The following is a 144179-nucleotide window of genomic DNA, read 5'->3' on the forward strand; positions in this document are numbered from 1 at the left end:
CTCTAACCAAGTGGCACCCGCTCCGGCGGCACCTCAACCCAGTGGCGATGTGGCATCCGGCTTTGGACCCCGGCTTTCTGCTCCTCCATGTTTTGGTGGTGACCCTGCTCTATGTCGGGGCTTCATAAGTAGTGCACGCTGCTCTTTGAACTCCTGGCACACCAGTTCACCTCCGACCGGGCCAAGGTGGCATTCATCATGTCTCACCTCACCGAAGAGGCTCCTCTATGGGAGAGGGGGGATCCTCTGGTGTCCGATCTCCAGGCCTTCCTCGCGGCTTTCCGAAAGGTGTTCGATGAGCCTGGATGAAAATCTTCTACTGCCTCCGCTCTTCTCCGACTCCACCAAGGGAGTCTCTCTGTTGGCAGAGGTCAAGTCTCGCCACGAGACCCGCTGCGCCGAGGGGAGTTGCTTCTACTGTGGCAGTATAGAGCATCAGATCCGCTCCTATCCGGTGAGACCGGGAAACTCCAGTGTCTAGGACCGCTTGGAGAGGTCGTTCTAGGCAAAAGTTCTTCCTTTCCGCCCTTGACTCTTTCCGTTTCAGTTACCAGTGGTGAGACCCGCTTCTTCGAGACTGCCTATCTGGATTCCGGAACCACTGGGAATCTCATTCAACAGGCCGTTGTGGAGCGTTTCCTGATTCCTACCATACGTCTGGCTGATCCTTTAGCAGTTTCCTCTGTGGATGGAAAGCTTCTCTCTGAAACCATCCTGTTTGTCACTGAGCCTGTAACTCTTCAGGTGGTAATGCTACATTCGGAGAAGATCTCCTTTTACATGCTGTCCTGTTTCTCTCATCCCCTCTTGCTTGGCCTGCCTTGGTTACAGAGACATGAGCCCGTCCTGAATTGGTGCTCGGGTGAAGTGCTCCGTTGGGGTCAGGAATGCCATAAGTCCTGTCTGGTTCCGGTCCGTCCTGCTCAACCTCCGTCTACTCCAGCTAACCTACCTGGCCTGCCGGCACCCTACTGGTCATATGCGGACGTCTTAGATAAAAAGGAGGCAGAGATACTACCACCTCATAGGCCGTATGATTGCCCCATCGACCTAATACCTGGTGCTTCACCTCCTCGTGGACGAATCTACCCCTTGTCGCTGGACGAAACCCGTGCTATGTCTGAATACATTGAAGAGAATCTTGCCAGGGGATTAAGCCGGATTCTTCTTCGTCAAAAAGAAAGACGGCTCTCTTCGTCCTTGTATCGACTATAGGGGTCTAAACCAGATTACCATTAAAAATAAGTACCCCTTGCCTCTCATCTCGGAGCTGTTTGACCACCTAAATGGCGCGAAGATCTTCACTTTGCTCGATCTTCGTGGGGCGTACAATCTTGTCTGGATTCGCCAGGGAGACGAGTGAAAGACGGCATTCAACACTCGGGATGGTCATTACGAGTACCGCGTGATGCACTTCGGTCTCTGTAATGCTCCAGCCGTCTTCCAGGAGTTAGTAAAGGGCATCTTCCGAGATCTCCTGTATTCCTGCGTGGTGTACCTGGACGATATCTTGGTGTTCTCTCCTGATCTGCCCTCTCAGCGGAGGAATGTTTGTCAGGTACTACTGCGGCTTCGGAAGAATCGCCTGTATGCTAAGAACGAGAAGTGCCTCTTTGAGCAGACCTCCCTACCATTTTTGGGGTATACCATTTCTGAGACCAGACTGCGGATGGATCCCAAGAAGGTGTCTGCCGTCTTAAAGTGGCCCCGACCTAAAGGGTTGAAGGCTATTCAGCGGTTTCTGGGATTCGCTAACTATTACCGCCTCTTCATTCCTCATTTCTCCTCCCGGACTGCTCCCATCTCTGCTTTCACCCGTAAAGGAGCAAATCCCAAGGAATGGACTTCCGAGGCGGAAAAAGCCTTTGTTTCTCTTAAGCAAGCCTTCTCCTCCGCACCAGTGCTACATCGTCCTGATTGTAATAAGCAGTTCTTCCTGGAGGTTGATGCCTCTTCCTCTGGGGCAGGAGCAGTGCTCACCCAGAAATCCTCGTCCTGGCTAATGGAGAAGAAGCCGCAGGTCACCAAACTCTTTTCTTCGTCCGAGAGCAATTACTCCATTGGAGATCGAGAACTGCTGGCCATCAAATTAGCGCTGGAGGAGTGGTGCTACTTGCTGGAAGGGGCTCTGCACTCGGTGGTCATCTACACTGACCATAAAAACCTTGCATACTTGCAGACCGCCCAAAGACTAAATCCGCATCAGGCCAGATGGTCTTTGTTCTTTGCTCGATTCTGCTTCACTCTCCATTACCGCCCGGCAGACAAGACCATTAAAGCCGACGCTCTATCCCTCTCTTTTCTGTCTACTGACCAAGAGGAGGAGCCTCTACACATCATTGACCCCTCCAGAATAATGACTGTGGCTCCATTTGACCTGTCTCATCTACCTCCTGGTAAGACCTTTGTAGCGGCTCAGGATCGGAAGAGGGTCTTACTCTGGGGCCATTCGTCCAAACTGGCTGGTCATGCCGGCCAGAGGAAGATGCTTCTACTCATTGCCCGACATTATTGGTAGCCCACCCTGCGCAAGGATGTTGCGGATTTTGTTGCGGCTTGTTCCTCTTGTGCCCGTAACTAGATACCTAGGCACCTCCCAGCCGGTCGTCTTCTTCCTCTTCCCGTGCCTTCCTCTACGTGGCAACATATTGCGATGGATTTCATCACGGATCTTCCTGTATCGGCCGGTTGTACTGTCATTTGGGTGGTCGCCAACCGTTTCTCCAAGATGGCTCACTTCATCCCTCTGCCGGGTCTTCCGTCTGCACCTGTGCTGGTTAAGGACTACATCCATCACATCTTTCGGCTCCATCGCTTACCCCTCCACATTGTCTCTGACCAAGTTGTTCAGTTCACTTCTCGCTTCTGGAGAGCAACGTGCAAGCTGGTGGATGTCTCTTTGGATTTTTCCTCGGCCTATCATCCTCAGTCCAATGGTCAAGTGGAACATATCAATCAGATCCTTACCAGTTTTCTTCGGCACTTTGTCAACGCTCACCATAGCGATTGGGTAGAACTCCTGCCTTGGGCCGAGTTTTCTTATAATAATCATGTGAGTCCTCTGCTAAGTCTCCATTTTTTGTGGTTTTCGGTCGTCACCCCCGGATTCTGTTTCCCGTCTCCTCTTCAGTGGACAATCCTGCCACGGAATCTCTCGTTAGTGAATTTTCGGTGATTTGGGAAGACACTAGATCTGCGCTTCTTCAGTCCTCCGAGCGGATGAAGAAGCATGCTGATAAAAGACGTCTGGATCCGCCTCTATTTCGTCTAGGAGACAAGGTCTAGCTTTCCTCCAAATATATAAGTCTCAAGATACCATCTTACAAGTTGGGCCCGTGGTTCATCGGTCCTTTCGAGATTCTGAACCAAATAAATCCAGTGGCATACAAGCTGAGACTCCCGGCCTCCTTACGGATTCACAATTCCTTTCACGTGTCTCTCCTCAAACCGGTTGTCCTTAATCCTTTCTCTGATGATCCAGGTACCACTCCAGCTCCAGTCTCCGCAGAGGACGTCTTTGAGGTAGAGAATATTTTGGCCATCAAAAGGGTAAGAGGAAAGACTTTCTTTCTTGTGGATTGGAAGGGGTTTGGTCCTGAGGAGAGGTCTTGGGAGCCCAGGGAGAACATTCATGATCCTTGTCTTTTAGAAAAATTTCTTGCGGGCCTAAAGAAGAGGGGGCGTAAAGTGGGGTTGGGGACTGTACCATCGGCACCTCTGCCTCCTGCTGGGCAGAGACGCCGATCCCCTCACCGTCGCGGTCTCGGTCCGACGTCCTCCAGCTCCCCTACTGCTTCTGCCCGGGGTGCGCGCACCACGCTCAGCTTTCTGGGCACTGTACTTAGGGCGCGTGCGCTTCCTCCCTCTTAAAGGGGCCGCGCGCGCCATCCTAAAGAGTCCCTGGCCAATGGCCAGAGGACTACTCCTATATTAAGCACCTCCTCCAAAATGGAGGTGCCTGTGCAAGATTGTTGTTTGTGTGCTAACACTCTCCTCAGTCCTCAGGTCCCTGTGCCCGCCAGCCTGTCTATCAGCCGTGCCCGCCAGCCTGTTTACCTGCCGTGCCCGCCTGCTTGCCTACCCGTATCACCTATCTGTCTATCGGCCGTGCTCATCTGCTGTGCCTGTCAGCTTCTGCCATCAGTCCCGTGGGAGAGGCGCGCAATCAGCTCCCTCCCGACAGCATCTACATACCGCAACAAACATGTCACAAGGTAATTTAACACTGTCATATGTGAACATGGTGATCAAACAGGTGTATACGGCCCCAGTTTATGCATGCACCCTACATGGATTTAATTGAATGTATGTTCAGAATAGGGCACCTTTGACCTTATGCACAGGGACTTATTGGCAGTAGCTGTATTAGCAGATTATATATGCCTTTTATCTATAGGCTCTGCTATTATTTCCTATATGCGATACTATGATCTGATCATATCACAGTATCTAACCTAAATTGTAACCTGCTAATTGCTCCCTTTACAGTTTTTTTCTATATATATACTGGTGCAGCAGCTATTATCTTCTTTGCGAGTATTGTGGATTTTCTGCCATGAAGGATATGGTCTTGTTTCTCCCTGGTGTTTTCCACCTGCCAATCTGGTCATATCTCTCACATTTACCAACATCTATCTAATATAATGTCTTATCCTTTCTATTTATAGCTCAATAAATATATATTTTCATTAAGAGTTTTTTCTCTGGCTACTCTTTTGGGGACTTGTGCTAAGTACAAGCATAGCTGATATTTTGGCTACAATTCTCTTTCCTTGGGTTTAAGTCCCATGGGAGTTGCCTGCTCTCACAAGGTCGGTCCCAGAGTGGCACCTGGTTCACCTTCCCAGTCCCTCCTTGGTTCACGGAGTCGACTAAGCCGCCGTGTGGACAGGGTCGATCCAGGTAGGCACTTAGTTACGCCCCTCTGGTCCTTCCACTTATCACTTTATCTTTTCTTTGTAGTGTCCTGACTCCTCCTTATATTTGTCTTTATAATCCCCTTATGTTGATCCTCCGTCCCCCTCCCTTTTTTATAATTGAGGATTACACAAATGTCCGCTTACTGTGGGCTTCTTAAACATGGCCACCGGGGTGCGCATGCGCTCTGTGTTCTGTTGCCTCATCACTCCGTCGGGTCATCTATGGGGTGACGCGTGCGCGTGTAAATTACGTCACACTCCGCTGTGATGGCTGTGGGCGGCAGCATTACAGATGGCGCGAACAACAGCGCCTATGCGCCGATCATACTGGCACCTGTGGACCTAGTATAAATGTGGGATAAGACACCATAATGCCGACACCTCCCCTCGAGAAAGCCATACGCGAAACGCGTGTCGGGTTAGTGCTGGCGGGCTCAATATCGATCCTCCCTCATCAAGCAATATTTATTATAATCTACCTTGCCGGTCTCACTTCACTGTGTATGGCTACTTTGCCTTTCACTTTACATGCTGGTTTGAGACTGTCTATATAGGTGTACTGCACATTCAATTGCAGGTTATGATGTTGGATCCTGTTGTTGCCCTCCATTGCCTTTTCCTCCTTATTTGACATATGCTAATACTACTGGTGATTATTTTTAAATGATTTGTTTCAATAGACTATGAATTTTTACATTTATTGGTGGTTCATGGTTACTCCATTTTTTCTTCTTGTTTGTATATCATATTGGGAGCACTCCACTGCTTGACAGTGCGGTATTAATTTATTGTGTGGTGGGACGCTAAACTCTAGTCCGCTACCATAATAATGATTTGGTGCTATATGAATTTTTTTTCATTTAAATCATACACATAAACTCAGAAAACAACAGAGTGGAACACAGGGGAGGGATAGGTAGGAGAGGATGAGGATAAGCATGCAAACCAACTCCAAGCAGAAATCTCCTCAACAACTGTCCAAATACTGAATTTATCCTCCAACCCCTAACCATGAAGTAGGATGATCACTGGCAACTCTCAAGTGCCAGTGGCAAGCATATATACCAGACAACAGCTGAGTCAATTCAGGATGGTGAGCTCCAGGAGCTCAACTAAACTGATTAATCCTTGCAGTGACAGAGCAAAGAAAAAAACTGCACTGTTTAATAGGTTGGTGGAGCAGTTCTGATCAGTGCAGGATTTCGTGTGACCAGACGCTGCTATCTTCTGGCCTCTCTCTGTCGTGGTATCCCTGTGATACCCAATTTGTACAACATAATAGGTGTATTCTGGATTTATTAGATTTCATACTCCAACACACATAATTCCTGATTGTTCTACCAACTGCTCAGAGGCACCAAGATGAGGAGCCCACGTATGCCAGTCTACTTCTGGGTTAGTGACACAATTATATTTGGAATGAAAGATCCAGTTATACATGTGACGCGCCCCTGGGCCTGTGTCGCGCTGCGTTGCGCACGCGGGAGCTTACCCGGAGCCGGATCTCTTGAGGGTTGTAGTCTTGTGGCGGTGACCCGGTCCGTGCCCAGGGAGTCAAACTGAGCGGCGATGTAACAGCGGTAGATGCAGGACGACTACGCCACCCGTTGAATGCAGCTATGGAGCTGCCGCTGCAGGACAGTCCGCTGAGGCCGGTGGATGGATGGTGCAGCGTAGATGGTATAACCCCCAACGGGAGGGGTATGGCCTCAGGGCAGCAGATGTGGATGATGGGGGTAGCAGGAACCACTCAGAGACGGTGCGGTGTAATTCAGGGTCTTTACTGGTAACAACGATAGACCCTCCCGGAGTACTTGCTAGTGAACGGGGCCTGGTCAGTCCTTGAGCAGATGGGATCTCCCCTGGCCAGGCGGAGTCGTAGGCCTCCCAAACTGACTGTACTCTTCTGGCTACCTTGCTAGGAGCGGATATAAGTAGCCACGTCCCTGAGTGTACCGTGTGGTGCTCACCCGTATGGCCGGTGACTCGGGGCCTTCTAATGGCTTCCGCTCCACGATGGCGGTGCTGGTCCCACGCGTGTGACCGTGCCTTCGGGTTTCTGGGCCTGAGGACCTGAAATCCCCTGCCGGTCGGCTTCTGCTGCTGGGTAAGAGTTAGTCCCCACAGCCTCGGACGCCGGGTCCGGTAAGAAAGCTTCTCAGTCAGGGCGAGCTCTGCAGCTGCCAGCCCCTGACTCGTAGTAGTATTGCTTCTGCTGTTTCTTGTCTCTACTCTCCTTGACTGCTAACCCTGCTTCAGCCCCGGGTTTATATAGGGGAAGTTCTTCCCCTCCCAAGACTGGGCAGGAGGTGTGGCATGCACAGGATCCCTGACCAAAGGACCTCCCACCTGCTCTCAGACATAACATTACATTACTGTGGAAACCAGACCCCTGGGGTGCCACACATGCATAGATGACATTTTTGTTATTTTGTCGGGTTTGAAATCTAGCTTCACGGAATTCACTGGAGAATTCAATAAGAACTATATACATCTTAAGTATACAATGGAGATGAATAAAAGCAGCCTACTATTCTTGGATGTCCTGATTAGGAAATTTATAGAGGGCACAATAAAAATCTGCTCTTACAGAATCTACTTAACCCCTTAACAACATCTGACGTACTAATACGCGTCTGTGCCCTGGGACTTAAGAGCCAGACCCGTATTAGTACGTCATCGCGATCGCGCGCACACAGGCTGTGCGGGCGCGATCGCCGTCGGGTGTCAGCTGATTGTCACAGCTGACACCCGGTACTATGTGCAGGGAGCGGTCCTGCACCGCTCCCAGCACATTAACCCCTGCGATGCTGCGATCGAAGTCGATCGCGGCATTGCGGGGGCAAGGGGAGGTGATCGCCGATACTCACCTCCTCTTCCGGCTTCCAGCGCAGTCTGCAAAGGCTTCCCGGGTGTTGCCATGACGACCCGATGTCGACATGACAACATCCGGGTCACCAGACAGCAGGAAGATTGTTTGGACATGCGCAGTGCATCTCCAAACAATCTTCACACTGTGCACCGCTGACAGCCTGCATGGCATAGGGATGGTGCTCCATTCCTATGCCATGCAGGCGATCAGAGAAAAAAAAGTGAAAGTCCCAGAGTGGGACAAAGTAATAAAGTGTATAAACTGTCTGAAAGTGGAAAAAAAAAGAAAAAAATTTGCAAAAATATAAAAAAAAAATAAAAAAATAATCCACCAAAAATAAAAATATAATGTACCCATCAATAAATATTATTATAAAAAAAAAAAAAAAAAACAATAAAAGTACACATATTTGGTATCGCCGCGTCCGGAACAACCTGACCTATAAAACTGTCCCACTAGTTAACCCCTTCAGTGAACACGGTAAAAAAAAAAAAAAAAAATGAAGCAAAAAACAATGGTTTATCACCATACCGCCAAACAAAAAGTGGAATAACACGCGATCAAAAAGACGCATATAAATAAAAATGGTACCGCTGAAAACATCATCTCGTCCCGCAAAAAACAAGCTGCCATACAGCTCCATCAGCCAAAAAATAAAAAAGTTATAGCTCTCAGAATAAAGCGATGCTAAAAAATATTTTTTTCTATAAAATAGCTTTTATTATGTATAAGCGCCAAAACATAAAAAAATGATACAAATGTGGTACCTCTGTAAACGTACTGACCCGAAGAATAAAGCTACCTCATCAATTTTACCACACGCGGAACAGAATAAAATAAAAACAAAAAAAACAATTCCTGAATTGTTGGTTTTTGTTTATTCTGCCTCCCAAAAATCGGAATAGAAAGCGATCAAAAAATGTCACGTGCCTGAAAATGGCACCAATAACAACGTCAAGTCATCCCGCAAAAAACGAGCCGTCACATGACTGTCTGCCAAAATCTGGAAAAATTATAGCTCTCAAAATATGGCGATGCAAAAACTAGATTTTACCAAAAATGCATCTTTTAGTGTGTGACAGCTGTCAGTCATAAAAACCCCATATGATTCTGGCATTGCTGTAATCACACCGACCTGAAGAATAAAGTCGTCTAATCACTTATACCGCACAACGAACGGCGTCAAAAATAAACTCTTGGGTTAGGATTGGGCTAGGGTTAGGGCTGGGTTTGGGGCTAGGGTTGTGCTGGGGCTAGGGTTGTGCTGGGGCTAGGGTTGTGCTGGGGCTAGGGTTGTGCTAGGGCTAGGGTTGTGCTATGGTTAGGGTTGTGCTAGGGTTAGGGCTGGGGTTGGGATCTTTTTCAAAAGTAAGAAAAAAAGATGACGATATGGCGACTAGTGTTGAGCGCAAGTGCTCGCTACTTGAGTTTGCATCGGGTGCTCTGGTATGCATTGAGTATCGTGGGTATTTGAGTGACATGCTCGAGTCTCTGCCCCATATGCTTCGCGGCCAAAAAAACTTTACGGGGATTGCCTGCCATGCACGAGCGATCCCCGCATGTTTTTTTTTGGGTGTCTAATAACCGTGAAACATGCGGAGCAGGGACTCGAGCATGTCACTCGAGCACACGCTGTACATGGTGCATACCTGAGTACCCGATGCAAACTCAAGTAGCGAGCACTTGCGCTCAAGAATAATTAACAACTTATTCAATATGATGACCTAATGTAAACAAATTCTGTGCCGTACCTCTGGGTTCAAAATGTTCACTATACACCTTAATAAAATCCTTGAGGGGTATAGTTTCCAAAATGGGGACACTTGTGGGGGAGCTCCACTGTTTAGGCACATCACGGGCTCTCCAAACGCGACATGGTGTCCGCTAACGAATTGAATGGAAAATCGGCTCAAATTGTTAGCGGACGCCATGTTGCGTTTGGAGAGCCCCTGTGTGCCCAAACTTTGGAGCTCCCCCACAAGTGACCCCATTTTGGAAACTAGACCCCCCAAGGCACCTATCTAGATGCATAGTGAGCACTTGGAACCCCCAGGTGCTTCACAAATTGATTCGTAAAAATGAAAAAGTGAAAAAAAAAACACTTTTTCATTTTTATGAATCAATTTGTGAAGCACCTGGGGGTTCCAAGTGCTCACTATGCATCTAGAACGGTGCCTTGGGGGGTCTAGTTTCCAAAATGGGGTCACTTGTGGGGGAGCTCCAAAGTTTGGGCACACAGGGGCTCTCCAAACACAACATGGCGTCCGCTAATTATTCAAGCAAATTTTACAATCAAAAAGTCAAATGGCGCTCCTTCCCTTCCGAGCCCTGCCGTGCGCCCAAACAGTGTTTTTTCCCCAAATATTGGGTATCTGCGTGCCCAGGGGAAATTGCACAACAAATTTTGGGGTCCATTTTTTCTTGTTACCCCTGTGAAAATAAAAAAAATTGGGTCTAAAGTAACATTTTTGTGAAAAAAGTTAAATGTTCATTTTTTTCTTCCACATTCAAAAAATTCCTGTGAAGCACCTGAAGGGTTAATAAAGTTCTTGAATGTGGTTTTGAGCACCTTGAGGAGTGCAGTTTTTAGAATGGTGTCACTTTTGAGTATTTTCTGTCATAAAGACCTCTCAAAGTGACTTCAAATATGATGTGGTCCCTAAAAAAATGGTTTTGTAAATTTTGTTGGAAAAATGAGAAATCGCTGGTCAACTTTTAACCCTTATAGCTCCCTAACAAAAAAAAATTTTGGTTCCAAAATTGTGCTGATGTAAAGTAGACATGTGGGAAATGTTATTTATTAACTCTTTTGTGTGACATATCTCTCTGATTTCAGGGCTTAAAAATTCAAATTTTGAAAATTGCTAAATTTTCAAAATTTTCTCCAAATTTCCGTTTTTTTCACAAATAAACGCAAGTGATATCGAAGAAATTTTTCCACAATTATGAAGTACAATATGTCACGAAAAAACATTCTCAGAATCAGGGGGATCCGTTGAAGCGTTCCAGAGTAATTACCTCATAAAGTGACAGTGGTCAGAATTGTAAAAATTGGCCTGGTCATTAACGTGCAAACCACCCTCGGGGCTTAAGGGGTTAACAAACCTTCTAATGCTGGGAAAGCCATCATTCTAACCCCTCAAAAAGGGCATTCCAAGAGCACATGAACCTACTAATACAACCAACAAGCTAGGAAATAAAGGAATAGATTCCTAGCAAAGGGGTACATTGTTGAAGTGCTTAAAGCGGTTATCTGTTATTTTTTTTTTCTATGAGGCTAAGCACTTATCAGCAGCTGGCTGTCAATCAACATGACATCGGCAGTGACAAAGCATCGATCGAGCTGAGTGGAAGAAAAGGAACTGCTCTGTCTGTGATGTCACAAAAGTAGGAGAATCACTACAAGGAGCGGCCCGTGACCACTCTGTGGTGGGAGAGAGCTTCGTGCTGCACAACAGGCTGGTAGTCAGCAAACACCTGCCAGTAAGTGCTTAACCCCATAGAAAAAAAATTAAGCCCCGTATAACTGGGTACCCTGTTGAAGTGCTTAAAGAGGTTATCCAGGAGTTCATTTTCTTTTTTCTATGGGGCTAAGCATGACAAAGAAGAAATAAAATTAAAAAACATCAGAGGAAATTAAAAACCTACAAATATCCCTGTCACACTTTTCTAATCAAGTGCATTATAATGACTTGCACAAAAAGCTTATGGATAGCATTGAAAAACTTGAAAGCAGCATCATGGACTTAAAAAATAAAAAAAAGGAAATTTCAGAGAGACCACGCTAATCATAAAAACAAAACTATGAATGGAAAAAGAGGGAAAATAAAACTAGCACTCCTAAATCTATTTAAAAAAAGGTGTATTTTCCTCTGTGGAAAAAAACATCAGATTCGGGAGATCAAAGCGCTGATTTAGCTTACAATGACAACCGCAAAAAAAACCACAAAAGTAGGAGGACGGGACACACAAGGAAAAGTCATGAACATTCCAATGAGATATTGGATGAGATGAACAAAACGAGACTATACAAAATAGAGGATTGTTTGAACATTGTCACTATATTAACACATATTAACAACGTATTAACACCTATTGTTCTTTCCTTACCATAGATAGAAGTCCTGGCCCGGGGACTGAATTTATTTCACACAGTGACAGATGTTCATAGTTTTGTACGTGCCTTAACTGTAAAAAAAAATTGACAATCTTTTATTTTAGAAGCAGAATGCTTTCATAACTCTCAAATGTTTGCAAAGGAAAAATATGTATGACAATTTAATTGAGAATAAAATAGTAAATTTAAGTAATCAAATTCCACTTATTATCCAATCAAATCACGTGTGCCAGAATTAGATACCTTCCAAACTATAATTGTGAAAGAACTTAGGAAGCTACATATGAAATCCCAAAAATCATACCATAAAAATCTTTACCAGTCACATATGAGTGCTATCCAATTACTCAAAGATAATAAAAACATCTTTATTAAAAAATCTGATAAAACTGTATTTACAGTAATCATGGACAATAGTATGTACTGTAAGCAAGTATACAACATTTTAGGTAATAATGAAACATACAAACGCATTAGAAGCAACCCCACAGCGGAATTTATTATACCTTTATCCAAATTATTGGAGGAAGGGGTGAACATGGAGGTATTATTTAAAAAAACAGAATAATATTTAATGCCACAATTTCCTATAATGCCAATCTTTCATGGTCTTCCAAAAAATCTTAAGGCAGTTTTTCCTCCACCTTTACTTCTAATAATATCTGGAATCGGATCTCTTAATGAACGTCTAAGTGCTTGGGTTGATGACCACTTGTCACCTTCTGTTCATAGAACCCCTGGTTTTCTGAAAGACCTCACAGCTGTGTTGAACAATATGGTCAGTATACGGTGATGTCATCATAATGGCCACCAAATTTTTGCTACCACAATGTTTTACTACTACTTTATACCGTAAACCTATTAGCGGCAATACAACTCTGCTGGCTAACAGCTGAATTTATACTTGCACGCCGTATTCATTCTAATTAAAAAAATTTCAATGATGAAAGAAAGTAATGTTATTACAAGAAGATTGAAGGCAAGTGGATATAATAGTAATAATATCAATAAATCTGTAAAGTAAAGTTAAGAAAATAAATCCATTAGAACTTTTAAATCCAAAAAAAAAACAAAACCGCAAATAACTTGGTGACTTTCAGTACACCATATAGTCTCCAGTTGAATCAAATTAATTGCATGATAAAAAAAACATCTACCTATTTTTAATCAGGAGGAATATTAAAAAAAAAACAAAAACCTTGATCGGGGATATAGGATTGTGGCTAAGCAAAGTTTTTCACTAGCAAACCATTTTATCCTAGTTTATACAAAGATCACAGCAGTAACAGAACAACCTGGCTATCACAAAAAGGTTTCTATAAATGTGGTAAAAATAAATGTGGCATTTGCTAATACACACTAAAGAAAAAGCTGTAGAAATTGCTAAAACAAGGGTGAATTATTAACAACTTCATGAATTGTGATACAGAACATATTGTATACTGCATTAAATGTACGGAATGTAATTTATTATATGTAGGTTGCACTATCAGGAAGTTTAAAAAATGTGTGTCTGAACACATACATGATATAAATGGCAACACTACATATTCAGTGGCAACCAACAACCTCATAGAGAACCATAATAAAAGTATGAGTATTTTGGTATGTTATGGGTTGGAAAAGGTTACTTGCCCAGAAAGAGGTTGTGATTGAAGCAAATATCATTAATGCGAGAAATGTATTGGATTCTGCTTCTAAACACCAAACAACCTAATGGGTTAAATTACAGAAAAGATACGATGTGTATATGTTGAAGATAACCTCATGTCCATAGTAATGCTTAGTGCAACAGGTGTCTCCTAAATTAATTATACACATTATGTGGTTGTTCACATGTGATTGGTTCTTACTGGTTTTAAATATAGTCACAATTTAAGGTGAATTATCTCTATGACTAAGGGCGTGCAATATGCCAGAAACGCGTCAGAGGGTTAACATGGAACTGCGTATGAGATTTTTTATTTTTTTTTAATGAAGATATCATAAAGAAAATCCTGTTTTTATATCTCTCCTGGGAGTGTCAATTCCTTTCCCTTGAATTTTCCTGTGTAAGTGTATTAATATACATAGTTACATAGTTACATAGTTACATAGTTTATAAGGCTGAAAAAAGACAAGCGTCCATCCAGTTCAGCCTATTTCTTGTGCACTGCAGCTATTCCGCAGCGTTGATCCAGGGGAAGGCAACAAAAAACCATGCGGTATAGGCCAATTTACATCATTGAGGAAAAATTCACTTCCCGACACCAATCTGGCAGTCAGATTAAATCCCTGGATTAATTAACTAAGTGACGCACCCCTGGGCCTGTGTCGCACAGCGTTGCGCATGCAGGAGCTTACCCGGAGCCGGATCTGTTGAGGGTTGTAGTCTCGTGGCGGTGACCCGGTCCGTGCCCAGGGAGTCAGACTAAGTGGCGTTATATTAGCGGTAGATGTTGGACGACTACGCCACCCGTTGAATGCAGCGAAGGAGCTGCCGCTGCAGGGCAGACCGCTGAGGCCGGTGGTAGGATTGTGCAGCGTGATAGTATCACCCCCAACGGGAGGGGTATGGCCTCAGGGCAGCCGACGTGGATGATGGGGGTAGCAGGAATCACTCAGAGACGATGCGGTGTAGTTCAGGGTCTTTACTGGTGATAAAGATAGACCCTCCCGGAGTACTGGCTAGCGATCGGGGCCTTGAGCAGATGGGATCTCCCCTGGTCAGGCGGAGTTGTAGGCCTCCCAAACTGACTGTACTCTTCTGGCTACCTTGCTAGAGGCGGGTATAAGTAGCCCACGTCCCTGAGTGTACCGTGTGGTGCTCACCCGTATGGCCGGTGACTCGGGGCCTTCTAGTAGCTTCCGCTCCACGACGGCGGTGCTGGTCCCACGCGTGTGACCGTGCCTTCGGGTTTCTTGGCCGGAGGACCTAAAATCCCCTGCCGGTCGGTTTCTGCTGCTGGGTAGAAGTTAGTCCCCACAGCCTCGGACTCCGGGTCCGGTGATAGCTTCCCAGTCAGGGCGAGCTCTGCAGCTGCCAGCCCCTGACTCCTTATAGCACTGCTCCCACAGAGCTCCTGATGTTCTTTTCCTATATCTGCTTCTCTTCTCTGTCTCTACTTCTTCTCTACACCCTAACCCTGCCTCAGCCCTAGGTTTATATAGGGGAAGTTCTTCCCCTCCCAGGACTGGGCAGGAGGTGTGGCATGCATAGGATCCCTGACCAAGAGACCTCCCACCTGCTCTCAGACATAACATTGCTGTTACTGTGGAAACCAGACCCCTGGGGTGCCACATTCCCCCCTAGTGAAATTTAGTACTCCGGGACTAAACATATTTTTAGAAAAACATAACAAGGTATAAACAATAATAATACAATAAGAAAAACACATAAAGATGGTTACGGCGTGTCCGCAACCGGGTGCAGTTTTGAAGAAAAGCAAGGTGTCCATTTCACCAAAACAGGGAGACGTAACCAGGTAGGGGTCTGTCCTGCCCCGAGTCCTTAACAGTCTTTAGTCCATTCCTAGGTTACGCTCCAACCAATTGTACAAGGATTCCCGGTAAATCCACCAAGGACTCCTAAAAATAACTAGAAACATAGAATTATTTACAAGTAACAGACAGGTGACCACAAATAAAACAATTTAAACACTTCAAATCCTCCAACGTGCGGGTAACTGGCCTCTAGTGGCCCTAGTGGACCTATGGAGCTGACTGTCTGGCCCTGAACTACAGGGTGTAGGAGCTGTCAAGGGTAAACTGGGCAGCTGTCTACGGGCTCTTTGGCTCACTAGGGGTACGGCAGGCTCACTATGAGCAGAGGGTTGATCCTCCTGTTCTGCTTGTATGGAGTCTGCTGCCTCCTGGACCGGCTGCTCTTCCAGCTCTACCTGTTGCTCCGTAGGCACTTGGGATGCTGGTTGGAGGAACGTGAGGACGGGTACCACAACTGCACCATTGACTTGAGTCCAGGACCGAGGGAAGTCTCCGAGCACAGTACTAACCATATCTTCCCTTTCCTCTACGGGTCGAGGGTCTTCTTGCTCTCCTTCTGGGTTCCGTAGCTGTTCGGGACACTTCTTCAGGTGATCCCGGGATACAATGGCTGTGGTTTCCCCTCCGTCTTTACTGATGGTACAGACCTTTGGGTTGTCGTGGCTTGAGGGCAGTACGGTGTACGGGTCCTTCTCCCACTGGTCGTCCAACTTGTGGAGCCGTCTCTTCCTCTTCAAGACCTGCTCTCCGGGTACCAGGGGAACAGCGGGAGCATACTGGTTGTAAGTTTTCTCTTGTCTTTCCCTAGCGACACAGAGACTTCGCTCCACGCTCTCCTGTACTTTCCGGTACTGCTGCTGCCTCTCTGTGTCCCAGTCTGCTTCCGGTGAAGTGTCCTCGGGTGTCAGGACTCCCATCTCCAGGTCAACAGGTAGCTTACCAGGCCTTGCCCTCATTAGGTAAGCCGGGGTACAGTTGGTGGAACCTACAGGGATGTAGTTGTATAGGTCCACCAGGTCGGGCAGCTTCTCAGGCCACAGACTGCGTTCTTCCAGGGGCAACGTTTTCAGAAGATCCATTACCACCTGGTTCATTTTCTCACAAAGTCCATTAGTTTGCGGATGATAGGGTGTCGTCCTTATCTTCCGGCAGCCATACAGATTGCAGAATTCCTGGAAGACCTCCGCTTCAAAGGCAGGTCCCTGGTCCGTCAGCACTTGGTCCGGGTACCCGTGTGGACGGCAGAAGTGCTGCTGGAAGGCTCTAGCTGCTGTTTGAGCTGTTAAGTCCTTAACGGGGACGACAACCAAGAACCGGGAGTAATGATCCACAATGGTTAACGCGTAGACGTAGCCACTTGATCCAAGGCTACCAGTTCCAACGGCTGCTTGGTGACGATGGACTGAAGGGGGGTCTTCTGGCTGGCACGGTCCTTCCTTCTTAGGTTGCACGGGCCACAGTCTCTGCACCACCTCTCGATGGTTCACCTCATGCCTACCCAGTGGAACCGCCCGCGCAGCAGGAACTCCAGCTTCTTCCATCCGAAGTGTCCAGCCCCGTCGTGGTATGCCTCCATCACCATGGCTGCGTCTCTTCGTGGCACCACTACTTGCCAGATTAGTTCATGCGTCCGGGAGTTAACCATTCTGCGGCACTACTTCCCCTTGTAAAGGAACAGTCGACTCTTCTCAGCCCACAGTTGTTTGGCTTCCTCCGGAGCGTCTGGGTCAAGGCGAGCCTCTGGCCGAGTCAGCATCTCCTTCACCAGTCGGACGGCAGGGTCACCGTCTTGCGTTTCCTCCCAGTTGTAGTGAGGCAAGGGGTTAAACGTAGCGGCTTGCTTACTCCTTACCCGATGGGAATACTGGATAGTCCCATGACGGTGGAACGCGGGGAGTTCGACTTCTTCCAGTCCCTCTGGATCTTCTCCTAAGTCCGGTAGGTTTGGCATCCTGGACAGGGCGTCCGCGTTGGTATTGGAGCGTCCTGCCCGGTATTTGATTGTGAACTCGTAGTTGGACAGACGGGCCATCCATCTCTGCTCTAGGGCACCGAGTCTTGCCGTGTCCAGGTGTGTCAACGGGTTGTTATCCGTGTACACGGTGAACCGGGAAGAAGCGAGGTAGTGCTTAAAGCGTTCGGTGACTGCCCACACCACTGCCAGGAACTCTAGCTTAAATGAGCTGTAATTCTCAGGGTTTCTTTCGGTGGGTCGCAGTTTTCGACTGGCGTAAGCGATTACTCGTTCTTTCCCCTGCTGGATCTGGGACAGTACGGCTCCTAGCCCGATGTTACTTGCGTCGGTGTAGAGGATAAAGGGCTGGCTGTAATCAGGGTACGCCAGGATTTCATCCCCCGTGAGGGCCATCTTCAGCTGGCGGAAGGACTCTTCTTCTAACTTCTCCCATTTGAAGGGCGGCTTCTGGTTCTTGGCCTTCCGGGACTGGCCTATCAGGAGGTCCTGCATAGGAGCTGCCTTTTTGGTGAAACTGGGGATGAATCTGCGGTAATAGCCTACCAACCCGAGGAACTGCCGCACTTCCTTTACACTGGAGGGACTTGGCCATTCCTTAATTACGGTGATCTTATCAGGGTCGGGAGCCACTCCGTCAGCGCTCACCACGTGTCCCAGGTACTGCACCTTTGGTTTTAGGAGGTGACACTTGGAGGGTTTTACCTTTAGGCCGTAGTTTGCCAGAGCTTCGAACACTTCCGCCAGGTGTTTCAGGTGGTCCTCATAAGTCTTGGAATATACGATGACATCGTCCAGGTACAACAGGACCGTCTCGAAGTTTTTGTGGCCCAGACAGCACTCCATTAATCGTTGAAAGGTTCCTGGTGCGTTACAGAGTCCGAACGGCATGCAGGTAAACTCGCTAAGTCCCATCGGGGTGGTGAATGCGGTCTTCTCCCGGTCCGCCTCTGCTACAGGAACCTGCCAGTACCCGCTAGTGAGATCCAAGGTAGAGAAGAAGTTAGCAGATCTTAAAGCAGCCAAAGACTCCTCTATCCTTGGTAAGGGGTACGCATCCTTGTGTGTGATACGGTTGATTTTCCGGTAATCTACACACATCCTCATGGTGTTGTCTTTCTTTTTGACTAAGACTAGTGGAGCTGCCCAGGGGCTACAGCTATCCCTGATCACCCCAGCCTCCTTCATGTCCCTAAGCATCCCCTTGGCGTGTTGGTAGTGTGCAGGGGGTACGGGTCGATACCTCTCTTTTATGGGAAGATGGTCTCCCGTGGGGATGTGGTGTTCTACCCCCTTGACTCGCCCGAAGTCTAACGGGTGTTTACTAAACACTCTCTCGTACTCTTGAACCACCCGATAGACTCCCTGTCTCTGGTGTGAGGGAGTGGAGTCAGTACCCAAATGTAGTTGCTGACACCAGTCCTCCATTGTTTCCTTAGAGCCGTTACCTTCCTCCGGGGAAGATGGAGGCAAGGGTTCTACGGACTGTATGGAATTTTGATTGATGGTATACAATTTGGCTAGCGTGGCATACCGGGGCAGGTACACTTCCCTCTTCCCGATATTTATTATGCGAACGGGCACCCTCCCATGGCGTACATTGACCACCCCCCGTGCTGTCAAAATGGTGGGCCTACTGTCTGAGTAAACTGGTTCTACCATTGCCTGGTAATCTCTACCTCTCAGACCAATAGCTGCCCGGCACCAAATCATCATTTCACTTTTTGGGGGCATGGCAATAGGAAAAGGGTCACACATTCTTACGCTACCAATCTCACCACCGGAGAGTTCTATCTGTTGCCGTCGCATCAGTGCCCGGATCTCTTTCTGGAGCACTCGCTGCTGGCCGGAGCTGGCGTTCTTGGCAACCTGCTGTAAAAGGAAAATCACCTCTGCAAGACAATTTTCAATTACATTAGTTCCTAGAGTTATCTTTGGGTGACTCTCGTGCTTGTCAATGTCTACAATGATCAGTCCCTGTGCCGCCAATTCGACTCTACCGATTTTAATGGTCACCTCTTTAAATCCAATCTGTGGCACGGGCTGACCATTGCTGGCGATGATACTCAAGTCGTCGTCAGGGTAGCGGGTGATATCCGAGTCATTCCAGTACTGCTTGAAGAGCACGTACGGGATAGTGGTAACCTGTGACCCGGTGTCCAGTAGGGCACTCATGGGGATGCCATCCAGTACCACAGGCAAGACTGGACGTCCTCCCACATATTTGTCGCGCCAGTTCGATGGGCCTGATGATCTTTTTCCTGGGGTTTGGCCCTCTACCCCAGGTTGTGCCAGTTTAAAGGACAGTACCTTGCCATATGTCCGGGTTGATTGCAGCGGCGGCAGATGGGTTGTCCGTCCTCGTTGTATCGGTCGCTGGGTCTTTCTCTGGCCGGTGGGGTCCTCCTTGGTCGACGCCACGGGATGTCCTCCGGTCCGGATGCCAGCTGGATCTTCCCTGGAGTGGAAACCTGTAAAGACTGCACAGTTCAGGTTAGCGCGGCAACGCTTTTAGCTAGCTCTTGGACCTGATGGTGCAGGTCTGGAGCCGGGTCATTGTTCAAAGCCTGCGCATCAGCTCCCACAGGCCCTGCCGACAAGGGTGCCGCCTCCTGGTGGTAAGTGGTAGTGGGGCGTCTGTGGGTCACAACGCCACCTGGTGCCGGTTCTCGGAGCACCCGGATGGCTCTGTCCTTGAACTGTGCAAATCCCAGATGAGGGTCCTGTAAGGCCATTGCCCGCAACTGGGTTCGGTGGGCATTGCAATATAAACCCTCTATAAATTGTTCAGTCAACAGCCTGTCCTCGTCTCCCACGCCGTCAGGGTCAGTCTGCTTAATGGCTCTCAGGGCCTCTTGTAGGTTCAGGGCATAGTCCCTTATACTCTCGTGTGCTCGCTGCTTGCACCCGTAGAATCTAAGCTTGATCTCGGCTGAGGTGCGGGTATCAAAGGTGTCCCTCAGCCGGGTTAGTATCCCTGCAACAGTCCTCCCCCCAGGTGGCCAGGACTTTACCTCCCTTTGGGCTGCCCCGGTTAATTGGGCCACCAGGATGCTCACTTTTTGCTCTTCTGTGAGGGGATACACCTGGAAGAGGCTATCCAGCTTTTCTCTAAAGTCATGCAGGGTATGTGACTCCCCTGAGTACTGGGGTAGCCAGGCCGCTCCCGGGATATAGGGCATGGTGAAAGGCATGACTGCAGCAGCGGTGGCGCTGGCGGGGGTTGAGGCAGTGAAGCTCTCCTCCGTATCCGACATCTTCCTCCCCCCTAGTGGACCGTGGCCTACCTTGCGATGATCCTCTTCCGTAGGCCGCGGCTCCGCAGTGGATCGTCAGGGTTGAGGACCTTCCGTCGCGCTCCTGTGACGTCGGCGTCTGCTGGGCTCCTTCCAGGACCTTACGCAACGTCCGGACGTGAGGCGGGGCTTCAGTTCTCGCGCGCTTTCGGAGTCCACGCCCCTCTTCTTCCCGCGCGGCGTCTTCAAGATGGCGTCCAACGGCGGGAAAACTACACGGATGGCGGGAAGAAGGCAGAAGATGGCGCCGGATGGCGGGAAAACTTCGCGGATGGCGGGAAGAAGGTAGAAGATGGCGCCGGATGGCGGGAAACCTCCACGGATGGCGGGAATCTTCACCACTGGTAAGTTTGAACAGTCTTTTTCAGGCACGCAGTACCCGGTGGTTGCGGGCACGTAATCCTGCCGACTACGCCAAAAGTTGACGCACCCCTGTGCCTGTGTCGCACAGCGTTGCGCATGCAGGAGCTTACCCGGAGCCGGATCTGTTGAGGGTTGTAGTCTCGTGGCGGTGACCCGGTCCGTGCCCAGGGAGTCAGACTAAGTGGCGTTATATTAGCGGTAGATGTTGGACGACTACGCCACCCGTTGAATGCAGCGAAGGAGCTGCCGCTGCAGGGCAGACCGCTGAGGCCGGTGGTAGGATTGTGCAGCGTGATAGTATCACCCCCAACGGGAGGGGTATGGCCTCAGGGCAGCCGACGTGGATGATGGGGGTAGCAGGAATCACTCAGAGACGATGCGGTGTAGTTCAGGGTCTTTACTGGTGATAAAGATAGACCCTCCCGGAGTACTGGCTAGCGATCGGGGCCTGGTCAGTCCTTGAGCAGATGGGATCTCCCCTGGCCAGGCGGAGTTGTAGGCCTCCCAAACTGACTGTACTCTTCTGACTACCTTGCTAGAGGCGGGTATAAGTAGCCCACGTCCCTGAGTGTACCGTGTGGTGCTCACCCGTATGGCCGGTGACTCGGGGCCTTCTAGTAGCTTCCGCTCCACGACGGCGGTGCTGGTCCCACGCGTGTGACCGTGCCTTCGGGTTTCTTGGCCGGAGGACCTGAAATCCCCTGACGGTCGGTTTCTGCTGCTGGGTAGAAGTTAGTCCCCACAGCCTCGGACTCCGGGTCCGGTGATAGCTTCCCAGTCAGGGCGAGCTCTGCAGCTGCCAGCCCCTGACTCCTTATAGCACTGCTCCCACAGAGCTCCTGATGTTCTTTTCCTATATCTGCTTCTCTTCTCTGTCTCTACTTCTTCTCTACACCCTAACCCTGCCTCAGCCCTAGGTTTATATAGGGGAAGTTCTTCCCCTCCCAGGACTGGGCAGGAGGTGTGGCATGCATAGGATCCCTGACCAAGAGACCTCCCACCTGCTCTCAGACATAACATTGCTGTTACTGTGGAAACCAGATCCCTGGGGTGCCACATAAGCATAAGATGTAATTTTATTGTTCTCAAGAAAGGCGTCCAGGCCTCTCTTCAACTCATTAAGTGAGTTGGACATCACCACTTCCTCTCCCAGAGAGTTCCAGAGTCTCACGGCTCTGACCGTAAATAATCCCCTTCTATGCTGGTGCAGGAACCTCCTTTCCTCCAGACGCATAGTGTGCCCCCTCGTCTTTGTCACCATCCTTGGTATAAACAGGTCATGGGAGAGATCTCTGTACTGCCCCCTGATGTATTTATACATGTTTATGCGGTCTCCCCTAAGCCTTCTCTTTTCCAATATAAATAGGCCTAATTTTGACAACCTCTCTGGGTATTCTAGTCCCTCCATTCCCTTTATTACCTTAGTCGCCCTCCTTTGTACCCTCTCTAGCTCCAATATGTCTTTCCTGAGCACCGGAGCCCAGAACTGTGCACAATATTCTAAGTGCGGCCTTACCAGCGCTTTATACAGAGGAAGAACAATGTTCTCATCATATGCCCCTATTCCTCTTCTGATGCATGCCATGACTCTATTTGCCTTCGCAGCTGCTGCCTGACACTGGGCACTCCAATTTAATTTGCTATTAACCAAGACGCCCAGGTCCTTCTCCATGTCAGATTTCCCCAACGGTTTCCCATTTAATATGTATGGGTGACTGCTGTTTTTCTTTCCCATGTGCATGACCTTACATTTATCGGCATTGAACCCCATTTGCCATTTTTTGGCCCAACTCCCCAATTTATCTAAATCCTCCTGTAGCTGTGCCCTATCCTCATCTGTATTAACTACTTTACAAAGTTTAGTAGCTTTACAAAGTTTAGTAGTCTTTCCTGATTTCCAGCTTCAATCCAGTGCTCTTCTTGCCCAGATGGCTTGCAAACAGACTAAAAGGCTCACCTAGGGGTTTATATGAGAGCTGGAAGTTGCTTTCTCTGTGTAAGTCTATGGAGCTTCGTTTTGAGACTCCATAGGCTTACATCAAAGGAACTATCTCCGCTTCACACAAGGGTCACTGTGCGAGTCGGTAAAGAAGAGAAACGCTCAAATGAGGCCGGAACGGTGCTGGAAACCGGAGAAGATGGCGATCAGTAAGTATAGCAATAAATTTACACATCATTACATAAGTATTAAAGTTGGTTTGAGACATTAAATTTTATCAGGACAACTTCTTTCAGTATAATCAACATCTTCGTAGGAAAAAGGAAGAAGTATATAAGCATAAGCAATAACTCAAAAAAAATGTAAAAAGCACTCGAGAAAGATAAATCTACCATACGTATTCTTCTTAACTGACTATCTGAATTTTAACATCTCTGAATTAATGTACACACACCGTCAGCATGTGAAGTGAAATGTGAAAATTAAATTTTTCTAAGTATCTCGGCTTCTTTTGAGTCAAATGAGTTTACTTCAAACAAATTATGGCAGGCTGATCATATTAATAACATTAAACATTGCATTCCTCTTATGAGTCTACGTCTTGCATAAGTCTAGAACTTAGTTCCCTAACATTCCTAGATAAAATATATACAACTAAAAAAGAACTCACCCAGTGGCCCCACCCTTGCCCCACCACCAAACTAAATAGTCCATCACTTGGAAGATGCCGAGTATTGTTTGTTAATTACCTAGGTGATGCGTGTCATTAGGTCCACCCCCATTGTTCTTACAGCACATATGTGCCACGCACATGTGCTGTCTGGCCCCCTCTGCTGGCACGATGTGTTGTCTAGGTGATGCACGTGATGACTTTTGTCGTCCTGCCCATCAACCGATTTGCTGTTGGCAACCTTCATCTCAATAGAGCCCACATTTTAACTAACCAATCTCCTGATGAAGTCCAGTGTTGGCGAAACACATGTCAAAGTGCCTGTGCGCCCCCTCCTATTTTTACTTTGGTGTCCTATTTGCATTATGTCTCAAGGTATGTATGGCAGCTTACGTCTGGGGCATGCTTTATTTTATGCAGCCTTGGTCTAAGCTTTCATGTGGCTTTTACATTTGCATTCTGGTTACTATAGGTGTTGACACTTAGTCTTTATTCATATGTAGCCTTCTCTAAGCTTTTTTGCACTTTGTACTCTGTACCTGTCATACCCATTTATTTGAATTACTAAATGATATATATTTAGGTAGGCGTCTCTCTTTTTTTTAGCTGCTGTGTACACCTATAGGATTTATTTATAGCCACTGTGCTTTCTAAGTATGGCAGATTTGTATTCGACCTATGGTATTACCATAGTATGTCATTTATAAGGAGTGTTTTTGCTGGGGGGGGGTTACCGCTTTATATTATGGCTAATCTTCTTTCCACCTTATTCCCTATGTATAACTTTTAGTTTGACCTTACCGTTGTTATTTTGTATGTTCATTAAAAAACTTTATATATTTTTTCATTAATTAATTGCCCTTATTGCTCTCTTTTATTTTTTCTTTTTGGATATTTTTTATTTAGAAAAGGGTCTTTTTGGTTCTATAGGAGGATATTTTAGGCCTCTCACCTTTTTAATTATGGCCTGTCTCATTATTTGCTGTATCTGGAAGTGTTTTAATGATAACATAACTCTGCCGCTATGCTATGAATCAATTCCAGATCTAATCTCACAGTGCTGTCAGTTCTCACCTCCCCCATACTAACCGTTATGAGATTATGTCTGGAAGTGTCTGTAATATATAACTCTGCAGCTACTGTGAAGAGATACAGCTGAACTAGGTATCACTACACACCCTTTTAGATCACATCTCACAGCGCTGTGAGCTTTCACCCTCTCCCCACTCTGCCATGACATGAGACCTGGAAGGGATTGTAATGATAGGTAACAGCTGTGCTGTATCACTACAAGGTAGCTGCAGAGATTAGTCAGGAGAGGAGGGTGTGTGCTGCCTGATTATGAATGGTTAGCTTCATTCAGGGGAAGAAGTACACACCCCTAGAGACAAATCTCTGGTAACACAGTTGAACTACAGTGGATATAAAAAGTCTAAATACCCTTGTTAAAATCCCATGTTTTGTCACGTAAAAAATTGTACCAAGAAGAATCATTTTAGAACATGTTTTCCACTTTTAATGTCAGCCAAAATCTGTACAAATCCATTGAGAAACAAACTGAAATTATTTTAGGGTGAAAATAAAAAACAAAAGTAAAATAATGTGGTTGCATAAGTGTGAACACCCCCTTATAATTGGGGATGTGGCTGTGTTCAGAATTAGCCAATCACATTTAAACTTATGTTTAATAGTAGTAAGTACACAGCTGCTATCATTTAACCCCATAACGCTCAATGACGGACACTGCACGGCATAAGCGACTGTAAGTTACTGCTCTTTGCCGTGCAGTGTCCGTCATAGCTTTGAACTGGCACAGCGTGTAAACACACTCTGCCAGTTCAGTGCCGACAGCTGGCCATGCCGTCGGTCCCTGCACCCAGATCGCTGCGATCGGTCAGTCAATCTGACTGACCGATCACAGCATGATGGAGCAGGAGACGCTGAAATTTCAGCCTCTCCTGCCCGATCAGTGCCTGAGCCCAGTGCTGCCAGTGGCTGAGCTCCGGCACTAAACAGCTAGGAGCGGTGTCAGCGCAGCCCCTGGCTGTTAACCCCCTGAATGCTGCGATCGAGCGCGATCACAGTGTTCAGTAGGCAGGCAGAGGGCTGGGAGCTCCCTCTGCCTTCAGGTCGGCGCCCCCGTGACATCATCGCAGGGTCCCGACCGTTGCCATGGTGACCAGGTCACCAAGCTACGGAAAGCTCCTGAGACCACTGCACAGCATCATAGTCTCAGGAGCTTTCAATATAGGTACAATGTATTGCAATGCTAGTGCATTGCAATACATTATATCTATGAAAAAAGTGAAAGTCCCATAGTGGGACTAAGTAAAAAAGTTAAAAAAAAAAAAGGTAAAAATCTAAAAGAAAAAAGTAAAAAAATATATATATATTACACTAATAAATACAGATTTATAGGTAAAAAAAAATAAAAAAATAAACAAAAGAGTACACATATTTGCTATTGCCGCGTCCGGAACGACCCGATCTATAAATGTGTCACACTAATTAACACTTTCAGTGAGCAGCGTAAAAAAATAAATAAATTTGAAACTATGACTTTTCATCAAACCACTGGAAAAAAGTGGAATAAAACGCAATGAAAAAGACAGATGAAAATAAAAATGGTACCGCTGAAAACGTCATCTTATCCCGCAAAAATCAAGCTGCCATACAGCTCCATCATCCGAAAAATTAAAAAGTTACAGCGCTCAGAATAAAGCGATGCAAAGATAATTATTTTTTCTATAAAAGTTTTATTATGTAAAAGCGCAAAATATAAAAAAATTACATAAATCTGGTACCGCTGTAAACGTACTGACCCGGAGAGATAAAGCTGCCTTATCAATTTTATCACACAAATAACAAGAAAAATCCTGAATTGTTGTTTTTTATTCATTCTGCCTCCCAAAAATCTGAATAGAAAGCGATCAAAAAATGTAATTTGCCCAAAAGTGGTACCAATAAAAACGTCAACTCAAGACCCCCCCCAAAAAAACAAAGCCCTCATATAACTGTGTCGGCCGAAATATGGAAAAATTATAGCTCTCTAAATATGGAGATGCAAACATTAGTTTTTGCAAAAAAAAGCGTCTTTTAGTAAGCGACAGCTGTCAGTCATAAAAATCTGATATAAATCTGGTATCGCTGTAATCGCACCGACCCGAAGAATAAAGTCATCTAATCAATTTTATACTGCACGAGGAACGACCTAAAAAATATATAAAACCAATTCTTCACCTGCTGATTTGTTTATTCTGCCTCCCAAAGATCGCAGTAAGGCTCGGCGCACATTTATCCTGCGCTCTGCGCTGAGCGCTTACATCGGGGTTTCCATGTAAATCTCTGAAATACGTGATTCAGATGGAAGATTCCCTATAATGAGACAGATGGAGGCACTGTGGATGGCGTTTGACCTATGATCCGGCGGTGTCCATCTTTTTAGGCGTAAATAAAAGCGCGGTCAGCCACAGTTTTGTGCACCTCTGAAAAGAAGGATAATGCTGAACAGAGGCCAGACGGAGTCCAGAGTAACTCTGCTGCCTCATCTCATTATAGTGAATGGATCCCTCAAGTTTTCATCTGAATCATGTCATTTCTAGATTTAGATGGAAACCCCAAAGTAAGTGCTCAGCGTAGATCGCCGGATAATGCGCCCAAGCAGTGGTTTTCTGCCACATATAGGGTATCGGCGTGCTCAGGAGAAATTTCACAACAACTTCTGGGGTCCATTTTCTCCTGTTACCCTTTTGAAAATAAAAAAATTGGGGCTAAAAATAAATTTTTGTGATTTTTTTTTTTTCACGTCTCTATGTTATAAACTTCTGTGAAGCACCAGGGGGTTCAAAGTGCTCATCACACATCTAGATAAGTTCATTGAGGGCTCTAGTTTCCAAAATGGGGTAAGTTGTGGAGGCTTTCTGCTGTTTAGGGACATCAGGGGCTCTCCAAATGCAACATGGCATCTGCTAATTATTCCAGCAAATTTTGAATTCAAAAAGTCAAATAGCGCTCCTTCCCTTCTGAACCCTGCCATACGCCCAAACAGTGGTTTTCGACAAATTTCTGTTTATTTTGCAAATAAATGCAAGTCATATCAAATAAATTTTACCACTATCATGAAGTGCAATATGTCACGAAAAAACAGTCTCAGAATCAGGGGGATCAGTTGAAGCGTTCCAGAGATATTACCGCACAAAGTGACAGTGGTCAGAATTGAAAAAATTGGCCCGGTCATTAACGTACAATGTGGCTCGGTCCTTAAGGGGTTAAAGTGTTGCTGATTAACTCAATATAAAGTTTAGCTGTTCTAGTTGGATATTCCTAAGCGGCCATTGCCTCGTCCATTAATTGTCAGTCAATTGCGTAATTGTCCTGATGATTGGAGTCCTTGTTCTTGACAAGTTGGGGGCAGCAGTGTAATCTCTATGTGATTCCCCCAGCTGTTCTTGGACAAAAGCAAACAAAAAAATAAAATTACAATAGTAAAATAAATATTACAACAATAAATCAATATGAATCAATAAAGTATAAATAGTTCAATGACCAGAATTCACTTCCACTGAGGGGAATGCAAACACTACATTCGCCGTCACTTGATACACTACTTGAAAATATTTGAGTGGATATTAAAGGCAAAAGCAGTTGAAAGTAGCAGCATATATCTCAATCTGCTTTCTCTCATGTTCCTCCTCACACTTGCACATAGAGCAATCATTAACTAAACAGGTAATATTTCTCCAAGTGCCACGAATCCACAAGACCGCAATTAGGAATGTCCAGGCACTTCACACAAACCCCGAGACTGCACCTCAGGAAAAGCAGAGAAGAGGACAGGGCAATGGCAGCAACACCAGCAGAATCCCCACAGCAGTCCACTGAAGCAGACAAGCAGTGACAAACACAGCCACAGAATCCAAATCACATGGGCTTGCCAACCAAAGCAAAATAGTCAGGGTCCTGAAGAAAGGGAGGAGCAGTGTCACCAGACTGCAGAACAGAAGTCAGATAACTAGAGCTCTGGAGCAAGGCAAACAGAGACCATCTTGGAAAAAAGTTTTGAGACACCTACATATTACACCTACAGGAGAGATAAGATCCCATTCTAAATCCACAGGGATCAATATAACACCTCACCATTGCAGCGATATCAGCCTCCATTCTTCTAGGAAAGTGTAGCACCCCGAGGGCTCGGCTGCTACAGGGGTATTGCACCTCGACCCAGAGGTGTGATATTCCACTCCCGGGTAAGGATAGAGTGTGGACCAGGACTTGTTAGGCTGCATGCACCACACACACACCCCATTTCCGAGGGACAGCTCAACGGTGCTCCCACAGAAGTGCAGGCACGACAGCTTCTGTCCCTGGCTGGAGTGGGGAGGGGAAGGAAAACCCAGTGGTGTAGGAGCAGATAGGGGTGGGTCTCTGGGCATAGGTAGGAGCCCATTGGTTGCTAGTCACCTGGGCTCGGGTGCTAGAGGGAGGTATATAAGGTGGGCACCATCTTAGGACAGTGTGAGTTCAAAGAGGAGTGCAGTCCGAGAAGTGACAGGGAGCAGAGCTGCTCCAGGGGCTCTGCTCCACGGGCAGGCCTTGTCAGGAGGCCGGAGCAAAAGAGAGAGAGGAGAAGGAACAGCAAAGGAAGTAAGAAAGGAAACAAGGAACTGGAACACAGAGAAAGGCCCAGAGACACGAAGGCAGAAGGAACCCCAAAGGCCCAGGAGATTGCGGGTGAAGGGTTGGCAGAGCAGGGTACCGGGACCCAAATTGGTGGAGGCAACAGATTCCTCAGCCAAAGACCGGAGGTTGTGACCACATCTTGGTGCGACCCCTCACTACATCCACCAGGAAAGCATACCACATAGGGTCAGGGAAAGCGGAGATAGGTTTCGCCAATAGAAGGCCCGAGGAAGCTGGACAAAGGTGGGTCACTGGTGAGGACGGCCAGAGAAGGGAGCCCTGTGCCACGCTCTGGAATTGCCTGGGAGTTGGTCGAGTCCCCTGCCTGGTGCCACGTCTCTGTGTTTCATCGCTGCACCAGCACCATCAGTACTGGGACGCTCACACCATCACTCCCATCATCCATACTAGCTGCCCTGAGGCAATACTTCTCCCGTGGGGAGTTATCCCATACTTGGCTGCGCTTACAGCATCAGCCTCAGCGGTCTGCAGCGCAGCGGCGGTCCCCACTGACCGCAATCCACGGGCGGCGTAGTCGGCCATTTGTTATTACACTAAGACTTCCACTGGTTTGACCACCCTGAGCCACGGACCGGGTCGCCGCCACACTGAGACTACCACCCCCAGCATCCCACCAGAGGCCCGGTTCCGGGTTCCCCACGCGGCCCAGGGGGCGAGTCAACTTTGGCATAGTCGGCAGGATTCAAACCAACCCGCCACCAACGGGTATTGCGTGCCTGAAGAAGATTGTACATGTACCTTGAAAAGAAGTCTCCCGCCATTTCCAGAAGTTTCCCGCCGTCCGGAGTCGTTTCCCGCCATCCGGAGCCGATTCTCGCCATCAGACGCCATCTTGGACCGTTTCCCGCCATCTTCATCCGTTTTTCCCGCCCTGGCAGAGCGGACACCATTATGTGCGCACCAAAAGACAGCAGGAAGCCGCCTCCCATCGTGGGCCAGGTCCCAGAGTGGCGCCAAAGGAGGGGCCTGCCCCCAGCAACTATGAGTGCAGCAGTGGAAATGTCCATCAACGTGGGGGGGCTGCCCCTAAGAGTGATTGTCAGCAGATGCCCCCAAGACCACCCCCAATGGGGGCGGATAGGAAAGAAAACTGTGGGGCCGGGCGCTGCCTGGATCAGTCTGGACCTACCGCACCCGGAGATGGAGGGAGCAGCGAACCCCACCAGCACCCTGGCCCACAGCCTGCTGCAAGCTTAGCCACCCTGCAGCCTGACAGAGTTGCTGGCCCAGCTGCCTAGAGACCCGGACTGCGCGCGTGCGGCGCTGGAAGGCCTGAACAGAAGGATGGTCCGGGCGCAGCGGGATGTGTTTGCGGGTGGAGAGAGGAGTTGGCCCGGCAGCACGAAGATAGCCAGGAGAGGACCCCGCGAGGACCGAGTAGCGCGCTTGCCGCTGGGCGCGGAGAAGAGGGACCGGCGGTGGCAGACGACGCCGCGGAGGAGGCCGTCAAGACCAAGGCAGGTAATGGGGACGACACCACCCCAAGCCCTGAGGCCACAAGCCTGCCCCCACCCTCCGTTGCGGGACCCGAAGCCCCGGGGACCGTACCTGAGACCACGCCTCTACCGCCACCAGCTTGGCCTCAGGCAGCAAGCACCATCGTCACGCCCCGCCCCGCGCTGTGCCCTCTGAACCCGGGCGCCGCTGCCTCACCAGCGCCCCCTGCCTTGGCGGTGTCATCCCTGGGCGCGACCAACAGACAACCACTGGCCGGGTCGCAAGGCCGAGTGCCCCCGGGCGCTGTCACACGCCCGAAGCCCGTGGTGCCACCCCTGGGCGCGGACCTCTATGCGCAACATACCAGCCCGGACGGGCTGCCCTTCGAGTGGCCACCGGAGTTCGTCAACCCCCGTCTCCGGAGAGAACAACCCCTGAGCGAGCCTCTGATCCCGGCCCCGGAGCTCGCCAAAATCGCTCCACCCCCGCTGGAGGATGCCCAGTTTGCATGGGATCCCACCGGCGAGAGTCTCATGGGGTTCGCCCAGGAGACCTGGGCGGAAGCAGCCCGTCGCCTGTATTGCTGCCGTCAACAGCTGGCCACCTTTGAAAGGGAGCGGTGGCAGAGGCGCATCAGGGAGGAGCGACTCCAAGCCCGGAGCGTGGAGCAGAAGAGGAGGGCCCGTCAGGACTCCCAAGCCATCCGCGGTCCCCGAGCCGCCGGGACCATAGTAAAGTTCCAGCTGGAGCACGGCTGGGGCTTCATCAGAGACCCGGAGGCTGACACCGACGTCTTCGTCACTAGAAGGGACGTTGAAAGCCACCTGCCGGAGGGACATCACGGTCTTGACCTGTACCCCGGTGACGTGGTCACCTACACCCGGCACAAGGGCACAAAGGGACTGTACACCCTCCATGTCCACCGTCTAACGGAGGAGGAGCTGCGGTACCGCCCAGACATGGATTACCCTGAGTGCCCGGACGGGTCTGAAGATTATGAGGAAGGTGCGCAAGGAGGACATCGCCACTGAAAGGTGACAGTGCACAACTGTATATAGTTACCCGTCGGGGTGTAGAAACTGTTGCCGAGTGGAGTGTGGTCCCCGTTGGGACTAATGTGGACTGTTACCTGTGTGCCCCTAATCCCTAACCAGGCTGAGGACTGTGAGCAGCCATTCCCCTATCCCCACTGGCCGAGGACTGAGAGCGGCCACCCTTGTAAATAGTTGCGCTTCTTAAAGCGCCCCCTACTGGTTTTATACAAAAACTGCAACGTCTACCTCAAGATTAACTGGACTGTTGCACCTTTACCTGGTCGCAAGTTGCACAGCGGCCAGAACTCAAGAATATGTTTTGAAAATGTTTTACTTGAAAATGCCTTAATGTGAAAAGTCTATGTGCTGCTAAAATAGAAATGCCAAAGTTTTATATGGTGTTTTTACAAAAAGAGTTCCGGTGGCATTAGCAAAATGTTTTATAATGATTATACCAGTAACGTTAAAAAGAAAAGAATACCTCCCATAAAGGGATGAGTTTTTGGTTAATGTCTTATATGCGAGTGCACTTTAAAAATTTGTATGTTTAAATTGTTTTTGCTCTTTTACAGCCCGAGGACGTGCTGTGATTTACCAGGGGGGAATGTAGCACCCCGAGGGCTCGGCTGCTACAGGGGTATTGCACCTCGACCCAGAGGTGTGATATTCCACTCCCGGGTAAGGATGGAGTGTGGACCAGGACTCGTTAGGCTGCATGCACCACACACACACCCCATTTCCGAGGGACAGCTCAACGGTGCTCCCACAGAAGTGCAGGCACGACAGCTTCTGTCCCTGGCTGGAGTGGGGAGGGGAAGGAAAACCCAGTGGTGTAGGAGCAGATAGGGGTGGGTCTCTGGGCATAGGTAGGAGCCCATTGGTTGCTAGTCACCTGTGCTCGGGTGCTAGAGGGAGGTATATAAGGTGGGCACCATCTTAGGACAGTGTGAGTTCAGAGAGGAGTGCAGTCCGAGGAGAAGTGACAGGGAGCAGAGCTGCTCCAGGGGCTCTGCTCCACGGGCAGGCCTTGTCAGGAGGCCGGAGCAAAAGAGAGAGAGGAGAAGGAACAGCAAAGGAAGTAAGAAAGGAAACAAGGAACTGGAACACAGAGAAAGGCCCAGAGACACGAAGGCAGAAGGAACCCCAAAGGCCCAGGAGATTGCGGGTGAAGGGTTGGCAGAGCAGGGTACCGGGACCCAAATTGGTGGAGGCAACAGATTCCTCAGCCAAAGACCGGAGGTTGTGACCACATCTTGGTGCGACCCCTCACTACATCCACCAGGAAAGCATACCTCATAGGGTCAGGGAAACCGGAGATAGGTTTCGCCAATAGAAGGCCCGAGGAAGCTGGACAAAGGTGGGTCACTGGTGAGGACGGCCAGAGAAGGGAAGAGAAGGGAGCCCGGTGCCACGCTCTGGAGTTGCCTGGGAGTTGGTCGAGTCCCCTGCCTGGTGGACGCAGCACGGCTTGGGCAGTCATCGCCTGCAGGATTGACACGAATAACAACTGTGAGTAAAGCATTGGAAACTGCAACCCCACGTCTCTGTGTTTCATCGCCGCACCAGCACCATCAGTACTGGGACGCTCACACCATCATTCCCATCATCCATACTAGCTGCCCTGAGGCAATACTTCTCCCGTGGGGAGTTATCCCATACTTGGCTGCGCTTACAACATCAGCCTCAGCGGTCTGCAGCGCAGCGGCGGTCCCCACTGACCGCAATCCACGGGTGGAGTAGTCGGACATTTGTTATTACACTAAGACTGCCTCTGGTTTGACCACCCTGAGCCACGGACCGGGTCGCCGCCACACTGAGACTACCACCCCCAGCATCCCACCAGAGGCCCGGTTCCAGGTTCCCCACGCGGCCCAGGGGGCGAGACAAAAGCTTTCTTCAAGGTCTGGTGGGAATTTTTTCCCATGAATCTAGAAGAACATTTGTGAGATCAGCACTGATGTTAGCATCACTGGTTGGATCACAATTTCTGTTCTAGTTCATTCCAAAGGTGTGCGTTGAGGTTGATGTCAAGGCTCTGTGCAGTCCAATTTGTTCTTTCACACCAAATTCACCGAAAAATGCTTTTGCAAAGCTAATACAGTGGAGCACAGCCATGCTGGAACAGAAAAGGACATACTGTCAAATTTTTGCCAAATGTCTTTGTAATACATGTGACACCCTGGAGCGCAGAGGGAGCCCAGTACACCGGGTATGGGTTGGATCCTTCCTTACTGTCACATAAGGTTTTGGGTGGCCATGCCCAGGTGTGCGGGGAATTAATGCTACATTTTACTGTTCCTTCTTCTTTGTGTGGTGGCAATGGTAGCGTTTCCCGTGATGTTGGTGTGGAGGGTAACAGGAGCGTCAGGAGGCAGAGGTGCTTTTAACCCCTTAACAACATCTGACGTACTAATACGCGTCTGTGCCCTGGGACTTAAGAGCCAGACCCGTATTAGTACGTCATGGCGATCGCGCGTGCACACAGGCTGTGCGGGCGCGATCGCCGCCGGGTGTCAGATGATTGTCACAGCTGACACCCGATACTATGTGCAGGGAGCGGTCCTGCACCGCTCCCAGCACATTAACCCCCGCAATGCTGCGATCGAAGTCGATCGAAGTCGATCGCAGCATTGCGGGGGCAAGGGGAGGTGATCGCAGATACTCACCTCCTCTTCCGGCTTCCAGCGCTGTCTGCAAAGGCTTCCCGGGTGTTCCCATGACGACCCGATGTCGTCATGACAACATCCGGGTCACCAGACAGCAGGAAGATTGTTTGGACATGCGCAGTGCATCTCCAAACAATCTTCTCCCTGTCCGGCGCTGACTGCCTGCATGGCACAGGGATGGTGCTGCATTCCTGTGCCATGCAGGCGATCAGAGAAAAAAAGTGAAAGTCCCAGAGTGGGACAAAGTAATAAACTATATAAGCTTCCAGAAAGTGAAAAAAAAAAAAAAAAAAAAATTGCAAAAAAGAAAAAAATAATCCACCAAAAATAAAAATATAATGTACCCATCAATAAATATTATTATAAAAAAAAACAATAAAAGTACACATATTTGGTATCGCCGCGTCTGGAACAACCTGACCTATAAAACTGTCCCACTAGTTAACCCCTTCAGTGAACACGGTAAAAAAAAAAAAAAAAAAGAAGAAAAAAACAATGCTTTTTCACCATACCGCCAAACAAAAAATATGAATAATGAATAACATGCAATCAAAAAGACAAATATAAATAAAAATGGTACCCCTGAAAACGTCATCTCGTCCCGCAAAAAACAAGCCACCATACAGCTCCATCATCCGAAAAATAAAAAAGTTATAGCTCTCAGAATAAAGCGATGCTAAAAAATATTTTTTTCTATAAAATTGCTTTCATAAAATGAAAAAGTGTTTTTTTTTTCACTTTTTCATTTTTATGAATCAATTTGTGAAGCACCTGGGGGTTCCAAGTGCTCACTATGCATCTAGATAGGTGCCTTGGGGGGTCTAGTTTCCAAAATGGGGTCACTTGTGGGGGAGCTCCAAAGTTTGGGCACACAGGGGCTTTCCAAACGCAACATGGTGTCCGCTAACAATGTGAGCCGACAATTTGTTAGCGGATATCATGTTGCATTTGGAGAGTCCCTGTGTGCCCAAACATTGGAGCTCCCCCACAAGTGACCCCATTTTGGAAACTAGACCCCCCAAGGCACCTATCTAGATGCATAGTGAGCACTTGGAACCCCCTAGGTGCTTCACAAATTGATTCGTAAAAATTAAAGTGTTTTTTTTTTCATTTTTTCATTTTTACGAATCAATTTGTGAAGCACCTGGGGTTCCAAGTGCTCACTATGCATCTAGATAGGTGCCTTGGGGGGTCTAGTTTCCAAAATGGGGTCACTTGTGGGGGAGCTCCAATGTTTGGGCACACAGGGGTTCTCCAAACGCAACATGGTGTCCGCTAACAATTTGAGCCGATTTTCCATTCAATTTGTCACTTGTGGGGGAGCTCCAATGTTTGGGCACACAGGGGCTCTCCAAACACAACATGGCGTCCGCTAATTATTCAAGCAAATTTTACAATCAAAAAGTCAAATGGCGCTCCTTCCCTTCCGAGCCCTGCCGTGCGCCCAAACAGTGTTTTTTCCCCAAATATTGGGTATCTGCATGCCCAGGGGAAATTGCACAACAAATTTTCCGGTCCATTTTTTCTTGTTACCCCTGTGAAAATAAAAAAAATTGGGTCTAAAGTAACATTTTTGTGAAAAAAGTCAAATGTTCATTTTTTTCTTCCACATTCAAAAAATTCCTGTGAAGCACCTGAAGGGTTAATAAAGTTCTTGAATGTGGTTTTGAGCACCTTGAGGGGTGCAGTTTTTAGAATGGTGTCACTTTTGGGTATTTTCTGTCATAAAGACCTCTCAAAGTGACTTCAAATGTGATGTGGTCCCTAAAAAAATGGTTTTGTAAATTTTGTTGGAAAAATTAGAAATCGCTTGTCAACTTTTAACCCTTATAGCTCCCTAACAAAAAAAAATTTTGGTTCCAAAATTGTGCTGATGTAAAGTAGACATGTGGGAAATGTTATTTATTAACTCTTTTGTGTGACATATCTCTCTGATTTAAGGGCATAAAAATTAAAATTTTGAAAATTGCAAAATTTTCAAAATTTTTGCCAAATTTCCATTTTTTTCACAAATAAACGCAAGTGATATCGAATAAATTTTACTACAATCATGAAGTCACTAAAAAACAATCTCAGAATCAGGGGGATCCGTTGAAGCGTTCCAGAGTAATTACCTCATAAAGTGACAGTGGTCAGAATTGTAAAAATTGGCCTGGTCATTAACGTGCAAACCACCCTCGGGGCTTAAGGGGTTAAAAACAGATGAAACTTTTACATTAAATGTTCAGCCTTAAGGAAGGATCACAGCCAGACAGATGGATTACAGCCATAGATGTTACAACATAACATGTCATGTGTAGATGACAAAGTTCCTCAGACGGGTGTTGAGTGACAGATGCAGGAAATGGCATATATGAGGTGTGATAAACAGCAAGTGTGAACAGAGCCTATCCTGTTATCCAAGCTGACAAGATAGAGTCTTCTTCTATCCCACTGGGGTGGCTTTCCCCAGCAGAAACCCATATCCCTGTCTCCTCTTATCTTCATTATTTTGCAGGACTCCTGTTACCCATCTTCATCATGTGGGACTACCCTTCAGGCCCGTACTCCTCCTGTCTCCGCGGCATGGTATTCTGGTAGGCTTAGGGTGCTGTGCAGACCAGGGCATTCCATCTGCCTCAAGGGTGCTAGTCCTCAGGCTATCCTACAAGTTTACTCGGGTCAGTCCATCCCTATTCAGCCCACTGGGATGAGGGAAAATGAATCCCCTCACATGTTTTCTAGCTGGGTCACTGGCTGGTCCCCAACTGTCCTCTTTGGTTTTCACTGGAACTCTGACTGAAATAACGGTTGCAGCTATTTTTAGTATATCCAGAGGCTCCACCCACTAAGCCATCTGCCCAGCAACTGCCTCAGATCCTGGCTTATCACTACCTGGGCTGCTGCAATGAGTGTTGATATACAGTGTCAACTAGACCAATTCTTACATGAAATAATACTAAACTCCAATATTATGAGTAACAATACATAAAATTATAGTAATACCCATCTCTGGGGTATTACATGTGGTTTGCTGAAGCAAGAGGATTTTCTTTTACTGCAAATAAGGGGCCTAGGATAACCACTGTATACAACCCCATAGCATTATCCCTTCCCTACTGTGCTCTACACCATCCATCCGACGCTGGTGCTGTAAAGCTTGAATACAGCACTTGGCCATAGAATCCCATGCTAAATTTCTAGCACACCGTTTTTGTGCTGATGTTAATGCTAGGGGAGGTTTGCAACTTTGCAAATGAGTCTGCAGTGTGTTGGTGACTTATGCCCTATGCACCTCAGCACTTGGCAACCCCATTCACTAACTTTACATGGCCTGCCACTTTGTGGCTGAGTTCCTGTGTTTGTTAAACCCTACCACTTTTTAACATCACCTGTGACAGGGTCACTGGAAATGTATTTCAGGGGAGATATGTATCACAAAGATTGCCATCTTACATGATGTAAAACTCAGAAGTTTTTCTCCAGCATGTTATGTGCTGAAGGGGTTAATCAGCCATGACCGGGTTGGGTTTTTTGTGAGTGGTTGTAAGAGATGGGTGGGACGGCCACTCACCATATTTCAATGTCAAGGGTGTGGTTGGGGAATTTAAATGTCCAGCTATTGAGTTTTTTTTTCTCTGTGTGTTTGGAGACAAGGAAGTCTCCAGTCGGGTGCTCAAGTGTGAGCTGAAGTGTGATATTTTCCACAAGGCCGGAGCCGCAGTCGAAAGAACTTTGAGTGCTTTAGATTTTCATTTAGGCCAAAGTGGGCCATTTTATGTTACTATTTTGTTTTCTGGTTCATGAAGTAATATACCAGCCACGGACATTAACCCCAAGTGTTCCTGTGTCTATCTCTGAGAGCAGCTGAGTGAGTCGCACTACCACGGTTGGTGTTTTGAATGCGGGCAACGTTACAGGAAATCGTATAGCTGCTACAGAAAACTGCATGTCCTGGATAAAGGCGGCTATAGGAATGGAACAGCGGTCAGACAAAATGGAGGAGCTGATCAAGTACCTAATCCTAAGCCAACAGCAGCAGCACCAGCAGCACCGACAGCAGCAACAGCATCAGCTACAGCAGTACTGAGAGCATCTATAGCAGCAGTGAGAGCAGCAGCAGTCCCAGCAGGAGACAAATAAACTGCTGATGCGGCAGATGTAACTCCTCACAGGGGATGACAGCAGCAGAGGAACTGCCCCTCCACCAATTCTGGGTGACGACACCGACGTCTGGAATGCGGTAAGACGGATCATGCAGAAGATGACCCTTGTGGATGATGTGGAAGCTTTTCTCACAGTTTTCAAGGGGGTGGTGGATCGGGAGAGACTTTCGCCAGAGCAGTGGGCTGAGGTGCCGGCGCCATATTTGGCAGGCGAAACCCAAAGGCGTAATATGACTTGGCATTGCAGGATGCCAAAGAATAGGCCAAGTTGAAGGCCGAAATATTGGCACGCCTGGGAGTGACTATTTCGGTTAGAGCCCAACGAGTTCACCACTGTGCATACACTGGCAATAAACTCTCTAGCTTGCAGATGTTTGACTTTCTGCATCTGGTCCAAAAGTGGTTGTAGCCAGAGTCTTCCACTTTTCCTTCCCAGGCCAGTACAGACCTAGGATGCCCAGGGCAACCCTCAGAACTCGAATGACCTGGTTGGCCTAGTAGAGAGGTACCAGGTTGTCAAGAAATCCCTCGGAAAACCGGACATCATCACTTCCCTGTACTGGAATACCCAAAAGGGGGAGAGCTCGCCACGGGGGAGGTCTAGAGCCACAAACAGGGGGCGTCCCAGTCCCGCTGAGGGTTTCCAAAAGGTGGTTGTTAAGGACGTGGTCTTTTGGCAATGTCACAATCCTGGACACAGAGCCGGCCGGTGTCATATGTCCCCTGAACCAATGGACTGCAGCCTTGGCCGGCGCTGTTCCTATTACGCCTATGCGATGCCAAGGACTACCCTGTGGCCAGAGTAACCATGGGAGCAGATTGCAGTGTCCAGTCCCATGAGGGGTAGTCAAGGACTTGATACATCCGGTCATATTGGGGAGAGACTTTTCCTTGTTTTGGGATTTATGGCAAAAGGGGATCGTACAGAGTGTGTCGGACATAAGCCACATCGCTTGGGAAGAAACTCCATCAAAAACAAAGATGGAGAAGTTTGCTCTGTGTGTCCTAGACTAAACTGTGACAGAGGAGCCCAACCTCCCTGAGCTGGAAGTGTCTGGAGAGAACTTTGGAACTGCTCAAGTTAGCGACCTTACCTTAAATGGGCGTTTAACAATGTTACCGTATGTAACGGGGTTGCTCAAGAGCTGGGGGCAGACACCAGATTCCCACACTTTGCAGTTAATGGGGAGCTATTGTATTGGGTAACCAAACTGAGGGGAGGTGAGATAGTGGAGCAGGTGTTGGTTCCAGGACCCTACCGGAGGAGAGTATTAGATATGGCCCATTCGCATGTTTTGGGGGGACATCTGGGTGTAGAGAAAACTCAGGCGAGGATAATGAGGAGGTTCTATTGGCCCGGATATTACCGGGAGATCTTAAATTATTATAGGTCCTGCCCAACTTGCCAGATAACCACTCCCTCTTCTCACTTCCCCTAGTCCCATTACCTGTGATAAAGGTCCCATTTGAGAGGATTGCCATGGAACTAATAGGTCCCTTAGTTAAATCTGCATGGGGGCATCAATATGTCCTAGTGGTCATGGACTATGCGACTTGGTACCCAGAAGCAGTACCACTAAGGAACTCCTTGGCCAAAAGTATAGCCCAGGAACTTGTTCATATTTTTGCCAGGATGGGCCTGCCAAAGGGAGGTTTTGACGGACCCGGGAACCCCCTTCACGAGCAAGGTGATGAAGGAGCTGTGTAAGGTCCTCCAGATTTCCCAGCTGCGAACCTCAGTCTACCATCCGCAGACAGACGGCTGGTAGAGAGTTTCAATAAGACCTTAAAGGCCATGCTCAAGAAGGTCATTGAGAAAGACGGTTCAAGACTGGGACTATCTGCTTCCCGTTCTGCTCGTCTCCGTCAGAGAAATTCCTCCAGCCTCCACTGGTTTCTCTCAGTTCGAGCTCCTGTATGGTCGACATCCATAAAATCTCCTAGACATCGCCAAGCAAACCTGGGAAGCCGAGGTCACGTGCCACTGGAGCGTCATAGAGCACATCGCCCAGCTGCAGGAGAGAATAGCTAAAGTGATGCCTATTGTGAAGGCACATTTTCTACAAGCACAGGAGGCACAGGCAAGGGTATATAACCAATAAGCGAGGCAGTTCCAGTTACAAGAATACGAAACAAAGTCCATCCATCCATTCAAAAGCCAAGAGGTGGACGTCCAGACAAAATATCGGAGTCAACAAGTCATCTCTTTACAAGCTCTATCAGTTCTGGCCCAACAAACACTGCAGTGAAGGTATCTTGTATGATTTGTAATAGTGAGATCACAGACATCCATGCAAGCACCATGTATCACACATTGTACAAGTCTGGAATGGTGGCTCAAAAAAAGGTGAAGAAGTCTCTACTTCCATATCGTCATAAGAAGCATCGGCTCCAGTTTGCAAAATAGTATGAAAAAGTGGACAGTAAAAGATTGGAAATGGGTGATTTGGAGAGATCAGACGAAAGTCAATAGACTAGGCTCTGATAGGTGCAAATGGCTCTGGAAGAAACATGGGAAAAGGGGGATAACAGATTGAGAAATTGAAGGAGCTGTCAAGTTCGGTGGAAGAAGCCTGATGATATTGGATACTTGGATCGATGGTGGTCTCAATGCTGAGCTATATGTGAGTATCCTACAAGACAAGTTACTTTATACACTCGAGTACTATGGATATGAAAAGGACGACACTGTTTCAGCAAGACAATGACCTGAAGCATACATCGAGAATGCAGAAGAAATAGTTCAATGACAGTGAAGTAGAGGTGGTGGATTGGCCCCCTCAGTCCCCAGACATCAACCCAATTGAACACTTATGGGTAGAGTTGAAGAAAAAACTGTATACATACCCAAGTGATTTGACCAGTATGCATCAACTTTGGAAATACGTAGAAGAGACCTTGGATCAGATTTCGGTCAAGATTTGTTTGAATCTGATCAGAGCATGTGTTCATGTGATTCAAGCAGTGTAGAAGCAGAATGGAAGATTTACAACATACTAACAAAATAGTAAAAATTTTTAGGAGCAAAACAGTAACAATGCAGTGACATGACAAGAATCTGCATACATAATCATACACTAAATAGTTGCAAGTCAAACTTATGTATGAGATATGTCAATATGATTATTTATAAAATGATGGTAGTCTCACGTTCTAAGCAATAGTGGATGGTGAAATATGGAGCCTTAAAGTCAAAAGTTCAAAACATTGTTACCTTTTTGCTCGTCACTTTATTTATAGCAGCATGTAAAAGTTTGGGCACCCCTGGTCAAAATCACTCTTAGGGTATGTGCACACTGTCCGGAGCCGCCAGCGGCCCCGACACAGCGGGATAGCTGCCGGCGGCTTCCGCTCATTTTTTGCAAATGAGCGGCACCATTTTTTTTTCACCTGCGGACTTTCCTCATAGAAGTTAGGTGAAAGGCCGCATGCGGACCCGCCGAAGAAATTGACATGCAGTCTGGAAAGACGTGCCGCATGTCAGTTTCCGCGGGTGAGCCACAGACGCATAGTGGACATAGGATTTCTAGAAATCCCATCCACTATGCTGTAATATCTGGCCGCTGCGGGTTTGACACTACATAACATGCAGCTTCAACCCCGCAGCGGCTTATGACCGTGTGCACTTACCCTTATTGTCAGCAGTTAAGCAAGTTGAAGATGAAAGGGCTAGAATTAAAAATAACACATTTACTTTGTATTTTTAGCAAAAAAAAAAATTTTGTCATTTTTTTACATTTTTAAAAATTGCAAAAAGTAAAATGAGCCGATGCAAACGTTTGGGCACCCTTGGAGATTTGTGTGCTCAGATAACTTTGACCAAGGTTTCAGACCTTAATTAGCCTAGTAGGGTTATGGCTTTTTCACCATCATCGTTAGGGAATTTCCCAGCTTTACAAAAATCCAGCCTCCTCTAGCCTTATGCCAAAAAGCAGCAGCCATAGATTTTTCTAAGAATCTGCCTAGCACTCTGAAATTGAAAATGGTGGAGGCCCACAAAGCAGGAGAAGGCTATAAGATAGTGAAGCGTTTTCAAGTTGTCCTTTCCTCAGTTCAAAATGCAATTAAAAAATGGCAGTTAACAGGAACTGTGGATGTCAAGATAAGGTCTGGAAGACCAAGAAAAATTTCAGTGAGAGCTGCTTGTAGGATTGCTAGAGAGGCAAATTAGAACCCCACGCTTGACTGCAAAAGACCTTCAGAAAGAGATTTGACAGACTTTCAAGTTGTGGTACATTGTTCTACTGTTCAGAGACAACTGCACAAATATAACCTTCATGGAAGAGTCATCAGAAGAAAACCTCTCCTGCATCTTCACCATAAAATTCAGGGTCAGAAGTATGCATAAGAACATCCAAACAAGCCTGATTCATTTTGAAAACAAGTTCTGTGGACCGATGAGGTTAAAATAGAACTCTTTGGCCACAATGATCAAAAGGTATGTGTGGAGAAAAAAAGGCACAGAATTTCAAGAAAAGAACATCTCGCCAACCATTAAGCATAGGGGTGGATCAGTCATGCTTTGGGGTTGTGTTGCAGCCAATGGCATAGGGAACATTTCACAGGTAGAGGGAAGAATTGATTCAATTCAATTTCAACAAATTCTTGATGCAAACATAACACAATCTGTAAAAAACCTGAAGTTGAAAAGAGGATGGCTTCTACAAATGGATATTGATCCTAAACACAGGTCAAAATCTACAATAGACTACCTCAAAGGCACAAGATGAAGGTTTTACGATGGCCCTCACAGTCCACTGATGTGAACATCATTGAAAATCTGTGGCTAGACCTCAAAATAGCAGTGCATGCAAGACAACCCAGAACTCTGACAGAACTGGAAAAATTTTCCAAGGAAGAATGGATGAAAATCCCTCAAACAAGAATTTAAAGACTCTTGGCTGGCTACAAAAAGCGTTTACAAGCTATGGACTTGCAAAAGGGGATGCTACTAGGTATTAACCATGCAGGTTACCCAAACTTTTGCACCCGCCCGATTTCCATTTTGTAATTTTTAAAATGTAAAAGATGACTATATATTTATTTGCCTAAAATACAAAGGAAATGTGTTAACTTTAGCCCTTTTAGAGATCATTTCATCTTCAACTTGCTTAACTGTTCACAATAACAGTAGTTTTGACCAGGGGTGCCCAAACATTTACATGCCACTGTATAGGGAGAAATTTTATGAACAGACTTGTTGCAAAAGTAGCATCCTACTAGATAACAAATTCAGTGAGTTCTTTAGAATAACCCAATCTTTCACAAATGTTTGTAAAGGCAGGCTGCATGCTTGATTTTCTACATGTGTGGGAGTGAGCAGGAACTGTTTTTTTATTTAAGGTGGTAATTTGAGAGGTTATTTTGGGGTAGGAATTGTGCATCATCATTATTTTAACAGTATTCTTTTTATTTTGGGGAAGTATAACAGTTTAATGGATAGGGGAATATAAATATGGTCAAAGCAATAAGTAGTAATCATATTAGAAAACAATTATTCAAATCAGACAATTAAGTAAAACATTATAACCTATAGGGAAATATTAGGAAAGAAGGAAGGAGTAAAGCAGAAGGGGGAGGGGGAAAGAGGAAGAGGAGAAGGAAAAAGGGCAATGTGAGGGGAAAGGAAAAGGAAGGGAGGGAAATAAAAGGGAAGGGTAGGGAAGGATAAAAAAAAGATAACAAAGGTTCGGATACAAAAGATCATCTTTATTATAATAGTTTAAACAATACAATTATTTCAATTTGTTTGAACAGATATACAGTTGTACACGTTTCCTGGCATAAAATAATACTTCTTATCTAAAGAGGCATTCCTACTTGGATGATCGATACAAATTCCAAGGAGACCATGTGGTATAATATTTTTTTTAAATAATTATGTCTTAAAGCATACAAATATTCGAAAGAATTATGAGAAAACATTCTTTTCATAATTTCTGAAATAGTAGGAACATCCGTTGATTTCCACTTAGATGCTATTAGTGTTTAGACACAGCAAATATATGAATTGCAAAATGTTTAATCTTCAGGGGAGTCGGTTTGAGTCAAGAGATAGTAGAATTAGTTGAGGTGAAATTTCAACCATGGAGTCGTTAATTTTATTCAATAGTTTAGCTACTTCTTTCCATAAATCAGTAATTTTAGGACAGTGCATCATCATTATTGAACACAAAGCCATGTCTGGGTCATGACCATCTGGAAAATCAAGGTGTACAAAATATCCCCACTTTAGTATTGCCAAGCTTATGACCTTTTCATCAGTAATTCATCAGTAATTTTAGGACAGTGCAACATCATTATTAAAAACAAAGCCATATCTGGGTCATGACCATCTGGTAAATCAAGGTGTACAAAATATCCACACTTTAGTATTGCTAACTAAGCTTATGACCTAAGCTTATGACCTAAGTCCTACATGCAGCACAAGGCCCAAAATTTCAATCATCATCTCTGCTGCATTTATGGGGATCCACCTTTGGGGTCTTGCAAATCATTCCATGTTTTTGGACAAATAACTACTGGATGAATTAATTAGTCTGAACTGCATTTTGCATTTTATTTTATCAATTTGCTAAAGAAGAATTAATGCAAAGTTGAATGTAGGAAAAATTACATTTTTTCCTCTAAAATGTTGCTTTAGCCTTAAATTTTCACTTTTCCAAGTGATAGCAGAAGGAAATGGACCCCAAAATTGGTTAACCAGTTTCTCGTGAGTGTGCTGATACCCCACTTGTGTTCACAAACCTCTATTTCGACAAATGGCACGGCTCTGAAGGGAAGGCGCACCATTTGAATTTTGGAACACAAATTTGGCTGAAATAAATACAGACCGCCATGTCACATTTGCAGGGTCCCTAAAGTACCTAAACAGAAACCCCCAACAAGTGACTCTATTTTGGAAACTACACTCTTCAATGATTTTATCCAAGAATACAGTGAGCATTTTGAACCCACAGGTACTGCACAGAATTTGATAACATTAGGTTGTCATATTGAAAATTTTCTTTTTTTTGTCATGAAAATGTTGTATTGCCCCCATATTTTTAACTTTTGCAGGAGGAAACATGAAAAGGTGGAGCCCACAATTTTAGATGCTTTCTTCTGAGAGCGATACCCCACATGTTGTCAAAGTACTGTTTAGACACATGACAGGGCTCAGAACGGAGGATGCAACATTTGGTATTTGGAAAGTAAATTTGGCTGGAAAAGATTGCAGACACCATCTCATATGCAGAGCCTCTGAGGTACTGAAACAGCAGAATACCATCCCTGTATGTATGGCCCCCCTCATCCTTGTATGCATGGCATCCTTAATCTCTGTATGTATGGCACCCTCATCCAGGTATGCTTGGAACCCCCTGATCCCCGTCACGCTGCACAGAAAAAAAAAAAACTTTCATACTCACCTCCTCTCTCCTCCAGCACTGTGTCTCGCTCTGTGCCAGAATTGTTTATTTTTTTTATGTGCAGCGTGACTGGGATCAGGGGGTGCCAAGCATACCTAGATGAGGGTGCCATGCATACAAGGATGAGGGGGGCCATGCATACAAGGATGAGGCATGAGGGGGGCCATGCATACATGGATGAGGCATGAGGGGGGCCATACATACAGGGATGAAGGGGGCCATACATACCAGGATGAGGGGGGCCATACATACCAGGGTGAGGGGGGCCATACATACAGGGATGAAGAGTGCCATACATACCAGGAAGAGGAATGAAGGTACCATACATACGAAGAAGAGGGATGAAGGTGCCATACATACCAGGATGGTGTGAGGGGGGCCATACATACCAGGAAGATGGATGAGGGGGCCATGCATACCAGGATGGGGGATTGGGGTACCATGCATACCAGGATGGTGGATTGGGGTGCCATCCATATCAGGATGGGGATGAGGGCCACATATAACAGGAAGGAGGGGGCCATATATACCAGGATGGGGGATATTAACAGAATTGGGGGACAATACCCCTATAACAGTGTCAGCAGCAGACCCCCTCCCCCTTAACAGGGCATCATGACCACATTTTTGCCTTAATTTTTTTTTCTATTTTCCTCCTCTAAAACCTAGGTGCATCTTATGGTCCAGTGTATCTTATAGTCCGAAAAATACGGTATATTTGATTTTTGGAGCGTAAATTAGTCTGGAATAGATTGTTAATGCTATGTTGCAATTGCAGAGCATCTGACATGCCAAAACAGCAGAAACCCCCCAAAAGTTACCCCATTTTGGACACTAGACCCCTCAAGGAATTCATCTAGTGGTGTAACCTTCAGATGATTCACAAAACTGTATAACATTTCAATGTGAAAACTAGTGATGAGCGAGCACTAAAATGCTCGGGTGCTCGAAGCTCGGGTCGAGCACATTGGAATACTCGGGTGCTCGACCCGATTAACGAGCCCAATGTAAGTCTATGGGAAACTCGAGCATTTTTCTGGCGGTCCCCCCCGGCGGTCTGCAGAAGGTCAAAAATTGTCCAAATCGATGGGAACAGTGCTCAATTACACGTCAGGCAGGCAGAATATATAGGCAGACAGGCAGGCAGGGTATATAGGATGGTGCATGAAAAACAGAGCAGGGCATTCGGAACACACTAGTGCCCTCCGATTTTCATGCACCCGTCTCTTTAAAAAAGCCGGCCGGCAATTCATCAGCGGCATACATCGGTACCCGACAATATAGAACAGAAAGAATAGAGCATCACACATAGATTAGATAGATAGAAACATGTCAGTCAAATATATAATAAGTACAGTGACAGTGTTGGTTACTGTACTTGTTATTTAGTGTTAAAATAAAGGATTTATTAAAAAAAAAATAATAGTGTTTTTGTCTCTTTAAAAAAGCCAGCCGGCAATTCATCAGCGGCATACATCGGTACCCGACAATTTCGAACAGAAAGAATAGAGCATCACACATACAGTAGATTAGGTAGATAGAAACATGTCAGTCACATATATAATAAGTACAGTGACAGTGCTGGTTACTGTATTTGTCATTTAGTGTTAAAATAAAGGATTTATTTTAAAAAAAATTGGCATGGGGTTCCCCGTAATTTTAGTCTCTAGCGGAGGTTAAGCAGACGGCTGGGGCAGATGTTTGAAGCCTGGGAAGGGGGTAGTACCCACGGATCTTCCCAGGCTACTAATATCAGCCCGCCGCTGAATACCTAGCCTTTACTAGCTATTAAAATGGGGGACTCCCCAAAAAAATGACGTGAGGTCCCCCTATTTTAATAGCTAGCAAAGGCTAGGCAGACAGCTGGATGCTGATATTAATAGCCCAGGAAAGGTGCCATGAATATTGGCCCCCTCCAAGGCTAGAAACACCAGCCGTCAGCCGCCCCAGAAATGGCGCATCCATAGGATGCGCCAATTCTGGCACTTAGCCTTGCTCTTCCCACTGCCCTGTAGCGGTGGCAGTGGGGTAATAGGGCTGGGGTTGATGTCAGCTTATAATGCTAGCTGACATCAAGCCCAGGTTAGTAATGGAGAGGCGTCTATAAGACACCCCCATTACTAACCCCATAGTGAAAGTTAAAAAAAAAACACAAACACCCAGAATAAAGTCCTTTAATTGAAATAAAGACAATTCTTTAATGTTCTAAATTAAACTCTACTTACCGTATCGCCCATTCCAGCTGAAGCCAACGATCTCCTGCAATAAAAGTAAAATAATAAACCAACCTCATCCTTACCTTTCCATGGTTCCCAGGACGGCTTCAGCTCTGCTACATTGACATGACATGCTGGATCGCAGCAGAACGCTGCCATCCAGCTTGCCATGCTGGAAAGTTGTATTGCACCTAAGAGGAAGTGTGGCAGTAGGAGAGAGCCACCAGCCAGAGACAAGAGGCGAAGAGAGCCTGTCTTGGCAGAGAAAAGACTTAATTTTACCAGACTTTGGTGTCTGAGGCTGGAAGGATTCCACATCCCCCAGCAGAGAACCAGTCCGCAAGGGACTGTACATTCCTTGGCCTAAGAAGCCTGGAGGCCCTGCCACAACCGAAGGGACCAGTAAAGCCGTACAAGGCTGGGAGCAGAAAGGAACCCACGTCGCAGGCCATACAGGCGAGAAAGCACGGAAGCTCGGAAACGTGGGCTGTTACCCTATCAGGAGGAGATAGCCAGAAGGAGCGTAGAAAGCACGGTAGGCCTACACCCTCACCCTGACCAGGACCAATTTCCCCGTTGCTCTCAGACATCCAGGTCCCCTCCTAGCTGGGACTGTTTATGGGTCAGTTTGCCTGTTTCAGTAAAGACCCTGGACTGCAACTTGTTGTCTGTGTGCTCCTTGCTCCTCCAGCACTATCAGCACCGGGACTCTCACTACCATCACTCCCAACATCCATTATACTGCCCTGGGGCCGCACTCTTCCCGTGGGGAGTCACACTACCATAGCTGCACACCTCATCAGCCCCAGCGGTCTGCATGCAGCGGCGGTTCCTAATAACCGCAAATCCACGGGTGGCGTAGTCGGACATAATCAACAACACATAACGGACTACCACTGGCCTGACCACCCTGAGCCACGGAACCGGGTTGCCACTACTACTCCCATCGTTTCCCTAATTGCCCGGATCCGAGTGCCCCACGGCCCAGGGGGCGAGTCAGCTTTGGCGTAGTCGGCAGGATTTCGTGCCCGCAACCACCGGGTACTGCGTGCCTGAAAAAGACTTTTGTAACTTATCTGTGGCGAAGTTTCCCGCCGTCTGGAGTCGTTTCCCGCCATCCGGAGCGGATTCCCGCCATCGGACGCCATCTTGGACCTTTTCCCGCCGTCTTCTGCCGTCTTCCCGCCATCGGACGCCATCTTCAGGACGCCGCGCGGGAAGAAGAGGGGCGTGGACGTCAAAACCGCGCGAGATCCGAAGCTCCGCCCCACGCACCGACGCTGCGCAAGGTCCTGGAAGGGAGAGAGAGCGACGCTGACGTCATCGGAGTGCGACGCCAGGTCCTCGTCCAGAGCAGCAGCGGAGCCGCGGCCTACAGAAGAGGATCGTCGGAAGGTAGGCCACACTTCACTAGGGGGGGAGGAAGATGTCGGACACAGAGGCGCCCACTACCACCAACGCAGCTGCAGCAGCGGTGATGCCCTTTTCCTTGCCCTACATCCCTGGAGCGGCCTGGCTGCCCAAATACTCAGGGGAGCCCCATGCCCTAACTGACTTCAAGGAAAGGCTATACAGTTTGTTCCAGGTTTACCCCCTGACAGAGGAACAGAAGGTCAGCATATTGACATGGCAGTTAACTGGCGCAGCCCAAAGGGAGGTAAAATCATGGCCCACTGAGGAGAAAAGGACTGTGAAGGGTATTCTGGCCCGGCTGCGGGGTACCTTTGACACACGTACCTCCGCTGAAATTAAAATGAGGTTCTATGGGTGTAAGCAGCGGGCACAGGACAGCATCAGAGACTATGCCCTAAATCTGCAGGAAGCCTTGAGGGCTATTCAACAAACTGACCCTGGCAGTGTGCAGGAAACCGATAAGCTGCTAACAGAACAATTCATAGAGGGTCTGCTGTCCAGCGCCCACAGGGCCCAGCTGCGCCTCATGTTCTTCCAGAACCCCGACCTGACCTTTGCCCAATTTAAGGACAGGGCCATAAGGGTGCTCCGTGAATCTGCAACCAGTGGCGCTTTAAACCCCCGGCGCCCTGCTATCACCTACCACCAGGAGGCGGCGCCCTCCTCTATGGACTCCGTGGAGGCTGATGCACAGGCCCTGAACCAAGCCCCGTCGAAAGGCCTGCACCACCAAGTCCAGGAGCTGACCAGGAGCGTCGCGGCGTTGACCAGGACCGTCCAGGCGTTGCAAGTGGACCCATCAAGACCCATCAAGCTGGCTTCAAGTCCGGAGGATGTCCCGTGGCGTCGACAGAGGAGGATCCCGTCGTTCCGAGGGAGGCCCACAGACCGCTACGCAGAGGATGGACAGCCCATTTGCCGTCGATGCAACCAGCCCGGACACATTTCCAGGTACTGTAATTTAAACGGGTCCAACCTGGGGCAGAGGGCCGACCCCCAGGCATAAGATCACCAGGCCCTTATAATTGGCGTGATAAGTACGTTGGGGGGCGCCCGGTTTTACCCGTGGTGCTGGACGGTATCCCCATGAGCGCCTTGCTGGATACTGGGTCGCAAGTAACCACAATCCCTTATGTACTTTTTAAGCAGTATTGGACTGATGCTGATATCACACGGTATCCAGACAGTAACTTGAGCATCATCGCCAGTAATGGCTTACCCGTGCCGCAGATGGGGTTCAAGGAGATGACCATTAAAATTGGTAAAGTTGAACTGCCGGCACAGGGAGTGATTATTGTGGACATTGACCGTCATGAAAGTCACCCTAAAATAACTGTGGGTACTAACATAATTGAAAATTGTCTTTCAGAAGTAATTGTAATTCTACAACAGGTGGCGGTGAATGCTAGTTCCAGCCAACAGAGAGTCCTCAACAAGGAGATAAAAGCCCTGATGAGACGGCAGCAGGTAGAACTGTCTGGTTGTGAGATCGGTAGCGTAAGACTCAGTGATCCATTCCCCATTTCCATGCCTCCCAAAAGTGAAATGATGATCTGGTGTCGGACTGCAATCGGGTTGAGAGGTAGAGACTACCAAGCCATGGTAGAACCCGTGTACTCAGACAGCAGGCCCACCATTTTGACAGCCCGGGGGGTGGTTGATGTCCGTCATGGGAGGGTGCCCGTCCGCATCCTCAACATTGGGGAGAGGGAAGTACACTTACCCAGGTACGCTACACTCGCCAAACTGTTTGTCGTCGAACACCAAGCTATCAGGGCCGTGGAACCCTTGCCTCCATCTCCACAGGCGGAGGGTAATGGCTCCCAGAAACAAAAGGAGGACTGGTGCCAGAAACTCCACGTGGGTGCTGACTCCACTCCCCTGCACCAAAAACAAGGAGTCTACCGGGTGGTACGGGAGTACGAGAGAGTCTTTAGTAAGCACCCGCTAGACTTCGGCAGAGTAAAAGTGGTAGAACACCACATCCCCACAGGGAGCCACCCACCAATAAAAGAGAGGCACAGACCTGTACCCCCTGCACATTATCAGAACGCCAAGGGTATGCTAAGGGAGATGAAACAAGCTGGGGTCATTAGAGACAGCTGTAGCCCCTGGGCAGCCCCCTTGGTTCTGGTCAAAAGGAAAGACGGCACCATGAGAATGTGCGTGGACTATAGACAAATCAACCGTATCACCCACAAAGACGCATATCCGCTGCCTAGAATAGAAGAGTCTTTAGCCGCACTAAAATCTGCTAACTTCTTTTCTACTTTGGACCTTACTAGTGGGTACTGGCAGGTTCCTGTGGCAGAGGCTGACAAGGAGAAGACCGCCTTCACCACCCCGATGGGACTGAGCGAATTCAACTGTATGCCTTTCGGGCTCTGCAACGCACCAGGGACCTTCCAGCGGCTGATGGAATGCTGTCTAGGGCACCGAAACTTCGAGACGGTCCTCCTTTACCTGGACGACGTGATCGTCTATTCGAAGACCTACGAGGACCATCTCAAGCACCTGGCTGAGGTGTTCGAAGCCCTGGCAGGCTATGGCCTGAAGGTGAAACCATCGAAGTGCCACCTGCTGAAACCAAAGGTCCAGTACCTAGGGCACGTGGTAAGCGTGGAAGGAGTGGCCCCCGACCCTGACAAGGTCACGGCAATCAAGAGCTGGCCAAGCCCCTCGAACATCAAAGAGGTGAGACAGTTTCTCGGGTTGGTAGGCTACTACCGAAGGTTCATCCCTGGGTTCACTAAGATGGCAGCTCCTATGCAGGACCTCCTGATCGGACAGTCCAAGTCCGGAAGTCAAAAGCCACCCTTCAAGTGGGATAAACCGGAAGAGGAGTCCTTCCGCCAGCTAAAGTTGGCCCTCACTGGGGATGAGATCCTGGCCTACCCTGATTATGGCCAGCCTTTCATTCTCCACACAGATGCCAGTAATGTGGGACTGGGAGCCGTACTGTCCCAAAACCAACAGGGCAGAGAACGGGTGATCGCATACGCCAGCCGGAAGCTGAGGCCCACCGAAAGGAACCCGGAGAATTACAGCTCCTTCAAGCTAGAATTCTTGGCGGTGGTGTGGGCCGTGACGGAACGCTTCAAGCATTACCTGGCCTCCGCAAAGTTCACCGTGTACACGGACAACAACCCGTTGACACACCTGGACAATGCAAGACTGGGTGCCCTGGAACAGCGGTGGATGGCCCGTCTCTCCAACTATGACTTCGTGATCAAGTACTGGGCAGGCAAAACCAACGCCAACGCGGACGCCCTATCAGGAATGCCTCACTTACCTGAAGGTGACGAAGACCCAGAAGAGCTGGAGGAGGTAGAACTCCCAGCGTTTCACCGGTATGGAGCCACTCAACACTCTCACCGCGTGAAGGAGGAGGATCTAACAACTGTGATGATGAATCCCCTACCTCACCACAGCTGGGCCGAGACCCAAGATAGTGACCCTGCAATCCGCCTGGTGAAAGATCTGCTGACCCGGGAAAACGCCCGCCTAGATCCAGATGCCCCAGAGGAAGCCAAGCAGCTATGGAAGGAGAAGAGCAAGCTGTTCCTCTACGAAGGCAAGTTGTGCAGAAGGATTGTCAACCACCGGACGCACAAGCTGACCTGGCAAGTCGTGGTCCCAAGGCGGGATGCAGCTATGGTCCTGGGGGCTTACCATGACAGAGCGGGACACTTCGGTTGGAAGAAACTGGAGTTCCTACTAAGAGGAAGGTTCTTTTGGGTCGGCATGAGAGGAGCTGTGGAAAAATGGTGCAGAGACTGTGGCCCTTGTCACCTAAGGAGGAAGGACCGTACCAGCCAGAAGACACCCTTGAGGCCCATCGTCACCACGCAGCCTCTTGAGCTGGTAGCTCTGGACCACGTCAAATTGGCTCCAAGCCGGTCTGGATACATCTATGCCCTGACAATCGTGGACCACTATTCCCGTTTTCTAGTGGTGGTCCCGGTAAAGGACTTGACAGCCCAAACAGCGGCCAGAGCCTTCCAGCAATACTTCTGCCATCCACACGGGTATCCTGAACAGGTCCTTGCAGACCAGGGTCCAGCGTTCGAGGCTGAAATCTTCCAGGAGTTCTGCAAACTCTATGGCTGTAAGAAGATTCGGACAACGCCTTACCACCCCCAAACCAACGGGATGTGTGAGAAGATGAACAATATAGTCATTGATCTCCTGAAGACGTTGCCCCTGGGGGAACGCAGCCTGTGGCCAGAAAAACTGCCGGACCTGATAGACATGTACAACAATATCCCGGTGAATGCTACAAACTGCACCCCGGCTTACCTGATGCGAGCCAGACCGGGTAAGCTGCCCGTAGACCTGGAGATGGGAGTCCTAATACCTGAGGACACCTCCCCGGATGCGGACTGGGATACGGAAAGGCGACTGCAGTACAAGAAGGTACAGGAGAGTGTGGAGAAGAGCCTGGCCCAGGTGAGAGAGAAGCAAGAAAGACTCTTCAATCAACACGCCCCTGCTGGTCCCCTAGAACCCGGTGAGCAAGTCCTAAAGCGAAAAAGAAGGCTACATAAGTTGGACGACCAGTGGGAAAGGGAACCCTACACCGTACTGCAGTCTGACCACGACAACCCAAAGGTGTGCGTGATCACCAAGGACGGAGGAGAAACCACTAGTGTCGTCTCCAGAGATCACCTCAAAAGGTGCCCCGAGCAACTCCGTAGTGCAGAAGAGGATCAGAGTCACCTTGAACCCGCAGAGGACAAGGAAGAAATGATCAGCACCGTTCTCGGAGAGTTCCCTCAGTCCTGGACTCGCATAAATGATGCCATAGTGGTACCCGTCCTGCATTTCCTGCAACCGGCACAGCAACAACCAACACCAGAGCCGGAAGGTGAAGAGGAGCAAGCGGTTCCAGAGGCAGAAGAGCCTGTTCCAGCAGCCCAGGAGAGTCAACCCTCTGCTGACAGTGAGCCTGCCATGCCTGCGGTAAGCCAAAGGACCCGCAGACAGCTGCCTGCCCTACCTGTACACCCAGCTGGTAGCTGTACCCCTAACGCTAGTGGGGAAAACCAGGTTGGTCCACCACCAGACAGTGGGCTACGTAGGTCAACCAGGAGCACAAAGGGGCAGATACCCGCTCGCTGGAGAATATAGGATGTACTAAGATTGTAAATAACCCTGTTGCCAAATGTTGAATTGTTTGCCAAAGTTACCTGCATGTTTATTGATAGTGTGTTTCAGTCTCTTGCAGCAACCGTAAGGACTCACAGGTTATGGACTTTTTATAACCGGGACCTTGTGTGGACTGCATTCTGAGCCTAACCCAAGAATGAACTAAGACTGTGAAGGACTTGGGGTAAGACAGACCCCCACCTGGTTAAGACTCCCCGTTGTTTTGGTGATATGGACACCCGGTCACAGGCCACACTGTGACCTTAAGAACTCAATTTGTGCGTCGTCTGTCTATTAATGTTTTATTGTTATGCATATTGTCTTTGTTTACTGTTTAGTCCCGGAGTACTAAATTTCACTAGGGGGGAATGTGTCACCCTACCTGGATGCCACAAGTGTAATAAAGCTGTGTCTGAGAGCAAGGGGAGGTTCTCTGGTCAGGGGAACATTAGCATGCAATGCCTCCTGTCTCAGGCCAGTAGGGGGAGCAGGCTGCCCCTATAAAAGCTGGTACTGGGGACAGGGTTAGAGAGAACTGGATTGCCTGTCTCAGCTCTGAGACGTGTCCCAGAGTGGAGCAGGTACAGAAAGTTGATTGCACCTAAGAGGAAGTGTGGCAGTAGGAGAGAGCCACCAGCCAGAGACAAGAGGCGAAGAGAGCCTGTCTTGGCAGAGAAAAGACTTAATTTTACCAGACTTTGGTGTCTGAGGCTGGAAGGATTCCACATCCCCCAGCAGAGAACCAGTCCGCAAGGGACTGTACATTCCTTGGCCTAAGAAGCCTGGAGGCCCTGCCACAACCGAAGGGACCAGTAAAGCCGTACAAGGCTGGGAGCAGAAAGGAACCCACGTCGCAGGCCATACAGGCGAGAAAGCACGGAAGCTTGGAAACGTGGGCTGTTACCCTATCAGGAGGAGATAGCCAGAAGGAGCGTAGAAAGCACGGTAGGCCTACACCCTCACCCTGACCAGGGCCAATTTCCCCGTTGCTCTCAGACATCCAGGTCCCCTCCTAGCTGGGACTGTTTATGGGTCAGTTTGCCTGTTTCAGTAAAGACCCTGGACTGCAACTTGTTGTCTGTGTGCTCCTTGCTCCTGCAGCACTATCAGCACCGGGACTCTCACTACCATCACTCCCAACATCCATTATACTGCCCTGGGGCCGCACTCTTCCCGTGGGGAGTCACACTACCATAGCTGCACACCTCATCAGCCCCAGCGGTCTGCATGCAGCGGCGGTTCCTAATAACCGCAAATCCACGGGTGGCGTAGTCGGACATAATCAACAACACATAACGGACTACCACTGGCCTGACCACCCTGAGCCACGGAACCGGGTTGCCACTACTACTCCCATCGTTTCCCTAATTGCCCGGATCCGAGTGCCCCACGGCCCAGGGGGCGAGTCAGTTCCACTCCTGGTTCTGGCTTACAAATACTGATGCAAAATACTGACCAAATACTGAATGTGTGAATGTGGCCTGAATATGAGCCTGCTTTAAGGCTGTGTGCCCACGATGCATTTTTCAAGCGTTTATGCTGCGGAATTTCCGCAGCATAAACGCTTCAAAAACGCTTGGTAATCCGCCCCCCATGGTCCCCAATGACAAGCCGCACTTTCAATGCCCATGCTGCGTTTTTTTCCGCAGTGTTTATGCTGCGCTCAAAAATCCGCAGCATGTCCATTAATTTTGCGGAAGCGCGGCGTAATCGCCGCCATTGACTTGCATTGAGACACATATAATCCGTGTCAGTACATTTGTACTCACGGATTATATGCGTTTCAATGTGCGGATGATACCCAAGTCTGGAGGAGAGGAGACTCTCCTCCAGACCTGGGTACCATAGAAACTGTAAAAAAAGAATTTAAAATAAAAAATAAAGTTTACACTGTGTTCCAAATTATTATGCAAATAATATTTTCTCAGATTTTCCCAAATTACCTATATGAATTGCAGTCATTGTAATTTTCCAGTCAAATAACTTTTAGAGTACAATTGAAAGGTTTTTGTGCAAACTGCCTATGATAACAGTATATTTTTAAAAAAATAAAAATCTCAAACTGCACTCATAATGCATGTTCCAAATTATTATGCACAGCAGAGTTTTCAACCTTTTCATTTTAATAAAGAACAAAAAAATGGTCATTTTTGAAATGATAAGCATTAGCAGGTTATTACAAACTGAAATCAAACAGTTTTCAGCTCAAAACTTTATTCTAGGTGATGTTACATTTGCACATAGGACCGCTTGTTCGAAAGGAGCTTCTGAACTCTCTCGTCCATTGAATTTGTCAGGTTTTGGATGGTTTCTGCTTCAATTGTTTTGCATGAGGACAGAATACCCTCCCAGAGCTGTTGCTTAGATGTGAACTGCCTCCCGCCATCATAGACACTCCTTTAGATGCTCCAGAGGTTCTCAATGGGGTTGAGGTCAGGGGAGCATGGGTGCCACACCATAAGTTTGTCCCCTTCTATGCCCATAGCCGCCAGAGATGCAGATGTGTTATGTGCAGCATGAGACGGGGCATTATCATGCATGAAATGATCTCGATGGTCCAGATGAATGGAGTGGAGGATGGCTGGTTGATGGACACCCCATGCAAACACGGCTACGGCGCTAACAAGGAGGAGGTGGAGTAATGTTTTGGGCTGGAATCATGGGGAGAGAGATTGTCGGCCCTTTTAGGATCCCTGAAGGGGTAAAGATGAACTCCATAATGTATGTTGAGTTTCTCAAACAGCACTTCCTTCCATGGTTCAAGAAGAAGAACCGTGCATTCCGCAGCAAGATCATTTTCATGCATGATAATGCCCCATCTCATGCTGCACATAACACATCTGCATCTCTGGCTGCTATGGGCATAAAAGGGGACAAACTTATGGTGTGGCACCCATGCTCCCCTGACCTCAACCCCATTGAGAACCTCTGGAGCATCATCAAAAGGAGTGTCTATGATGGCGGGAGGCAGTTCACATCTAAGCAACAGCTCTGGGAGGGTATTCTGTCCTCATGCAAAACAATTGAAGCAGAAACCATCCAAAACCTGACAAATTCAATGGACGAGAGAGTTCAGAAGCTCCTTTCGAACAAGCGGTCCTATGTGCAAATGTAACATCACCTAGAATAAAGTTTTGAGTTGAAAACTGTTTGATTTCAGTTTGTAATAACCTGCTAATGCTTATAATTTCAAAAATGACCATTTTTTTGTTCTTTATTAAAATGAAAAGGTTGAAAACTCTGCTGTGCATAATAATTTGGAACATGCATTTTGAGTGCAGTTTGAGTTTTTCATTTTTTAAAAAATATACTGTTATCATAGGCAGTTTGTACAAAAACCTTTCAATTGTACTCTAATAGTTATTTGACTGGAAAATTACAATGACTGCAATTCATATAGGTAATTTGGGAAAATCTGAGAAAATATTATTTGCATAATAATTTGGAACACAGTGTATACTCACCTTCCGATGTCTTCCCGGTGTTTTGTCTGCTCCGTCCAGTGTCTTGCAATGTTCGCGTTGTTGTGAAGGACCTGCCATGACGTCACTGAGTCATGTGACCCATCACATGGCTCAATGACGTCACCGCAGGTCCTTCACACCACCACGAGTAGTGCAAGACACTGGACGGAGCAGACAAAACACCGGGAAGACATCGGAAGGTGAGTATAAACTTTATTTTTTTTATTTTTCACCATTCTTTTTTTTAACTAACTTGGTCACACTACTATAAATCCATGCCGGTTGCATGGATTTATATAGTGTGAACAAGTTGTCAAACGCTTTTCCAAGTGATGCTAAAATCGCTTGGAAAAGCGCTTGATAACTCGCATGCAGAAATGCATGCAAAAATGCTTCACAAACGCTTCTACCTGGTGGGAAAACCGCATATAAAAACCACATGTGTTTTTCCTGACAGGGAGAAGCGGAAAAAATATGCAGCATTTCTGCATCGTGGGCACATAGCCTAAGAGTTTGCTCTGATAAGCACAACAATCAGAGACGTGAAAAGCAGGGCTTTGGAAGCCCACTTACATGCAATTTTTTTTACAGGAAGAAAGTTAAATCCCCTAATATGGTGATTTGTAAAGTATCATAGCTAACTGACTATGAATCCTATTGACTTTTTTGATTGCTGCTTCCAATAGGTACCTTCTAATAGGTAGCGCTAGAGTTCAAGTCCTCTACCTCTATGAATAGGCAATTTGTATATTTTATGTCTCAGAGGAGCATTGCATGGCATATAAGTTTTCTTACACTGGCATGTCAGGCATGTCACTCTCCATGTTGCCCCTTTTGGTATTCTTTTTTTCTCAACACGGTTTTTGCAACCCTGTTGATTATCTGCTACAAAACTTTTGATGGTTCTGTGATCATGTCCTAATATCTTATCAATTTCAAGAGTACTGCATTCCTCTGTAAGTCTTTTTTTATTATTATTATTTTTTTTTACTTTTCTGATTCAGTTAAATTTTTCTTTGGCCCGTTTTTCCTGAAGAAAAGCTGCCTAATTCTGCACACGTTGATAAAGGGTGTTTATATCCTTAGGCCACACATCCCGCATAACACAAATACACATGACCTAATCTGTTTCATCCAATAAACATTCAAGTTTATACAGCACCGAAGTTGGAAAAGCTGCATAAAAATGATGATATGCTCAAAATATTCACTTGCCTAATAATTGTGCCCACAGTGTTAAGTAAAGCTATAGATTAAAATCCCACTAAGGCTGCGTGCACACGATGCGTTTTTCATGCGTTTCCGCTGCGGAATTTCCGCAGCGGAAACGCATAAAAAACGCATGGTAATCCGCACCCCATGGTCCCCAATGGCATTCCGCAATGTTAATGCACATGCTGCGGATTTTTCCGCAGCGTTTCTGCAGCGCTCATAAATCAGCAGCATGTTCATTAATTTTGCGGAAGCGCAGCGGAAGCGCCGCCATTGACTTGCATTGAGACGCATAGAATCCGTGTCTGTACATTTGTACAAGCGGATAATATGCGTTTCAATGTGCGGATGGTACCCTGTTCTGGAGGAGAGAAGACTCTCATCCAGACCTGGGTACCATTGTACCTGTTAAAAAAAGAATAAAATAAAAAATAAAGTTTATATTCACCTGTCCGGCGGCCCCTGCAGCGCTTCTCCTTCCAGGACCTGAGATGACGTCGCGGTCATGTGACCGCAGCCTGTCTCGCGAGATGCCGGCAAGCCAGGAAGGAACCAAGAAGGAGCGCGACAGCACACGCGGCGGGGCATCAGAGGTAAGTATAGCTTTATTTTTTTTATTTTTACGGTCACACTGTATAAATCCATGCCGTTTGCATGGATTTATACAGTGTGACCTAGTTGTCAAGCACTTTCCAAGTGATACTATCGCCTGGAAAGTGCTTGTCAGTCGGCTTGCGGAAACACATACGTTAACGCATGTGGATACGCATGTGGATCCGCATGTATTCCGCAGGAAAAACGCATGCACAATCTGCATGTGTTTTTTCTGCCAGGGAGATGCAGAAATGCTGCAGAAATTTTCTGCTTCATTTCTGCATCGTGGGCACATAGCCTTAGACAAGAATGTTAAGTTGGCAAGTGGTGAGCACCCAATTCACACATCCCGTTGGTCATTCCTAGGTCTGATTCATTGACATTTTTTAATGTTAGCACTACATGTTGTGGGTTTTTGTTTCCTTCAAATGTTCTACAAAAATAAGTAATTATTTCATATTTTTTTATGCACTGAACATTTTCTTTAAAAATTATTTACCCACCATCAATAAATTAATCCATGCATCATTGTATAAAAAAATGTGTTTTCTATAGTTTCTCTCTTTAATTTTTAAATTGTACCTCCACTTATAAGTACTTTATTGATGTATTGGCTCCTAATAAGACAATTAATTTTATAATATAATCAATTAAGTTTGTGCCACCTTATATTAACTATAAGTTGTGAACATTCTGCTGTGCAGCTCTGTGATAACTGCCCATACCTATTGGAGGCATGTGCTGCTCTGCTTGTTGCAGAGATTGAGAGATTTGTTGGCTTTTAGCCCAGGAGAGGCATGACATTGGGTTACTGTCCCATCAAAGAAAGGTATGCCTTGTCACGGCTGGTGGGCTTTCATGAATTGGCCAATTCATATGCTAAGTACCTTTATTTTTCTAAGTATATTCTATAAAGCGTTAATGCAGTTTAAATTTCATATGTTCAGTGTTTTCATACATCTTAGTGCTTGCAGTGTGCTGCTGTATTCTTTTATCTGTATATTATGCAGTCAGCATCTTGCACCTGTTAACACTTGCTTTGTTCTGTTCGGATGTGCTAGTCTTTTGGCTTTTGCAATATAGCGGAGGCTGAGTCTTTCGGTCGCATTCACACATTCAGTATTTGGTCAGTATTTTACATCAGTATTTGGCCTTCAAGTGAGTATAGAAACCTAGCAAACTGAGTGTCTCCTATAAATTGCAGCTGTGCATCAGCTAAATAAGTCCAAAATATTGTGCTGATTATTTGATAATAAATGTTTTAAAGGCTGAAGTTCCATTTTTTTGTTTCACGGCTTGCAATTCATTGCTTCCCTTGAAACTGTCAAATCAATAGATCTTAGCCTTTCATCAAAATCTTCCATTCAGTAATGGGAATTGGTGACAAAATGTACAATTGGTGGAGGAAGGTTGAACTTGATGGACCTAGTTCTTTATTCAACCTAAGTAACTAATGTAATGCAGGTCCAATGCCTGTGAAGTAAACTCAGAGCTATCTCTTATAGTGCCATTATTATTATTCGCTATACTCGTAACGAGTACTTTGTAATAATCGCGTATTCGTTCCGAATAGCGAATACAATGTAAGTTAATGGGAAATGTGAGTAATTTTCTGCTGGACCCTACAAAGGGGTCTGCGGGCCTGAGGAAAAGGCTGAAATGGATGGGAAAGTGATGAAACTGAATGGGAAGAGCCTGGAGAATGTGCCTGCATGCATTTCTGACTCACATATGGTTTCTGGGAATAAGTTTGTCGCAGTATTACGCCACTTTTGCAGACACACAAGAACAACTACCAAACCTTACCTAAATTGCATTTAACAGGCCAAAAAGGTTAATAAACAGTTTTTCCTGCATAATCACTTGTATATGAGGCTAAATAAACCAGAGAAACCAAAAAAATATCCCTTTTAGCCTTTGTTCACACATACTGTTGTGGCTTTTTTTTGCCTTTTACAATTGAGAGGGCCCTGACATATACATTTTGTAGGTCCCTCTGTCATACATCATTTTTAGTTCTCTATTCCCCAGCACTTTACAAGCACAGCTAGAACGCACCAGTAGGTATGTTGATCTTTGACCTGAGAGGCCTCAGGTGGCTCTGTAACATGCGTTTTGGAGGGACAGCTGTTACTTAGACATTTGGGCGGTCCCTCTATCATTGACACTCAGATAGTGGAATACATATTCCATAGCAGTTTACAATGTGCCCATTGTAGCTTGGGCTTCACCCTCCTCCTCCTCCTCCACCACCATGTGATACTGCGGCCCTAAATTCAAATGTTCAGAGGGCCTGCAGTAGGCCGGAAAGCTGAGTTTTGTGAGAGCCTTCGTGTGGCCCTGTAATATACATTTTGAAGTGCCCTCCTCTAGAAATTTTGGAGGTCCCTCTTGTGTACATTTGAGAGTGCCCTCACTTATTCATATTGTAGAGCCCTCACTATTATTTAACTCACTTAAGGGCAGAGACTACAGAGAAAATGGCCAAGAGACATGGAGTACTAGAAGGTAGCAGTGAGTGCGGCCTACGATCCTCAGGTATGGCTGAACTCATGGTTGATGCAGGAAGCCACCATCCCAAGGGCCTCCAATCACAAATAGTAGTTAGGCTGGAGTAGGAATACTGTCCTGGTTTGTCCACTGCACAATGTGCATAGGATTTGTAGAAAATAGCCCTATGAGCTGTGTCATGGTTGACTCACTATTTTGGCTGTGCCTGTGACAACTAGCTTGGCTTGTGCCATCAACATCTGAAAATCTGTCAACAAAACCCAAAATGCCAAAAAAGCCTGTTGTTAAGGGACATGGACGTAGTGTTGTCAGTAGTGCGTGAGAAGGCACTCAGTCTGTGTCAGGTCAGAAGAAGCTTGATGCATCCACTATGTTCCTGGAAAAAGTTCCCGCTCTGGAACGGAAACGTGTGTGGAAGCCAGAATAATGAGAGCAGATTCTGTCTTGGTAGCAGACAAGGCCTCTACGTATTTGTCAAGCAGCAACAAATCTTCCATGACCACACAGTCTACTATGAATACACAGAAGGCTGGCCCTTCCAATCCTGAAGCTTGTTCTCCTTCCTCCCGCCATTATCAGTCACAGGAGACATATGACCCCAAGCTTGGCCACTCTGAGGATCTGTTTGGTACATATGCTTTGGTTGGCTCTGGCCTATCACCGTGCATCATTGAAGAGGGACTAGAGGAGGTGGCGTGCGTTGATGCTCAACTATTTGAGGACCTATGGCCAGAAGAAAGTCACTTGGAGGAACGTCATTTACTGTCTCCAGAGGTGGAAGCTGATGATGATGAGACACAGTTGCCATCAGTTCAGCCTACAATGTCAACTGGGAAGGAGGATGAGATAGAAGACGAGGTGGTCGATGATGAGTCCACTGATCCGACCTGGACCGTTGGCACGCATAGCCATGAGAGCAACACAGAGGAAGATGGATATGTAGCACCAACACAGGCACCAAGGGGTCATGGTTTGCCCAGAGTGAGAACTGAGTCAACTGTTCCCAAGAGCACCCCTGCTGTGCTCCAAGTCAGGGCTAGGGGGCGTTCAGCTGCTGTGTGGAATTTTTTTCTTCTGAAAGTGCTTCAGAGAAAAACATTGTTGTCAGTAGCATGTACCATACCAAGTTGAGCAGAGGCCAGGGCAAATGCAACTTGAGCACCACCAGTATGAGAAACCACATGGCAGCCAAGCACCCCAGTACGTGGGCGGAACACGGGGGTACCAAATCTGCGTCTGCTGGTCAAACCAATAATAATAATAATACTCTTTATTTATATAGCGCCAACCTATTCGGCAGCGCTTTACAATTCAAAGGTTCATATTCAACAGTCATAAGTAACATAGCTAAAGACAATACAATAATTAAAGAAAAAGTAATGACGACCCTGCTCGTAAGAGCTTACGATCTACAATGAGGTGGGGGTGACACAAAGGACAAGGGCTTATTTACAATGATGGTCCAGCCATCTTGAGGGGATGAGGGATAGATAAAGGCTGCATGAGCTCATCACCAGCCAGTATCTGTAGTGCTTTTCGGTTTGGTGGAGACTTATGCCATGTCGCCTGGACTACGTCCTTCATAATCTGCTTTTCAAGAAGCAGGCGCTCATACCTCCTGCCCACAAGCTGTGGTTGCTCACACACAACAAACATCAAACTCATCCACTTCCTTGTGCCAGCAAAGCATCCAATTGTCTGTGCCTGAGAGCTTGGAAAGAAAGCGTAAATACTCAGCCACGCACCCACAGGCACAAATACTAAACTCGCACATTGCCAAATTGCTAGCTGTGGAGATGTTGCCGTTTAGGCTTGTGGGAGCACAGTCTTCCCTGATCTCTTGGCTGTGGCTGGCCCACGATACAGTGTTCCCAGCCTCCACTATTTTGCCCGGTGTGCCGTCCCTGCGTTACAAAAGCACGTGTGTAAAAACAATCTGAACCGTGCTCTCACCTACGCCGTAACCCGGAAGGTCCACCTAACAGACACCTGGGCAAATTGTTGTGTACAGGGACAATACATTTCTGTCATGGCACACTGGGGGAACCTGGGGGAGGGTGGGACAAAGGCACAAACTGGAACATCACACAACCCACCCAAACTAAGAACAGCGGGCCCAACTTCTGTCAGGGTTTCCACCTCTTCATATTCCACTTCCTCTCTCCCCTTCTCCTGCTCCTCATCCTCTGCTGAATTACCCTCCCCATCACAGCCAACCTGGGACCTGTGCAGCAGTGCATCGACAAAGTGGCAAGACGCTCTGCTGAAGCTGATCTGTTTAGGTCAGAAAGCACACACTGCAACAGAGCTGTGGCAAGCTTTAAAACAACAGACCAATAAGTGGCTCTCCCCGCTGCACCTCCAACCCGGTCTGGTCGTCTGTGATAATGGGCGTAACCTGGTGGCGGCTTTAAAGATCGACAAGCTGGTACACGTGCCATGCATGGCTCACGTGCTGAACCTAGTTGTTTAGAAAACTTTCCGTGACTTGCCGTACCTACTTGAGAAGGTGCGCCGTATTAGCGCCCATTTCCACCATTCCTCTACTGCTTTTGCTGCTTTTACAGCGCTGCAAAAGCGCTTGAATTTGCCAAGTCACCGACTCATTTGCTACCTGCCCACACGGTGGAACTCCACCTATCATATGTTGGTGAGGATTAGTGAACAGCAGAGGGCAGTAGCTGAATACCAGCTTCAGCATGCCAGTCAGACTGAGAGTCAGCCACCACACATAACTGTCGAGTGGGTGTGGATCGCTGACATTTGTGAGGTTCTTGAGAACTTTGAGTACTGCACCAACCTTGTAAGCGGTGATCAGGCTATTATCAGTGTAACCATCCCGCTGCTGTGTCTCTTGAAACAATTACTGCATAATCTCAAAGAAGAAGCTTTGAGTGCTCAGCATGTTGGTATGGAGCCAGATTTCCCAATGGGTGATACTACGCAGCCTAGCCAATATTCTGAGGCAACATTGGGTGATGAGGAGGAAGATGGGGAGTGAGAGGACTTGTTTTTCTGTGCTACTGAGGGGACTCGTAATGCTACAAAGGTGACACCCAACCCAAGCTTCATGTCTGTCCAGCCTGGGTGGGCTGGAGAGGAGGAGGTGGAGGAGGCGAGTCAGCGTGAGGAGAGAATGGGTACTGTTTCTACTGTTGGGGACACAGAACATTTGCCTTTTTGCAGCTTGGCCCACATGGCACCCTTCATGTGTAAGTGTCTGTGGCAAGACCCTCGCGTGATACACATTTTATCCAGCAGTAATAATAATAATAATTTTTATTTATATAGTGCCAACATATTCCGCAGCACTTTACAATTAAGCGGAGACATGTACATACAATAAATTCAGTTTAAACAGTTACATTAGGAGTGAGGTCCCTGCTCGCAAGCTTACATTCAACAAGGCAATGGGTGGACACAATAGGTGAAAAGTGCTTGTTATTTCAGGTCAGGCAATTATAATAAGTAGGGATTTTCATATAAGACTGCATGATCCAGTCATCAGCCAGTATGTTTAAGTGCAATAATCAAGTATCGAGTGTAGTTATCGTGTGCATGGAGGGTGTGGAGACAGATGAATAGTAGGGTGCAGATTCAGAATAATATTTAGAAGGAGGGAACAGGGGAAAGGTAATTTACTGAGTAGTTGAGGTGGTAGGCTTGTTTAAAGAGATGGGTGTTTAAAGCGCGCTTGAAGACGTGGTGGCTAGGCATCAGTGGGATCGTCTGGGGTAGAGCATTCCAGAGAACTGGTGCAGCGCGAGAGAAGTCTTGGAGATGGAGGTGCGAGGTTCGGATTAAGGGGAATGTTAGTCTTAGGTCATTTGTAAAATGGAGGGCACGTGTAGGACGATAGACAGAGATGAGAGAGGAGATATAAGGCGGTGCAGAACTGTGAAGAGCTTTGTGGGTGAGAGTGATGAGTTTATGTTGGACCCTGTAGCAAATGGGCAACCAGTGTAGTGACTGGCACAAGATGGAGGCATCGGTGAAGCAGCTAGACAGAAATACGACCCTGGCTGCCGCATTCAGGACGGATTGAAGTGAAGAAATTTTGGTAAGAGGGAGACCGATCAGAAGAGAGTTGCAGTAGTCCAGACGAGAGTGAATAAGACCGACAATAAGAGTTTTTGCAGTTTCAAAGGTGATAAAAGGTCGGATTCTGGATTCTGGAGATGTTTTTAAGGTGGAGGTGGCAAGAGCTACCTGTACTGGTTGGCCACCTTTCTCAATCCACGGTACAAGGAGAAATTTCCTTCTCTCCTTTTGGAGTCAACAAAGAGTTTTACAATTGAATTGTTCAAGAGGGCCATTGTAGATCAGTTGCTGAAAACATCACCCTCCGACAATGCTGGTGGCAGAGGTACCGGCTCTTTTCAACACCAAGGGATAATGGGAAGAGACAAGAATATCAGCTCCAAAAGAGGTGGAGGGAAAATGTGCACAAATTGGGCAATTTTCAATAGACCAGCACAACAGTAAAGGCTATCTGTGCCTGTAACAATGCCAAGGAGGGATAAGTTGTAGAACATGGTCAAGGGGAACTTAAGTGACCATACGTGCGTCCTTTCTGACGCTTCAGTTCCCTTTAATTATTGGGTGTCTAAGCTGAACACTTGGCCTGACCTCTCCTTAAATGCCTTGGAGGTGCTGGCCTGCCCAGCTGCTAGTGTGGTGTCTGAGCGTGTTTTCAGTTCCGCTGGGGCAATTATCATTGAAAGGCGCACACGCCTCTCCACGGAAAATTCAGACAGACTTACTGTGATTAAATTCAACAAGGACTGGATATCTCCACAGTTTGTAATCCCTCCAGATGAGAGCAAGCCAACCTAAATTCACCAAAAATGCAGATTCATACTACTGCTGTTATCGTAACCCCCTTCCCATAAGAACCCGTTTCCTTCCTGCGTCAACCATGACTCATCCCATAGGGCTAATTTTTAGAAACCCTATGCACATTGTGCAGTGGACAAACCAGGACAGTATTCCTACTCCTGCCTAACTACTATTTGTGATTGGAGGCCCTTGGGATGGTGGCTTCTTGCATCAACCATGACTCAGCCCATAGGGCTAATTTTTACAAACCCTACGCAGATTGTGCAGTGCACAAACCAGGACAGTATTCCTACTCCAGCCTGACCACTATTTGTGATTGCTGGCCATTGGGATGGTGGCTTCCAAAATAGTGGTTAAAATGGCCTTGTTCTTGTTTGTAGCAGGCAGTAGGAAATGTTTGGGCTACTGCTTTGTGCAGGGCAATCAAAGATTTTTTACGTAGACTAATACAGACAGAAGGCAGGCTGACACCCGAAAATAGTGGTTAAAATGGCCTGGTGCTTGTTTTTAGCAGGCAGTAGGAAATATTTGGACTACTGCTTTGTGCAGGGCAATCAAAGATTTTTTACGTACACTAATATGGACAGAAGGCAGGCTCTGGCCCCTAAAACAGCAGGGAAAATAGACCAGTGGTAAAAAAAAAAAAAAAAAAAAGGCAGCACACAATGCTAATTCTGTATGTGCAGGAAAAATATTGCTTTGCCTCTGGCAAGAGCTGTTTTAAGATGGACACTGGAAGAATACTTTATCCTCTCCCTAGCTAATACACAAGCTCTCCCCTGTACTATGATTTTGTTGTGAGTCTTCAGCTCTGAAAAGAACTATTTTTTTGTGGTATTATGGAGCTAGTGAGCGGCTCCTTTAAACACAGAACTAGTACACACTGCAGGTAGCCATTACAAGGGCTTTTGTTTGATCAAGAGGCCTAAACACTCTCCCTAGCAGCTCAGCGATCTCTCAATGTGCACAAAATGGCGGCGGCAGGGCTTAAATAGAACCTATGACGCTGGGCGGCCTGCCAATCACAGTAATGCCACAATCAAGATGTCTGCGGCATTACTGGTTAAGTAGCCCAGCATGTTTAGTGGCTGTAAAGGACAGGGCGGGACATCCGTATATAGCGAGGCGAGTACACAAATACTCGCCGAATAACGATTAACCCGAATACCGACTATTCGTGCGAATAGTAACGAATACACTCGCTCATCACTAACCATAAGTAATGCATTCCTGAGAATTCATTAATAGAACCCTCCGAGTTCTCTGAGACTTCTTAAATGCTCCCCAAACCAGAGGTGCATCTAGGATTTCTGGCACCCGGGGCAAGCACAGGCTCTCCCTAATTCTCTCAATGTTCAGTGAAATACTGAGAGAAGCAGGAAGAGAAGCTTGTTGTCAGATGACCGTAAGTATGAAAATCGCATATGAGTGAAGTGGCCATGTGGTGACTGATGGAACCTGCAAGCAGAGCTGAATCCTGACAGTGAGGATATTACACGCTGTCAGGATTGGCTACAGAGTTTCATTTTATAATTACAGGGCTTGTCCAGATTTGAGATGAAAGTCTGCAGTCACTCTGTGTCTTCAGGCTTCTGAATTCTCACAGCGCATGCACTGCACACTTTTAGGATTCTACCTTGCCGGTGGAAAGAGTGAACGGTCATGTCAGCACAAGTATGAGATTTGTATACATCTGACCACATTCTCACTAGATGTGTCTGGCGTCGCTGAATTCATTTTCATTGAGTGAGGCCATGCATGTCTAGTCAGCATGTGACTGCATGTATACAAATCGCCGGCACTAGAGAATCCTGACAGCGTGCAGTGTGCACTGTGAGAATTCTGAAGCCTACAGTCACATAGTATGACTGCAGACTCATCACAAACTTGGACAACCCCTTTAATGCTCCCAACATAAATAAAAATATAAGCATTAGTCAGTATCGCAAATAACATTTACATCTAGGTACCTTATACAGTTATATGAAAAAGTTTGGGCACCCCTATTAATCTTAAGTTTAATGTTTTATAAAAATTGGTGTTTTTGCAACAGCTATTTCAGTTTGATCTATATAATAACTGTTGGACACAGTAATGTTTCTGCCTTGAAAGGAGGTTTATTGTACTAACAGAAAATGTGCAATCTGCATTCAAACAAAATTTGACAGGTGCATAAGTATGGGCACCTCACCAGAAAAGTGACATTAATATTTAGTAGATCCTCCTTTTGCAAAAATAACAGCCTCTAGTCGCTTCCTGTAGCTTTTAATGAGTTCCTGGATCCTGGAGGAAGGTATTTTTGACCATTCCTCTTTACAAAACAATTCCAGTTCAGTTAAGTTTGATGGTCGCCGAGCATGGACAGCCCTCTTCAAATGATCCCACAGATGTTCAATGATATTCAGGTCTGGGGACTGGGATGGCCATTCCAGAACATTGTAATTGTTCCTCTGCATGAATGCCTGAGTAGATTTTGAGCGGTGTTTTGGATCATTGTCTTGCTGAAAGATCCATCCCCTGCGTAACTTCAACTTTGTCACTGATTCTTGAACATTATTGTCAAGAATCTGCTGATACTGAGTGGAATTCATGCATCCCTCAACTTTAACAAGATTCCCGGTGCCGGCATTGGCCACACAGCCCCAAAGCATGATGGAACCTCCACCAAATTTTACTGTGGGTAGCAAGTGTTTTTCTTGGAATGCTGTGTTTTTTTGCCGCCATGCATAACGCCTTTTTGTATGACCAAACAACTCAATCTTGGTTTCATCAGTCCACAGGACCTTCTTCCAAAAAAAAATTGGCTTCTCCAAATGTGCTTTTGCATACCTCAGCCAACTCTGTTTGTGGCGTGCTTGCAGAAACGGTTTCTTTCGCATCACTCTCCCATACAGCTTCTCCTTGTGCAAAGTGCGTTGTATAGTTGACCGATGCACAGTGACACCATCTGCAGCAAGTTGATACTGCAGCTCTCTGGAGGTGGTCTGAGGATTGTCCTTGACTGATCTCACCATTCTTCTTCTCTGCCTTTCTGATGTTTTTCTTGGCCTGCCACTTCTGGCCTTAACAAGAACTGTCCCTGTGTTCTTCCATTTCCTTACTATGTTCCTCACAGTGGAAACTGACAGGTTAAATCTCTGAGACAGTTTTTTGTATCCATCCCCTGAACAACTATGTTGAATAATCTTTGTTTTCAGATCATTTGACAGTTGTTTTGAGGAGCCCATGATGCCACTCTTCAGAGGAGATTCAAACAGGAGAACAACTTGCAAGTGGCCACTTTAAGTAGCCTTTCTCATGATTGCATACACCTGGCTATGAAGTTCAAAGCTCAATGAGGTTACAAAACCAAAAAAGTGCTTTAGTAAGTCAGTAAAAAGTAGGTAGGAGTATTTAAAACAAGAAAATGATAAGGGTGCCCATACTTATGCACCTGTCAAATTTTGTTTGAATGCAGATTGCACATTTTCTGTTAGTACAATAAACCTCATTTCAAGGCAGAAACATTACTGTGTCCAACAGTTATTACATATATCAAACTGAAATAGCTGTTGCAAAAACACCAATTTTTATAAAACATTAAGCTTAAGATTAATAGGGGTGCCCAAACTTTTTCATATAACTGTAGATGACGTCTCTGGAGTTGTTCTCTTTCTTCTCCATCTAGTCCATACTCCATGATGACTTTTCTCATCCACAGTCGTCTCTGCAGACTTCCGTCTTCTGCAGCACATCCCCACATGGTGCCCTTAAAGATAGCAGTGTCATTATAATGCTCCTGAATACAAATATCTGCTTTACACTGAGCCCCTGAATAAATAATTGCCCTTCACTATATTCCCTGCACAAAATATGACCCCCACAATGTCCCTCTTATGGTACATGCTCTCCACCCTGCCCCCTACTTTCCATACCGGGGCCCCTCTTCACACTGTGTCCCCTCTATAGGGCCCAATCTCTATACTGTGACCCCTCATCACACTCCCCTCCTTGGCTTACTGTCTCCTCCTGGCTGTGCCCTTACACTGTCCTCCCATACTACACCCTCAACACTACTCAGTCTCTATTCTGTGCCCACTCACACTTTTCTCCCCCCATTATTTCCTCCTCCTCCTCATACTGTCTTCTCACACATCCCCCCTGCTAACCATACTGTCTCCTCATATATTTACCCTCACACAGCCCCCCCAATTCCCCATACTGTGTCTGCACACATCACCCTCGCTCGCCATACTGTGTCCACATACATTCCCCTCCTTCGCTCCCCATATTGTGTACTCACCCATCCTTCCCATTCTATGTCCGCACCAATGTGACTGTTGTGCACGGGTCCTAGCATAGATATTCTACTTTCCTTTAGAGCTCATTCAGACGAGCATATTTTAAGGATGTGCACTGTCAGAGTAAAAGTTGGACAGCACACGATCTGTGTGAAAAGCTGTTATCTGAACAATTTTTAAAACCTCCTAATGACCCCAGTCTTATTGGTGAATAAAAATCTATTGTCAGATATGGATTATTTAGAGCTCTTTGATTGTTTGCCTATTAAGCACATGTGTTAAGTCAGGTCAAAAGCTTGCTCTTCTTAGTTATTACAGACTATGGTAGATCGCTCACTCGGCTACACACGGAGGTATACACAGGTACGCCATCTCTTTAAATCTTTGGATGGTTTATTATAATATAGCATAAACCAACCTTTAGTCCATGAAAATAAACATGGTCAACTGGGCAAAACAGGAAAACAAAGCAAAAATGGTAACACAAAGAACACAGTCCTTGTAGTGGCAGGGATTCATCTGCTGAGAGTTCAGCAACTCCACATGGTTCAGGAACAGACACAAGCTCCCTTCTGGAGCTTACTTCTCCAGACATTAAACTCTGAATGCCTCAGCTGGCTGAGTATTTAAACTCGCCCAGACCACACCCTGAGGCGGAGAGATATGGTGAATGACCTCCCACTCTTCACAATGGTCATTCACAAAAAAACATTCCCCTTTACTGTGGACTTAACCCCTCTCAACAAATAACATGCTGGAGGAAACTTAATGGTGTTAGTTCACTGAAGCCAAGAGCCTCAGGGAACATATCTCCCCTCCAGCACTTTACCAGTGACTTTGTCACAAGACATATAATTAAAAAGAACCTGTCACCTCCCGAAAGGCTATTTGCCTGCTGATATGGTTGTAATCTGCTGGTAAATAGGATTTAAACCATCCATAATAACAATAATAATAAGGGTTACCAGGGATTCTGCTGGCCAGAGTGCTTTGGAAGCAGAGTTGTATCTAGGTTTTCTGGCAAGAATTATGTTTAGCCGGCACATCCCACCACCAAAGCACATATGTGATTTGCACACTTAGTCACGTGCCGACAAGCTGCTCTCCCTAAGTCAATGTTCAGTGAAAGACTGAGAAGCAGCAAGAAAAGCTTGTTGTCACATTACCAAAGTATGAAAATCACATAAGTGAAGTGGCCATGTGATGACTGCTGGAACCTGCAAGCAGGATCCTGAAAGTGAGTATATTACACGCTGCTAGGATTGTCATACTACAAGGCTTCATTTTATAATTAAAGGGCTTGTCCAGGTTTGAAATGAAAGTCTGTAGTCACTCTCTGTGACTACAGGCTTCTGAATTTTCACAGCGCATGCACTGCACACTTTTAGGATTCTCCCCTGCCTATGGCAAGAGTGGACAGTCATGTGAGCACAAGTATGCGATTTGTGTACTTCTGGCCACATTCCGACTAGATGTGTCCGGCCTCGCTCAATTAATTTTTATTGAGTGAGGCCACGCATGTCTAGTCGGCACGTGACTGGATGTATGCATATTGCTGGCACCGGAGAATCCTGACATCGTGCAGTGCGCACTGTAAGAATTCAGAAGTCTGCAGTTACATAGAATGACTGCAGACTCATCATAAACTTTGACAACCCCTTTAATGCTCCTCATATTGTGTCCACACCTCCCCACTCACCATACTCTATCCACACCCATCCCTCCACTCAACATTATGTGTCCGCACCCATCCCACCACTCACCATACTATGTCTGCACCCATCCTTCCATACTGTTTCCTCATACATGCACCCCATCTCCCCATTGCTCCTCATACAGTGTCTTCAAATTTCTCCCGCTCCCCATATTGTGTCCATTCCTTGCACCCCAAACTAGTATCCTCAAATCTCCCCCGTTATACTAAATCTCCCCCACCCCTCCCCCTTACACTACATCACCCACACAATCACCTACACTCCTGTACCCATACCCATAAATGACTGCTCACTCTCCCCAATCCCACAAGCTCGCTGCCTTGGGGTAACCCTGGACTCTGATTTCTCCTTCACACCACATATCCCAGCCCTTGCCACTTCCTGCCGACTCCAACTCAAAAATATTTCCCGGATCTGTACATTGTTTAAACAAGAATCTGCAAACATCCTAGTCCATGCATGCATCCTCTCCCATCTTGACTACTGCAACCTCCTGCTCTGTGGCCTCCCTTCTAACACTCTTGCACCCCTTCAATCTATCCTAAATAGAGATGAGCGTTGTTCTACTCGAACTGTTCGCCAATCTCAAATTCGAGCTGTTTTGGGCGGTGTTCGAGCCGTTCGGCGAACACGAACAATTTGAGAAAAATTCGGCTGTTCGAGGTTATGTTCGATAACTGTTCGTGCACCAAAATCATAACTGGATTTTTTCTCAGTAATGATAAAAATTAATGTTAATACGCAGTTTGAGTGTACAGCGGGGTGGGGGGAGGGGCAGGGGATGGATCTCTGCAGGAACAATGAAGATCTCCATTTTTTTTTCTCTTTCCCGCATTTGCAGTGGGGAGGTGCAATCTGTCAGCCTATCAGCAGCGCACACACGGAGCGAAGTGCTTTTTTTCACACAAGCAAGGGCATGTGTCATTGGCAGTGTATGTCACATGTCCTTGCCCTATAAGACCAAGCCATTTTCCCCGTCGCCACCATTTTCTCACTGCTGCAGCTGCGTGTTAGACGGCACCGCTGTTGCTGTGTGCGCTATACCTTGTTAATTTCAAGCCAATTTTCGCACAAATCTACAGATAGCTTGGGAGTAGGGAATAGTTGTGATTGCAGTCCTTTTAAGGACTAGGTTACAGCATTTCCTACGACTTTTATCAGGCAGGTCTGTGCTCTTAAATAGATAGATTGTGGGAGTAAAGACTAATTGTAATTGGAGTCCTTTTCAGGACTAGGTTACATCAGTTCCTATCAGTTTTTGCCAGGCAGGTCTGTGCCAGTGCTGTGCAAGTTTTTTTCACAGCATTTGGCTGAATCTAGCAAAGCTAATCCTTTTTGGCCTATTGCAGAGTGTGTTAGTCAGTGGAGTAGCCTATCTGTGTTGCAAGATATACCACCTGTGTATAGAATACCAATTTTTTTACTGCACCTAGTGAAGTAAAATCTTTTGGGCATAGCATCATTCTATTAGTCCATCTATACTGACCTCCATCAGGTTGCAAATTGAATATAATTTTTTTCTACATCTAGCTCTGAAAAAATATTGGGCTTCTAGCTGTGTGTGGGACTTGTTCTATTAATCCATCTATACAGACCTCCATCAGGTTGCAAACTGAATATATTTTTTTCTGCATCTACCTCTGAAAAAATATTGGGCTTCTAGCTGTGTGTGGGACTTGTTCTATTAATCCATCTATACAGACCTCCATCAGGTTGCAAACTGAATATATTTTTTTCTGCATCTACCTCTGAAAAAATATTGGGCTTCTAGCTGTGTGTGGGACTTGTTGTATTAGTCCATCTATACTGACCTCCATCAGGTTGCAAACTGAATATATTTTTTTCTGCATCTACCTCTGAAAAAATATTGGGCATCTAGCTGTGTGTGGGACTTGTTCTATTAATCCATCTATACAGACCTCCATCAGGTTGCAAACTGAATATATTTTTTTCTGCATCTACCTCTGAAAAAATATTGGGCTTCTAGCTGTGTGTGGGACTTGTTCTATTAATCCATCTATACAGACCTCCATCAGGTTGCAAACTGAATATATTTTTTTCTGCATCTACCTCTGAAAAAATATTGGGCTTCTAGCTGTGTGTGGGACTTGTTCTATTAATCCATCTATACAGACCTCCATCAGGTTGCAAACTGAATATAATTTTTTTCTGCATCTACCTCTGAAAAAATATTTGGGCTTCTAGCTGTGTGTGGGACTTGTTCTATTAGTCCATCTATACTGACCTCCATAAGGTTGCAAACTGAATATAATTTTTTTCTGCATCTAGCACTGAAAAAATATTTGGCCTTCTAGCAGTGTGTGGGACTTGTTCTATTAGTCATCTATACTGACCTCCATCAGGTTGCAAATTCAAAATAATTTTTTGTCTGCATCTACCTCTGAAAAAATATTTGGCCTTCTAGCAGTGTGTGGGACTTGTTCTATTAGTCCATCTATACTGACCTCCATCAGGTTGCAAACTGAATATAATTTTTTTCTGCATCTAACTCTGAAAAAATATTTGGCCTTCTAGCAGTGTGTGGGTCTCATTGTATTAGGCCATCTATACCAAGCTCCACCAGCTTTTCAATTAATAATAATTTTTCGCTGCATCTAGCCCTGAAAATAATTTTTCTTCCCAATAGTGGTAGCAATAGAAATATGGGGCGCGCTCCTGGCTTACAAAAATATACGCTTCATAACAAAAAACACCAGCTTAGCGCACTGCATTAATAAGATGGCATCATCGTCTCTCCCAGTGCTAGGCCTACTACCCAGGCTAGCATTCCTGTGCCTAAAACACAATGTATGGGTCCGTGCTAGCCACTATGCTGAGGGGTCTAAAGCTGCTGCTAACGCTTTATAACAATTCAATTGGCAGATTTTCACAGAGCTCTTCCACAATGCCCACCCATCGGGACAACAGTTGCCCACCTTCCCTATGGGATCTAGTGGCGAATAGTTGATGCCATTAATCAGAGCGTCAGTTGCCCCGTCGACGTGGCAAGCATACGGTAAGGCATGGGAAGAGTGGACACGACTAGTAGCAGGCAGACGGGTTGACCAATGTGAACAAGCCAGATCACAAGTCACCATAGAATTTCTCCACCAGCTAATGATGAGGGGCATATCAGGGGCGTCAGCGCAGCGGTGTCTGACTGGAGTAGCATTTCACTTCCAACTACTGAATTGGGGAGATGTGACAAAGATTCATCATCAGACAATCCATAAAAGGGTGGAAAAGGGGTCAGCCAAGTCAGGAGTGTAGACGTCCCGTCCCGTGTCACTAAAACTGATTTCTTACATCATATCCCTAACACCATTAACATGACACTCACAATTTGAAGCAACACTACTGTCTACTGCATTTGTGATCGCCTTCTTCGGGGCGCTATGCATAAGCGAATTAGTCCCTCAATCCAAAATTAGCACCAGTGGAGGCTTATTACACCAGGACGTAGTCATAGGCAATAATGCAATACGTCTACGCATACACAAATCGAAAATGGTTCCAGCGGGCAGGGGCACTTGGGTACTTCTACAACCCACAAACGGTACACTGAGTCGGGTAACAATAGTAAAACCATATCTAACCATCAGATCACAAAGTAATTTGTTCTTATCACACATTGATGGGACGCCATTATCAAGATACCAGTTCCAAGCTATATTTAATAAATGCATAACATCGGCAGGGAACCACCCCAAAGATTACGGGACACACTCATTCCGCATAGGCGCGGCCACAGAAGCAGCAAGAGCAGGACTGTCAGAAACGGAAGTTCAGAGGATAGAGAGATGGTGATCCACGTGTTTGGCAAGATACGTAAGACCGGACTTGTTATCCTAACGTGGTTTGTTTCTTTTACAGGTGACGCTAAGCCAACAGTGTGGGTGATAGGCCACTCGTATATATATTGGGCAGATTAAAGGGCGAAAGTCCGCCCAGGTGGGAGGAAATTAGAGTTTCATAACACATATTTCAACTGGAGAGGTATTAGAGGCCTGCTATGGCCACAGGTACTAATGGAGGTAATCAAGGTAGGGAGAGAGGCAAGATGTCTGGTCATCTTAGTTATACAGGCCGGGGGAAACAACCTAGGTCATCACAAGAGCGCATAACTAATGGCAATAATGAAACTAGACACTGAGCGCTTCAGAGAATTTTTCACAAAACTAGCTATAGTATGGTCAGAGATTGTGCCGATAGCGGTATGGCAAGGTGCGCGAGACATCACGGCCATCGAACGGACAAGGCGGGTAATAAATATTCGGATGGCAAAATTTAGAAGAGACAGAGGCGGTGTAGTGGTACGACACCGACAACTGGAAGGAGATAAAGCAGGCCTCATACGGCCCGACGGTGTTCACTTAATGGATATTGGACTGGACATATTCCTGTCAGGACTCCAGGACGGAGTGGAACAAGCGTTAAGAGTGATGGGTGGGGGTCAGAGTCCTGCATACGAGTACGCAGGATCCTCCGTGGCCTGGAAATAGAAAGGACATGTTGGAGAGTTACACTTGTTGGCCAAGTTGCCGGAGTGGAGACCCAGGGCATGCTGCAACAAGCTGAATTATTTTAGAAATAAAATGTCTTTCTAATGGAATGAGTATAAATAGTTAATAAAGCTGTGACCGATCCTCACCCATTCAGTTGTAAGAGTTACATTATTGTATTGTCAAGGAAAGGGGGGCGGTAGGGGGGCTGAGCGTCTGGGTTTGGTTGGGGGTCCCCACAGTCTGCCTAGGCTAGATGCATTTAAAAATTCTTATTAGATACACAGGCGGTGCAGCTTGCTTCGCAGCTGGGCTACTACGCCCAAAGTATTGCCTAGGCTAGATGCAGTTAAAAATTCTACGCTGACTAGCAGACACTGAAGATTTGGAGCAGACCTCTGAGTAAACACCTCTTCAGACTCAATCATCTGTGTTACCCCAAGCCATAGTGTATGTAGTTTCTTACAGTTAAAAGGGGGGGGGGAGCGACCCAACCCACCTGGAATTGACGATGCCAACGTCACGTAAGACACAGCAAGGGGACTCCAAAAAGAGTTTCCATTTTTTCCCAAAATTGTGGCACAGACACCACTTAACCCTAGAACGCATACCTGGGGCCTCGCAGTCCCGCCCTGTTAATTGTTTTCTATTTTCTGCAAGATTACTTTAGTTAGAATTTTGAAACTCTAGGTATTCTTCATGTATATAGTTGTTTGTCATTTGAGTTTGAGTTATTCAATGTTATTTGCACACGGGCCTAAAAGGCCCCAGGTATATGAAAGTGTAGATTTTTATGGTCATGCGTTCTAGGGTTAAGTGGCATCAATTGCCCCACAGTTGCTTAAAACGGTTGGTGAGGTGATATTACCAAATCCTCAAGCTTTTAGCCTCCCAAGGATAACACAGGATTAGAAAAGTCCTTGCGAATCCATGATTTGTTCATCTTTATGAACGTGAGTCTGTCTACATTCTCAGTGGACAGCCGCGTGCGCTTATCTGTCAGCACACCATCAGCAGCGCTGAACACACGTTCAGAGAGAACACTGGCTGCAGGGCATGACAAGATCTCCAAGGCGTGAGTGGCGAGCTCCGGCCATTTTTCCAGATTGGAATACCAAAATGAGCAAGGGTCCAGTGACACAGTCATGGCTTCGATGTTCACTTGGAGATACTCCTGCACCATCCTCTCTAGGCATTGACTATGTGTCAGACTTCTTGTCTCCTGTGGCCTTGCAAAGGATGGTCTAAAAAAGTGGTGAAACGATTTCACAAAATTGCTGTTACCAGCAGATACTGTGTTACTGTTACGGTTTGAGTGATGAAGACTCGACAGTCCCGCGGTTGGCAAGTTAGAACTGTGAGATTCACTTCGTGCACCACTGGTGTTTTGTGGAAAAGCACATGTAAGATTCTGCAACAGCGTCTGCAGATACTCCTGCATGCGTCAATCCCTTTTTATGGCAGGAATTATTTCGGCAAATTTACTTTTGTACCGGGGATCTAAGAGTGTGGCAACCCAGTAGTCGAGATTACTTCGAATTCTGCAATCTGAGGGTCATGTTGCAGGTAGTGCAGCAAGAAGGCACTCATGTGTCTTGCGCATCCAGGAGGACCAAGTCCTTGTTGTGTTGGTAGCGAGGTAAGAATCATGCTTCTTTCCTCTGCCCTCTCCCCCCAACCTCGCACAACAGAAATGTGATCAAGGTCTCCCTCATCTGATGAGTCTTCCATGCCCATCGCCAGTTCATCCTCCACTTCTTCCTCGGCTCCTGCACCTTCCTCAACAGTTTGGCTGCTACCATGCGCCCTGTTTAATCCCTCTCCCCCACCCTCCCATGCCTGCCTCCTTGGTGCTGCCAACCGTCTGGACCTTGGAGATGTTATCCCTTCCGCATACGACTCCTCCTCTACTTCCTCCACCTCCTCTTGTCCGACCACCTGACTCTGAATTCTGTTTAATGTGTGCTCCAGCATGTAAATCACCGGAATAGTTATGCTGATAATGGCATCGTCGTCAGCACTAAACATCTTCGTCGCCATTTCAAAACTGTGCAGAAAGGTGTGTGGCGCCCCTGAGGGTGCAGTCACCACAGAGTTACTGCATCTCACCCAGAGGTGTGGTATCTCACCCTCAGGTAAGGAAGGCGTATGGCTCGGGACCCTAACACCTGCATCCAACACATACCCGCAGTGGGGTTAGGGCAAGATTGCTCCTAAGGGAGAGCACAGTCCCAGGTCCCTAGCTGGTGGGAGGATCCTATGTAGTGGGTGCTTAGGGGAGCAGCTTAGGGGAGCACATGACAGGGAGAGTATAAATAGGAAGCCATCTTAGAAAGAGCAAGCCAGTCAGAGGAGGAAAAGTGACAGGAGCAGAGGCTCGGCATGAGCTCTGCTCCGGAGGCGGGCCTAGCCTGGGAGGCCCAGGACTGAAGGAGAGAAGAGAGGAGTGGGAGCAGGAAGGCTCCAGGAACCGAAGGGACCCTAGGGCTACGGGCGTGCAGAAGGCCACCTGTACTCCCGCTGCTACCAGGAGGTAGAGGGGTCAGGCCAGATAAGGGGAACCGGTCCTTCAACTAGAGGAGAAACAGCAAGGCTCAACTAGAAACCGGAGGCTGCACCATTTCATGTACTGCAGGCAAAAGTCCACACCAGTCTCACTAAGAAGGTAGCCACATAGGACCCAGGGGACGGAACATAAGTCGCCCGCCAAGGCCCGAGGATACCGGATAGAAGTGTCACTGGGTGTGAGGTGCAGGGAGAAGGCCAGAGAAAGGACACACAGAAGGGGGTCCTGCTAAGTACTCCGGAGCTATCTGGGGGTGGACTGAGCCCCTCACTGAGTACGCACAGCACGACGGGTGAGATAGCTCTGGTACCTGTAATCTGGACTGCAACAACTGTGAGTAAAGATCTTGGGACTGCATCACACGGACTCTGTGTTCATTACTGACTCCCTGCACTACAACCACCATCATCCACCCACATTGCCCTGAAGCTACACTCTTCCTGTGGTGAGTAATAATACCATTGCAGCAAAACCACCAGCTTCAGAGGACTGATCCGCAGCGGCGGCCCCTTTGGCCGCACTCCACAGGTGGCGTAGTCGGACATTATAAAATCCATATATACAAATTACCATTGGATTGACCGCCCTGGGTCACGGACCGGGTCACCGCCACAGTGACTACAACCCCCAGCGTCTACCGGCCCAGCTCCGGGTACCCCACGGCCCAGGGGGCGCATCAACTTCATAGGTCCCTGATCTGAGACCACTCCTGCTGTGTGATTTGCCCCACCTCTGGATCTCGTTGGCCCAGGCTATACGTCAGAAACTATTGCACCAGGGCTTGTCGGTGCTGCCACAGTCGCTGCAACATGTGCAGAGTTGAATTCCACCGTGTCGGCACATCGCATTTCAGCCGGTGAACTGGCAGGCCCAACGACTTCTGTAGAGATGTAAGTCGTTGAGCTGCGGGATGCGAACGGCGGAAGTGAGCACACAGCGACCGTGCCCTCTGCAGAAAGCCATCTAGTCCGGGATAGTGGGCTAAAAATTTATGGACAACCAGGTTCAACACGTGAGCCATACAAGGCACGTGTGTAACATTGCCCCGGCGAAGGGCCGCACCCAGGTTTGCAGCATTGTCGCACACGGCCTTCCCTGGTTGCAGGTCCAGTGGAGACAACCATTCATGAAACTGGGTCTCCAGAGCTGACCACAAGTCCTCAGCTGTGTGACTCACATTTCCCAGACATTTCAAAGTAAACACTGATGCCGTTGAGCCCTGCTGCCAGCATAGTAAGGAGGTGCGCAGTTAGAAAGCAGGTGGCATTACCAGACAGGCTTTGGGTGCAGGTGGAGGACCGAGAGGAGGTTGAGGAGGCAGAAGCAGTGGAGGAACTTCTAGATAAAGAGGATTGACGTACAACTCGCGGGGACGGCAAGACTTGGACAGCAGCCCCTTGTCCTGCTGTCACCATAGTTACCCAGTGCCCTGTCAGCGACATGTAACGCCCCTGTCCATGCCTACTCGTCCAAGTGTCTGTGGTGAAATGCACCCTGTCACACACAGAGTTTCTCAAAGAAGCGGTGATGTTGTGTGCGACATGCTGGTGGAGCGCAGGCACACCTTTCTTTGAGAAGTAGTGCCGACTGGGCATCTGGTACTGGGGCACTGCGACGGACATAAGGTCTCAAAAATCCACTGTGTCCTCCAGGCGGAAAGGCAGCATTTCTGTAGCCAACAGCTTGCAGATGGTGAAATTCAACCTCTTAGCTTTCTCATGGCTAGGAGGAAATGGTCTTTTACTTGTCCACATCTGAGGGACCGAGGGCTGGCTGTTGTGCTTTGACGGGGTTGAGTAGGGTGTCCCTGGCAAACTGCCGGTCTGTGAGGAAGATGCAGGCGGACATGATAGGTTGCCTTGATCCAAAGGTGGTGCTCTCGATGTCAGAGAGCTCTCAACACCAGCAGGTGTTTCCACTTCCCAATGAACTGATGACCTGCCAATCACACTGGCTGTTGCAGGTAAAGAGGTGGCAGGTCTGCGTCCAAAAACATGTGTGACTGCTGTCCCCCCAGTCACAGAGGATGAAGAGGCCGCGGATGCACAAGATGGGGCAGACGGTGGTTGGCCCAGCCTGCTAGGCCGCATTGTAGCACAGTGAGCTTCCCACTGCAACTTATGCTTCATATCCATTTGACGGTACATGCATGAAGTACTCAAACTATGGATTTTTTGGCCTCTACTTAGCTTTTGGTGACAAATATTACAGATAACACGAGTTGGGTCATCCTTATCGATCTGAATAAATGCCCAGGCTATGCAAGGCTTAGAGCCCATGCGACCTGAAGAGCCACTACGACTTGTGGTCAGAGGCAGAGTTGTGGTTGAGGATGCAGTTGTTGACGTGCTTCCAGTACTCCGTCTCTGTCCAGGAAGGCGCAACCTAACCTCGTCGTCAATAGCATCTGTGACGCCCCGCTGCGCTTGGTATCACAGATCCTAGAAGAGTGTATTGATGGAATCCTCCACAAGAGGCCCCCATAAACATTCACACATCTCCACCTTCCACCTCAGACCAGCAGAGGGAGCCCGTTAGGGATATAAATAGGGAAGGTGGAGCTAGGCAGTTCAGTTCCTCTGAAGAGTTCCTGCAGTAGAGAAGCCTAAGAGAGGTCAGTCTGCAGTGGAGCTCAGTCTAGTCTAGAGAACTCAGTTAATAGTTCAGCAGTGGAGCACGAGGCTCCTGCTAGCTAGATTCAGGGAGCCCAGATAGAGCTTAAGGTGTGCCGGCGTCATAAGATCGGTGAAGCGCGGCAAGCTGCCGTTAGTGTGTATAGCCTATTGAGGGCCCGAGTAGGCCGAAGGCGAGTGGCGAGTTAGTACATAAGGGGCAGAGGAGCTTAACCAGCTCACCCCGAAGCATTTACCGGACACCGGATCCGAGCTTACCGGGATCTCTATGACCCAGTAAGGCATAACCGGAATCCCTGGAGAACTACAAGTCCCAGGATCGCTAAGGTGCTGATACGTAACAGAGCCAGGAGACGCTTAGGCCCCGCATACTGGGAGCGTGAACTTCAAGAGAAGGCCCTACCACAAGGTCAGCCAGCGCAGGACAGAGACAAAGTTAGGCCTAGCTCCAGGCAGGTCAGAAACTTACTGCGCAGAGGCAAGAAACAGGAGGCCCTACACCCGCTCATTGGGGAGGATCCTGATATGCACCCTTCACCCTACAGTGCTCCAGGATGTGCCTGAATTTCCTCCAGTAAAAGGTACTGAAGTGACTACCGTGTCCGTTTCCGTTCTTGCTCTGACCCAGCTGGGTCTCGCCTGTCCTGCATTCCCCCTGCATACGCTGCCCTGAGACCTAGCTCCACCTGTGGGGAGCTATACCATCGAGCTGCCTTATCACGGGCCTCAGTGGACTGCTGCAGCGCTGGTGCTTCTCACCAGATACCACAGGTGGTGTCACAAACTCTTATAAAATTAACAATTATCCACCCTTTTAAAGAGTGACCCCAGGGTACGGGCCAGGGAGCCGACCACCGCGACATCCCAAAGGCCAGGCAAAGGCCCGGGTGACCTCATCGACTGGCTGACTGTGGGTTGACAGTAAGTGGGATCTCCAACCTTGTCATCATCACCCTGTGTGTTATCACACCCGTCGTCCTCAAAGCCAACCTCTTCCTGCCCTGACCGAAAAGTCAAGTTGTCGCTCCAATCAGGTATTTGAGTCTCATCATCGTCTTCATCATTGTCTCCACCAACAGGAGTCACAGTTTGGGAACGAGTGTCTACATTATGCTCAGAACCTTCTTCATCTGGTCCTGGATCCGACTTATAAAGATTCTGGGCATCAGTGCAGATCATTTCCTCGTCTGGATTAACAGAAGCTCTGGAGCAGACCTCCGTTTCCCAGGCTATAGTATGAGTAAACAGCTGTGCAGACTCAACCATCTGTGTTACCCCATACTCAGACGGGCAGCTGGAGACTTGGGAGCTGTGAGGAAGCAAGTGCGATTGGGGTGACACCTCTGAGGACTGGAGTATTTGTGATGTTGAAGTTGAGGTGGAGGAGAGCCCACTTGAAGGAGCACTTGATATCCGCTGAAGCACCTGCTGTTTTTGTGCCTCATCTGGAATTTGTAGCGATGGGCGTGTCCGTAACAAAGGGATCGTATCACATTGTCCACGAAAAGAAGTCGACATGTTAGTTTGGCTGGAAGATGGTCTTTCTTCTGCAGATGTTACCCCCCCCCCACCGCGGGGGCTCGACCCACCAGCGGACAGGCACCAGTATTAGGAGAGGGGGGCTGGCCGTCAGGGTCCACCGCGGCTCTGGCACAAACCCGGCGACACGGAGGTGGCACGGGCAGGAACGGACTGGCCGTGTCGGCTTCTCACTTTTTGGATTTTAGAAGGGCATGACATGCCTATATCTGTGTCTCCCCCTCCTTTTACTCCTCCACCTCTTTTATTTTCGCATGACTATATGTACTTGTCACTTTTCCATGTGTTAGTTATGTCTTCTGAGCAGTTTGTCAGCTTTTGGACACCTTTGAAGGTGTTTTCTATGTGTTTCTATGTGTTTTTGTTTGCCTGCCATTGGTTTTAACGGTGTTCGAAGGTGTTCGACGAACAGTTCGACGAACACACGGGTGTTCGACGAACCGAACCGAACTCGAACACTACGGGGGTGGCTCAACACTAATCCTAAACTCTGCTGCCTGACTAATCTATTAGTATTATTGGAATTAAAACTTATATTAACTGCTGCACGAATAATGTGATTTATCTAGTGGGATGTATGACCTGCAAGATCCAGTACGTGGGTTGCACTACCGGGGAATTAAAGAGGAGAATTTGCAGACATATATCTGATAGTAGTAACCGCTCAGATTTGAATATCTCAGCGGTTTCTAGACATTTTCAGACCAAGCATGGGGGTAACACTCAGGCACTAAAATTCCAAGGTATTGAAAAAATATCTACCCCTTTTAGAGGTGGAGATATTAGGCACCGTTTGTTACAGAAAGAGTCTTATTGGATTTATAACCTTGGAATGAGAGTCCCCCATGGTCTGAATATTAGACAGGATGTAATTTTACAGTATTGACTCTGATTTATTATATTATTTTGTTATTCTATTGTATTATTTTCTGTATATTTGTTTTTCATTTAAAAAATTTTCTTCTTCTCTTTTACTACTTTGTATGTCACTGATTCTGCTTTCTATTCAGCTGTTGGGTCAATGAGGGTATGTGTATATAATTATCTCTCTCCCCATTTGTCAGCTATTGCCATGACTAAGACCATCTGTCGAAACATGTTGGCTTAAGCACTGTGTAACTCCATGTCTGGATTGAAGATTTTACTTCTTGCACAATAAATTTTGGAAATTGGATACCACTTCGCTGGAAAACTTTTTCTTCTATGCAAATTGCTGGCACCGGAGAATCCTGACAGCGTGCAGTGCGCACTGTAAGAATTCAGAAGTCTGCAGTTAAATAGAATGACTGCAGACTCATCACAAACTTTGACAACCCCTTTAATGCTCCTAACATAAATGAAAACATGAGAATTAGTATCACAAAAAAAAACATTTAAATCCATTTACCTTATAGATGACGTAGTCTCTGACTTGAGTCGTTCTATTTCTTTTCTTCTACATCTTGTCCAGACCCCTTGATGACATTTCATAGCCACACTTAGTCTCTGCAGACTTCCATCTTCTCAGGTCTTCTGCAGCACATCCCCACATGGTGCCGTTAAATATCTGTATCATTATAATGCTTCTGAATAAAATTTCTGCCCGATGCTGTGCCCATGAATAAATAATTGCCCCTCAGTATAATCACTGTACAAAATATGACCCCAAACTCTCCATCTTGTGGTACATGTCCTCCACACTGCCCTCTCCTTTCCATACTGGGCCCCCTCTTCACATTGTCCTCTCACACTGTGTCCCCCCCCTATAGGGCCCAGTCTCTGTACTGTGCCTCTCATTTCACTCCCTCTCTTTGGCATACTGTCCCCTCCTGGCTGTGCCCTTACACTGTCCCTCCATGCTACCTCCCCTCCACACCAATCAGTCTCTATTCTGTGCCCACTCAGTTTTCTCCCCCATACTGTCTCCTCACACTATCCCCCTCAATAGTCTCCTCAAACATTTCCCCCTCCCTCCTCATACTGCCTTCTCTCATCCCCCTGCTAACCATACTGTCTCCTCATATATTTAGCCCCTCGTTCTCCATACTGCCTCCTCACACACACCCCGACTCCCCATACTGTGTCTGCACACATCCCATCACCCTCACTCCCCATACTGTGTCTGCACACATCCCATCACCCTCACTCCCCATACTGTGTCTGCACACATCCCATCACCCTCGCTCCCCATACTATGTCCACATACATTTTTTTCCCTCGCTACTCATACTGTGTCTGCACCCATCCCCCCATTCACCATACTGTGTCTGCTCCCATACCCCATTGGCTCCCTATGCTGTGTCTGCATACATCCCTTTCCTTCGCTCCCCATACTCCGTTCTCACCCATCCTCCCCATTCTGTGCCCGCACCAATTCCCCCACTGACCATACTGTGTCTACACCCATCCCCCTCATACATTCCCCTCTTGCTCCTCATATTTTGTCCACACCTCCCCACTCACCATACTCTATCCGCACCCATCCCTCCACTCAGTGTTATGTGTCCGCACCCATCCCACCACTCACCATACTATGTCTGCACCCATCCTTCCATACTGTTTCCTCATACATGCACCCCATCTCCCCATTGCTCCTCATACAGTGTCTTCAAATTTCTCCCGCTCTCCATATTGTGTCTGCACGTGTCCATTCCTTGCACCCCAAACTAGTATCCTCAGATCTCCCCCGTTATACTAAATCTCCCCCACCCCTCCCCTTACACTACATCACCCACACAATCACCTACACTCCTGTACCCATACCCATAAATGGCTGCTCACTCTCCCCAGTCCCACAAGCTCGCTGCCTTGGGGTAACCCTGGACTCTGATTTCTCCTTCAAACCACATATCCCAGCCCTTGCCACTTCCTGCCGACTCCAACTCAAAAATATTTCCCGGATCTGTACATTCCTTAAACAAGAATCTGCAAAAATCCTAGTCCATGCATGCATCCTCTCCCATCTTGACTACTGCAACCTCCTGCTTTGTGGCCTCCCTTCTAACACTCTTGCACCCCTTCAATCTATCCTAAACTCTGCTGCCCGACTAATCTACCTGTTCCCCCACTATTCCCCAGCCTCTCATCTCTGTCAATCCCTTCACTGGCTCCCCATTATCTAGAGACTCCAGTTCAAAACCCTAACCATGGCATACAAAGCCATCCACAACCTGTCTCCTTCATACATCTGTGACCTAGTCTCCCGGTACTTACCAACAAGCAACCTCCAATACTCACAAGATCTCCTTGTCTACTCCCCTCTAATCTCATCTTACCCCAATCACATACAAGAAAGATTTTTCCCTTGCATCCCCCCTACTCTGGAACACTCTACCCCAACATATGAGACTCTCGCCTACCGTGGAAACCTTCAAAAGGTACCTGAAGACCCACTTCTTCCATCAAGCCTACAACCTGCACTGTAGTGGAGTGTAACCCTCACTCCACTACACCGCTGCACAACCAAGCTTTACCCTCACCTGTTGTATCCTCACACATTCCTTGTAGACTGTGAGCCCTCGCGGGCAGGGTCCTCTCTCCTCCTGTATCAGTCGGTGACTTATATTGTTCATGAGTATTGTACTCTTTTTTTTATTATGTATACCCCTTTTCACGTGTAAAGCGCCATGAAATGGATGGCGCTATAGTAATAAATAATAATAATAAAGTTCTTCCTAATTCTAAAATGTAAACACAAATGTCTACCTCATAAGGTGCACGAGTTGTAAACAATATATATATTTTTTGCACACTTCCTTGTTATAAAAGTCCAAATTATACCCGTACATGCCACCCGAATACAACTGTTGGTTACCACTGGTTACCATTAGTTTTCCCCTAGCCAGATAGGTTGATGTCACTTGGACATTAATAAGGCTGTGTTTGCATTCCTTAACTCAATACAGGCTCAGTGCATTCCTAGGAGTCCTCAGTGTTATACTCTTATTTTCTGGATAATTAGAGGCTTTTCAGCAATGTGATTAGCAGTGAATTTATTTGCCGCAAAACGAATACTGTGCAGAAATTTGGCGAAGCCAGCAAATTCAAATTTGAAATGATCTGCTTTAGGTAGGAATATTTTCTTGCAATCTAATTTTAGAACTAAAACATGGCACTTCATGTCTTAAGAGAAGAATGACAGAAATTGTAATTGTATTTCTTACTTTGTATTTTTACTTTGTAAGAAAAAGAGGGCAAATGTATCATTTATCCACAGAAAAAAAATTCCATACAGGAAGCAGACCTGTACTGTCATAATGAAGTTGTACATTGTGATTATCCTTGTGCTGGTGTACACTATGCTCTGTTAATGTTGCAGGACAAGTCTGTGATTGCTTGGCTGAACCAGTAATAAACCTTTGGTACCACTGCCTAATAAGGTTAGAGACACAAGATATTATCCATATGTTTATTACTACAGTGAAGTGTGTTCAGTTATCATTTACATCACAGGAGCAGAACAAGGATCAGATTTTTTTTTTGTAATTAATGGAGTTCATTAAAAGCACGCTTCCTGCTCTGTGTATATAAAGAGGCTTCTGGAGGCAGCAGACCACGTAATGACACTTGTTATATTGCTTGGCCCAGGCTAAATGCTTCCTAATTCATTTAAAGGTAATTCACAGGTGTCTTATTGCAAAGAACGTAAAAATGCATATCGTGAGTGGCATCATCCATTCATGATCACATTCAATAAATTCACACAAATATGTTGGCCATAGAAATATTCCTCTTGTAATAAGTTAATTATTTGTATAACATAATTTTTACACGTGTAATTCCAAAAAATAATTTTGGTTTTCGCACAAAAAACCCCCAAAGGATATATGATAAGTATAGAAGTAAAGTTGATATCGTTTAATGCATTCCAGGGGTTTTTCTAATTACATGGAAATAAAGCTGAATCATTGTATAATGAAAATTAATACAACTTTCTAACATAAATCAAGGTCTGAATAATATATATATATATATATACATATATATATATATATATATATATATACACACACTGCTCAAAAAAAATAAAGGGAACACTTAAACAACACAATGTAACTCCAAGTCAATAACACTTCTGTGAAATCTACCTGTCCAGTTATGAAGCTACCCTGATTGTGAATCAATTTCTCCTGCTGTTGTGCAAATGGAGCAGACAACTGGTAGGAATGATGGGCAATTAGCAAGGTACCGCCTGTAAAGGAGTGGTTCTGCAGGTGGTGACCACAGACCATTTCTCTGTTCTCATCCTTTTTGGCTGTTGTTTTGGTCAATTTTTCATTTTGCCATTGCTCTCATCCCTAGAGGTACAGTAGCATGAGGTGGTGTCTACAGTACAACCCACAGAAGTTGCTCAGGTAGTGCAGTTCATCCAGGATGGCACATCAGTGCGAGCTGTGGCAAGAAGGATAGCTGTGTCTGTCAGCAGAGTGTCCAGAGCATGGAGCAGATACCAGGAGATGTGGAGGGAGCCATAGGAGGGCAATAACCCAGCAGCAGGACCGTTACCTCCTCCTTTGTGCAAGGAGGAACAGGATGAGTACTTCCAGAGCCCTGCAAAATGACCTCCAGCAGGCCACAAATGTGCATGTGTCTGCACAAACGGTTACAAACCGACTCCATGAGGGTGGTATGAGGGCCCGACATCCACATATGGGGGTTGTGCTCACAGCCCAACACCGTGCAGGACGCTTGGCATTTGCCACAGAACACCAGAATTGGCAAAGTCGCCACTGGCGCCCTGTGTTCTTCACAGATGAAAGCAGGTTCACACTGAGCACATGTGACAGACGTGACAGAGTCTGGAGATGACGTGGAGAGCGATCTGCTGTCTGCAACATCCTTCAGCATGATCGGTTTGGCAGTGGGTCAGTAATGGTGTGGGGTGGCATTTCTTTGGAGGGCCGCACAGCCCTTCATGTGCTCGCCAGAGGTAGCCTGACTGCCATTAGGTACCGAGATGAGATCCTCAGACCCCTTGTGAGACCATATGCTGGTACGGTTGGCCCTGGGTTCCTCCTAATGCAGGACAATGCCAGACCTCATGTGGCTGGAGTGTGTCAGCAGTTCCTGCAAGATGAAGGCATTGAAGCTATGGACTGGCCGGCCGGTGCCCAGACCTGAATCCGATTGAGCACATCTGGGACATCATCTCCATCCACCAACGTCACGTTGCACCACAGACTGTCCAGGAGTTGGCGGATGCTTTAATCCAGGTCTGGGAAGAGATCCCACAGGAGACCATCCGCAACCTCATCAGGAGCATGCCCAGGCATTGTAGGGAGGTCATACAGGCACGTGGAGGCCACACACAATACTGAGCCTCATTTTGACTTGTTTTAAGGACATTACATCAAAATGAGGCTCAGTATTGAGTGTGGCCTCCACATGCCTGTATGACCTCCCTACAACGCCTGGGCATGCTCTGGATGAGGTTGCAGATAGTCTCGTGAGGAATCATGTGAGGAATGTGTAAGAAGCAGACATTCCTCACATGTATTAAAGCTGTCAAACCGTCGCAAATCATGCACACGGGAGTGATTCAAACATATCACCGAACAGCTGTAACTAAACGGTGCTCGCCCGAGTATACTCGGCGAAAGGGTCAACAAAACATACTCGTTCATCACTAATAGGTAGCTATAGGGAGCTATGCACAACTGGCTGCTAGCAGGCTAAGAACCAACATTCAGGCAAGGAGGGGTGGGAGGAGCTGCCTAATATAGAGCTTGCCTGCACAGGATAGACCAGGGAACCTAAATTCTGCAGGACACAGCAGGGTTAAATTCCTCCAGAGACCAGCCACACCCCCAAAGCAAAATTGAAACCACATTCAGTTGCAGCAGTGCTGTATTCCTCCAGAGACCAGCCACACCCCCAAAAGCAAAATTGAAGCTGACTCACCCCCTGGGCCGTGGGGCACGCGGAACCGGGCAATAGGGAGACTCTGGGAGTAGTAGTGGTGGCCCGGTCCCGCGGCTCAGGGTGGTCAGACCCGTGGTAGTCTTTCAGATGTTTTAGATAATGTCCGACTACGCCACCCGTGGATTGCGGTTATTAGGAACCGCCGCTGCAAGGCAGTCCGCTGGGGCTGATGACGTGTGCAGCTGGGATGGTGTGACTCCCCACGGGAAGAGTGCGGCCCCAGGGCAGTGTAGTGGATGTTGGGAGTGATGGTGGTGAGAGTCCCAGTACCGGTAGTGCTGGAGGCGCAAAGGAGCACACAGACAACAAGTTACAGTCCAGGGTCTTTACTCACAGTTCATGTGCTCCGGGTCACTTCGGCACCAGTAGTGACCGCCCGAGCCGTGCTGCGTCCACCAGGTGTGGGGCTCGGTCAACTCCCAGGCAGTTCAGAAGTATGGCTCAGGACCCCCTTTTGTCCTTTCTCTGGCCTGCCTCACCAGTGACCCACTTTTGTCCAGCTGCCGCGGACTTGTGCGGCCCCGTCTTCTGCTGTCCTATATGGTGCCTTCCTAGCAGGTTTGATGAGGTGTCGCACCAATAAATGATCACGACGACCGGTCTTTGGCTGAGGGTAGTTTCTCCTCCACCAACTTGGGATCCGGTACCCTTAATCTGCCTGACCCTTCACCCTGGATTCTCGTGGGTTCTTAGGGTCCCTTCCACCTTCTTGTTCCTGAGCCCTTCTGTTTCTCTATCTCTTCTCCTCCTTTTCTGTTCCTTTCTGTTCCTTTCTCTTGGAGCTGGGATGAGCCACAATCTCAGCTCCCCTTCACCTCCTCCTCGGCCTCTCACTAGGCCCTTCTGGAGTAGAGCTCCTACAGAGCCTCTACTCCCTGTCTTCTCCTCTCTGGACAGAACCTAGATCTAAGATGGTGCCCACCTTTTATACCTCCCTCTGACCATGAGCCCAGGTGACCAGCAACCAATGAGCTCCTATCTACGCTCAGGAACCACCCCCTATCTGCCCCTACAGCACTGGGTGTTCCACCCCCCTCCCCACTCCAGACAGGGACATAGTCGGTCGTGCCTGCACTTCTGTCTAGTGGGAGCACCGTTGAGCTGTCCCTCGGAAATGGGGTGTGTGTGCTGTATGCAGCTAACTGAGCCCTGGTCCATACTCCATCCTTACCTGGGAGTGGAATATTACACCTCTGGTCTGAGGTGCAATACCCCTATAGCGGCCGAACCCTCGGGGCGCTACAAAACCACATTCAGATGCAGCAGTGCTGTGGAGTGCTGCAAGAAGCAAAGTCAGTGGGATGGCTTGACATAAGAAAAAGCCACATTGTGAGTAGGGAGGCGCTGAGGAGGCATGCGAGTTACTGCCGTGACAACTTGCGGTGCGTGTTTAAAGTCCACAACATGTCAATTTCTCTTGCGGGTACGCTAAGTTTTACTTGTGGATTTTTCCCATAGACTTGCATTAGATGCAGGAAATCTTCAGGTAAAATACATATGTGTTTTTAGTGCATTTCTGCTGGGTAAGCGCATTAAAAATGTATGTAATCCACACATGACTGTATGAATAAAGTTTTTTCAAAGATAAATACAAGGAAGTATCAAAATCAAAGCAGCTTTATTTAAAACATTACTTACCAAAAAGAGACAAAAACCATAGTGTAAAAACGCATGTAAAAAAACTCAATGAAAAAAACAACCTAATTTAGCTAAAATGTACAGAAATGCTACATAAAATCTGCAACATCAAAAACTCACCAAATACTCATCGTGGGCATGTAGCCTTAGGTTATGTGCAGACGGTGTCTTTTTCAGGATTCCGTAAGACAGTTGCAATCAAGGTTGGTTGAAAATTAAAACTCTTCAGCAAAAAATGGATCCTTTGTTTCTTTACTAAAAGCAAAGGATTCAAACCACCCTAAAATGGTGTAAGCTTGTTTATTTAGGTCCGGCTGTATCCTAAGTACAGACTGTGAGGCACGGACTGGCTGCAGGTCTCTGAATATGAACTTCATACCCTCATCGGCATATATGCGGCTGTCAAGATCGGCTTCAGAAACTCGTGGGCAGTCACTGCGTCATGGTTCAGAGTAGGAGAAAAGCACACAAATTTAACCTCTGCCCGCTTCCATTTAAAAATGTAGCCATAATACTCAGAAATACATTAATGAAAATTATTGAAACGTGAAGGTGACCAGTCAGGTTGGATTGTGTAGGTAGTGAGGGCAATTCAGTGTGAATACCACATGATTTCACATAGGAACCCTGGTAGACCGTGTTTGGTTAGGGTGTAGTACATGGAGTGTAGAAACACAATAGCCTGGTATCCAGATCAGAAATAGGAGAGAAGGTCTCTAAGGACTGGGCTTCAGCACCAATAAAAAAAATGTAAAACATAACTGTTAGGCTGAGTTCACACGATGCGTTTTTCATGCGTTTCCACGGCGTTTTTGAAGTTGCGTAAACGCCGCGGAAACGCATGAAAAACACATGGTAGAAGGGCAGCAATGTTCCCCAATTGAAATCCGCATGTGCTGTGCCCATGATGCGGATTTTTCCGCAGCGTTTATGCTGCGCTCAAAAATCCGCAGCATGTCCATTAATTTTGCGGAAACGCTGCTCTTTTGCCGCCATTGACTTGCATTAGACCGCATGGAATCCGCATCACTGTATATGTTGATGCGCTTTTCATGCGGTCTAATGTGCGGATGGTACCCGGGTGTGGATGAGAGGACTCTCATCCAGACCCAGGTACCATTAAAAAAAAAAGAATAAAATAAAAAATATATATATTCTCACCTTCTGACGGCCCGCGCAGCGCTCCTGCTTGATTCCCCGCACTTCGCGGTTGAATGAAGAAGGACCTTCGCTGACGTCAGAGTCATGTGACGGGTCACGTGACGCTGACGTCGGAAGGTCCTAAAGTCTTCACTGCCGGCAGCCGGGACCGAGCGAAGCAGGACACCGGGGGCCATCAGAGGGTAAAGTATATATTTATTTTTTATTTTTTATTTTTTGACATTCACACACTATATAAATCCATGCTGGTTGCATGGATTTATATAGTGTGAAGTTGACAAGCACTTTCCAAGTGATGCTAAAATCGCTTGGGAAGCGCTTGTCAACCCGCATGCGGAAATGAAAGTGAAGACCGCTTCATTTCCGCATGTCCCTGGCAGGAAACCGCATGTACAATCCGCATGCGTTTTTTCCTGCCAGAGAGATGCAGAAACGCTCAGGAAAAAATCCTGAGCATTTCTTCATCGTGTGCACATACCCTTACTGTGCAATTAAAAACATGGTCAGAAAAAACAAAAAGGTAAAAAAGATTAAGAATCCATAAGTAGTGATGGGCGGAACCCTGGATGTTCGGGTCTGGCGGGTTCTGCCGAATATCTATTAAAAGTTTGGGTTCAGGTACCAGAACAGTACCCGAACAGGGTCTGAACATCCCTGGTTTCCCTCACTCTCATCTGTGCGACAACGTGGGAAACGAGGTCAGAGAGCTGCTGGATCACCCTGTCAGATGTCTGCATGAGCCCGGACCTGTGACTGTGACCCACAGTAAAAAGCTTACCGCAGGTCACACGCATCATCTGATGAGAGTACTACTACTCACATCAGCCTATGCCTGCTGTCACTAATAACAGTGAGAGCAGGCGCCGCTGATGGGAGTAGTCATCAGCCTGTGTTCCTGTGCTCGAAGTGAAAAAAAAAGTTAAAAATAATACATATTGAACTAGAAATGAAAAACAGTTATACTCACCTGCACCTAGTCCCTGAAGCCCTTGTCCCCTGTAAAAAAAAAAATCATAATTCTCACCTTAACGCCTAATCTCTGAAGCCCATGCCACCTGTAAGAGAAAAAAATAAACCACCACAATGCTCACCTATCTCCCATAATCCATATTGTCCCATGACGATCTCACTTGTAGAACAGTCACATCAGCAGATGTGACTGTTGTACCCAGCACCCAGCTATACACTGACAGGAGTGTAATCGCTCCCGCACTGTATAGCGCTGAGCTGCCATGACAGAGTTCACAGGAGTTCATCAGCTGATGAGCTTCGATGATCTCACTTACTGCACCGCCACCTGAGAAAGTTGTCATGCAGCAGTAGTGCCCCAAGTGAGGTCACCAAGGTTCATCAGTTGATTAACTCCTCTGAACTCTCTCATGGCAGCTCACACTGCTACACACTGCCAGTGTCATTGGGTAGCATGCTGTCATGTAGATCAGTCACATCAGTGACTGCTGATGTGACTGCTCTACAACTGATCCAGATTGTCATGGAATAGTATGGATTATTTCATCACTTCGGACAGGTGAGGGATATGGTTGTTTTTTATTTTTGTTTTTTTTTACAGGTGACAATTGCTTTAGGGATTAGGTCTTGGGAGAGTATAACTTTGTTTTTTTATTTTCTGTTTTTTACAGGGTACAATGGCTTCGTGGAATAGGCGTTAGGTTAGGTGTTTTTTTAGTTTTATATAAATGAGTAAGACTGTAGACTTTTATTTCAAATAAAGGAATTTTTACATGCCATGTCTTTATTTTCAAACTTTTACTATGGGGTTACTAATGGGGGTGTCTTATTGATGCCCTCCATTACTAACCTGGGCTTCATGTCAGCTGCCAATACAAGGCAGACATGAACCTCAACCCTATTACCCTACTTGCCACCGCACTAGGCCAAGTGGGAGAAGCAAGGCTAAGTTTCAGATTTGACGCATCTTATTGATGTACTATTTCTGGGGCAGCTGAGGGCTGATGTTATTAGCCTCAGAGGGGGCTAGTATCCAAGGCCCCTTCCCTGGCTATTAATATCATCCCGCAGCTGTCTGGTTAGTCTTTGCTGGTTAGAATTTATAAGGGGACTCTACGTAAATTCTTTTTATGGGGTCCCCCTGTAAACTAGCCAGTAAACGCTAATCAAACAGCTGTGAGGTGTTATTAATAGCAAGGGAACATTTTGGGCTAATGGACCCTTTCCCTGTCTAGTAATATCAGCCCCCAGCAAGCGGCTTTCCCTCTGCTAGTTATGAATAATCGGTGGGAGCCCACGCTGTTTTTTTAATTTAATTCTTTATTTTTACTCATAATGTACACTGCGGGTGCTGACTATAACTCTCATCATTGTCTCCTGGTCGCGCTGATCTCAGGGAGAACAGGCGACAATAATATGAGCTGCACTTAGCATCCGGCATCTGTCTGGCACTCGGAATTCTGCCATTCAACTGTCTGGCACTAGAGCTACTGTGAGATCTGGTGAAAGGCATAAAAAGAAACGCATCAGAGTGTTTTTACCCCCAACATGTGGAAATTTTTATTCTCTTTTTGATATTAAATAAAGTTTGAAGATTGTTTTAACTGGAGGTGCCTTCCCACTTTATGCTTTTGATAGATTTCTCTGTGGGTCAGCAGTTTTGGACACGGCACTCCCCTGAGATGAAGCAGGCATGAGATGATATAGTACGGTGAGATTTTTCTTCCTTTTTTCTAGTCTTGTGAGATTCGGTGGCTTGAACTCAGGTAATCTCTCACCAGAGTTCAAAGCCAACAGGTTTCCCGGCAGCTGTGAGGCCCGGAAACCTCATGAAAAACTTTGAGGCTGTGTGCCCACTATGCGTTTTTTAAGCGTTTTCGCAGCGGCAATTCCGCCGCAGAAACGCTTAAAAAACGCTTGGTAGAAGGTCAGCAATGTTCCCCAATGATAATGTGCTGTGCACATGCTGCGGAAATTTCCGCTTCGGATTATCATTGTTTAAAAATCCGCAGCACTACCAATTATTTTGCGTAAGCGCAGCATTTTTGCCGCCATTGACTTGCATTGAATCGCTTAATATCCGCATGACTACATGTGCACATGTGATATTAAGCGATTCAATGTGCGGATGGTACCCGGGTCTGGAGAAGAGGAGGCTCTCCTCCAGACCTGGGTACCATAGTACCTATAAAAAAAAAAGATTTAAAAAACAACAAAAAAACATTATACTTACCTTCTGATGGCCCCCCGGTCTCCTTAGCGATGCGTCCTGGTTCCCCGGCAGCTCGCAATGGTCTAAAAGGACCTTCCATGACATCATTTAGTCATGTGACAGATCACGCGACCGCTGACGTCGATGGTCGCGTGACCTGTCACATGACTACACGATGTCATGGAAGGTCCTTTTAGACCACCGCGATCCGCCCAACACACCGGACGCACCGGATAAGGAGACCAGGGGCCATCGGAAGGTGAGTATAATGTTTATTTTTTACCATTCTTTTTAACGATTAACTTGGTCACACTATATAAATCCATGCCGGTTGCATGGATTTATATAGTGTGACCAAGTTGTCAAGCACTTTTCCAAGTGATGCTAAAATGACTTGGAAAAGCGCTTGACAACCCGCATGCGAAATCACATGTGAAAAACGTGGCACATACGCTTGTCCCTGGCAGAAAAACGCATGTAAAATTCGCATGCGTTTTTTCTGCCAGGGAGATGCAGAAACGCTCAGGAAAAATCCGGAGCATTTCTGCATCGTGGGCACATAGCCTGAGGGTCGTTTTAAAGGTGTTGTCAGAACCGATAAGTCTGCAGTCAATTTTTGGGACTGCAGTCTTATGAATAGAGATGAGTGGACATTTCAATTTTTGATTCGGAAATGTTCGCCGAATATTTAGACATTCGCCGAATTTATTCGTCGACTGTTCATCGAACATTTTCGAACGCCATAAGATTCAACGGGGAGGACAAAAAAAAGCATATACAGTGGGTACGGAAAATATTCAGACCCCTTTAAATTTTTCACTCTTTGTTTCATTGCAGCGATTTGGTAAATTCTAAAATGTTCATTTTTTTTCTCATTAACCCCTTTACCCCCGAGGGTGGTTTGCATGTTAATGACCAGGCCAATTTTTACAATTCTGACCACTGTCACTTTATGAGGTAATTACTCTGGAACGCTTCAACAGATCCCCCTGGTTCTGAGAAAGTTTTTTCGTGACATATTGTACTTCATGATTGTCGTAAAATTTCTTCGATATCACTTGCGTTTATTTGTGGAAAAAATGGAAATTTGGCGAAAATGTTGAAAATTTTGCAATTTTCAAAATTTTAATTTTTATGCCCTTAAATCAGAGAGATATGTAACACAAAAGAGTTAATAAATAACTTTTCCCACATGTCTACTTTACATCAGCACAATTTTGGAACCAAAACTTTTTTTTGTTAGGGAGCTATAAGGGTTAAAAGTTGACCAGCGATTTCTCATTTTTCCAACAAAATTTACAAAACCATTTTTTTAGGGACCACATCACATTTGAAGTCACTCTGAGAGGTCTTTATGACAGAAAATACCCAAAAGTGACACCATTCTAAAAAGTGCACCCCTCAAGGTGCTCAAAACCACGTTCAAGAACTTTATTAACCCTTCAGGTGCTTCACAGGAATTTTTGAAATGTGGAAGAAAAAAATGAACATTTAACTTTTTTCACAAAAATGTTACTTTAGACCCAATTTTTTTTATTTTCGCAGGAGTAACAGGAAAGAGTGGACCCCAAAATTTGTTGTGCAATTTCCCCTGGGCACGCAGATACCCCATATGTTGGGAAAAAACACTGTTTGGGCGCACGGCAGGGCTCGGAAGGGAAGGAGCGCCATTTGACTTTTTGATTGTAAAATTTGCTTGAATAATTAGCGGACGCCATGTTGCGTTTGGAGAGCCCCTGATGTGCCTAAATAGTGGAAACCCCCCACAAGTGACCCCATTTTGGAAACTAGACCCCCAAGGCACCTATATAGATGCATAGTGAGAACTTGGAACCCCTAGGTGCTTCACATTGATTCGTAAAAATGAAAAAGTTTTTTTTTTCCACTTTTTCATTTTTATGAATCAATTTGTGAAGCACCTGAGGGTTCCAAGTGCTCACTATGCATCTAGATTTGTGCCTTGGGGGGTCTAGCTTCCAAAATGGGGTCACTTGAGGGGGAGCTTCACTGTTTAGGCACATCAGGGGCTCTCCAAACGCGACATGGTGTCCGCTAACAAATTGAATGGAAAATCGGCTCAAATTGTTAGCGGACACCATGTTGCGTTTGGAGAGCCCCTGTGTGCCTAAAAATTGGAGCTCCCCCACAAGTGACCCCATTTTGGAAACTAGACCCCCCAAGGCACCTATCTAGATGCATAGTGAGCACTTGGATCCCCCAGGTGCTTCAGAAATTGATTCGTAAAAATAAAAAAGTGGAAAAAAAAACACTTTTTCATTTTTACAAATCAATTTGTGAAGCACCTGGGGGTTCCAAGTGCTCACTATGCATCTAGATAGGTGCCTTGGGGGGTCTAGTTTCCAAAATGGGGTCACTTGTGGGGGAGCTCCAATGTTTAGGCACACAGGGGCTCTCCAAATGCAACATGGTGTCCGCTAACAATTTGAGCCGATTTTCCATTCAATTTGTTAGCGGACACCATGTCGCGTTTGGAGAGCCCCTGATGTGCCTAAACACGGGAGCTCCCCCACAAGTGACCCCATTTTGGAAACTATACCCCTCAAGGATTTTATTAAGGGGTATAGTGAACATTTTGAACCCAGAGGTACGACACAGAATTTGATAACATTAGGTCATCATATTGAATAAGTTGTCATTACTCTTGAGCGCAAGCGCTCGCTACTTGAGTTTGCATCGGGTACTCAGGTATGCACCATGTATCACGGGTGCTCAAGTGAAATGCTCAAGTCCCCGCCCGCATGTTTCACGGTTATTAGACACCCCAAAAAAAACATGCGGGGATCGCTCGTGCATGGCAGGCAATCCCCCCGAGGTTTTTTGGCCGCGAAGCATATGGGACGGAGACTCGAGCACCCGCGATACTCAGTGCATACCGAGCACCCGATGCAAACTCAAGTAGCGAGCACTTGCGCTCAACACTAGTCGCCATATCGTCATCTTTTTTTCTTTTTTACTTTTGAAAAAAAAAAACAACCCCAACCCTAACATTAGCACAACCCCAACCCCAGCCCTAGCGTTTACTTTTTAAGCCGTTCCTCGTGCGGTATAAGTGATGAGATTACTTTATTCTTCGGGTCGGTGCAATTGCAGCGATACCAGAATCATATCGGGTTTTTATGATTGACAGCTGTCACTCACTAAAAGACACATATTTTGTAAAATTATTACCACACAAAATTTTTTTACCAGGATATATTATGATTACCCAGTAAAACATGAAGTACCAAAAATAATTTAAAAATAAGTATTTTATTTAGACATATAAAACGCCTCCCGAAGAAGCTAATGCGAAACGTGCGCGTCGGGGCAGGAAGCAGGAGCATCTACATTGGTATGGAACAAGTACCTTATACCTTATTGTTTTGATATGTCTGTGTATTGAATGTACCCATTTAGTGTTAGGTGTTAGTGACAGCGGGAGATCTTTGTTTATTTATATGCATTTATTTATATGCACTGGTTCGATCACTTCGGCCGCAGGTGCTGGTCATGCTATGAATGAATAGTGCTGGTCTATGCACTCATGTGCACGAGAGCACTAGTAAGCTACAGCGCTGCTGCCCTGTGGATTCGACCCAATGTGTGGCATTATGAATTAACTCCTTCTGACACTCCACGCTGCTATATATAACACCACTATATTCTTTCTATTTGTGATGAGTGCTTCATCCACAGCATAATCATAAGACTACTCAAGTTTTCCCAAAGATTTCAGTGTTGTTTCTCCTGCCTCCTCATGTTTGGTACCTTTCTCTTTTTATGATTCTATTTTGGATTTTTATATGTCTAAATAAAATACTTATTTTTAAATTATTTTTGCTACTTCATGTTTTACTGGGTAATCATAATATATCCTGGTAAAAAAATTTTGTGTGGTAATAATTGATTGTTCGGAAGTACTATTATCTTAATTTGGACACTTTTTGTGATATTTTGTAAAATCTAGTTTTTGCATCACCATATTTTGGCCGACAGAGTCATGTGACGGCTTGTTTTTTGCGGGATGAGTTGACGTTTTTATTGGTGCCATTTTCAGGCACGTGACATTTTTTGATCGCTTTCTATTCCTATTTTTGGGAGGCAGAATAAACAAAAACCAACAATTCAGGAATTGTGTTTTTTTACATCTTTTTATTCTGCTCCGGGTGTGGTAAAATTGATAAGGTAGCTTTATTCTTCGGGTCAGTATGTTTACAGCGGCACCACATTTATATCGTTTTTTATGTTTTGGCGCTTTTACACAGTAAAAGCTATTTTATAGAAAAAATTATTCTTTTGCATCGCTTTATTCTGAGAGCTGTAACTTTTAGATTTTTCGGATGATGGAGCTGTATGGCAGCTTGTTTTTTGCGGGACGAGATGACGTTTTCAGCGGTACCATTTTTATTTATATTCGTCTTTTTGATCGCGTGTTATTCCATTTTTTGTTTGACAGTATGATGATAAAGCATTGTTTTTTTGTTTTTTGCTTTGTTTTTTTTTGTTTTTTTTACCGTATTCACTGAAGGGGTTAACTAGTGGAACAGTTTTATAGGCCAGGTCGTTACGGACGCGGCGATACCAAATATGTGTACTTTTATTGTTTGTTTGGTTTTTTTTCATAATAATATTTATTGATGGGTACATTATATTTTTATTTTTAGTGGATTACTTTTTTTATTTTTTTAAAAATATTTTTACAATTTTTTTTTTATTTTTTTTTTCACTTTTTGGGAGTTTTTTTTACTTTTTTACTTTGTCCCACTATGGGACTTTCACTTTTTTTATTCTGATCGCCTGCACAGCATAGGGATGGAGCACCATCCCTGTGCCATGCAGGCAGTCAGCGCTGGACAGGGAGAAGATAGTTTGGAGATGCACTGCGCATGTCCAAACAATCTTCCTGCTGTCTGGTGACCCGGATGTTGTCATGACGACATCGGGTCATCATGGCAACACCCAGGAAGCCGCGGCAGACAGCGCTGGAGGAGGAGGTGAGTATACCGATCACCTCCCCTTGCCACCGATCGCAGCATTGCGGGGGTTAATGTGCTGGGAGCGGTGCGGGACCGCTCCCTGCACATAGTACCGGGTGTCAGCTGTGACAATCAGCTGACACCCGGCGGCGATCGCGCCCGCACAGCCTGTGTGCGTGCGCGATCACGATGACGTACTAATACGGGTCAGGCTCTTAAAGCCCAGGGCACTGACGCGTATTAGTACGTCATGGGCTGTAAAGGGGTTAAAGTACACTCTGCACCCCATCTTGACTGAAAAAAAACAGAAATGTAGAAATTTTTGCCAATTTATTAAAAAAGAAAAACTGAAATATCACATGGTCATAAGTATTCAGACCCTTTGCTCAGACACTCATATTTAAGTCATATGCTGTCCATTTCCCTGTGATCCTCCTTGAGATGGTTCTACTCCTTCATTGGAGTTCAGCTGTGTTTAATTAAACTGATAGGACTTGATTTGGAAAGGCACACACCTGTCTGTATAAGACCTCACAGCTCACAGTGCATGTCAGACCAAATGAGAATCATGAGCTCAAAGGAACTGCCCAAGGAGCTCAGAGACATAATTGTGGCAAGGCACAGATCTTGTTAACATGAACCCTCAAAAAAATAAAAAACTATACTTTATTAGATAATTTTAAAATACGGACTAACACACCGTAACACCCCATCCAACCTAGAGGACAAAAAAAGCCATATCTGGTCACTCAATAACAATTACACTATTGGCAATAATTAACGTTGAGTGTCCTCAGAACAAAGTGATTAAGTGCAAAGTGATATAGTGCAAAAACACATACAAAAAATATTAAATAAGTCTAAAACATCCCTATCCAAGCTAATCAGGCTCTATGATAAGGCTATGAAAAATACCCTGCCTGACAGTGGAGGTTAGCACCCTAGGTAAAGATGGCGAAATGGCGCCCCCACTCCATGACGGCTCTCCCTCTCTGGCCCTAGATGGCCCTACTACTATGTTGCTTGCCTTTGAGGCTATTTATGGGATCTACATCCATGATTGCATCCATGATGTTCATCTGAGATAAGTCTTTAAGTTTTTATATTCTATTTTCTTTCCTTGAGGAGGTTGCATCGAATTGTGATGCAACATAGTAGTAGGGCCATCTAGGGCCAGAGAGGGAGAGCCGCCGAGGGGCGGGGGCGCCATTTCGCCATCTTTACCTAGGGTGCCAACCTTGTTCTGAGAACACTCAATGTTTATTATTGCCAGTAGTGGGATTGTTATTTGTACTGATTCGACACAGTATTTGTTCCATGAGTTTTGATCTCACTATATAAGCATGCATAAGAATTGAGTGACCAGATATGGCTTTTTGTGTCCTCTAGGTTGGATATTTGTGTGTTAGTCCGTATTTTAAAATGATCTAATAAAGTATATTTTTTTATTTTTTTGAGGGTTCATGTTATCCTTATTCTATTCCTCAAAACAAATTATAGAAATTGTTTACTTACTAAGCCACAAATCTGGCCAAGATGAAATACAGGACACACATTGTGGGATTCTGGTTAGTAAGGAGGTGATATCAGGTCCAGAGAGTTAGATCTGTGTGTCATCAGCATAGAGGTGATACTGAAAGCCGTGAGACTATGAGCTGTTCCATGCCGAAGGTGTAGATGGAGAAGAGCCTGGGTCCTAGAACTGAACCTTGGGGGACACCGACACATATGGGGTGAGATGAGGAGGTGGTGTGTGAGTGGGAGACACTAAATGTCCTGTCGGTTAGGTATGAAAAATCCAAGACAGGGCCAAGTCTGTGATGCCGAGAGATGAGAGTCTGTAGTAAGAGGGTATGGTCTACTGTGTCGAAGGCAGATGACAGGTCTAGGTCTAGGAGAAGGAAGACAGAGTAGTCTTCCTTGGATTTGGCAGTTAGTAGTTCGTTGGTGACTTTAGTCAGGGCAGTTTCAGTGGAAAGGTGAGGTTGGAAGCCAGATTGTAAGCAGTCAAAGAGGGAGCAGGAGGAGAGGTGGGAGGACAGTTCAAAATAGACGTGTTGATCCAGCAGTTTGGAGGCATAGGGGAGAAGTGAGATGCAGCGATAGCTAAACATAGGATGGTTGAAGGGAGGGCTTTTCGAGGATGGGTGTGATCGAGGTATGTTGGAATCATGAGGGGAAGATGCCAGTTGTTAGTGACAGGTTGAAGAGGAGGGTTAGGCTTGGGATGAAGACTGGTATGGTTTGGAATGAGGTGGGATTGTATTGGATCAAGTTCACAGGTGATGAGATGTGATTTGGAGAGTAAAGATGATCTTCCGTGATGGCGGAGAAGCTGGTTTTGGAGGAGGAGAGTTGAGTCGTTATGAGAAGGGGCTGTTGGTACTTTAAGCAAAAGCTTTGCCCTATTTTGTCAATCTTCTGCTTGAAAAATGAGGCTAAGTCTTCAGCTGAGATGAGAGGAGAGGGAGGGGGAGCTGGTGGACAGAGGAGGGACTTGAAAGTATTGAATAGCTGTTTAGGGTTGTGAGACACGTATGATATGAGAGATGAGAAGTAGGTTTATTTTGCTGCAGTGAGCAATTGTGCAGCATTTTGAAAACTTCTGTTACTGGACTCCACTCACTTTCTTTGACAGTCGCACAGCGGTACACCTTGTAGATGGGGGGCAGGAAGAACATGTGCTCCAGGAGATGACAAGCGCTGCATCAAGTGGCCTCTGCTCCTCTTCCTCCACCTTAACATCACACAGTACAGTCTTCGGAGGTGGCACCCCAATTACCCTTGTTTTCACCCACATCACAACTCTCCAACTGGCCAACTGACTGTGGGGAAGCACAGATGGGCGAGCCTGCAGAGCTGTTCACACATTCTATTCCAGGGCATCAGAGGTCTGATCCAAAGTTTCACAGACTCAAGAGGGGGAAAGCATGTGTAGCGATGCCCAAAACTTTTTTCAGTTGATCTGGGCCCGGATGAAGTAGGGTTCGGGAAGAATCCAAACCTTTGTCGCCAGATGTTAACCCCTGGGGGTGGGCATGGATGGGCTGGAGAAAGAAATAAATACACACCAGAACATGGAGAACTAAACTAATATACAACAGGGGTTGGAATACTAAACTACTAAACAGCTAAGGTTGGAGAATGAAACAAATACACACCAGAATATGGAGAACTAAACTAATAGAAACCAGGGGTTGGAGTACTAAACTAATAAGGCAACAGGGGTCTGAGAACTAAACTACAAAACAGCTAAGATTGGAGAATGAAACAAATACACATCAGAACATGGAGAACTAAGCTAATAGAAAACAGGGGTTGGAGGACTAATCTAATAAGACAACAGGGGTTGGAAAACTAACCTACTAAACAGCTAGAGTTGGAGAACTAAACCACTACACACCAGGGGATGGAGAACTAAACCACTAGACACCAAGGTGTCACTAGACAGCAAGTGTTGAAATCCCCAAGCCTTCCTGGACAAACCTCTGTATCTAACACTTCCTCCAGTGCTTCTGCATCCTCCACTTCCTGTAGGGCCTCTACCTGCGCCCTCAATCTCTGCCTTAAAGAGACACATGTTCCAACAGAGCAGAGACAATCCCCCCACCTCTGTACTGCGCAGCCAGAACTCACCGCAATCAGGCAGTGTTAAAATTAATATGCCTTGCAGATCACAGTCATACAGCTGAAGAGTTGTGGACAGCTCTCTGCGCTGAGTTTGAGCAATGGCTGTCTCCACTGAACCTGGAGCAGGGGAAGGCCGTGTGCGATAATGGTGCAAACAAGGTGGCTGCTCTATGCCGGGGCAACCTCATATACGTGCCTTGCATGGCTCGCATCCTCAACCTGATGGTACAGCAATTTTTCCGTCACTATCCTGGCCTGAATGCGCTGCTGCAGAATTCAAGGTCTTTGTGTTCTCAATTAAAACTATAAAAATGAGCAGAATCTTTAGTATAAAAAGCAGACTACTAGACAATGAGCATGATGATAGAAGCCACCATCTCCTTAGCTTGCTGGTACTTTTTTGTGGAAATGAGCTTGTCTCCAGCCAGCCAGCAATATCCAGTGAATGGCACGCCACGGTTTGGTATTAGCACCCAGTACCAGAAGCTAAGAAATCCACAATTTCCGTACCTCGGGTATTTTATTTGGTAGACTGGCTGAGAAAACATTAGTTTCTCACAAAGGAGCTGAAGACACTGAGTCGCAGTAGGTGCAAGTTTCTCCAGCATGACCTGTTTGTTATTGTTAGCTATCAGAGGGAGAACATAACTGGGCTTTGCCAAGCTACCATATTGCATCTTAAGTCTTATAGATCCTGCACTTGCGTCCTTACATTCTACAGGATAGTGGGGAAGGAGACAGTAGGTTGTGGAGTTGCATTAGCTCTGGTGGTGTTGAGGTGGCAGCAAGGCAATGGCATTTTGTAGGTTGTCTTGAAGAGATGAGTTTTCAGGTTGTGTCTGAAGGATCCGAATGTGATAGCTTATCGGACGTGTTGAAGCACAGAATTCCAGAGGATGGGGGATATTTGGTATAAGTATTGGAGGCGATTGGGTGAGGAACAAATAAGTGTGGAGAGAAGGAGGACCGGAGATAACGTGAGGGAATATATCGGGAGCTTAGTTCAGAGATGTATGGAGAAGAAAGGTTATGGATGGCTTTGTACGTCAGTGTTAGTAGTTTGAACTGGATTCGCTGGGCAATTGTGAGCCAGTGAAGGGATCTTATAGATTGCAATCTTATGGATTGCTGGAGCCAGTCCACAGTAAAAAAGCAGCCATAGAGTGTCCAGGAACCTTCACACAGACTTTTCTTAGCCAGGGCTGCTTCTCGGCAGGGTTGGACAGGCCCACCAGAGAAATGGAAAATCCTCTGGCGGGCCCTGTCTTCTCCATCAGGAGAGTTCATAGTGCAAACTTTGCAGGTTGTGATGATGATGAGGCCATCTATCTCCTTAGTTTTCTGTTACTTGGAATGCAAGCGCAAGTATGCAGCCAGCCACCCACCCACAGGCCGCAATACTAAACTGCCACATTTCTGGAAAGCTGCTTGCACTTGAAATGTTGCCTTTTAGGCTCATGGAGGCGGAAGCTTTTCACAACCTCATGGCGGCGGCCGGGTCTCCATACTCGGTCCTCAGCCGCCACTATCACGGGTCCTAGAACCTTACTGCTGGTACTTTTCTGTTGGAATCTTCTCGGCTCGTACCAGCCTGGAATATTGGAACTACCTGGAACTATGGCACGACGCCTTGGTATTAGCAGTGCCCCAGACTAGTAGCGAAGCCATCCACAATTTCCTTCTCAGGAAGTTTATTTAGTAGACTGAGTGGCTGCCCAAATACATTAGTTTCTCACAAAGGAGCTGAATATACAGAGTGGCAGTAGGTATAAGTTTCTCCAGCATGTTAGATATTAGAGGGAGAATGGCAGCACAGTGGCTTAGTGGTTAGCACTGAAGCTTTGCAGCACTGGGATCCTGGGTTCAAATCCCAGCAAGGACAACATCTGCAAGGATTTTGTATGTTCTCCCAGTGTTTGCGTTAGTTTCCCCCTCAGTAAAAAAGCAGCCATAGAGTGTCCAGGAACCTTCACACAGACTTTTCTTAGCCAGGGCTGCTTCTCGGCAGTAGGTTGTGGAGTTGCATTAGCTCCGATGGTGTTGAGGTGGCAGCGAGGCAATGGCATTTTGTAGGCTGTCTTGAAGTGATGGGTTTTCAGGTTGAATCCTCCTTTGGGCTCTGGCTTCTCCATCAGGAGAGTTCATAGCGCAAACCTTGCAGCTGCTATGGAGCTCTTTAGCGGGGGAGAAAGGTGGTCCCTCTGAATCAAATCCTCTGGTGGGCCCAATGTTCTTCAGTCTGACACTGCTTATCGGTGAGAGTTGTATTTCACCACAGCCATATTCTTTAGCTCAGTGAAAGGACTGGCATAGAGGGAAATCGTATCTACTCCAGCTGTCATTTCTCCCAGGGAGTCCTCTAATGCAGCTTGTTGCATAATCAATGGCAGCCCGTCCAATATCAGCTCACACTTCTCGGTATTGCTTAGTCACAGACAAAGATCTTTCTTTACGCCTTGAATTTAATCACTACAGGGTTGGACAATGGCCTGATCTGCAATGCGTTTTGAGAATTACCGTGCATAAGCAAAGCCACGGTTTAGGCCACTGAAGGCCACTGAAACTCATACAGCTTTCCCACAGACTGAAAGAGGGGTATCAAGAGTTCCAAGACAGCCAAGAGTTCCCTGTCCTCATCAAGAGGACGACTGTCCATGTTCTCCTCCTCATCCTCATTATCACCCAATCCGCGTTGAGATGAGATGAGGCTGTATAGTTCCTTGCTCCACCTGCAATGCCTCCTCTTTAACTGTGAGCACCGAGCATTTCAGTAGACAGAGAAGCAGAATGGTGCCGCTAATTATGGCATCATCGCTGCTAACCATCTTGGTGGAGTTCTCAAAGTTTTGGAGGATGGCACAGATGTCAGACATCCATGCCCACTCATCAGCTCTTATGTGTGGAGGCTGACCTGAATGCCGATGGGCGTATTGAAGCTGGTACTCAACAACCGCCCTCTGCTGCTCACAAATCCTTCCCAACATCTGCAACGTTGATTTCCAACATGTGATGACATCGTGCAACAGTCGGTGAGCTGGAAGCTGCAAACGCTGCTGAAGCACTGCCAGGGTTGTGAAAGCTATAGCTAACTTTCTGAAATGGGCACACACGCGTTGTACTTTCACAAGCAGCTTTGGCAGATCTGGGTAGGTTTTGAGAAACCGATGAACCACTAAGTTGAGCACATTTTGTGCTCTATCATTACTAATGTGTACTCCTGTACAGAGAACAGTATCAGCACCGAAGAATTAAAAGATTAAATATAGCCTGTTTATATACCACTGTACTAAGAAAACAAATTTTGATTATATTTTGTGTACCCCTGTGACAAAAATATCTGCACCAAAGAATTAATTTCAGTACAGCAGAACTAGTATAATGGTGACTGACAACTCTTCCACTACAGCCAACCCAGCAGATGGAGACCCAATCAGGATTCTCCACATTTCCAAAAATTTGTGGCAGACACCAGCAAAGTGGCATCAATTTCAGTACAGTAGAAATTGTAGAATTAGGATTGACACCTCTTCCACTACAGCCACCCCAGCAGATGGAGACCCAATTAGGATTCTCCACATTTCAAAGAAATTAGTGGCAGACACCAGCAAAGTGGCATCAATTTCACTACAGTAGAAATAGTGTAATTAGGACCGACACCTCTTCCAGTACAGCCAACCCAGTAGATGAAAACTCAATTATAAGTGTTTACATTTCCCTAATATAGGGCCTAACAACACCAAAGTGGCATCAATTTCACCAGAGTAGAAGTAGTTTAATGGAGACCGAAACATCTTCCACTACAGCCAACCCAATAGATGAAAACCCAATTAGGATTTTCCACATTTCCAAAAATTAGTGGCAGACACCAGCAAAGTGACATTAATTTCACTACAGTAGAAATAGTGTAATTAGGACCGACACCTCTTCCAGTACAGCCAACCCAGTAGATGGAGACTCAATCAGAAGTGTTTACATTTCCTTAAATTAGGGCCTAACCCCACCAAACTGGCATAAATTTCACAAGAGTAGAAGTAGTTTAATGGAGACTGAAACCTCTTCCACTACAGCAAACACAATAGGATTCTCCACATTTCAAAAAAATTGTGCCAGACACCAGCAAAGTGGCATTAATTTCACTACAGTCCAAATAGTGTAATTAGGACCGACACCTCTTCCAGTACAGCCAACCCAGTAGATGGAGACACAATCAGGACTGTTCACATTTAAAAAAATTAGGGCCTAAGACCACCATTTCCGTGGCCAACAGATTGAAGATGGTGGAGTTCAACCTCTTAGATATGTCATGTGTAGGAGTAAACAATCTTTTGCGTGACCACAACTGCGGGACTGAGGGCTGGCTGCAGTGCTGAGAGAGGGCGGAGTACGGTGAAACGGACAAACTGCTAGACCGTGAGGTACATGCGGAGATGTTACGGTGGATTGAGAAACATGTAGTGTGCTCAGTGACACAAACACAGCAGGCATGTCCACTTCTGTTACAGCTGACGGGCTCTCAGCCTGACTGGAGCGAATATACAACCGTAGGTTCTGCTGTCAGAGACCTGCGTGACAATACTTGGTACGGTAACAGAGGAGGAGGAAGAAGTGGCTTTTGATGGGGCGACTGATGGTTGTTTATTAGTGATGAGCGAGCATTAAAATGATCGGGTACTCGTTGCTCGGGTCGAGCATATTGGAATGCTCGAGTGCTCAGTCCGAGCAACGAACCCAATGTAAGTCTATGGGAAACTCAACCATTTTTCCGGCGGCCCCCTGGCGGTCTGCAGAGGGCCTAAAAATTGCCCAAATCAAAAGGAACAGTGCTCACGTGACATGGGAACAGCATGGGGAGAACCCCTGTAAGCATCTCTGACTCCCAGGTCACTGCTGTCAACAATGTTGTCAGAGGTATTATGCCACTTTAACAGACTCACAATAAAACATACAAAAACAAAACCAAAATGGATTTTCCTGAGAAAAATGTTAAGGAACATCCTTTCCAGGGTAATGATATATATATAAGGCAAAATAAATAACCAAATCCAAAAATACTCCTCCACACCTTGGGCTATTTTCACACGTAGCGTTTTTGATGAGTTTTTGCACTTTTTCATTGCTTTCAACGGTGAAAAATACATTCACCAGGAAATATAATTTTAACATTTTACTACCTTATCTGGCCATGTGGTGTGGGAGACATGATCAGACACATTCATACAGTGCTGAAAAGACATCAAACAGCATGGGGAAGATCCCTAAAAGCATCTCTGACTCCCAGGTCACTGCCTAAAACTGTGGTCATCTCATCAGACATGATCCTATATTACTGCGGTAATAATATAGACATTTTTGGCAACATGATAAATATTAAACTCCATTTAAAATGGGCAAGGTGTGTGTTAAGGGACAGGGAAGCGGATGTTATGGTGATGGTGATAGTGCACGCAGAGGCCGTGGGCAAGATGAAACTGTGCCTGCTGAGGGAGCACAACAAACACCCACGTCATATCATACTACCTTCCTGTCACAATTTCTAGGGGGCCTCCGAAACCCCTATTGAAGCCAGAGCACTGTGAAAAGGTTGTCGGTTGGATAGCAGATAAACCTTCCAGTCAGTTTGCCACCACCACCACCACCACCCTATGTTCCACATGGTTCAGTGTCAGTAGATGTGACTCTGCACCACATTATTATTATTACTTTATCACCATCTATTCCGTAGCGCTTTACATGTGAAAAAGAAATATACATCGCAAAAACAATTACAATAATCTTGAAAAAAATGTGACAGCGACTGGTACAGGAGAGGAGAGGAGAAGACCCTGCCCATGAGGGCTCATAGTCTACAAGGAATGGGTGTGGATACAGTAGGTCAGGATACAGCTGGCCGTGCAGCGGTATGGTGGAGCAAGGGTTACTGCAGGTTGTACGCATGTAGAAAGAGGTGGGTCTTCAGGTGCTTTTTGAAGGTTTCAACAGTAGGTGAAAGTCAGAAATGGTGGGATAGAGAGTTCCCGAGAAGGAGGGATGCACGGGAGAAATTTTGTATGTGATTTTGGGAAGAGGAGATAAGAGGGGAGTAGAGAAGGAGATCTTGTGAGGATCAGAGGTTGCGTGCAGGTAAGTACTTGGAGACTAGGTCACAGATGTATGGAGGAGACAGGTTGTGGATGGCTTTGCGTGCCAAGGTTAGGGTTTTGAACTGGAGTCTCTGGGCAATGGGGGGACAGTGAAGGAATTGACAGAGAGGAGAGGCCAGGGAATAGCGAGGGGACAGGTGGATTAGTCGGGCAACAGAGTTTAGGATAGATTGGAATGAATGCGAGAGTGTTAGAAGGAAGGCCACAGAGCAGGATGTTGCTGTCGTCGAGGCGGGAGATGGTGAGGGCGTGCATTAGTGTTTTTGAAGATTCGTGGTTGAGGAATGTGCGGATCCGGGAGATTTTTTTTACTTGGAGTCGGCATCTTCCTCACCCTGATCCTTCTTCTTCCCACCATTCCGAGCTCCCTGAGACAACTGATCCCACACTTGGACACTCCGAAAAGCTTTTTTGTTCATCTTTCCATTTATAGATTCTGGCCTCTTGTTCGGTCTGCTCGGAAGTGGAAAGAGCTTGGATATGTGGTTTAAATGAGAGATTAGAGTCCAGGGTTACCCCAAGAGCTGTTCATTTTTCCATCGATAGATTCAGGCCTCTCGACTGGCCAGCTTCGAGCAGGGCAACAGAAGATCGCATGTAGCGATTTGAGCAGCCATGGTCAACGAAGGTGATGGTGGGTGTCAGGGATTCCACAGCAACAACACCAGGGAGACCACACAATATCCCACCGCTGGGAATGATTGCTCAATCCAGCCACTGATGTTCTGTAATATCCCACCGCTTGCCACCAATTTGTCAGGTATTCCACAGTGACGACACCGGGGAGACCACACAATATCCCACCGCTGCCACCAATTTGTCAGGGATTCCACAGCGACAACACCGGGGAGACCACATAATATCTCACCATTGCCGTCACTCTGTCAGGATTTCGTCGGGAATCCGCGAGCACACGGTCCCTACTACTAACTACGCAGGTATCGGCAAGCAACCAGTGAGCGTATGGCGTCACACCTCAAGATTCCAACTCATGGAATATGTTTATACCCCCCATATGGTCACTGGCAGCTTCACGATAGCCCAATTATTAATATTATTCGCTGCCAATACCATCCAGCTTCGGTGGAGGAACGGTTACAAGACAAAAGAAACAGAACTATTAAATTTTATATTTAATCCAAGAGGGAGGCAGTGTTTAGGAAAAATATATACAAGGGTTATACAAAGGAGACATTACAATACATAGGCAGTTACACAAAATAATAAGGATTAAAGCTGAAACTTACTGTATACAGTACGCAGTGACAAATCAGCATAGGTGGAGGAGGGGCTCCCTAATTTAAGCGTTATCGAACACGATCCATTACTTATAGTATCTATACCCCCCTGGCAAAGAATGTGGATCAATCTTCAGTTGGCTATTTTATGCCTAAGGGGAGATCTGCCCACACACCCCTGTGGTGACATCATGTAGTCTCGGTCTCCACCCTTCATGTTTTTATTAAAATAACTAACTTTCGCGATAACTTTTCCCTGGTTGCTCACAGAAGCTTGCAAGTGACACCATTTTTTCCATTATGAATTTACCTTCCCGTAGAGACCACGCATGGCGTAGTTGTGATCTGCTATTTTGTTACTTTTGCACCACAGCCCCCCGGAGGGGCTTATTGCTTTTTAAAAAATAAACATACTGATCTTTGGCTGACCCTGCCACTAAAAATATAGGTCCCATTATTATCGGAATTATGGAACTTACAATATTCGATATTCCGTATCGGTGCCGGCCTGACTATAGATTTCCTTTTGAAGCTCGGGAGTACATTTTCCTCATCTCACTGTAAATTATCGCAAGCCTGTGTCTAATCATCCCTTCTTCTGCCAGGGAGAAGGACCCTTGCATTTTAATTAGGTTGTAGCACTTCTTGGCTGGCATTTGTTTACAGGGCACTTCTCATGTATGTGTTAATTGCATACAGAGCTCTCAGCTCTCTTCTTGTGACAAATGGTGGTTAAGGGAGGGTGAAGAGGGGCTTGGGAGAAACACTTCTTAATATCTATGACAGGGGGAGAAAGAATATTTTCAATATTTCTCAATGTTTCTCTGACAGTGGGAATGTGCAATTACTGTCGCAAGAGGTGGATAATGACAGAAAGTCAGGAGGAGGACCAGGTTGTGGAAGACAAAGCAGTGGACGATGAAGTCACTGACTGACCCAACCTATGCAGAGCGAGGAAAGCAGCACACAGGGGGAGGGAGGCGTAGCACCACAACAGGCAGGAACAAGCAGTGTGGTGGCCACAGACACAAGGCGGGCAACCGCTCCCCGGAGCACCAACAAGACGAAAGTTGCCAGTATAACTGTTATGTCTTCCTGAGTCTGGACCTTTTTTAAAGACTGTTCAGATAATCCCAAAAAGGCCATTGCAACATCTGCCAGGCCAGCATCAGCAAGAGTACCAAAACTACCAGCCTGACCACCGCCAGCATGCTCAGGCACATGACAGCAAAGCACCCGACTAGCTGGGCCAAACACCAAGGTCCAGAAACAGTGTCTGTGGGTGACACCACTGCCTCTTCCACTATTGTGCTTGTACGCCAATCCCCTGTCCATGGTGCATGCAAAGATGCCTCTTGCCTTGCACCTGTCATTGCAGACTTGCAACCATCACCGTCCATGTCCTTGTCCCTTTGCAGTGTTCAGTTGTCCCTACCACAGTCCTTGGAATGCAAGTGCAAGTATGCAGCCAGCCACCCACCCACCAACAGGTTGCAATACTAAACTGTCACATTTCTGGACTGCTTGCACTTGAAATGTTGCCTTTTAGGCTCGTGGAGGCGGAAGCTTTCCACAACCTCATGGTGGCGGTGGCTTGGTGTCCATACTCGGTCCCCAGCTACCACTGTTTCTCCCGGTATCGTCTCCGCCTTCAACAAGCGCGGTCCCAGAACATTACCTGTGCCCTCCCCAGTGAATGTGGCCATGGACGGTACATATCAGTGACGCATCACTGGGTTAATATTGTGCTCGGTCTCCTAGACAATGAGTAAATTATTCATGATGAGGCCATCCATCTCCTTAGCTTTTTGTTACTTGGAATGCAAGCGCAAGTATGCAGCCAGCCATCCACCCACAGGCCGCAATACTAAACTGTCACATTTCTGGACTGCTTGCACATGAAACTCTACAGCGGTGGGCGGTTTGTCACCTAAGCATTAAGCATATTATCTTCAGCACAGCCTGTTGCCGCTTGGCCAAGACAGTGCTGCAGTGCTTCCAGCTTGTGACTGATGTGGTCATTTCGGAGATGGAGGCCGAACAAGAGGAGGAGGTCCAGGAGCTGAACAATGTGATTACATTGTGGTTACATTGGCGAGTCTGGTTTTTATACTAAAGAAAGATCCTACTGTGCTTTTATTTATTTATTTATTTTTTTACGTCTCTTTAAATGTGTATTGGAGTTTGTTCTAATTTTTTGCAGCCCTAGAAATTGCTGCATATGCAATAACAGTATGGGAGACACAATCCTTAATAATGGGAAGGACAATTAAAATAGATTCTATATTCTACAATATTAACTGTCTTATCGGAAATTCTTTTACGGGTGAGGTATCCCAGTATGAATAGCGTATTATACCAATCCAGCCAGGTATTATTGCCTTATACTGCGATCTGCTGGTGCTGCCCAAAATTCTTTTAAATCTATTCTATTCCCTATCGATAATGCTGTTAGATGCATTTACAATAGGGACAGGTGCTGCTAGGTGGTATCATCACCAGCTACAGTTGAGTGTTCATTCTGGTCGCATAAATGTCTTCCAAAGTCCATAACTTTATTTTTGTTTATTTCAATGGCCTTATTTACAAGTCACCCTGGAAAGAATGTTTCTTAACTTTTTTCCATTTTAGCATTTTTTTGTATGTTTTTTTCTGTCAGTTCGTAAAAGTGGCATAATACTCTAACAACATTGTTCCCAGATATGCTATTTGCCAGTGGCCACCTGTGAATAGGTTTGAACCCACAACTGCAATACTTTAAATGGAGTGTAATATTTGACACGCTCACAAAAATTGCTGGATTATTAGGGCAGTCATATGGGATAATGTCTGATGGCCACGGTTTCAGGCAGTCACCTAATAGTATGGTGTCTGTCAGCAACCAAGTGTCAATTGGTTCAACAAAACACAGCTGGCTGACTTTAATTAGAGTGGAATATTTGGCATGCTCCACAAAATTTCTGTATTATTACGGCAGTCATATGGATCACATGCGTCTGATCATTGAAAACAGTTCCTCTGCTTCCACAATACAGTAATGTAAATAAAACTAAAAAAATCTGTCTGTATTCTGCGAACAAGCAAATGGAGCTGTAAAATGGTGTACACTGACACACTGTTACAATCTATAAATGGAGGACAATATTTTCCACTTTCACTACAAATGGCTGAATTTGGAACACAGTTATATGTGATATGTCTGAGCGGGCCTGTAGTTTACTAATTCTTCACAGCAACCTCGTTTGAATAGCTTTACTGACACTGCAACAAAATGGAAATGGAGGCCAATATTTTTCACATTCACTACAAATTTCTGGATTTTTATCGCTGTAATATGGAAAAGATCTGGCTGTATTCGGCAGTGCTACAAAGCAAATGGAGCAGAAAAAAAAATTAGCTCTGGCCCATGATACCTGGGGCTATGTCTACAAATATTTGTCACAGCGGGATCAGTCAGAAGTTGAACATGCAATGGACCCTCTTGTGGGGTATCATGCACTGCAGTCTGTCAAATACCCTGCCTGCCTTGCTTTTTAAGCAAATAACCAGGATTAAGATAAAAAAAAATTAGCCCTGGCCCCTGATATCTGGGGCTATGTCTACAAATATCTGTAAGAACAGCAGCAGTAGACAGTGCCACATACACTGCCTGCCTGCCTAACTCCTGCTTTCACCACTGAATATATGCTGCTGGATTAGTCCTCAGAAGGACTGTTAGTTCAGATGGATATATATATATATGTTGTGGAATACCTATACTAACTATAAACAAGCAAATATCTCCCTGACTCAGCAGCAGCCCTCCCTACTCTGCCTGTTTCCAGGGTAGACTGTGACGAGCATAGTGGTGGCAGGTCTTATATAGACCTGATGATGCTGTGCGGCCAGCCACTCACTGTAATGCGCACAATCAACATGGCTACGGCATTACAGTGCATGGCAAGCAATCCCTGCATGTTCATTGGCTCTATAGAGAGCGCCAAACATGCAGGGCGGGGACCCGAGCTCCCATCCGAGCAACCCGGAAATACTCGCCGAGCTTGTTGAGCACTGTGATGCTCGGGCGAGTACCGAGTAGTGGCGAGCACGTTCGCTCATCACTATTGTTTATTGAAAACCAATTTTGAGTTTATCATGTTTGTGTACTTCTTTGTGGAGAACAATATCTGCATCAAATAATTAATTTCACTACAGTATAACTATACTAATGGATGGAGACCAAAATCTCTTCCACTACAGCCAACCCAGGAGATGGAGACCTAACCAGGAGTATTCATATTTCCCTAAATTAGGGCCTAACACCAATCAATTTCACTAGAGTAGAAGTAGTAAAAAGGAGACCAAAACCTCTTCCACCACAGCCAACCCAATAGATGGAGATCCAATCAGGATTCCCCACATTTCCAGAAATTAGTGGCAGACACCAGCAAAGTGGCATCAATTTCACTACAGTAGAAATAGTGTAATTAGGACCGACACCTCTTCCAGTACAGCCAACCCAGTAGATGGAGACTCAATCAGAAGTGTTTACATTTCCCTAAATTAAGGCAAAACACCACCAAAATGGCATCAATTTCACCAGAGTAGAAGTAGTTTAATGGAGACAGAAACCTCTTCCACTACAGCCAACACAATAGATGGAGACCCAATCAGGATTCTCCACATTTCCAAAAATTAGTCGCAGACACCAGCAAAGTGGCATCAGTTTCAGTACAGTAATAATTGTAGAATTAGTAACCAAAACGTCTTCTACTACAGCCAACCCAGCAGATGTAGACTCAATCAGGAGTGCACCATCCTCTCCAGTCATTCTCCACGTATCAGACTTGTACTCTGTTGTGCAGGTGCACTAGCTGGTCTAAAAAATGTGTGAAAGGACTCACAGAAATTGCTTCTGCCACTTACACTACTGCTGCTCCTAAAATTTTGACGTTGACGAATTGACGTGCTGGAGGTTGCAAGTATAGAGCTGCAATGAACTCTGTGTACCTCACTGCTGGCTTGGGGAAAACCTATTTTAAGGTTGTGTAAAAGCGTGTTTCGATACCCCAGTATTCGCGGGTCCCTTTCCAGGACAGGAAGCATCTGTCAAAATTTACTCTTATAACGTGGATCTAATAGAGCGGCAACCCAGTAGTCAGCACTATTTTGAATCATAACTATACGGTGATCATGTTGCAGAACGCACTCATATGTCGGGCTCTTTGATGAGGTTCAAGCCCATGCTGTGCTGGTGGCTGGGTAATTCTGATGCTTGTTTCCTCCATCCCGCCAAACACGAACAGAGAGGGGATGATTATCCTCTTCATGTTCTGATTGTTTCTCGCCCATCACGTCTTCCTCTTCCATTTGTTCCTCGCCTTCACTAACACCTTCACTAACAGTTTTTCTGCTATCGCCAACTCCCCTCTATCACAGTGAACAACCCTCCCTTGGCACCCTGAGATGTCCCCTACTGTATCACATTAGTAACAGAAGAAAGTATTTTTATTGTGGACGAGGCCTGTATAACATACAAGATATGCTCCAAAATAATTCAAACTAAGATATCCAGAGCTGTATAATGTTAGGAATCGAAGAAAGTATTTTTTGACTGTGGATGAGGCCTGTATAACAGAATATATGCTCCAAGATATTTCAAACTCAGATCTAGCCTGCTGTATCACATTAGTCACAGTAAAAAATAGATTTTTTTTACTGTGCATGGGCTCTGCATACCGCTGAATTTCACCTCTACTAAAATAGTAGGTGGCTTTTAGCAGAGTGTATCACGTTTGAGACACAAAAAAATCTTTTGTGGACTCTGCCTATCAAGACAAAAAAATCTGTTTTTTTACTCTGAAAACAGTTGAAGTTCACCGCCCCTAAAATAGTAGGTGGCTTTTAGCAAAGTGTATCACGTTTGCAACACAAAAAATCTTTTGTGGACGCTGCCTAGCAAGACAAAAAAAACAATTTTTTTACTCTGAAAACAGCTGAACTTCATCACCACTAATGTAGTAGGTGGCTTTTAGCAGAGTGTATCACTTTTGCGACACAAATTTTTTTTTTGAAACTCTGCCTAGCAAGACAAAAAAATCTATTTTTCACTCTGAAAACAACTTAACTTCAGCGCCACTAATGTAGTTGGTGGCTTTTAGCAGAGTGTATAACGTTTGCAACACAAAAAAAACTTTTGTTGACTCACACTCAGCAGTGTCTGTCTCCAGCAGTGACATGCATGAAATGGCGCTGAGGGAACATGGCTGCTTTTTATATAGAGAGGACATGTGATTTCTGCAGCCAATTGCAGAAGCCCTTGTGTCTGGACAATGTGGATGCTTCCTACGCTCTGATTGGCTAGCCACGCTTTCCGTAATTAAAGTTACCGCCTACAGGAAGAAAAAAAATTACAAGCGTTCCGCTGATCTGACCTGTTTGAGCTATCACCGGCCCCCCCACTCATCTACGACGTCCCCCCGCTCATTATACAGAAGCTCTATGCTAGCAAAACTGTTAAAAACGCTGCGGTTGCCTTGCAATCACATTCCCGCATTTATTCGCTGAACGTTGCTGATTTTTCCCAATTTTTCACGAATCCGAATGTGCCATATTCGTGTCGAATTTAAGTTGTAAGTTTGGATTTCGAACAAATTTGCTCATCACTACTTATGAATCCCCCCAGCGCACACACTGTGCACTGCGGAGATTCACCGGTTTCTGACCTGGGGCTGGGGGGTATGTATGAGTTATACATACCCCCAGCCAGTGGGTGTGGCCTCGTTCTCCATGCACTTCTATGGAGTGAGTCCGCTCCCTCTAGTCGGCCACGCCCACTGGACGGCTACGTCACTAGACAGGGTGCGGCCTTGCTTAATACAAGTGTATGGAGAGCGAGGCCGCGCCCACTGGCCGGGGGTATGTATAGCCGGCAAATCCCCGCAGCGCAGAGTGCACAGAGTTCTTGCAAATTTATTGGTTTTGACTGGACAACCCATTTAAAATGTCCCTCAAAGTTTCCCATGAGGTCTCCGGGCCTCGCAGCTGCCGGGAGATCCATTGGCTTTGAACTCTGGTGAAAGATTACCTGAGTTCCAGCCACCAGGTCTCACGGTAGCTCTAGTGCCGGACTATTGAATTGCGAACTGCAGGACAGGCACCGGGTGCTGAGTACAGCTCGTATCATTGTCACATGTTCTCCCTGAGATCAGAGTGACCAGGTAACAATGATGGGAATTGTAGTCAGCACCCACAGTGTACATTATGTGTAAAATAAAGAATTAAATAAAAAAAACAGCGTGGGCTCCCCCACCCTCATAACCAGCAGAGGGAAAGCCGCCCGCTGGGGGCTGATATTACTAGACAGAGAAAGGGTCCATTAGCCCAAAATGTTCTTTTGCTATTAATAACAGCTCACAGCTGTTTGATTAGTGTTTACTGGCTAGTTTACTGGGGGGCCCCAGAAAAAAATTTATAGGATCCCCCTATAAAATATAACCAGCAAAGGCTAACCAGACAATTGTGGGCTCATATTAATAGCCAGGGAAGGGGCCATGGATACTAACACCCTCTGAGTTTAATAACATCAGCCCTCAGTTGCTCAATAAGATTCGCCAAAACTGGCGCTTAGCATCACCCTTCCTACTTGCCCTGGTGCGGTGGCAAGTGTGATAATAGGGTTGGGGTTCATCTCAGTCTTGGCACCTGACATGAAGCCCAGGTTTGTAATGGAGGGCATCTATAAAACACCCCCATTACTAACTCCATAGTAAAAGTTTGGAAATAAAGACACGGCATATAAAAATTCCTTTATTTGAAATAAAAGTCCACACGGTTTTACTCATTTATTTAAAAATAAAAAACACATTTATACTCACCTAATGCCTAATCCCTGAAGCCATTGTCACCTGTAAAAATAATAAAAGACAACCATATCCCTCGCCTGTTCGACCTGATGAAATAATCCATAATGTCCCACAACGATATGGATCAGTTGTAGAGCAGTCACTGATGTCAAAGACCGGGCACATATAGCTCCCTCATGAGGTATGGTGCTAAAGAGAGAGCTAACATCATCATAGATTTCTGTGGGGTTTGGGTTCAAGTTCGCGTAGAGTTCTGGTACCCAAACCTAACTTTGGACTAAAGTTCGCTTGAACCCGATGAACATGAACATCCACGGGTCCACTCATCTTTATTCACAAGTTATGTTTCCGAACAGAGTGAGTTTTTTTTGTTTTTATATTTTCTTCCAGCTCTATGCTTGCGTTTTTTTTCTTAAAGAAGTCATGTTTGTTATGATTGGTACTGTAATTATTGGTAGATAGAATAGATTTAAGATGACAGTTGGTTAGGACGGTCTGATATCAAACTAGATGTAGGAGAATCTGTGTCTTAGAACTGAACCATGGTTTGAAGTAAAATCCGAAGTGTCCATGTCTGTGAAACTCAAAGTCACCAATTTAGAATTGTATTTCTTAGTAAAATTTGATTGTTTCTTGTAGTTTTTTTATTCCACTTGGTGGAATATATTTGTTATTATTTCTCCTCTCACTGCCCCAGGTATAAACGTTGTTATTTTTGTATTTTTTTATTTCCATAATGTTATTTGCTGGTTTGCTCATGTTATTGTTAATTTGTTTTTGTAGTTTTACGAATTGAGTCCTCTAATTGATCAATTTTGGATTGCATTTTTAGCAGTTGCAATTTTTTTGGGGTGACAAAGAAAAGCATAAGTTTAAAAGAAGTAATTTAGAATATTGCTCCACAGGTATGGAGATTCTCATCATATTTAGTTGTAGGTGTAGCGCCGGGGTCCCTGCATGCTCCTTGCTCTTCTCTCCCCCGGCAAGGACGCCGGCTTACTCACTGCCATGGCCCCCATCCTACACTTCCTCCTCCTGCTTCTGCCCGGGGTCTGCTCACTGATCCCTGGGCACTGTGCTAGGGCATGCGCTCTCCTGGTCTCTTGGAGGGACAGTGCGCGCCATCCTAAAGTGTCCCCAGCCAATTATTTAAGGCACCTCCACTTGTTGGGAGGTGCCTGAGCAATGTGTTATTTCAGTAGTCTTCATGCTTTCTAGTTCTCAGGTCCCCTGTAACTACCAGTCAGCGTTTCCTGTCTGTACCTGCCTGCCAGTACTTGCTGTGTGTTCCAGTATATCAGCCGTGCACGCCAGCACCTGCCTGCCTGTATGGCAGCTGTGCCTGCCAGCACCTGCCTGCCTGTATTAGGGCTGGCTCCAGGTTTTTCTGGGCCCTTGGCAAAAGAGTCTCAGTGGGCCCCTTTAACACATACCACGATTCATGATGCACAGATACCGCAGAGAAATATACATATAGTACAAGGCCAAAGATTTCACTTCTTACATTACATGAGTGATATCTATTGTAAATTCTACAATAACTCAGAAACCGGCGAATCGCTCCACACAGTATACTGGCCCCCATATAACGCTCCATACAGGATACTGGCCCCCATATAACGCTCCATACAGGATACTGGCCCCCATATAATGCTCCATACAGGATACTAGCCCCCATATAACGCTCCATACAGGATACTGGCCCCCATATAACGCTCCATACAGAATACTGGCCCCCATATAACGCTCCATGCAGGCTGTGCCCCCACATAATGCTCCATGCAGGCTGTTCCCCCCACATAATGCCTCATGCAGGCTGTTCCCCCAGATACTGCCTCATGCAGGCTGTTCCCCACACATAATGCCCCATGCAGGCTGTTAGCCCCACATAATGCCCCATGCAGACTTTTCCCCCCATATAATGCCCCATGTAGGATGTCACCCCCTCCTTATAATGCCCCATGCAGGATGTCAAACCCCCCCTCCCTTATAATGCCCCATGCAGGATGTCACCCCCCTCCCTTATAATGCCCCATGCAGGATGTCACACACCCCCCTCCCTTATAATGTCCCATGCAGGATGTCACCCCCCCTTATAATGCCCCATGCAGGATGTCACCCCCCTACCTTATAATGCCCCATGCAGGATGTCACCCCCCCTTATAATGCCCCATGCAGGATGTCACACCCCCCCTTCCCTTATAATGCCACATGCAGGATGTCACCCCCCCCTTATAATGCCCCATGCAGGATGTCACCCCCCTCGCTTATAATGCCCCATGTAGGATGTCACCCCCCTCCCTTATAATGCCCCATGCAGGATTTCACACCCCCCTCCCTTATAATGCCCCATGCAGGAAGTCACACCCCTCTTATAATGCCCCATGCAGGATGTCACCCCCCCTCCCTTATAATGCCCCATGCAGGATGTCACTCTCCCCTCCCTTATAATGCCCCATGCAGGATGTCACCCCCCCCTTATAATGCCCATGCAGGATGTCACCCCCCCTCTTATAATGCCCCATGCAGGATGTCACACCCCCTTCCCTTATAATGCCCCATGCAGGATGTCACACACCCCCCCTCCCTTATAATGCCCCATGCAGGATGTCCCCCCTCCTCCCTTATATTGCCCCATGCAGGATGTCACATACCCCCCTCCCTTATAATGCCCCATGCAGGATGTCACACCCCCCTTATAATGCCCCATGCAGGATGTCACCCCCCCTCACTTGTAATGCCCCATACAGGATGTCACACCCCCCTCCCTTATAATGCCCCATGCAGGATGTCACCCCCCCTCCCTTATAATGCCCCATGCAGGATGTCACCCCCCCTCCCTTATAATGCCGCATGCAAGATGTCACACACCCCCCTCCCTTATAATGTCCCATGCAGGATGTCACCCCCCCTCGCTTATAATGCCCCATGCAGGATGTCATACTCCCCCACCCCACCCACCCCACCATGTAATGCCCCATGCCTCCATACAATAAAAAAAAAAAATCAAATACTCATCTCACTTCTCACCTACTGTTGCTGCTCTGGACTCCTCACGCGCGCCGGTGTCTTCCCGCCCTGCGCTGTGACGGCTCAGGAGAGAGCGCGGTGGAAAGACGTCACCGCGCCCTCTGACCTGAGACGTCACTGTGCAGCAGCCGCGGAAGAGACAGGACCTACTGCGGATGCACGGGGAGAGGTAAGTATTGCGCCAGGTGCCGGGGCCCGGAGCAAACGGGGGGGAGCGGGCACTGGCATCGCTCTCCTCCGCTCACGGGTCCCATAGCGCGGTGGGGTGCCCGACGGCGAGTGGGCCCCCCCGCCTGCTCAGGGCCCCGGCACTTGCCTGGGTGCACCTGGTGCTGACAGCCGGCCCTGGCCTGTATGTCAGCCATGCCCACCAGCCACCTGCCTGCCTGTATATCAGCTGTGCCCACCAGCACCTGCCTGTCTGTATACCAGCAGTATCTGCCAGCACCTGTCTGCCTGTGTATCAGCTGTGCCAGTCAGTATACCTGCCATACTTGCCTGCACCTGCTATGCCTGCCTATATGCCCGTTGTCCCTATCAGGACTTGCCTTTCCAGCTTTCTGCTCCTTTGGGGGTTAGCTGCCATGCGTCCAAGGTCTGTCTTGGAGTAGCTTCTGGCTTCCATTGGGAGCCAAGTCTAACCCCACCATCAGGGCTCTAGCGAAGAGTCGGTTGTTCACTTAGTCACATCCCCCAAGGCTCTTCTCGGTCCACGGCACAGTGGTTCCACCACCGTCTCCTTTACAGCAGGAAATGTCTTTATTTTTAAACCTTGCGGGTATCATTTTTTTTGTCAAGATACTGTTCCAGCGTAGTAGCATTCCACCACAAACATACATGTGGTGAGATTAATTTTTCCAAATCCCAAAAAAAGTCCTAGATCAAGATGTTATGCTGCAGTTTTTAAATCTGCTCAAATCTACAAGGTAAAATGTGCACTGTGTGCATGAAGCTTTGGGAATCTCATTAAATTTGCTGACACTGGGAAATCCTTCAGGTTTTGTGACAAATGTACGCAGAAAAAGAGTGCTACAAAACTGCAACGTATGCAGAGACCCTTATCCATTTTTTTCTCCCTATTTTACACATACAATCAAACGGGATTTTTTTTCTTTTTTCTTCATGCTGATCTGTCATGTTACAACAAATTTTTTGATTCCACTAGTGATGAGTGAACGTGCTCAGTGATACTCGGATATCACTCGAGTACCAGGGTGCTCGAATGGCTGGTGCTGGGATTTAATGCTCAAATCCCCGTCCCCCATGTTTGGCACCTGTTACACAGCCAATAAACATGCGGGGATTTCCTGCCAGTCACTGTAATTGTGTAGCCATCCTGGTAGCGGCATTATTGTGATTGGCTAGCTGCATTACCTCATCAGAGATTATAAAAGGACAGACGTTGCCACGCTCAGCACACTTGCGCCATTGCACAGCTCAGGGACAGTTGTAATTGGAGGGAGAGAGTAGTTGTCCAGGCTTGTCTGCAGTTTCAGGAATCAGAGTCATCTAGTGGTGATATTGTTGAACCATCTTACTAAGTCCTTCTACACTGTGTTCCAAATTATTATGCAAAAAGTGTTTAGGAGTGATAAGGTAAGAATTTTTTTGTTTGTCAGTTAAACTCATTGATGGTGATGTGTGTCAGGGCTCTTTATATCACTGTAAGCAATTGCAGACACCTGTGCTAATTAGTTTGGCAGGTGTGTCCAATGAAAGGCAAGACTACTTAAGAAGGCTGTCCCACATTATTAAGCAGCCTACATTTTCTGCCAAAATGGGAAAAAAAAGGATGTGTCGGCTGCTGAAAAGCAACAAATTGTGGAGTGTTTAGGTCAAGGCATGACTACAATCAACATTGCCAAGACACTTCATCCTGATCATCGCACAATCAAGAAGTATGTAGCTGATTCACAGTACACACGTGTGCGTGCTGATAAGGGAAAATTGAGGACTCTTTCCTACAGGCAATTACGTCAGGTTAAAGAGCAGTGGCAAAAAAGCCTTGTCATAGCAGCAGACAAGTTTTTGAAACTGCTGGTGCCTCCAACGTCCCCCGAACAACAAGGTGCAGGGTCCTTCAGAGGATTGCAGCTGTGCGTAAGCCATCCTGTCGAACTCCTCTATGCACTGCACACAAGCAGAAACGGCTCCAGTACGCCAAACAATACATGAAGACTGACTTCAAAACTGTTTTGTTCACCGATGAGTGCCGTGCAACGCTCGATGGTCCAGATGGATGGAGTGGAGGATGGCTGGTTGATGGACACCCCATGCAAACACGGCTACGCCGCCAACAAGGAGGAGGTGGAGTAATGTTTTGGGCTGGAATCATGGGGAGAGAGATTGTCGGCCTCTTTAGGATCCCTGAAGGGGTAAAGATGAACTCCATAATGTATGTTGAGTTTCTCAAACAGCACTTCCTGCCATGGTTCAAGAAGAAGAACCGTGCATTCCGCAGCAAGATCATTTTCATGCATGATAATGCACCGTCTCATGCTGCACATAACACATCTGCATCTCTGGCTGCTATGGGCATAAAAGTAGACAAACTTATGGTGTGGCCCCCATGCTCCCCTGACCTCAACCCCATTGAGAACCTCTGGATCATCATAAAAAGGAGTGTCTATGATGGCGTGAGGCAGTTCACATCTAAGCAACAGCTCGGGGAGGGTATTCTGTCCTCATGCAAAACAATTGAAGAAGCAGAAACCATCCAAAACCTGACAAATTCAATGGACGAGAGAGTTCAGAAGCTCCTTTCGAACAAGGGGTCCTATGTGCAAATGTAACATCACCTAGAATAAAGTTTTAAGTTGAAAACTGTTTGATTTCAGTTTGTAATAACCTGCTAATGCTTATAATTTCAAAAATGACCATTTTTTGCTCTTTATTAAAATGAAAAGGTTGAAAACTCTGCTGTGCATAATAATTTGGAACATGCATTTTGAGTGCAGTTTGAGTGTTTTATTTTTTTAAAAAATATACTGTTGTCATAGGCAGTTTGTACAAAAACCTTTCAATTGTACTCTAATAGTTATTTGACTGGAAAATTACAATGACTGCAATTCATATAGGTAATTTGGGAAAATCTGAGAAAATATTATTTGCATAATAATTTGGAACACAGTATAAGGGCTAATCTTGTGCTTTCTGTTTCTATGCGATACATTCTGCATTTAGCCTAGGGACAGCCGCCGGAGCAGGGAGAGTGGCTGAATACAGCAGAGCTTAGGGATTTGCAATCCATTGCTAAATATAGCTGCTGCAGGTGACTACATTTTTTTTGGGGGGTGGGTGTGAAAAGATTGACTATATTGCCATCTATTCAGTTTAACGTGCTTTGTGTTAAATGAAAGTAATATTAAACTAAAAGAAAATGTTCAAAAAAGTTTACTGGATTGAATTTGTCATCCATACAGTTTAATGTGCTGCAAGTGACCAATTTTTTTTTTTTTTTATTAAAAAAAAAATTGTTTTCCAGAGACCTAGGAATTAAAAATGTGTAAGGCATGCGGTAAGGCATGCGGTAAGGGATGGGGAACTGGAAGTGCTGATGATGGTGCACGCAGATGCCAAGGATGTGGGGCAGGTGCGACTGTGCCTGTTGCTGGAGCACAAAAAACACGCCCAGCCACAGCACATAGCTTACGGCCTCACTTGGTAGGGAGACGCAGGACACCACTCCTGAAGCTACACCAGTGCGAACAACAGATGGTCGGTTGGATAGCAGATAATGCTTCCAGCATGCTTGCCAGCACCACCCAGTCTTCCACATGGTCCAGTCTCACCAGCCAAGAGTCTGGATTACTTAATCCTCACCCTGATCCTCCTTCCTCCCGCCATTTCGAGTCCCAGGAGACCAGTGATCCCACACTTGGACACTCTAAGGAGCTCTTTACATCATCATATCTTGATTGTGGCCTCTCACCCTGCATGTACCAAGAGGGACAGGAGGACATGTTGTTTAGTGATGCACAAAACTTAGAGCAGCTATGGTCACAAGAAGATGACATTGGGGAACGGCAAGAAGGTAGATGATGATGAGACACAGTTGCCGATAAGTCATATTGTTGTTAAGTTACCAAGTCAGGAGGACCAGGGTGCGGCAGTGGAAGACGAGGTGGTGGATGACAAAGTCACTGACCCAACCTGGGAAGCTGGCATGCAGAGGGAGGACAGCAGGAGGGATCTGCAGCACTGAAACAGGCAGGAAGTGGCCGTTGCGGTGACCAGAGGGAGAAAGCGGGCAATTTTCCAGCAGAGTGCTGACACTCATGAATTTCTCTGTCGAAGAGTTAGGTGTTCCCCAGTCTGGCACTTTTTTAAAAAGCGTTCTGAGACAAAAAAGTGGGCATTTTCAACCTGTGTTATGCCAAGATCAGCAGGGGCCTGACCACTAAGAGCCTAACCACCACCAGCATGATCAGGCACATGTCATCTAAGCACCTGATTCGGAGGGCCGAATGCCTGGGTCCACAATTGGTGCCATAGGGAGACACCACTGCCTCTTTCCCTGTGCTAGGTGCTTGCCAATCCCCTGTTCATGACACTGGCGCAGATGCCTCCTGCCCTGCACCTGTCCTTGCACATTTTGAGGCACCATCGTCAGCCTCTTCCAAATCTTTGTTCCAGCACAGTATTCAGCTGTCTCTACCTAAGGCCTTGTAATGAAAAAGAAAGTTCCCAGTCATCCACTCACAGGTCCAAACGCTAAACTGGCACATTTTCCCGGCTGCTTGCCATGAAAATGTTGCCTTTTAGACTTGTGGAGATGGAAGATTTTTGCCGACTCATGGCAGCAGCTACTCGGTCCCCAGCCGCCACTATTTCTCCCAGTGTAGCGTCCCTGCCTTGCACCAGCATGTGTTCAGGAACATCACCCGTGCCCTTACCAACACAGTTACTGGGATTGTCCACTTAATGACTGACACGTGGACAAGCGCTTGTGGACAGAGACACTTCATTTCCCTGACGGCACACTGGGTGAACATTGTGGAGGCCGGGGCCAAGTCCCGCCTTGGCACGGCACATGTGCTACCGACGCCGAGTATTGCTGGCCCCTACTTCTATTAGTGTTTCCTCCACCTCATACACCAGTTCCTGCACCCCCTCCTGCTCCTCCTCATCCTTCATCTCCTATTTGGTATCTCAGAGCACGTCGACCACTTCAGCCAGAAGCTGTTAGATCTGTAGCACTGCCTCAATGAAGCGGCAACAGGCTCTGCTGAAGCTAATTTGTTTAGGAGACAAAGCTCATACCGCTGCAGAGTTCTTAAAAGGAATAACAACTCTGAACCTGCAACCAAGCATGGTCGTGTGTGATAATGGCTGTAACCAGGTGGCGGCTATGAAGCTTGGCAAGCTCACACACGTACCATGCTTTGCCCATGTGCTCAGCTTAGTGGTTCAGCGAATTCTGAAAACCTACCTAGATTTGACAGAGCTACACACGTGGTAAAAATTGCTGGTACCCCCTCGTTTAATGAAAGAACAACTCACAATGGTCACAGAAGTAACTTGAATCTGACAAAAGTAATAATACTGTAAATTAAAAATCTATGAAAATGAACAAATGAAAGTCAGACATTGCTTTTCAACCCTACCTCCACGGAATTTTTAAAAAAATGAAACTCATGAAATAGGCCTGGACAGAAATGATGGTTCTCTTAACTTAATATTTTGTTGAACAACCTTTTGAGGCAATCACTGCAATCAAAGATTCCTGTAACTGTTAATGAGACTTCTGCACCTCTCGACAGGTATTTTGACCCACTCCTCATGAGCAAAGTGCTCCAGTTGTCTCGTGTTTGAAGGTTGCCTTTTCCAGATGGCATGTTTCAGCTCTTTCCAAAGATGCTCAATAGGATTTAGGTCAGGGCTCATGTAAAGCCACTACAGAATAGTCCAATGTTTTCCTCTTAGCCATTCTTGGGTGTTTTTAGCTGTGTGTTTTGGGTCATTATCCTGCTGCAAGACCCATGACCTGCGACTGAGACCAAGCTTTCTGACACTGGGCAGCACATTTCTCTCTTGAATCCCTTGATAGTCTTGAAATTTCATTGTACCCTGCAAAGATTCAAGACACCCTGTGCCAGATGCAGCAAAGCAGCCCCAGAACATAACACAGTCGCCTCCATGTTTCACAGTAGGGACAGTGTTCTTTTCTTGATATGCCTCATTTTTCCATCTGTGAACATAGAGCTGATGTGCCTTTCCAAAAACTTCCATTTTTGTCTCATCTGTTCATAGGACATTCTCCCAGAAGCTTTGTGGTTTGTCAACATGTAGTTTGACAAATTCCAGTCTGGCTTTTTTATGATTTTTTTTCAACAATGGTGTTCTCCTTGGTCGTCTCCCATGAAGTCCACTTTGAATCAAACAATGAAGGATGGTGTGATCTGACACTGATGTTCCTTGAGCTTGAAGTTCACCTTTAATCTCTTTAGAAGTTATCCTGGGCTCTTTTGTTACCATTCGTATTATCTGTCTCTTTGATTTGTCATCAATTTTCCTCCTGCAGCCACATCCAGGGAGGTTGGCTACAGTCCCATGGATCTTAAATTTCTGAATAATATGTGCAACTGACGTCACAGGAACATCAAGCTACTTGGAGATGGTCTTATAACCTTTACCTTTAACATGCTTGTCTATAATTTTCTTTCTACTCTCCTGAGACAACTCTTTCCTTTGCTTCCTCTGGTCCATGCTGAGTGTGGTACACACCATGTCAACAAACAGCACAGTGAGTATCTGTAGCCCTATATACAGGCCCACTAACTGATTACAAGATTGTAGATACCTGTGATGCTATTTAGTGGACACAACTTGATTTAACATATCCCTTTTGTCACATTATTTTCAGGAGTACCATTTCAGTCCAGGACTATTTCATGAGTTTAATTTTTTTAAAATATTCTGTGGAAGCAGAGTTGCATAGCAATGTCTGACTTTCATATGTTCATTTTCATAGATTTTTAATTTATTATTACTTTTGTCAGATTCAAGTTATTTCTGTGACCATTGTGGGTTTTTCTTTCATTAAACGAGGGGTACCAACAATTTTGACCAAGTGTGTACTTGTCAAGGTACACCGTGTTAGCGCCCATTTACGCAAGTCAGCTGCAGCTGCCCCCGCTCTGGCAGTTCTGCAGCAGCGCATGCAAGTGCCAGCTCACCGACTGGTGTGTGACGTGACCACGCACTGTAATGCCACACTGCATGTGCTGGCAAGGCTTTGTGAGCAGCAGAGGCCAGTTGTTGAATACCAGCTTCAACACATCCGTTGGTATTCTGGTCAGCCTGCGCACATAACTGAAGAATGGGCATAGATGTCTGACATTTGTTTGGTTCTCCAAGACTTTGAGGACTCCACAAAGATGGTGAGTGGCAATGATGCCATGATCAGCGCAATGATCCTGCTTCGATGCCTACTTAAACAGTCGCTGCTCACAATTAAACATCAAGCTTTACATGCGGACCAGGTTGAGATGGAGGAAGACATGACACAGGGAGATGCTACCCAGTCCAGTCTCATTTCATCTGCTCAGAATGGATTGGGTAACAGTGATGAGGTGGAGACTGAGGAGGGGAATGAGGAACAGGAGCTGGTTGCTAGCGCAACAGAGGCTAGTACCCACACAAGCTTCGTCCCGTTTCTCCTACATGGATGGGCTAAGGAAGGGGAATGAGGAGGAAGAGATAGAGTGTCATCGTCGTGGTAGAGACCAGGAAGTGTTGGCTGTAGGGAGCTTGGCACATATGGCCGACTTTACGTACCAGTTTTCCAGTGAGCTTTGCATTATATTCATCTTGGCCAAAAAAGAGTACTGGTTGTTCACCCTGCTAGACCCACTCTACAAGGAGAAATTTGCATCTCTCCTTCCTGAGGTGTAGAGGTCTACTAAAATGTTGTTATACCAAAATGCCATTGTGGAAAATATGTTGAAAAAATTCCCATCAGATAACTCTAGCAGCAGGTGGCAAGCGTCCTTGCTCAACCAAGCAGGAGAGGCGAGGGAGACACACACCAGGTGCAGCAGAGGTAGGGGTACACTGTCCCAGCATCCAGGCCCTGTTGACTGGGTATTTTTGACAAGGAAGGAAATGTTTTTAAAGATGGTCAAGCAATACCTGGCCGACAAAACCAGCGTACTCCCTTATTCCTCTGTGACCTTCAACTATTGGGTCTCCAAGCTGGACACCTGGCATGAGCTTTCCCTCTATACCTTGAAGGTGTTGTGCTGCCCTGCCGCTAGCATCTTGTCTGAGCGGGTTTTTAGTGCTGCTGGGGTGGTCATAACAGACAGGCACTTTTACCTGTCAACAGAAAATGCTGACAGGCTCACTGATAAAAATGAACAAAGCCTGGATTAGCCCAGACTTTTCCACAACACCAGATGACAGCAGCACATAAAGTGTTTTTAATCTTCAATAATTTAATGAGGCCCTCCACTTGTTGCCTTCAAGGGTCTATTAATGACCATACTTATATATTTTTTTCTGGCTTTGCACTGTGTGCAGAGCCTTTGAGTGTAGGAGTACAACAATTACACTTTCTTAATATTTGAATGAGGTTTTACATTTAGTGCCTTCCAGTGTGTATGGGTGACCCTGCTTGTAATTTTGACTGGCTTTGCACTGTGTGCAGAGCTTTTATGAGTGTAGAAGTACCACAACTACACTTTGTTCACAATATTTGAATGAAGAACCCCAGTTATTGCCTTCAGGGGTGTCTGAATGAGCCTGCTTGTAATTTTTGGCAGGTTTTGCACTGTGTGAAAAACTTTTATGAGTGTAGAAATACCACAAATACACTTTGTTCACAATATTTGAATAAGGCACTACAGTTGGTGCCTTCAAAGGTGTATGAATGACCCTCCTTATAATTTTTGTCTGGCTTTGCATTGTGTGCAGAGCCTTTAGGAGTGTATGAGCACCACAACTACACTTTCTTAATATTTGAATGAGGTATTACAGTTGGTGCCTTCAAGGGTCTATAATTGACCCTCCTCATAATTTTTTTTCTGGCTTGTGCAGAGCCTTTATGAGTTTAGGTGTACCACAACTACATGTAGCACCAGTGTCCCTGCACGCTGCCGCTCTTCTCTGGCAGAGACACCGGCTCACTCACCGCCGCTGCCCCCGTTCTGCACTTCCTCCTTCTTCCTTGTTGGCGGCCGCCTGGGGTATGTGCACGGTGCTCAGATCCCCGGGTACCATGCATAGGGTGTGTGCGCTCCCTCTCTTTTAAAGGGGCCGTGTGCATCATCCTAAAGTTTCCCCAGCCAATAGCTGTAGGACACTTACTATTTAAGGCACCACCTCCAGCATGGAGGTGCCTGAGCAAAGTTGTTTGTCTGTTTCTAACACGCTTACTAATTCTTAGATCCCAGTGCTTGTATCCTGTATACCAGTCCTGTGCATCAGCCGTGCCTGCCAGCCTCTCTATCAGCCGTGCCTGCCTGTCTATCAGCCGTGCCTGCCTGTCTATCAGCCATGCCCACCTGCACCTGCCTACCTGGATACCAGTTGTGTCTGCCAGTACCTGCCTGTGTGTCTGTCATGCTAGTCACTGTACTAGCAGTGCCAACAAGTGCTTGTTAAGTCTACCACTCCTGGCCGTTTCTGCCTCCTGTCCCTTCGGGGTCAGCTGCCAGCCACCCAAGGTCAGTCCTGGTGTAGAACCTGGTCCCGCCTCCCTTATCTCTCTTCGGATCGCGGTATCATGAGCCGCAGTGCATCCGAGGTAGGACTTGGTGAGGCACCTAGTCACAGCCCTCCAGGCTTTCCTCGGATCACTGCACAGTGGTTTCACCACCCAGTCTGTTACACTACACTTTATTAATATTTGAATGAGGTATTACATTTGTAGCCTTCAAGGGTGTATGGGTGACCCTGCTTGTAATTTCTGTCTGGCTTTGCACTGTGTGCAAAGCTTTTATGGTGTAGCACCTGGTCCCGCCTCCCTTATCTTTCCTCGGATCGCGGTATCGTCAGCCGCCATGCATCTGAGGTCGGACTTCGTGAGGCACCTAGTCACACCCCTGCAGGCATTCCTCGGATCACGGCACAGTGGTTTCACCACCCAGTCTGTTACACTACACTTTATTAATATTTGAATGAGGTGCTACAGTTCTACAGTAGGTGCCTTCAATGGTGTATGGATGACCCTGCTTGTAATTTTTGTCTGGCTTTGCATAGCCTTTATGAGTCTAGGAGTACCCCTATATGACAATTTGAACCGAATGTGTATGAGGCCTTCCTTTATATCTAATACAGGGTGTATCGGAGTCCCTCTTCCATCTAATTTTTGGCAGTTCTTGCTTCCTTCATAAATTACACTGAAATTTTACATTTTTTTATATAAATTTCAATTTTGGTTTACTTAAATTAATATATTTTTTTTAAATCCTTTTTAAATTTTGCCTTATATACAAGTCATTATACAGGAAAATCTTCGATTTTGAATGTTTTATTGTCAAGCGGAGTAACAAGTGTGACATCATTGTTCTAAAAAAAACCCTACAAGAAGCAAAATGAACATAAACCCGCTGTAAATAAATAAATAAAAATCAAAAGTGCATTTAAATAAAATAGGTTTCTTAGCAACACTGTTTTTGATCAAAAATAGCATGAAAGCTATCCCACCACGGCAGGGTGACACATGAACACATGGTAAGCCATCTCATGGTTCTCATCGTGAACATTGAAGCATGGCTTCATCATGAATTGAAGGGAACAAAAGCTCACACTTTGACACTCCACATGACCTTTAAGCAGCTGGTGCCACCCGGCTTCAAACAGGTTATCTGATGGATCACGAAGTCCAAGCACAGCTTTCAGAAGAATGTGGTAGGTGACAGATTTGTAGCCTGTGGAGATGCCTTATGGCCCTTGCCTCCCTATGAAAAGTAATAAAGGAGGAGGGGAGCGGAAGTTCAGCTCACCAAGTGTGGAAGGAATGCCCTCATCAAAAACTGCGGTGCACGGACTCCAGACAGGTTTCTAGGTAGAGAGCAACAAAGAGAAGAAAAATGCCAGCATCCCCCATGGTATGAAATATTAAAACATGACTTTTAATTGCATTATTTAAAATATGCAAGAGCAAAACATTTCATTAAAATCGGGGAGACAAAAAGAGTGGGAGGGGTGGGGGAAAAAAGGACGACACAGGTCTATGCGTTTCGAGCTAAATGGCGCTGCTACAGGGGTCCCACCTACGGATGCAAGTCACATCAGCAACAAGGGTAGCATGGAACCCCACCTGCAGATATCCCTACGGCAATTCAATGCAGACGATCACATGGGTTGACTGGAGCTCATTCAGCAACTCCAAGAGCGAGCAGAACGTCAGGCCTAGCCACAGGCCCAAGCAGAGCAAGAAGCTGCAGTGCAAGAGCAACAAGCTAAGAGAGAGCACCAGCTGAAGTTAGCCCAACTCCAGAGGAAACAATCTACTCCACTGAGTCCAGTAATATCAAAACTTTTAAACCCTGTCCTGAGCATTTTCCTATCATGGAAAAAGACGGAGACCTGGACACACTTTTGAGAGGGTTTGAAAAGTCTTGCAGACAGTACCAGTTGTCCGGTGGCCAATAGGCTCGATACTTAACCTCAGGGCTATAACGCAAAGCTCTGCAGGTGTTTGCCGCTCTCCCTCGAGAATAAGATGGAGACTGAGGCCATCAAACAGGCCCTGATAAGGCAGTATCAGCTGACTCCGGAAGTGTACCGCAAAAGGTTCTGGACCCTCGATTGTGGCCCATAAGACAGTTACGTTGATGTGGTGAATGAGAGTCCAGGGAATATCGATTGTCACTCTCGAGGAGTTGAAGGACCTGATGGTAAAGGACCAATTTCTGTATCTTTGCCCCTTGGAGGTGTGACAGTTTCTGGTGGACCGGGAGCCGAAGGAGACCATCATAGCAGCACAGATTGCTGATACCTAATGAGGCCAACCGTACACCTGATGAAGTCAATCGTCGCCAGCTAGAAAGTGGGTCTGAAGGACATTGGTGTGGAAAGAACCCTCATCCGCCATGAATTGGTGTCCCCTTAAGAACTATCCCTGGGAAGACCCTGGCTGTCACTGGGATTGGGGGGTGTTCGCCAACCCTTGCCGATGGCCCGCGTTTTCTTAGACTCTGGTGCCGGGAGGGGGTTGAGGGAAGTGGGAATGTCCAAGAACATCCCCACAAATGTTTTATTGGGGACCGATCTGAGAAAGTCACTCAATACGTTCCTGACAACCCTCCCAGATCTAGTACTTCATGTGATTTGTATGTTGATAATGTGCATGTCAATGTTAGCATGATGGTAATCTGTTTCATTGTACAGGGGAACTCAGCCATGTCACGCTGTGGGGTGATCTTGCTGAGGATCTCCTAAAAGCGGTGAGAATCAGTGCTAAGGGTGATGGGAATAGGCATGGGGAACCTGGGAAAGGTGGTCGTGTGCAGTTGACCAGTGTCACAAAGGACTGTAACATGGTAGGTAATAGCTGCCCCTTGATTAGCACTGCTCCTGAGGTATTAGGGGATGATGGGAAAGTGTTACCAAAAGCCTGTCAGGATGGTGGGAAAGTCATATCCCCAGCCTGTCAGGACAGTGGGAAAGTGTCATTCCCAGCCTGTCAGGTTGGTTGGAAAGTGTTATCCCTCGCCTTTCAGGGTGGTGGGAAAGTGTTATCCCCAGCCTGTCAGGGTGGTGGGAAAGTGGTATCCACAGCCTGTCAGGGTGGTGGGAATGTGTTGCCCAAAGCGTGTCATGATGGTGGGAACGTGTTGCCCACAACGTGTCAGGGTGATGAGAGAGTGTTACCCACAGCCTATCAGGAGGGTGGAAAAATGAATCCCATAGCCTGTCAGGGTGATGGGAAAGTGGTACCCACAGCCTGTCAGGGTGGTGGCAAAGTGTTATTCACAACCTGTCAGGAGGATGGGAAAGTGTTAGCTCCAGCCTGTTAAGATGGCAGGAAAGTGTTATCCCCAGCCTGTCAGGTTGGTGTGAAAGTGTTGCTATACCCTGAGTAGACAGTAGGGATGAGCGAATGTTTCAATATTCGGTTCGGATTACGATCGTCGAATCTGCAACATTCGCCAATTAATTCGTCGAACATTACCGAATGCCATAGGATTCAATGGGGGGCAAAAAATTGCATATACAACACCTTCAAACGGGCCCAAAAGCTTCCAAAACGCATCAAATTAGGGGTAGACACCTGGAAAGTGCCATCAATTGACCCAGAGTACTATAATTATTATTATTACTACAGCAACATTTATTCCATGGCGCTTTACATGGGAAACGGGGTCACCTCCTACAAGAGGAGAGAGGACCCTACGTGCGAGAGCGCACAATCTTCAAGGGATGGGTGAGGATACAGTAGGTCAGGGTACAGCTAGTCGTGCAGCAGTATGCTGGAGCGAGGGTTACCGCAGATTGTACGCTTGTCACAAGAAGTGGGTATTCAGCTTCCTTTTAAAGATTTCCACTGTAGGCGACAGTCTGATGTGTTGGGGTACAGCATTACACCGTAGGTGACATGAACAGGACAAATCTCCTGAGAGCCTAAATCACGGTAAGCTTTCAGGAGCTCACAACTGAGCAGATTAACCCCTGCACCGGTTAATATGAAGGCAAAAGGCTTCTAATGACTGCAGGAGTGGGAGGAATCAGACGCTGCGGTCTTCTGGCTCCTCTCAATCCAAGCAGGATTCTCCACATTTCCAAAAATTAGTGGCAGACACCAGCAAAGTGGCATCAATTTCAATACAGTAGAAATAGTGTAATTACCACCGACACCTTTTCCAGTACAGCCAACCCAGGAGATGGAGTGTTCACATTTCTCTAAATTAACACCACCGAAGTGGCATCAATTTCACTAGAGTAGAAGTAGTATAATGGAAACCAAAACCTCTTCCACTACAGCCAACCCAGCAGATGGAGACACAATCAAGAGTGTTAACATTTAAAAAATTAAGACCTAAAACCTGCAGCAAGAACAGGCACAGAAAGCCATATCACAGACTTTAATTCCATGAGCTCAATGCAGCACACTAAAAACTACAACATCACCTAGTCTGTACAGTCTGCGATTGGGGTGCAAAAGTCCTTGGAGATCCAATACATGTTCATCTTGATGAAAGTTAGGCAGTCTACACTTTAATGGGACAGCCGGCTGCGCTTATCCGTCAGGACACACCACCAGCAGCGCTGAAGACACTTTCTGAGAGAACCCTGGCATGATAAAACCTCCAAGGCGTGACAGGCGAGCTCAGGCCATTCATCCATTTTTGAAGACCAAAATGTAAAAGGTTCCAAATCCTCCCTGATGGTATTCATATTGAACTCTAGATACTCCTGCATCATCTTCTCCAGTCGTTCACCACGTGTCAGACTGGTTCTGTTTTCGATACTCCAGGATTAGCGGGTCCCTTTCCAGGGCAGGAAGCATCTGGCAAAATTTACTCTTATAATGTGAGTCTAACAGAGTGGCAACCCACTAAGCATCATTATTTTGAATCTTAACTATACGGGAATCATGTTGCAGATAGTGCATCAAGAAGGTGGGCTCTTCCAGGATCTATCCCTTCTGCATCCTCCTCTTCTTCTGGGACAACCACCTTCTGCCGCAGGCTATTCAAAGTCTGCTCCAGCATGTAGATGACCGGAATAGTGATGCTGATGACGGCGCTAGCCATTTTAGTAACCATTTCAAAACTGTGCAGAAGGGTGCAGAGGTCCTTAATCTGTCTCAACTCCGTAAATGTGATATGCCCCACGTCCGTACTGCGTTGACCCAGGCTATACGACATGACATACCGCGTCGGGGCTTGTTGCTGCTGCCACAGTCACAGCAACATGTGCAGAGTGGAATTCCACCATGTCGGCACATCACATATCAACCTGTTAACTGGCATGGACAAAGACCTCTGTATCGATGGAAGTCGATGAGGGGTGCGAATGGCGGAAGTGAGCACACAGGTTCCATACTTTCTGAAGCAGCTCATCCATGCCGGGATAGTGGCGGAGAAATCGCTGTACCACCAGGTTGAGGACGTGAGCCATGCAATGCACGTGTGTGAGCTTGCCTCGGCTTAGGGCCGCCACCAGGTTCGCACCATTATCACACATGGCCTTCCCTGGCTCTAGGTTCAGCAGAGACAGCCATTGCTGAAACTGAGTCTGGAGAGCTGTCCACAACTCTTCAGCTGTATGACTGTGATCTTCAAGGCATATTAATTTTAAGACTGCCTGATTGCAGTGAGCCCTGACTGCGCAGTATGGAGGTGGTGTGGATTCGCTCTGCACTGTTGTCTCGTTAAGGCAGAGATTGAGTGTTCAGGTGGAGACCCTAGAGGAGGTGGAGGAGGCAGAAGCAGTGGAGGAAAGGAAGGAAGTGTGAAATACAGAGGATTCCAAGATTTGTGGAGCAGTCCCTTCCCCGCCTGCCCCCACAGCCACCAGGGTCACCCAGTGCCCAGTCAGCAAGATGTAACGCCCTTGACCATGCTTGCTCGTCCAGGTGTCTGTGGTGAAATGCACCCTGGCAGACATAGATTTACTCAAGGAAAGGGTGATGTTGTCCTCGACATGCTGGTAGTGTAGGCACAGCTTTCTTAGAGAAGTAATGATGACTGGGCAACTGGTACTGGGGGACTGCGACAGCCATCAGCTTTCAGGAACTGTTTGTATCTACCAGTCAGAAAGGCAGCATTTCCGTGGCCAACAGATTTGAGATGGTGGAGTTCAACCTCTTAGCTTTCTCATGTGTAGGATGAAACAATCTTTTACGTGACCACAACTGCGGGACCGAGGGCTGGCTGCAGTGCTGAGAGAGAGTGGGGTACGGTGAAATAGACAAACTGGTGGACCGTGAGTAAGATGCAGGTGCAGATGTTATGGTGGATTGAGAAACATGTGGTGTGCTCGGTGAAACAAACACAGCAGGCGGGTCCGCTTACGTTACAGCTGACGGGCTCTCACTCAGCCTGACTAGAGCGAGTAGAGAACCAGAAGTTTTGCGGTGGGAGACCTGCGTGCCAATACTTGGCATGGTAAAAGAGGTGGAGGAAGAAGCAGTGGATGCGGTTGATTGGGCAGCTGATGGTTGTTGAGGTCTGCATTTCAGCGCAGTGAGATTGCCAGCGTAACGCATGTTGTGTGTGACGCGCCCCTGGGCCTGTGTCGCGCTGCGTTGCGCACGCGGGAGCTTACCCGGAGCCGGATCTGTTTAGGGTTGTAGTCTCGTGGCGGTGACCCGGTCCGTGCCCAGGGAGTCAAACTGGACGGCAGTCTGTTAGCGGTAGAAAATGGTTGATGACTACGCCACCCGTTGAATGCAGCCAGGGGGCTGCTGCTGCAGGGCAGACCGCTGAGGCCGGTGGAAGGATGGTGCAGCGTGATAGTATAACCCCCAACGGGAGGGGTATGGCCTCAGGGCAGCCGACGTGGATGATGGGGGTAGCAGGAACCACTCAGAGACGGTATGGTAGCGTTCAGGGTCTTTACTGGTAACAACGATAGACCCTCCCGGAGTACTTGCTAGCGAACGGGGCCTGGTCAGTCCTTGAGCAGATGGGATCTCCCCTGGCCAGGCGTAGTTGTAGGCCTCCCAAGCTGACTGTACTCTTCTGGCTACCTTGCTAGAAGCTGATGTAAGTAGCCCACGTCCCTGAGTGTACCGTGTGGTGCTCACCCGTATGGCCGGTGACTCGGGGCCTTCTAATGGCTTCCGCTCCACGATGGCGGTGCTGGTCCCACGCGTGCGACCGGGCCTTCGGGCTTCTGGGCCAGGGGACCTGAAATCCCCTGCCTGACGGATTCTGCTGCTGGGTAGAAGTTAGTCCCCACAGCCTCGGACTCCGGGTCCGGTAAAGAATCTTCTTAGTCAGGGCGAGCTCTTTCGCTGCCAGCCCCTGACTCCTTGTGACTCTGCTGCTTCCTATGCTGCTCTTGTCTCTACTCTTCCTGGACTCACTAACCCTGCCTCAGCCCCGGGTTTATACAGGGGAAGTTCTTCCCCTCCCAAGGCTGGGCAGGAGGTGTGGCATGCACAGGATCCCTGACCAAAGGACCTCCCACCTGCTCTCAGACGTAATATCTCTATCACTGTGACAACCAGACCCCTGGGGTGTCACACTCCCCCCTAGTGAAATTTAGTACTCCGGGACTAAACACTTTTTAGAAAAATATAACAAGGTATATCAAAGAACAATAAAATACAATAAGGAAACACAATAAGATGGTCACGGATGTCCGCAACCGGGTGCAGTCTTTGAAGAAAAGCAAAGGTGTCCATTTCACCAACACAGGGAGACGTAACCAGGTAGGGGTCTGTCCTACCCCGAGTCCTTAACAGTCTCTAGTCCATCCTGGGTTACGCTCCAACTATATACAAAGGATTCCCGGTAAATCCACCGAAGACTCCTAAAAACAACTAGAAACACAAAATTACACACAAGCAACAATAAACAGGTAAACATTGTAAAACAACTTAAACATTTAGATCCTCCAACGTGCGGGTAACTGGCCTCTAGTGGCCCTAGTGGACCTACGGAGCTGACTGTCTGGCCCTGAACTACAGGGTGTAGGAGCTGTCAAGGGTAAACTGGGCAGCTGTCTACCGGCTCTTTGTCTCACTAGGGGTACGGCAGGCTCACTATAAGCAGAGGGTGGATTCTCCTGTTCCGCTTGGGTGGAGTCTTCTGCCTCCTGGACCGGCTGCTCTTCCAGCTCTACCCGTTGCTCCGTAGGTTCTTGGGATGATGGTTGGAGGAAGGTGAGTACGGGTACCACAACTGCACCATTGACTTGAGTCCAAGACCGAGGGAAGTCCCCGAGCACGGTACTAACCATATCTTCCCTTTCTTCCACGGGTCGATGGTCTTCCTGTTCCTCCTCAGGGTTCCTCAGTTGTTCGGGGCACTTCTTCAGGTGGTCCCGGGATACAATGGCTGTGGTTTCCCCTCCGTCTTTACTGATGGTACAGACCTTCGGGTTCTCGTGGCTTGAGGGCAGTACGGTGTACGGGTCCTTCTCCCACTGGTCGTCCAACTTGTGGAGCCGTCTCTTCCTCTTCAAGACCTGCTCTCCGGGTACCAGGGGAAGAGCGGGAGCATACTGGTTGTAAGTCTTCTCTTGTCTTTCCCTAGCCTGACAGAGACTTCGCTCCACGCTCTCCTGTACTTTCCGGTACTGCTGCTGCCTCTCTGTGTCCCAGTCTGTTTCTGGTGAAGTGTCCTCGGGCGTCAGGACTCCCATTTCCAGGTCAACAGGTAACTTACCAGGTCTTGCCCTCATTAGGTAAGCCGGGGTACAGTTGGTGGAACCTACCGGGATGTGGTTGTATAGGTCCACCAGATCGGGCAACTTCTCAGGCCACAGACTGCGTTCTTCCAGGGGCAACGTTTTTAGAAGATCCATTACCACCTGGTTCATTTTCTCACAAAGTCCATTAGTTTGCGGATGGTAGGGTGTCGTCCTTATCTTCCGGCAGCCATACAGATTGCAGAATTCCTGGAAGACCTCCGCTTCAAAGGCAGGTCCCTGGTCCGTCAGCACTTGGTCCGGGTACCCGTGTGGACGGCAAAAGTGCTGCTGGAAGGCTCTAGCTGCTGTTCGAGCCGTTAAGTCCTTGACGGGGACGACAACCAGAAACCGGGAGTAATGATCCACGATGGTTAACGCGTAGACGTAGCCACTTCTGCTGGGGGTCAGTTTTACATGATCCAAGGCTACCAGTTCCAACGGTTGCCGGGTGACGATGGACTGCAGGGGAGTCTTCTGGCTGGCCCGGTCCTTCCTTCTCAGATTGCACGGGCCACAGTCTCTGCACCACTTCTCGATGGTTCCCCTCATGCCTACCCAGTGGAACCGCTCGCGCAGCAGGAACTCCAGCTTTTTCCACCCGAAGTGTCCAGCTCCGTCGTGGTATGCCTCCATCACCATGGCTGCGTCTCTTCGTGGCACCACTACTTGCCAGAGTAGTTCATGCGTCCTGGAGTTAACCATTCTGCGGCACAACTTCCCCTTGTAAAGGAACAGTCGACTCTTCTCTGCCCATAGTTGTTTGGCTTCCTCTGGAGCGTCTGATTCCAGGCTAGCCTCCGGGCGAGTCAGCATCTCCTTCACCAGTCGGACGGCAGGGTCGCTGTCTTGCGTTTCCGCCCAGTTGTAGTGAGGTAAGGGGTTCAACGTAGCAGCCTGCTTACTCCTTACCCGGTGGGAATACTGGATAGTCCCATGACGGTGGAACGCAGGGAGTTCAACTTCTTCCAGTCCCTCCGGATCTTCTCCTCCGTCCGGCAGGTTGGGCATCCTGGACAGGGCGTCCGCGTTGGTATTGGAGCGCCCTGCCCGGTATTTAATTGTGAACTCGTAGTTGGACAGACGGGCCATCCACCTCTGCTCCAGGGCACCGAGTCTTGCCGTGTCCAGGTGTGTCAACGGGTTGTTATCCGTGTATACGGTGAACCGGGAAGAAGCGAGGTAATGCCTAAAGCGCTCGGTGACTGCCCATACCACGGCCAGGAACTCTAGCTTAAATGAGCTGTAATTTTCGGGGTTCCTTTCGGTGGGTCGCAGTTTTCGGCTGGCATAGGAGATTACTCGTTCTCTCCCCTGCTGAATCTGGGACAGTACGGCTCCTAGCCCGATGTTACTGGCGTCGGTGTAGAGGATGAAGGGCTGGCTATAGTCCGGGTACGCCAAGATTTCATCCCCCGTGAGGGCCATCTTCAGCTGGCGGAAGGACTCTTCTTCTAGCTTTTCCCATTTGAAGG

Source organism: Phyllobates terribilis, unplaced genomic scaffold (assembly GCF_046119375.1).
Source record: "Phyllobates terribilis strain yellow unplaced genomic scaffold, ASM4611937v1 Scaffold_1__5_contigs__length_1240528914, whole genome shotgun sequence".
NCBI lineage: Eukaryota > Metazoa > Chordata > Amphibia > Anura > Dendrobatidae > Phyllobates > Phyllobates terribilis.